Below are 143,219 nucleotides of genomic sequence, written 5' to 3'. Positions count from 1 at the left end.
ATGAGCACACTTGTAGTGCTTGTTTTGAGCAAAAGAACCAGGCGATTATCCGCAGATTTCTTTTTGTATTTCAAAAAACAAAAATGCCCTCAAACGTATCAAGCTGATCACAAAAATGATTTCCTGCGCACCAAAGGAAAAAACAAAGCAGTAATACGTGTCAGATGAATCTGTCTGTGCGAGGAGTATTTCAGAGCCGCTGTGTAGGTGTATTGTGTAGGTCGGCTGAGTGGGAGGAAAGGCAGGTGAATACATGGTGCCAAAGAAAATGCAGATCTCCCTATTTGTCTTTTTTGCCTCGCAGTACAGGTGAGATTTGAATATATTGGTCTGTGTGTTTAGCAGTTTGGTTGTGCATGTCTTGTGTGTTTGCTTGCTTCTCACGCATAAGTGTGTGTGTGTGTGTGTGTGTGTGTGTGTGTGTGTGTGTGTGTGTGTGTGTGTGTGTGTGTGTGTGTGTGTGTGTGTGTGTGTGTGTGTGTGTGTGTGTGTGTGTGTGTGTGTGTGTGTGTGTGTGTGCTGAATCTACTTTAAATCCACATCAAACAAAATGTCACTCCAAAGGGGAACTCAAGGAGCTTTGTGAGCATCCAAAGCAATTAAAGGAAGTGAAGAGGGGTTAAAGGAGTCCCGAAAGTTCTCAACGCAGCAACCACCACTACAGAGGCTGTAGTTAATGAGTCAATAGTGCATAACAGTGCGAGATGAGAAGCAGGCAGCTTGCATCTGCATTCAAATGGAGACTGAGCAGTAGATAAAAGCCTCACCTACTGAGCCAAGACTCTGCTCATCAGACTGTAGTGGGACGATACCGACACAAGCATCTTCACGCTTCCCGTTCTCAGGAGTCATGCTTTGCTCAACAGTCGCCGTGCAGCAGAGGAGGAAGAACCGTGGACAGCAGGATCCAGCAGGGGCAGGACAGCTTGCTACCAGAAAAAAGGGATAAAAAGAAAGCCCAGACACAACGGGAAATGCCAAAGCTGTGCTCAGCTGCTCCTCAGAATAGCAGGCAAGGACTTAAAGGGGAATGCAGGAGTGCTCTGATCACAGGGGGAAAGGGTTCATCTCAGATCTTGAATCACAATTGTCAGGTCCTGACAAGCCGCAGCAGCTTCCTTATCTTTAACGATGAATCTAAAGTAATATTTTAATTCTCTTGTTGGAAAAGGGCAGCATTCGTGTCTGTGTGCCAGCTGCTTGATGTTGAACCATCCAGCCAAAGTCCTGTAATTTTTAAGAGTTGAAGATGTAGTATACCAGATTGCATTTTGTTCCTGCTTTATGCTACTCAGACGCTTCTCGAGTCAGACAACATTTTTTATGAGGTTGTTTAATTTGGAGCATTCAGTCAGTCCTCCTAAAAGATGCAGGTGAAGCCCCATCAGCGCTGTGTGTCCTTGTGCATTGCATCTTTTTCCGTGTCCGTACGTCTCTCTGTGTATTTGTATCTGTGAGCGGACGAACTTGTACACGCTCTGCGTTAACTGCATATCTGTGCTCCTCACTCCTCAGCAGGCTGCCAAAGTTCATCTTTCAAACAGAGCTGGCTTTTCTTACCCGAGTGTTTCCCTGGGCGTTCAGGACAAAGAGCTGACACTCAGCAGCAAGCCTCCAGGCACCTCTGTGTGTGTGTGTGTGTGTGTGTGTGTGTGTGTGTGTGTGTGTGTGTGTGTGTGTGTGTGTGTGTGTGTGTGTGTGTGTGTGTGTGTGTGTGTGTGTGTGTGTGTGTGTGTGTGTGTGTGTGTGTGTGTGCGTGTGTGTTACAGTGTCTCAGACTGTGTGTCTTCGTGTCTGTATGCATCTGCCTTTCGCCATCAATGTTTGAGCGCACAGTGGAACAGAAGAGGAGGAAGCCAAGTTTTAAGCTTTTGACACGGAGCCAGGAGGAACGGTTTAAAATCTGGGCGTGCAGTTAAATAATAATTTACCATCTAAATTCTGCACTGCAGTAAATAGATTATGATATACAGACAGAAACCTTTGAGCCCAAAAAAACAGGCTAACATAGAGATCCATTTTACATTCTGTGTTTTTGGATTAGAGGAAGATCTGCACAGACCCTTTGATGCCTGTGTGTACCATAAGCTTCCATCTGTTTTTGTTAGGCGCCTCGAAATGTGTGGCACTATGCACTAGTTGAGGCTGAAGTGAGTAACGGGGGCAGTTACATAAACTAAGATGAAAGAGATGTGACGGGATCACTTCTGAAAAGGGAAAATCAATACCCTGATATTCTTTATTTCTCTCGCTTAATGTAGTCAGGATCAATAACGGCCTGAATTTCCTGAAAAACACGGAGAAGAGAGGAGCGGGAGAGTCATTGTTGGGTAACATTAACGCATTCGTAACAGTTGAAACCTCTCTCAAATCATATGCTTCCTCTGTAAACTCATAAAGGGAGAAGGAAAGGTTTACTCCACTGATATGAGGCATCCATTTCTGTACTTTATTCTCACAGCAATCCAATTTCAGTTCTTAATTGTGCTACATTTATTAGCCTTGCTGGTGGCTCTCAAAGGAGGCATTGTTGGTCGATCAGTTGATCACATTGATCCAGAGTTAAATATTTCAACACCTACCTGATGTTAGGTGGATGAATCTGCATGACTTTAGTGTTCCTATTTTTTGTGTAATTTGTTATTTTCTCATGAAATATCTTTGCATCTACTGGATTAGACTGGCACAAAATACTGTACTGACATTCATGGTTTCCAGATGATTTATCCTAATCACTGTTAAGATCTCATGACTTTTTCTCTTGAGCCAACACCTTTTGGTTGGACTGCAATGAAATGTGGTCCATCACTTTGATGATCTTGGGCCAGCATCAGGTCAAAGTTCATTCCTATCAGCCAGCTGTACTTTGGGTTTAATGTTTTGTTTTCTAAAAGAAATGCTTATAACACGCTAGATGGTAAACATGTCATTACACCTACTGAGCATCATACTGACTATTGTCACTACAAACTAATTACCCTGCTATTAGCATTTACCACTGTGTTTAAAGTGTAGACTGTATATAAAAATGAAAGTGCAATACCAGTGAGAGCCAATAGGGGCTGGCTAATATATCTGATATATATATGTCATTATGTCAGCTAATTTCACTCCTTCTGAGAATAATTCCATAATTATTGAGATATTAGGCCTCAAAGAGAGGTATGTTTGGGGGTGTGCCTGGTTTAATAGGCATGCCTGGGGTGCAGTCATAGACTGTATCTAAACGTGGACGTAGCTCCACCCCCCAGCTTCTCCAAATATAGTAATTTCTGGCTTCGAACTGCTCAGGACTAGCAAGACTGCGACGGTCAAAATCCAAACTCAAACCATTGGGTGACGTCACTGTTGGTTACCGCTTCGGTGCAGTCAGCTTTCCAGTATAAGTGGGCGGGGCATAGTGGCCTTGCGTTCTCTGTCCCATCAGCCCTTCACTCCTCCCCAGCTCGACCAAATAGGGCAACTTCTGATTCCAAAAAACCAAGATGGCGATGGGCAAAATGCCGAACTGTAGGCTTCAAAACAGCAGCTCACAAACCAGTGGGTGACATCACGATGGGTTGCTGCTTGGTTAAATTACACCCTCACAGTAGCAAACAGCTAGGATGGCTGTAGATTGGAAATGAATCAGAATTGCTCCTCATCTCACTCATCGTTTCCTGTGCTTATTAATTCAGATCTCATGAAGAGGTTATTCTGTTATTCTGCCACACAGTTTTGTAAATACAAGTTATCAGTGGTCGTGTCATGTATCTCTATCAATGTCAAAAGGCTTTTCTTCCCATATAATTTGCCTCTACAAAATAACCCAGCAACTCAGTAGGGACACAATAATGTGCATATTTTATCTGCCGTAGACATGAAAAGCACATTTCTTCACATTGCAGCCGCTTTGTGTTCATAGTCAGCTACACTGTAGCCTCTCCAGGGCCGGCAGAGATTCAGTATCTTGCTCAAGGACACTTCTGCAATGTAGATATTGTACCTGCGGACACAGCGGTTTGATTCAAGACTCTTTAACTGAATGCTGTTGTCTGGTTCAATCATGGGAATTTGACATACTGTCATACATTTCACTCGCTGTCCCTACTGGCTTCGTTTTCGTCAGGGTGTCTGGAGGGCTGGAGCCTTTGCCTGCATGCAGAGGGTAGAAATCAGAAATACTCTTACAGGGCGAACGCACAGCCATAAAAATCACTCGTAACTGCATGCAGTGTGGAGTTTCCAGCCTTCATGACTTATTGTATATGTCTCTGGATTGTGGGAGGAAACTGGAGCATCCTTAAAAAAAAAAAAAAAACTGAATGTGGAGGAGAGGGAAACTCCAAATAAAGATCCAGAGCTACTTCAGGAATGACAGCTGCATGGTTTTTCTTTCTGTAGGTGACGGTCTGAAGCACAAAGCCATACCGCCAGAGGGCCTGACTTTCTTTTTTTATCAGGTTAATCCAAGTTAATCCAGCTAATTAACGCAAAAAAGAAGCATACTCCTTATTTTTGTGTGCATTCAACAGACTTCTTAGAAAATGTGACACCCTTTCTACAGTCTTATTTGCACCAGATTGCAGTGTGTCCCACTCATGCAGAGGAGATTATTGTTGTTCCAAATGGAGCACAAATCAATCATCAGAGCAAAGACAATCTGATGTGTGTGACGGATACAATTGCAGGGTATGTAATACTATGGCTTCTCAGAAACTATCCGAGGAGCGGAGCAGGCGGGCGGAGATGGCTGGTACACAGTGAAATGTGATATGCGGTAAGTGAGGACTTGATAGAATCCAACTGGGCCTATAATAATAAGAGTTAGCATCGACCTGCAGAGATATAGGGACCATGAGGTAGAACTGGATGGTGCCTTTCATGGAACCGATTCTTACAGTGGCTATTTCTAACTAACACGCAGAGAAACTTTTAAAAGATTACCAATTTTGAAAAACAGCTTGACATTGTGGGACCAAATATGCTTATCTAGTGACTTAAATGTCGAGATCCATACCAACGTGTGGTTTTACAGGGAGTTCCTTGCTTCTTCTTAAAAGTACTGATCCAGCCAATAAATAGATGCAGGACGTAACTTCCACAACTAACATCTGAATTCACAAATAGATGTTTTTATATTCAAAGTGAAGGGAGGAATAGCATCTTAGTTAGTGAGCTTCAGGGCTGCTGAAAAGTTGATGTTTTTAGATTTGGACACAGCCAGGCCAATTGTTTCCCTTCACCTCCAGACCATCTGCTGAGGTAAACTAACATACTGCTAGTCCGAGCTTCATATTTTCTGTACAGCCATGAGATGGGTATCAAATTTCTACTTTAACTCCCAGCAAGAAAGCAAATATAGCAAATAATATGCTGAAACTGAGACATTTAAGTGCTGCTTAAACTTTTTTAAGACTTGTTGCTGACATCAAATTCAAAATAAAAATATTTTTCATAAAATAATAAAATTTCTCAGTTTCAACATTTGATATGTTGTCTTTACATGATATTGTAAATCATTGCATTCTGTTTTCATTTACATTTAACATAGCGTCCCAACTTTTTTGGAAACAGGGTTGTAGTTTGTTAGTCCATGAGCCTAGTTAGTTGGTTTCTGGTAATCTTGCTAAGGCAGATTTGAAACCGTTCCAAAGTAAGATAACACATGGAAGCATTTTTTTTTACAAACTGTAAACACACATTTTATCTTTAAACTGAACCGACAGTTAATGTAAGCACTTAAAATCACTGGGGTCACTTGGATAATTTAACAATGAGACTGGTAGTATGTTGATTTGTGTTATCCTGTGTAGCACTATGAGCATCACTGAGTTCTCCTGGATTTTGTTGTGAAGTCAGATTTCTGCCATATTCACAACTGATTATTAACTCTTCCAAAATCTGGACCGAATTATTTAATGGGTCAGCATTGCTCTCCTACTTTCACCCTACCGTTAGCTGAAGGTTGGAACTCACAGGACTCACAGCTGATTTGAGTATACTATTGACTATTTCATTGAACTGATTTTTTTTTTTTTTTTTTTTACATTTTTCATTGGAGATGTGCATTTTTTTTGTATTCAGGTGTTGTAAATACTTTAAAATTTAAAATGTAAACTATAAAACTTTTTTTTTTAAATGACTTATTTTACATGTATGACTAATTTATAAAACCTAATCTAATCCTTTTTTCAGTCTATTTTAAAACCTTGAGTCAGTTTTGATTTGTTCACCATTCACAATAACACCCACCCTTTTGTTGTTAGTGCAAATGAGCATTAGACTCTTGCAGCAGTTTAAATTGCTGGCTAATCAGAGGGATGCATTACATGATCCCACTTCCCTGCTGCTTTTTGACAGCCTTTAATCTCTGGTTTGTATTTTAGTGGGGAGTCGGCAAAATGTAAATGTTTGTCTGATCTTCTGCAGTTAGATTCTGCTCATCTCGGTACGCTGCAGCAAGACAAACAGAATCTGCTTGAAGTGTGATGTGATATCAAAATGGCTGCTGCGTGAGTAGCAACTGAGCCTTCACATTTTATTTTAAGGCATTGCCATGATGCTTCAAAGTAAACTTACCATGTACATAACCTCTTTGTTCCCATTGTGAGGACTCTAGGCTATACCGCGATTCACTTTGCTCCCACTGGCATGACTTTCCCTGACATTAGACAGCGAATGACGTCTCGTTGGTGTTTAAAATAAACTTCTCTTCGGCAAGCAAAAGTGCTTCCTGCGTGTTGTCAAATCCTGAGTGTATATGTGTAGACAGAAATAGACAGCCACCCACACATCATTAGGGAGATGGAGGGAGAGGGAGCGAGAGACTGATTGTAGGAGAATGAGGCAGGCTGAAGAAAACATGTTGGTCACAGTCTAACATCGAGGCCTCACGTATTTTTGTAGCTCTCAGATTTTAAGAGCACAAACTGTCTTAAGAGTTTGCTCTAACCTGCACGGATTCCTCGATAGGCCGTGTCTAATTTCCACAGAGAACAAGATAAAAATTAAATTTCCAGTGACTCGTAACTTGAAGTGTGTGGGAGAGGAGTGGGCTATTTCACTACTCTCGTGCTCTAATGAAATTAATGGTGGAGATGGAGTCCGCCCTCTTGTGGGAAAACATATATTTTATTCTCTAAATTTGTACATGATGTTCTGCAGTACAGTCTATCTGTTAATTTGTGGAAATCTTGAACTTGCATCATCTTATCTAACAGATCTGTTTTCATGATTCATCGTGTAGGCAGTCTACCTCTTGGCTGCACTGGTTTTATTCCAATGTCTACAAAAGCATTGGCTTCGCATTAGAAAGTTCTCTCATGGTTGCCTGTGTTTTATTTTGAGTCAGGTAACAAAGGCTTAACGTAGGTCACTCATATTGACGGCTTCTGTTATTTCCTTAATAAAGGTAATTCATAATTCATCCATCTCTCTTTGGTTCGATCCTCTACTTGTTCCCTCGACCCCATCTGCCTTTAGGAAACTGCTGAATGTTAAGGTCATCGATGATGAGGAGTACGAGAAGAACAAGACCTTCACCATTGTGCTGGAGGAGCCCATACTGCTGGATGTGGGGCAGAGACATGGTGAGTTGACGACACAGCTTCCTCATTATTTTATGGCTTGAAATAAACTAAGGCTTTGTATCTACTCTTTTTTATTTTTCTTGAAATTCTTGAGCAAGAGCAGCACTGACACATTTTTTTTAACTGTGTAGAGTCGCTTTGGTGTTTATCATGGCCAGGCTTTAAGTTGGAGGACTCAAGGTCTAATTGTTGCACTTTTAAATAGCTTTAGTGGAAGTAGGTCAGGGAGAGAAATAAAATACAAAGGATTCATTTATAATTTGTATACACATATATATTATTGAGGGCTGTAATTCAGAGTGTGGACTCCAGAGTTATTTGTAATCATGTTTTTATGATTGATTTCCTACCAAGTAGATAAAAACTGTGCCTCAACCTCATAGTAGCTAAACCCCCCCACTATTGCCACCACAACATCTCTAAATAATGAAGTCATAATTGTCACAGTGACCCACTGTTCAAACTGGCTCAGGTCATGTGGCACATACACAAAAAGCATGTTAAAAATGATCAAAAGTAAAGATGGTTTGACAGTATTTGAAACAGCTTAAATTAAATAGTTGGAAATGTGATTAATCAGCAAATGTTTAGGTGACCCATAATATACTTAATTCTCCTGTGAGCATTGTTATTGAAGAATATACTGTATCTATTGTAATAACATTTCACCGCAGATTTATTTAAAATAATAACACACAGGTGTTAAAATGTGTCAATAAATAGATATCAAATGATTAATCTCTTCCTAAATAGAATTAACAAATAGGAAAATAAATAAATAATTGAACAAGCAATGAAAAATATATCCAAATAAATCAGTATCCACTGATATAAATAAATGTCTGTGTACTATTTAAAACTCCAATACAACTTGTTTTTGTGGTTTTACTTAATTTAATTAACTCTGAGTACCTACTGTTTGACAATTTTTTTATTTATTTCAATAATGATGCCTGTCAATCAACGACTGTGGATGTGATTAATTATGATTGGCTGCTCCTTCACTCAGAAGAGATTCATGTAAAAACACTAACAGACGTTAGCACACAAGGAAGACTGAGTTTCCTTATCACTCGATTCTGTGTCCTATTAGGCAATCATTCTCTTCCTATAGCGCCATGCAGTAAATACTGAATGATGGTTCATACATCTGTTCCTTCGCTGCAGGAGACACCAACGACAACAAGACAGCAGTGGGACCAGAGGACACGTCAAAGATGGGCTGCCCCTGTCTCGGCGAGCACACCAAGCTGGAGGTGGTTATCGAGGAGTCCTATGAATTTAAGGTAACTCTAAATGAGCAGCTTTTTATTCTCACTATTTTGGGATCCCTCATAAAATTCTATATGCTGAAACGCACCATACCTGAATCCTTGAAGTGTTTTATAGACGCTGGGAGAACATAAACAACCCAAACAGCTCAGAAACTCTGGAGGATCATGACAAAGTCAAACAGTGATATTTGTTACTTCTGCAAGTTTCAGTTATGTCACAGTCTTCTGGGCTCGACTGCTGGGGATTAATATTTAATCTAACTATGGATGTGTGATGAATTATGAGTTTTGTTCATGTAACTAATGGTGCTGCCAGTTGAGTCATCCGCTCATCATTTCATCCGACTTGAATAGTCAAAAGTTGTGCAAATTGTATCATTTGATCGTAATGCACCCTGTAAAGCTGTACTCCATGCAATCTGTTCGATTATTTGATTAGACTCTCCCTGCCTGGAAAATGTTTAAACTTTATAACCCCGTTTCCTGTGTCGTCTCCATGCCCAATCTGAGATAACCCTGATTACATCAGTATGACATCATGATTGTTATGCTCCCATTGGAGCCACAAAACACATTTTCTGACAGTTTTCATAGGTTTGTGTTGCACTTTATCCTCACGACTTAACTGATCTTCGAGTGTAAAATGGGTGGTATGCCCCTTTAAGATAATTCAAGAACATTTAAGCAGTAACATGATATTGCACTGATACCTACAGCTCCAGTTTCATGGCTCTATTTTCTGCTCTGGTATAAATCAGCTTGATGCTGTTTCCTGAGGGATGTCGGGGTTTTGTGCTCCCTGCATCTGTTTGTGTGACTTGCTGTGCACCACAGCGGCAGGAGGCATGCTGTTAATTGTACCTTAATTCACCACATCCATGTCCCAACCGTCATATAGTGTTGAGATGATATACATACTGAATATGTCGTACCTGTAAATGCACCTCTCGTCTGCTTCCTTTGCCGTGGTCCAGAGCACAGTGGATAAGCTGATCAAGAAAACGAACCTGGCTCTGGTGGTGGGGAGCAGCAGCTGGAGAGAGCAGTTTGTTAGTGCTGTCACTGTCAGCGCAGGTGAGTCGAGGCGTCCTGAAATGTCTCATCTGTTCATCCCTCTGAGACCAGACCTGTGGAAGATTGAGCCTGCAGGCTGGATCTTGCCCACCAGCTGCCTGTGGGGAAGAGAGGTTTTTTTTTTTTTAGATCCTTTAAAATCCCAAATTATCCTGCTTGACATTGTCTTAATTCAAAAAGAAAAAACACATTTTAAGAGATAATGATTAAAAGAGCTCACAAAAACAAAGCCTGTTTTAATACATTTTTATGATTGTATGCTGCATTCAATTTATTGCCGATAGTTTATTAAAAATGCATGATTCACCACATCATAGGTTAGGTTAGGTTAGGTAGTTACTTTATTAACCTAACCTAACCTATGATGTGGTGAATTCCTCATGTGGCTCACCATAAAATCTAAACTGGCCGGCGCTGCCCGAGCAATTAATGGTTCTGAAGAATTTATGTAGAAGTATGTGCTATGAAGAACTCTTTTTAATTTGCCCGTTCAAAAACCATTCATTTGGCTTTTTAGAACATTTTAGATCTGCACTGGTGCACAACACAAGCAGACTTCGACGCCAGAGATGTGTCATTTTGTTTATGCGCTCTTTTCTCTCATTTGTTCTCTAATTTGCATGCAGTGTATGTATAAATAGAAAGTACGCTTCCTGCCTATATGTACGTGTATATCACTGAGTCATAGATATATACATACATATGCATATATATATTTACAGGTTTAATGTAATGATCTGAAAAGGTTGCAGCCCCAACACCTGCACCAGATGGCTCATAGATGGTGAAGGACGGTTTAATGTTGGCTGGATTTTGCAGTTAAAGATATTATAAAAGTTTGACTAAAATATAAAACTGGAGCTATTTACTGTTTCACCAACTCTATAATGGTTTACTAAGTGCACAGAGCTCTTGAAGGGATTGTTTGAAAATCGTTATTGTTCGCAATCAATTTCATGTTCTGTTTATGTTCAAGGCTGAGCAGTATTATAATATATATTATGATATTATTATATAACAGACTGCCCTCAGTTATGGCTGGTTGAAGTCAGTCTGTAAAAATGCTGTCAAGGCTGACTGAAACAGGGTGTTGCTGGGATTGTGGCTGTAGTCATGGCTGTGCTCTAGTTACATATTGCTTTTAAAGGGTGTGACACCAGCTACATGCAGGGGTTGTGTGTGTGCAGTGAAGTGACATATTTGTGATGGCTAAGTACTCCTGTGGTTGTATTGGTAACACATCTGTCATATTTGAACACAACTGGTTCAAATCCCGTTTGGCTTGATGATGTTTTCTAGGCTCATTTTAAGAGGGGCAGTAAAGAGTTGTCAAAGTGCAGCCACAAACCACAACTGGAGCCATAACCCAGGCAACAACCATGAACACAGCCACAGTTTCATCCACCGAAACCAGTGCAATAAATGTATTATGTAAACTGTCACATCATCTGTCCGTTCTGCAGAATCTAAAAAGCATTTCTCTAAGCTGGCAATGTGTTACAACCATAGACTGTATATAAAAGTGGACGTCTGAAAAATGAGGCTGAAGTGCCTTAAGCTGCAATACCACCAAGTGCCACTAGAGGTTGTCTCTAAAAGGCTTCCGGCTCCATAGACTCCCAATCAACAAGTATCATAAAATTCTCAGTCAATAAAATTTCTCCAAGAGGTATTTCGGTGTTGTTAGCTAAAGTAACTCCTTCTTATTTGTTTTTTGGCCGTCCATCTGGAAATAATCCTGTCATTAATTAGAAAATAAGCTTAAAAAAAACTTGTTTTGGGGGGTGGGTCTGTTGGATTGATGATGTGGGGCAGTCAGGTTACGGCTAAGGGTGGGCGGGACATAGTATTGCCGGGTTTCCAATCAGATCGAGTGAGGTCCACTGCAAACTGCTCGGGACTAGCAAGATGGTGCCGACCAATTTCCAAACTCGAGGCGTCATATCAGCCGTTCACAAACCAATGGGTGAAGTCCCTGCTGGTTGCCGCTCGGTTACAACTAACTTTTTATATGGATCAGGGGGAAATAAAAAGCTTATGACGTCATGCTCAACCAGGTCAGAAACAAAAAAATCTCATCAAGACCATTTGGGGTCTCTGTAAAGCCGTGATGTCACCAGCAGGTCAAATATATTTACAGTTTTACAATCTAATTCTTTCAAACAAAGTTTTCAAAGCGCTTTACCGAAAAAGCAGAAGCAGCACCTCAGGTAGGCCTTCATGCGTCTTCTTTCTGTCTTTGCCAGGTGACGATGACGAGGAGGAGAGCGGGGAGGAGCGCCTACCGTCCTGCTTTGATTACATTATGCACTTCCTGACAGTTTTCTGGAAAGTCCTTTTCGCTTTTGTCCCACCGACTGAGTACTGGAACGGCTGGGCCTGCTTCATTGTGTCTATTTCCCTCATTGGCGTTCTGACAGCTGTGACCGGGGACCTGGCCTCACATTTCGGCTGCACCGTTGGTCTCAAAGACTCGGTCACCGCTGTGGTGTTCGTGGCCCTCGGCACCTCTGTTCCAGGTGGGCTTCTGTGCTGTCAGTCAGCTCTAATAGCAGACTTGTCCTGCGTTTCTTCTGAGCTTTGCCCTTGCAGTCGAAGCAGCTGTTTGGGGGAAAGAAGGGTAACCTCTGCCTCCGCCTGTGCTGTCGGAGGAATTCTCTCCAGAGCTCTGGTCTTGGCCATTAACAAGCTGTAAACAAAGAAAAAAACACAGTTTAATTTGTTATTCTCTGCATAATTGTACTCCCATTTCACTATGTCCTAAACACTGGCACAAAGAGGCACAAATGAGAGTCTGAAATTGAGTCTTTGACAGCTTTTCACATCAAACATACTCTCCCTGAAGCTGGCAGCGAAATCATGCTGAAAATCACCCAAACAAATTAGAAGGCAATAATTACAGAGTTACAGGAACCACAGATTGTGGCAGTAATGGCCTGAGATACACTTGTTTTGGTGGACAGAGAGGTTCAGAGACGTTATCTTCTTTTGACATTTGTCGTAATTTACTTTTATTAAATAATGCATACCTGCAAATCTTAATTCTACAGATCAGTCAGAATTCCATTTGCTAGAACAACCCGGATTTTATTCTTAATACTTTGCATTTTTGATTTTAGGACTCTGAGAATGAAACCAAAATCCCCTAATCAGTAGTTAAACACCCCCTTACAGAAAATAACAAATGTGTTTCCCATGTTTACCACATGGAATACATGTGATCATATGTATGACATATGTTTACCACATGTTGGAACATATAATAACATGGGGAAAATATGTGTGAAAAGTCTTCACATGGGAATCTACCTGTAGCTTTTAGGCTAACAGACAGATAAACAAGTGTTCTATCAATGTAATCACCAGAAATGTTAAAAATATTCAACTATGTTGAACTTTTCTTTGATAGCATTTAAAAGTGAGACGCCCATCAATATTAGCTGATGATATAAAGAATGACTTTTCCAAAACTTGTCCATACCAATAGTATCAAACAAACCTAGAAAGTATCAGTAAATCCATGTATTCATGATTAAAAAGAATTAAATTACGACTTAACATTTATTTTATTTTCCTGTAGGCTCATGTCTTTAAATACCTTCAGGCTATGTTATAAACATAGACTGTATATAAAAGTGGATGTTGCTTCCAGGTCTGAAAAATGAGGCTAATGCTTGCGTGCCTTCAACTGCAGTACCACTGAGGACCGCTAGGGGATGGCTCCAAATAGGCTCTGACTCCATAGACCTCGATTCAACTTCTCTCATGAAATACAAAGTCAATAAAACATTTCCACAAGTAAATATGGTGTCGTTCGCTAAGGTCACTCCTTTCTATTAGTTTTCCGGCGGTCCATCTGAAAATAATCCCAGAATTAATTACATATCAGGCATTTTTGACATTTAAATTACAGGTCTGTAGTGCACTCAGGTTTCCTCTATCGGTGGGCGGGGCGCAGTGTCTTTGGGTTCCCAATCAGATCGAGCCAGATCCCCACTTGCTCGTCCAAATATGGTCCATTCTGGCTCCAAAATAGCAAGATGGCGATGGCCAAAATCTGAATTCGAGGCTTCATAACAGCAGTTCACAAACCAAGGGGTAACGTCACATTTGGCCGCCGCTTTTTGTAAAGTCTTTGGTAGTTGTGGGATTTAAGCAGATGATCCGAACAAAAATGTACCCCTGTCAGAGTCTGTGGAGACCACTGACCTCCATCAGTAGCTGAGTGTTACAAATTCACCTATTTTTGTTTTTTATAGACACATTTGCGAGTAAGGTGGCTGCCATCCAGGATCAATACGCTGACGCCTCTATCGGGAATGTGACTGGCAGCAACGCGGTGAACGTGTTCCTGGGCATCGGGGTGGCGTGGACCATCGCGTCTGTTTACTGGCAAACCAAAGGCAAGGTGTTCAAGGTGAACCCGGGCTCGCTGGCCTTCTCCGTCACCCTCTTCACCATTATGGCGCTGCTGTGCGTGTTGATGCTGCTCTATCGGCGACGTCCCAGCGTGTCGGGCGGAGAGCTCGGGGGCCCACGGACAGCCAAGCTCATCACCATGTTCCTGTTCCTCTCCCTCTGGTTCATCTACATCCTCTTGTCCTCCCTGGAGGCGTACTGCCACGTGCCTGGCTTCTGAGACAGAGGGAAACGCACAAACACGAGTCCTCTCCTGGTTTTAACAGTGTACTGAACGTGTTTTCTCTCTGTTTTTGTCTATTTTCACAAAAGTTTATAACTATTTGTATCATTAGTTATTATTGATACCACACAGTATCGGACTGACTTTGAATCTTTGGACTTTGGACCTTTGCTATCACCCACTATGCTGTGAGGGATAGCTTTAGCCTCTGAAATTGAGCCTCTCTCAACTTTTTTTGTCCTTTTTTTATATTATGTTACACAGGACATTTATCTAATAATTTACCTAATGATCAATCCTTCTGTCACTTGACACATACAGCACAGCTTCTTGCGTCATGTCCTCTCTCTGTGTGGACAGCTATTTGAGTTATCATTAGGGAAGTACAAGCGAGCATTCAAAAGATTCCTTGTATTTGGCGAGTGCTATAAAATGGAAAATTAAAGATGATGCATGGGACGACATTGGTACTTGACACTTATATAAAATGAAAGACTGAAGTGACCACTAAAACATATTTGTGTGATGATATTTATTACTCAATCTATACATTTATTATTCATTGTATTTCATGTAAAAGATGAACATTGTGCGTGGGAGTTTTGTGAAAGACTAGGTGTGTTTAATTTTGCACGTGATCAGATTAACAGTTTCTTGGTAAACTATTTTAAAGTACTGTATGTAATATTTTGACATGGCTGTTGACGTGTTGATGTGTTCCTGTACATGTGAATCACAGCTGTATCATATTCTTTTCACTGCCTGGTGCCCTCTCCAACAAACAGTATCATGTTGGACATAGCCATTTTTAGAGATCCTTTTTCTTTTTTACGACATGAATCAACCTGGAGCAGAATTGTTCAAATCCTCTGAGCACATTAATGATTTTTGCGTGTTTGTGTGTATGTGGTGAATGTGTGCTCCTCTGCTCTCCAGCACAATTTGGCTAAAGGCATGGCACTGTCTCCTCTCGGACTCCGCAAACGGTACAGGGTTGTTCATGGGAACAACAAAAAGAAAGTTGGAGTCTGAGTACGGATATGAACAGGACACAAGTTTTCTTATCTGTCATGCTGACACTGTGAACATTTTTCCGAGGATATCACTTTTAGAAAAAGCACAGCAGTGAGCAAAGGGACACTATTCCAATAAGAGTGAGAATGAGGTCCTTATCATAGCACAATCACCACAATATGTGCTAGAAAAGAAGACATGTACAGTATTTCCTGAGAATGTCTCCTTGTGTCGCACAGCAGTTGATAATGAAGTTTGTTTTTTATTTAATCTAGAATTGGTAGAGCCATATTTATTGTAACAGTATTACAGTAGAGGTATTTATATGATCAATTTTAGTTTTATTGATATGCACGTTTAATGTATAAAAAGTGGAAATAAATGTTGCTGATTTATGATGCCGCAAGATCCCTTGTCATCTTAATTTGACTTTTTATAAAGCTATTTTTTCAAGATTATGTCTGTAAAGACCCAAACACATGGTTAAAACATCACCAAAATTACCATAGCCATTAAATAACACATTAAACATGACATTCTGACAATATAAAACAATCCACTGTAAGAACTCAACAAACTGCAAGCTTATAACTACAGTCTAAGCAGCACTCTGACAGCAGAAGTATTCTGCACCTTTTTAGAGAAAGTGAATGCCAATAGATTGGCTGAGGAGTGCTGCTTTACAAATGTAAGTATCAAAAACAGGTGCAAGTTGAATTCAAGGACTTCTCATTGGAACCAAACAGAAAAAGAAACACGGGTTTGACTTGTACTTTGCTTCGTGATCAATAAGTCATTATCGTTGTCAGGCACACTGTTTTGCAAAGATTAAAAAGCCTTTAAGAAACTGGCTCACCGCCTACACACTTTAACTCTGCAGGGCACATACGAACAAGTGGCAGGCTGGTGTCAGCTGCCAGCCAATCAAAGAAGCGAGAGATAATTGTCACGTGCAGTTTAGAAAGTGAGTGTGAACATGCTCTGTCAAATTCTAAGAAGGCAAAAATATCTTTAAGGTAAATATATTTATCACATATAATCAACAGCAGCAGATATTCACCTGAAGTCATACTGAAAAATTTCCCTAGAAAAATAATGACATTAAAAAACAACCATATATATATATATAATATAATGGTACAATATAGATGATTCCTCAGTATAGGTTGCAATACATCACTGAAGTTGGTCTGCATTAAATAAAGGAATGACTAGGCACTGTAGGGGGATTTAAGGGGAAGAGGGACTCATCCCCTTACATATTTACAGATATTGAATATAGTCCATCTCTTCATTCAGACCTGGACTCATGATGGTCTTTGAACTTTAAGATCCAAAATGTTCCTCCCTGTTATTTCTATGATCTCTATGCCTACTGCCTTGAGTGAGTCCAGTTTATAATCCCATGCAGATACATCTTTATTGATGTGGACTTTACAAAAGCCTTTACATGAGCACCCTCTCACTACCTGAATAGATGCCCTTCAAGAAGTTAACCACATTCTGACTTCATATCAAAACTTACTGAATATGACCTTAAAAATAATGTTTCCCTATTCCGAGATTATCTATATCAACAATGGAAAGGCACAGCTATGGGAATTTGTCTAGTTAAAATATTCATGGGACTTTATATGTACAATATATGTATTCTCCCGACAACCAGTTAAAAGATAAGAACAAGTTTTATGGCCGTTACATAGATGACATTATATTCATTTTTCCGGCACTGAGTAAGAATTGTCATTCCATGAATATTTTAATATTACAAATAATAAATTGAGTTTACAGTATGAGCAGACTGAGTTTTTGGACCTTACCATAATGAAACACAACAATGGATGCTTCTGTTGTACTATTTTTCACAACCAAACTGACAGACACACATCGCTTCAGGCAGATAGTTTTCATCCCCACCACTTAAAAGTCTCATATAGACAACGAGGATTTGTGATAAAGAGCCTGACTTTGAAGCAAAGGCAAAAGAAATGCAAACACAGTTTCTACATAGAGGCTACAAACTCAATGCTATCGACAAGGCTTATACTAAAACTGCAACCGAGAAGACACAAACTCCTGCAGCAGAAACAACAGGAACCAGAACAACAACAAAAGCTGCAAAACAACACCAGAGGAAATAAAATAAAGCAACAGCAATTGGAAAATCACAGTGATCCACTTCTTAAAGATGTGTTTTGATCAAATATCATGGATGTAACCTGGATTCACTCTGAGCAGGAGGTACAGAGAGTCATGGAAAATACTGAGAGAGCAAGAGACTAACTAAAAGAAACTGTTACAAAAATCCGCCCACACTCCCTCATCATCGCCCTCTCAGTGCAGGTGACAATTGCCACAGAAAATCATTTAAAAGGGAGGAAAAATGGTTTGATGAAAGTAGTTTCATCACTTTCCCTGCTGTAGCTTACACTGTGTCTTAATAATTGTCTTTTTTTATTGCAGGCTTATAGATGTACTATAATTGCAAACACATAACCGGGAAATTAACTCCGCTGCGGCAAAAAAAAGAAAAGATTAAGTTGCAGGCGCACAGTCGCTTGACACATGAATTTTTAGACTGTGAGATTATCTCTTGCTGTGCTTGATTCCTTAAAAAAAGTGAGTTTTATTTCATGGATTCTTTGACATCTAAGAAAGGAGCTCCACACACTGTCGACTTTCTGGTGGGTTCTGTATTAAAGGACACGCTTTATGTATAAGAAGAAGGTCCGAGGACTGAACACTGTTTTGAACAGAGATGCCGGGAGCAGATGAAACATGCAGAACATCATCAGTCCTGAGAAACTACTTGAAGAATAACAGCAAGTCATAACAGAAATACTGCAGAACCATCCAGAACCAGATTATTTTAAATGTATAATTGTCTTTAAAAAAATTCACATTTCCATTGAAATAAGTTTGTCTAAATTATTGTGCCATATAAAAATACCTTCGTAAAACCATTCATTTCATCAAAGCTTTTTCATTTTACTGTACTGAGCAGGAAATGAGCCATGGTGTTAATAGGCAGACACATAATCAGGCGAGATGGGTTTCACACTTCCTGCCAAGAGCATGTTTGGTTGTTTCAGGGCCCAGAGAATTAATAAGCAGGTAACGAAAATGGCTCATTAAAAAAATTCTGTGATACTTTATTGATTCTAAGTCCCTCTCAAGGTTTTGTTTTGTAGGGTTAGCAAAATTTGACAAGTTTCTCATTTCCAACAACTGTGGTTAAAATTTGGTTAAAGTTGCACTGATGAATGTTTTGATATCAAGAATGGGTCAAATAACTTCATGCAAGGTGAAAGGTGCGGCACATTTTGATGACTATGAGGTGTCGTTTAGGCCCTCAAGAAAAGTTGCACATACACCATTTTATTTCTTGCACATTTCACTTGAGGTGGTGGGCCTCAAATTACTCATCCAGTAACATTGTTCCACTCGGTCTTCATTTGAACTTCAGCTCACACACACTACTTTGGTTGTTTTCCTCTTTACTGTATCGGTTTACTCTACTTTACCGTATTGGCTCATCAGCTTTTTTTTTTCTCTCCCAGCAATAAGCACTTGTTTTCAGTAAATATGCTCAGATTAAGTTACAGAGCTGTCCACCAAATGACAGACAAAGGTGGCAAATAGCTGGAGAACAAAAGCATTTAGCAGCTAAAGACATAGATATTTCTCTGGAGTGATAGTAGAGATTAAAAATAGAGCAATGTGACAACAGACGAGGCTCCAAATGAAGCTAAAGATGCGAATGTTTCTTAGAGTTCTCTGGATGTGTAAGTGTTGCTGTACTGCCCCAAAGTGGCCAAAAAGATCTGTTAACTTAACCTATTTGGTGAAAGGAATAGCGTTTATAAAGACACTTTTATATAAAAAAAAATAAAAAAAAATTGCAAAGAGTTTGATGAGACGCTCAGCACTACAGTAAATATAATCTGAGTATAGAGCTAGTAGACACTTAGTTTAGTTTAGCCCAGAGGCTAGAAACAGAGGGAACAACTAGCCTGGCTCTGCTCAACTATAACAAAATGTACCTATGTCAAAATATCACAAATAAGATTGTTATATTTTTGCTTATATCCTTTATTATTATTGCTGTTCAGGATAAACTGGGTATTGATGAATGGATCTTGTTGATTAGCGAGCAGGGGCATAGAAAACATCTCCATCGCCCCCTATTGGCTGGTTGCAGTACAGGTAATAAACCCCGCCTCCTTCATTTTAGCAGAAGAGACACAGCAGAAATGAGGAAATATCATCAAAAAAATCCAGAAAAAGTGCACCTTAAAACAATTTTTACCAAATCTGATCTATTTCATATCAAATATTTAAATGCTTATCACGTTTGTTCAAATGTAAATTTTTCTGATAAGTTTTGATTTTGATTAGTAGCTTTGATTAATCTACAAAATGGGGTGTGATGTCGTGATTGACAGCTCCTCCGTGAAGTAGTCGCAGAGGCACAGATGTATGGGGTGGACCTCGATAACGCAGCTTCCAAAAGATGTCGCCAGCACAATATGGTAGCACATGTACTTGGCTCGGGATACTTGGCTTCAGTTTGTACAGTGGGAGAAAGTGGAGACGTGCTGTACTGTATAGTCTATGAGACAGATAAAAGATGTTTCTAGTCTTAGTGTTAAGCTAACAAGCTGCTGGCTGTAGCTTATTGTGCCATTAATCTTCTCATCTGACTCTTAGCAAAAGAATAAACATATCCCCCAAAATGTCCAATGGCTTCTTTAAAGTCAGGAATTGAACAGCATGGTTTTTGAACATAATTTAGACCTTGAAACAGTTGTTTTAAGGTGTTGAACAAATGACCTGTGTGGCTGTTTTTCTGCTCAGCAGCACAAACTTCATATTTGTCGTTTCCTTTTTTCCCATGATCTGTTTTGCTACTTTAACAGGCTCACAGGAGGTGTAACTGAAACCTGCAGCAGTGTTTAATTATGCCACATAATGAGGTTTACAGGGGATTTCATTTGACACATTTAAAATATACATTCACATTACCTAAATCACAGTGCAGGTGCAAATGTGATAGCTCACGTTATCACGTTATAATACCACATGCAGCAGGTGCAAGCATATTATTTCCTAGTCCACTTGGATGTGAACTATTGTCTGGGCCAGGCTGTTAATTTGGGAGTCAGAAGGACTTTACACTTTACAACCGCAGCTGTGAATGGACCAGAACTCAGACTGCTGGGAGAAGTGATTCCCGTGTTGGCAGAGGCAGATCAAAGTCTCATTAAGAGGTTGTATTTGTAGCACTATATATAGCAAGTAGGACACTATGATGCTTCTCTGTGTAGAGGCTGAGACCTGTTTCAGGAGTTACAGTAGAAATGCAAGGCCTAAATACAGATACAGTAAGGTAGACAGAGTGGTGTTTTTTGCCTCAAGTGCTCAAGTAAAAATTATTCCAACCATGGGCCAGTTTGCTGGTGGTGATCAGAGGTGTTGGCGCAGAGTTTAGCTTGAGATGGACCAAGTATTAGGCTCGCTGCCAGGGCCTTTTTCTATGACTCTGAATGAGCACAGAAGATACAGTTTGTTCCAACAGCTGTTGATGTCAAACTTGAAATGCATCAAGAATCTTACAAGTAAATATTATCTGGCTATTGGCACAAAATACAGATTACGGGCTTCAAAGTTGAGGCTCAATAAGCAGCATGAAGGTGAGTAAAAAGAAGAGAAGCCAAATATGTACAAAAAACAACAACAACTGGGGGAAAGGAGACCAGCTGAAATGAGGAGCACATATGAAATTGAACTGTGCTCAGTTTATTGCATCGTATCAGAAAGTGTAACTCCTGGAACAGCTAAATGTCTCTACTTTCAGCCTTTCTCAGCAACCTTGACAGCTAAAACTGCTTTAACTGCTAAAATTAGTCTGGAACTGGTGGCTCCGTTCTGCTTCATGATTTCACACAATGAGAAGATCATTTCCTGGTCAGCGCCACGTCTGTCAATCATCTCTTGTGAGGAGAAAACTGTGGCTATTTTTTTTCTGTTCAAGCTAAGACAGCTTTGCCAAAAAAATATCGTAGTGACACAGCTAACAGTGTGAATGTGAGTCTGTGCATGTCTCAGAAGACTTTAGTTGGAAATCAAGTTTGCAGAGACAGATGGATGTGACATTATTTTTTTAAATTCATGACTTAACAAAAATGTTGTTCTACACATAACAGATCAAATGTATGATTTTTAAAAGCTACTTCAAGATGAAAAGCATTTATTGTATGTTTCCGCTGTGTGTTATATACAGTATATTATTGCTATTATAGTGATTAAGAGTGATGACGCTGGTCAAGACCAATAGCAATTCTGTAATATAAAAATAGGCCTTCTCATTTACAAGTTAAGTCCTGCATTGAAAATCTTTCCTAATAAGTAGGCTATCAGCCAGATATTATCACAAGTGCTCTCAACAAAATGGTTTATCTTTCCTTGGTTATTACTGCACGCCACAGTTGGTCTGCATACAGTGTAGCCCCCAGACTACTGTATCATGTGGACTGAGTTGCATTAAGGACTTACTTGCTTTTCTATATATATATATTTTTGTTTAGTCTGTGTTTGTTACTTGTTTGTTTTTGTTTTCTATTTTTTTTTTAAATTTATTTGGGGCCGTTGTGTTTTTTGGTTCAAACATCTTCCTCTTCCTCCTCCTCCTCCCCCAACCAGCCCGCACGTGCTGCATGCTCGCCCCTGAGCCCTTCCTCTCGTGCGTTTCGCCATTGGTCTGGAATGATGTCATCCACAGCGGAGACAATAGAGCCCACCTCCCCGTCAGTGTCTCCTCACACACGCACCGCAGCTCAGAGTGACACACGCTCAGACGTGATGCCAGCTGAGTTAGCCAAGCACTTTTGATGACATTTGTTTATTTATCTTCTGGTTTGGAGTCCGGAAGAGCTGTGCATCCTCTAGTCCAACCACGTCTTCTTATTTTTTTTATTTTTTTTTTTTTTTTGGGGGGGGTGGGGGTGGGGGGGGGGGCTGCCTGTACAAAAGGGAGCAGGCAGGGAAGGTGTTACACATCTGGATCATACCAACACGTCGGGTCGTGCTACTCGGGCCACTACAGACATGAGGAACTCTCACTCCGCTGCGCATTAATGATGAATACACTACGGGACTGCCACTGTAAGTAATGTAAGTGATGTTTCTTTTTAGTAACCTTACTCATCGTGGCGCTCGGTCCGGTCGGCCTGCAGCCTGTCATCGTCCCCCATCAGCAGCAGCCTGTGTTTAGTGCAGCGGCTTTCAAAGCACTCCGTGTGGGTCAGGTTTAGCTCACAGCACAGACAATTCTCCTCCTCAGTGTCTTAATTCTTCTCGTGTATTTCAGTTTGCAGCTAAATTGATGCAACATATACATAAAAAAAACAACAACAAAGCAATGCATCCTCGTGTTCACCGCTGCCCGAAGGATGCCAGCAATTATTAGTGTGCCATTATAAGTGGCGTCTATCATTGAGCTAAATATCTGCAGCCATGTGAGGGAGCCAAATGGAACATATGAACTCTGATTATACACACTTGATGAGAGGAAGCACAGGTACAGTCCTGCCGGCTCGGGCTCACGTCAGCTTTATTTCTCGTCACGGTAAAGGTTCAAACACTGCTATGATGCGATTAAAAATAAAGAGAAATTAGGCAGCGCGCCATCTAGCGACCATACAAACAGGAACTGACAGATTATTCCATCACTGGCCTGCAGAATAGCCGCGTAAACAACAATGCAGAGGAAGCATGTAAACATGTGTTGCCGGTTTATTTCTGCTGCTGGTGGTGCTGATGAGATGCAACAAAGAGTTGACGAAGGGCAGAACATGTGAGCATGTTATGCGTGATTCAAACAGCAGCAGCAGCCAGACAGAGATGATGAAGCAGCAGACGTACACATGCTGTATGTAACTGACTGATGAGAGCGACATGGAAATCACTGATACAGTGTTTTTATGATTGAAGCTTCCCTTCAGCAGCGTGACACACACAGAAGAATCCCTGCAGCGACGAGACCCAGCGGCACAGAGACGAGCCAATTTCAGAGGTTAACGTGCTCCACTATGGCTCTTTAATGTGGCAGGGTCACTTGTATTGATCACCCCACTGAGACTAATCATTCAACCCCGCTGCTCACAGTTTGAGGCTGCAGATTTCACAGACTGTAGTCTGACTGGGTGTTTTGATCAACCCGCCTATGTCAAACCACGGGCAGCCATTTCCGGTGACGGTGCAATGTTTGAGTCGAACAAAGCTGAAACTGACTTTGATGCTGTCAGATCAAATCCATTGCGTTAGGAGACCTTACATTTTATGTGATTATATGTTAACATTTAAAAAAAAAATTAAACGCATTAACTCAACAGGAAATGATTAACCCTGCAACTATTTATACAATATTGATTAAATATATTGTATTTATGAAATATATATATATATATATAAGCGTTACTTAAGGCGTTACCTTTTAAATTTGACCAAAATGTCTTTGTAGAGTGACAGCAGGGTGGTTCAGAGAACAGCACTGTCACCTCTCAGTAAGAAGGTTAAATCTCATCTGTGAGGAGTTTGAATAATCTCTTGAAGTTTCTGTTTAATCTCCTATTCTGAAGACATTCACATCAGGAAAAACAAAAGAATACAGTGACCTGCCCAGTCAACTTGCTCTTTTTCCAGTGCATGCTGGGATAGTTCCATGATACCGTGTTTTTTTGTCCAACATAACTCCCTGTTTATCTCATTTGTAGTGCACTATGCTGCAAATAGCCGCCAACACTTGATAAAACATGTGTTGCGGGTTTGCTGATTTTCTCTGTTTCATATTATTGCAAGTTGAATATCTTTGGGTTTTAATCTTTTGGGATATTATTTTGACATTTTAGAGGGCAAATCAAGATGAATTGGTCATGAAAAAAGTCATTTCAGCCCTCACCGTAGGGAGAGGTGAATGGGTTAGAGTGAATAGAAACATCTTAATATAACAAGCAGGTAGAGGGTGGATAAGTTACTTGTGGGCTGACTGAATGAGATTTGAAGTGCAGAAGCTGAAATTAAAATGATTCTTATAGCATCATTCAGGGGTCGAAAGCTATTATTTCCTTCTTAATTGAAATTTTCAATATGAGGTTAAAAAATGCAGCTTTCCTGGGATTCCATGTGTAAATTGTTGTGTCATCTGTATAGGTGAACAGAGGGCATCACTGCTATGTAAGTCTCAGTTTAAATGTAATTCCTACTAATATATATATATATAATATTATATGTGACATAATTCTTAATACTTTATTACGTCTCATGAATATGAAATGAAAACACTGAAGTAGCAACACAACTACGTGTTAAGAGGCAAACAGGCTTAAAACATACCGGTCAGGATTCTGTTTTAAGTGAGTAGTAATTCACAGGATTTCTAAAATAAAAGAAGCGGCTACTGACATGTTCTCCAATTAATATGAAATTACATATTCAAATGTAGGATTACAGTTTGGCTTTCTACGACTCGAGGCAAGACTGAACGCCCCAAACACGACCTTACAATCCCTCCTGCCATGCATAACGATAAAGTCATTAAGCCTCCCTTCTTGTAAATGTTGATGCTGCAGGCTCTGACTCTGAGGGAGACTCTGCAGCAGCCTCGGGGTAGTCCTGAGCTGTTGTTTTCATGCACACTCGTGCTTTCTTTGAGGTTTTCTTCGAGGATTTAACGACAGTCTGGCAAATATTCCGGAGGGGAAATAGAAACAGATTGTTTTTACCACACTGCACCTAACAGATGCTGTTGTTGACTTTTTTTTGTTCGAGTTGAGCGCCCTCCTGTCTAAAAGAATAGCCTCAGATACATTTTATTTTTCTTGAGGGGAAAGGTCAGCAGGAGACAAAATGGTTTGGGGGCTCACTGGGCTTGTATTACACACCAGGAGACCCTGACTCTGCGCTCGCTTTGTTTTTAAGGTTCCTGTGTATCCGAGGTCTTAAGCTGAATTTAAAGGGCACCCGCTAAAAAGTTACACATCCTTCTACGTTAGTTTAGATGAACATATTCTCTGTAAGAAATGATCAAACACTCAGAGGCTCTAGGGGTGTAAGATTACACCATGTTGGTTTAGTGCCTGCCTCCACCATTTAATCCACATGAGTGATAAGGCTTCTCCTCCTCACCCATCTGTCTTCCTTGACTGTTTCCAACACGTCAGAAAGTCACAGTTGGAGATAACACTTACACTTGGTACAGTTTCAGAGCAATCTTTACCAAGACGGTGTGTGCTTTTAAAAGAGATCATTCAAAATGTATTCAAAGCACATTACTGCTCCTCTTATCTTTGCCTGAAAGAGGGCTCAAATCCCAACCTCACACAAAACCTTTTCCCAAGCAGCTTTTGTCAGTTTCTATTCTTAGTGGTCTATTTTAGGAAAGTCTTCTTTTTTTTTTGGCTTCCTCATGAAACTGCAGAGGTTAAACTCCTGCATCATTATTTTAACATTACAGCAACATATTACATTGTTCTGGCTCTTTTTAAGATCATAAGCTCACATCAGAGGGATGAACGAGGTCTGCAGCCAAAGTGACAAAATTAAAATGTTCCTCATGTAAAACAAACTGAAAATAAGAATTGTGTTGGGATGATGATACCGTATCTCCTGTCAGGTCTTTGTCTCTGTGTTAAACCAGTGGGGTTGAGGGGAAAAGGAGTGGCTGAATCTTTCCCATCACGCTGCTCTGTGATTGGCCGGTCCGTGCTGTTGCTTCCATCACTTTCTGTCCGCTGACTGTGGACATTAGGTGATGTAATTATTTTGACTTCCCCTCACTCGCCTGTAGTGGTGTGAGCTCTGATGAGACAAATTGCAGTGAAACGTAAATTTAGCAAAAGGCCGACACACACTAACAGCAAATGTAAAAAAAAAAAAATACTTTTTTTTTTTTTCAATGTATCTGAATCAATTTAATCAAAAAATTATTACATGTAGCAAACAAAGTTAAGAAAGACGACTAATAATCCCTGTGTGTCATTATTGCACTATTATCATGCCACTGTTGTCAAAACACTCGTTTTGGCATGTGAGTCACAACAAAGTCATCACATACAACTGATTTGCCAGTCATTTCCTCCATCCCAAAGTAAATCTTACATCATTAGAAGTGTGACTTAAGCCGGATTAGAGTGTGAGTCATAATGACTTGTGCACACATTGTTGGGCCTTTCTCAGGCAATGCGTTCTCTTTTATAAAACACATGTACTGTATATTATTGTTATTAAGGTCATTTATTTCTTTGTTTCCTGTTGTCACGCTGCACTTTGTGGTCTAATTTAACTTTAATATCTCTTTATCTGTGGCTGACACTGTCTTCTAAATCTCCCAAATGTGTCCTGAGGTGTTACATCAAGTTATTATAGAAACACCCGACCTGTACCTGTAAAATACGTTCTTCAGATCTGAAGCATCATTTGTTATATTTTAAAGTATTTCAAGGTTTAAATTCTCCTCTAAAGCTTTATGACCAGATTCATTAATGTGCTGCAGTGTGCATACAACTGATTCATTATTTAATCCACATAAAGCTGCTAACTTGTTTAAAAAAAAACATTCACACAAATATACATTGACAGATTCATTACATCCTCACTGTTGGGAACCGAATGGCTCAAGTGAACAAAGTTTGGGGTTAAACGTCTCAGTTGAAGGTGATTTGAATCCACTTTGGCGAGCAGCTATTAGCACAGGGCTCTTTAGGAGTCATTATCATTCATATCATATCATGTGATGGGCAGGAGGAGCTCCACTCTCTGCTGCCTGAGCCCATCTCCAGCCCGCTCTGCTGCTGTTACAATTAACATTTCCACTTTGGGGGATGTTGAACGGGAGACTCTGAAAGCTGCTGTGACACCGGTGTCGTGGCACGCTACGCTGCGCTGCCGTGCTGAGTGTTTGTTTTTCTTACAAGTAGACTTTAACCAGATCTGTGTATTTGATACTTACTGTAGCTTCTGAACTGCAGCTCTGGTGGTCAGCCAAGTGTATTTTCAGTGTTTAGCCACACAACAGAGAGGTAGTTTTCTGCTGTGTGGCTCATTCAAGTTAAAGATTGTTGCCAAATCACGCTCGAGTGTTTAAATCCTGACAAGACTGATCATTTTCTGTCCCTCTGATGATTTTGTGGGTTAGCGCGTTCTCTGATATCAACATCTACGCAGGCCTACTGTCATTTTTTCATTCAGGAGGTCCACATTTTTTTTCAAGCTAAAGGCTCTTCTGTTACTCCCATCATTATGTGTGCAGTAATTGGTCTAGTTCTACTTTACTGTAGGTCTCAGCATCCTATCTGTAAGTCTAATGGTGGACTTTACAGTCCCTGCATACTCCCGCAAATCAAGAATATTACTTCTTTATGAAAATACAAAGGGAGCAACTTTGATTTATTGTCTTTTAAGTTCCTTGTTGTCAGTCAACGGGTCACTTTAGTCTGTTGAAAGGTGCCTCTACACAGCTCAAACAGGTTGTTTTTTATCTGGCCCGCAGGTTTGCTGGGAACTAATACCTGCACACAATGAGCAGAGACAGAGCAGAGCAGGAGCGGTTCCAGAATTACAATTTGCTACAGGATTGCTAAATTAGACTCGGGTCTGAATGTGAAATGAAGTAATCAGTAAGGCTGTGTGAGACGCTGACTCAATACCATCTTTGCTAAACGACCTGTTCACAGTTTAGGTGTGAAAGGAATAAATTTGATGTCATTCAGCTTGTTTTTTTAGCCAAATGTTAAAGCAGCAGTTTGACATTTAAAATTTTACATTCATGTTGGTCCATTAAATATGAAACTAAAGCTTAGTTTAGCATAAGTACTGGAAGCAGGTTGGAAGGACTATCGTGGTTCTGTCTGTAGGTTAAAAAAAAATCTGCCCATCAGCACCTTAAAAGCAAACTAATTAGCACGTCATATCTTATTTGTTTTATCTATGCAAAAACTGTAGGACATGTTTTTACAGGGTCTTACGAGGTAGGGCTATTTCTTGACCAGAAGCAGTGACCACAGGAATCTTGTCATAGTGACAAGACTCAAGCCAGAAATAGTTGTGCAACTAACTCCTCGTGATCTTTTTGGGTAACTCTCTGTGAGAAGCAAATTAGTACATTTCCCAAAATGTTGAACTACTCCCTTAATATCGTCCAGCAGCACTCGGTGGACTAGTGTCCTTTCCTTGTGTGCCTTCATGTTTTGAAATGAGGAGATATGCATTGTTATGGCATTGTAATCGCAGTATTTTCCAATATTTTCCTCCTTTTTTGACCGAGGTTATACATCAGTGTATTTTTCACGCCTTGGCGGGGCAAGGTACTCACACTGTGTCCTCTATTGGACAGATGGGTGCATTACAGGCTTTGATGTGATTCCTGGCTGAAATAACTGACGATTTTACATACATTTTATGTATTTTACTGGCACTGTATAGAAAAGTGAAATTCTGGGTCTGAAAAATTAGGAAGTGCCATAAAGTGCAGTACCACTGAGGGCTGCTAAGGGTTGACTCCAAAAATCCTCTGGCTCCATTTATTTCCATGAAATTTCTCTCATGAAATACTAAGTCAATACATTTTTACCACAAGTTAATATGGTATGATTCACTGAAGTCATTACATTACATTACATTTCATTTAGCTGACGCTTTTATCCAAAGCGACTTACAATAAGTGCATTTCAACCATGAGGGTACAAAACCCAGAACAACAGGAATCAAGAAAATACAATTTCTTCAAGAAAGCCAAACTGCAAAGTGCTATCAGTAAGTGCCATTTTAAGTGCTACTAAAGTTCTACTGTTCAAGGTAAAGTCACTCCTTGTTATTAGTTTTCTGGCACCCCCATCTGAAAATAATTAGATATTAGACCTCAAAACCACCTGTCTGTCTGATTGACAGGCCTGTGGTGCAGTCAGGTTTCCGCTATGGGTATTTCGCGGTGGGCGAGGCATATTTGTCCTCAGGTTTCCTATCAGATGGAGTCAGATTCACCACTCGCTCGCCACCCGCCAGCTCGTCCAAATATAGTTACTCCTGGCTCTAAACTGCTCCAAACTAGCAAGATGGCAATGCCTGAAAAGCCAAACTCGAGGCTTCATAGCAGAAATTTACAAACCTATGGGTGACATCACGGCTGGTTGCCTCTTGGTTATTGGTTTAATTAAGATTCCAGTAAAGCTCTACATGCTTTACTGCATAAGTAAGAGAGAGAGTCAATAGAGGCCAGCAGCACTGGCCCCAGACATGGGCAATGGTGTCCAATGTCTTTTACGTTCCTGTCTTAGTTGTGTCACAGCTGCGATCAGTAACTCGTGTCAGTTTGCTGATAGTTTAAAAAGCAGTCAACATGTGTTTTTTTTTACACCTGAAACTCGGTGACATCATAGTCTTCTCTGCAGTATCCTGCTCACTAATTTCCAGTCACATCAGCAGCTTCCCAGCAACCCTCAGCCAGCGTCTTGGCGTAGAAATCTTCTACAGAATCTGTGCCACCAACTGTTTGATCCCCAGTGCTGCTGTGTACTATTATGAACATCTTCCTGTCTATTTTCCTTTATGTTCAGCGTCCATGACTCTTTCTACCCATCTATCAGTTTGATTCTGTGTGAACAAGCATATTAAGAGAGAAGTAGAACGCCTTCTGTCATTTTGTGGCAACTCTGAGCTCTACACGAGCAAAAAAATGCGGAGATGTGGATTGTCCTCTGACAGAAGTGGCCAGCTCATCAGCCTCTGGAAACAAGTGACTCAGATGACTAATTTCCCTGCCATACACATGCTCGAGAACCCTTCACTAACTCTGATGAAAAAAAGAAAAGAAAAAAAAAAATTCATGCAGCAGAGGAAGCGATTTTCTAACTCAAACCATTTTACAAGCCGGGAAGGAGCATCCGCACATTATTTCCCGGGTTGTTGCTCCGGTGTGGTCCCCTCTGCTGCGTGGGTGTTTTGGCTGTCAGGTGCCTTATTGATGAAGTAGCTGCATAAAACCGGGGCGGGCATAGGGAGTGGAAAAAAACGCCATCAATCTTGCACAGCCCAGACAACCATCTGTTCCCAAAAACACCAGCTCCCCCTCAACAGCTTGTCCCCAAAAACGCTCTCTGTCCCGCCTCTGCAGCTGGAGATGGACGGTGCACTGCTGTGCCTGACACTGTCACAATAACTGAAGGATGTGCAGCGGTGGTCGCTCTACCATCGCACACTGCCTGCCTGTCATGTATGTGAGGCCCCATCATGTCATGCATGTCAGCGTGCGCTGCTCTTCTCTTTTCGAGACAAAATTTATGATTTTTTTTATCGCCTGGTTGGATTTTATTTTATGAAAGCAGGGGATATCTGTTTAGTACTTCACTCAAGCAGCTATGAATCATATTGCAGGTATTGCTAAGGTGTTTGCGAGAGTTAAATCATCTACAAAAAACCTCAGCATGTACACTGCTCTCCTCTCTCTGTGGCTCCTGCCTGCGACTATAAAGCTGTTATCTTTCCCCTGTTGGTGGGGCGCGAGCCGAGGGAGGGCGTCATGATCTCCCCCGTAGGCTCATGCAGCTCTCACTGACTGGAACTGAGTGGCACCCTTCTGTCATTTTTTTTGGTGATATTTCTTTTTATCTATGTGAGTTTGTATTTCATGTGCTCCAATTCGGAGGCAGCTAACGTGATTTCATAGCTAAGCGTTTTTAGCCTTTTTTCCCCTTAAATATTCATACCTGATCATGCGCATGCATTTGCATTTGCTTCCCACGCCTTGATCCATCCTCTGCAATGCTTGTTTATTCATCCTAACATAAGTAGCTCGCTGTCAAAGATTTCATATAGGAGCCTGAGCTGCTGAGTTCCTCTGAAAGGTGCTCATAACTTATTCACATGTCACTGTTAGCTTCATACAGTGTGTGTCATCAGATATGTCTAGCAGATATATTATGCAATCTCACATTCTGGTATTTGATATACTTCTTCTTAAAAAGGGATGATTTATGATTATAGATAGTCTGATGGCCCGGAGTCAGTACGACATCGATTTGGGTCATTAAATTGATGGAAGAGTTCCTTTTTTTAATGATCTCTTAGTCAGCAATAACCCAGTTCCTTTTGTGCTCTACCACAGTGCGACAAACAACACTCTGCTCTCTGTTGTGTGTGTTTGTGTATGTGTGTGTGGGTTTTGGCTGCCATCTCAGAGGTAATTTAGTATCTGACAATTTAATCTATTAACAAGGGGGCAACAATGCAAAACTGCAAAGAGCAAGTCCGTTTCTTTGATCATGCAACTGACAGTTTCCTCTTTCAACAAGCATCAAACAAGCTTTGTACTCTCTTGGCTGCAGCTTCTGAGTGAAAAAGACTGAAGAGGCTCATCTTTCAAGAGACAGTCACTGCAAACACACAGAACAGCAGCTGGCATGTATACAGTATGTTGGCAGAGCAGGTAGCTCACAGACTTTTATCAGACTCCACTAATGTGTTAGATAGACAGATTAATGAGGACCAACCAACTGGAGTGATTTCACACCAACACTGTTAATTAAACGCAATTTCGATTAACCTCTTAATCAACAGTTCTCATACCCTGGAACTATTTTACTTCCATAGCAGTCTGCCTTCAGGACAATAGAACAAATGCACATGAAGGACTGAATGTATAAATTCATAACAGCTTTTGCTTTCTTCTGTCATTTTCTGAAATTGTCTTGAACCCTGCTGACACAACCACCAGTGGAGAAAATACTCAAAGCTTTTACTCGTGTAAAAGTAAAAATGTACGAATAAAAAAAAGTACTCCAATGCAAGTTAAAGTCCTGCATCTGAGATCCTACTTAAGTACAAATACATAAGTAGTATTATTACAACAACATGTACTTAATGCATCAACGTAAAAGTACTTGTTCTACAGAAATAAAGGTTATAAATTAAAAGCTAAAGACGGTCTTGGTTAGTAGTTCTGACTATTTTAGTACAAAGTTCTGCTACATAAATCTGTATTTATTTTTTGAAATCATGTCATTATCTATGCTTTTATTGTGAAATATAGGATCATTTGACAGTTATTTAAGTAAGAACATCTAAGAAGTAACTTCTGAACAGACAGTCTCTTTTTGTAAAATCCAAAATAAAAGGTTATTTAATTTCTCCTAATATAATGTATTTTATGAACATGTCGTTTTTTTTAATGTAAAATCATAATATGAGGTGTAACTTGTATATGTGGCTACTAGCTGAATAGTTTGGTGTAAACAGAACAATATTACTGAATATAGTACAGTAGAGGTATAAAGTCGCGTAAACTAGAACTTACTTTTCTTCTTAATGTATGTTGATATTGCACTTTGATTTTTTTTTGCAGCAGCAGTCACAGCACAGGCAGACACCTGCACCACATGATTAATCATATAAGCCTGAGGAAAAGTTGATAACTTTATAAGCCTTGTATGTTACTGTTGAAGCAGCGTTACCAGTAGAGAGGAGATTAATTAAGAAGATTAGGCTGAATGTTTGACTGCAATTTCATCGAACTGTCCCAGATTAAATGACAAAGCAGATAATTGCAACCCTCACATGCTGTACTGTAATGAGCGGTGCTTCACTCTGGTCTGCAGTGCATTATATTTTATTCCAAATATGAAATAACATGTCAACATGCCCCAGCAACATCTTCACTGGTGCACTTTGCTGGAGTGTTTTCCGTATCTATCTGTGGTTTAAGCTTTGACTGTGAGTGAGTGAAAATGCCACTAGCCAGCCTGCCCTTTCCAGTGTGTGAGAGTAAAGTGATCACAGTGATAGTGACTTCCACCATGATAAAACTGGGTCAATGTAACCCCCACCCCCTCCACCACAGGCAAGGCTGAAAAAGGAAAAAAAAAAAGATGAGGATACCATCACCAGACTCTTTGCGTGGATATAAGCATGGGGACACTGGAGCGTGGTGTGCTCTCTCTATGGGTCGGTAACTGTGTTGTGTTGGGACTGAAGGCTTCCCTGGATTGTTTTGACGTGTTCCTTTCTCCCCCTGTAGTCTGTGGTTTACAGTGTCACCTCTCCCCCTCCTGCCCCCGCTCTTCCTCCTCCATGTATTTTATCTCTACCCACTTTTGTTTCTGTCAGCCAGTGTTGTCCTGAGTATCTCTTCCTTCAAGTACACATTTGAACTTGTTGGTCCCCCGCTCCCCGAGAGATTCTGCAGAAGTCCGGCTTCAAGGGCGTAAGCTTAGAAATAAAAATCCACCCTAATTAACACTGTTTAATTCAGCTGTATGTCATGTGCCCTCCTGTTGTTTGGTGGTGTTTTATTAAAATGAATAAATGTCAAAATTCTAAATTACATTTCTGCTTCTTAATGCAATGAAGGCGGATACAACAGAGAATATATAATGTTTCCACTGGAGCCATTTTCTTTGGTTCAAAGTAGTTCAAATAAAAAAGATTCACTGTGAGGTCAGTGAACATAATAGTTTAAAGTTAAACATTTAACTTAATGTGTGCCTTCTGGGCAAATAAAATGGAGAATGTCTGTTTGGCCTCATATCACTATAAGAACTTTTTTTTTTAATGTAAACTGTTTAATTAAACCTGAGAGATTACAGCCGTTCACAGCAGTGCTTCAAGCTAAATGCTAACAACAATTTTCACAATTACAATGCCAGTGCACTGATTTTATGCGAGTATGTTTATCATGTTCATGGTGATAAACTGATGGGCCTGACGAGAGTGTCAGTTTTGCAAATTTTTGGTCATAAATCTAAATATTGGATAAAAGTTTGAGTCGAATGAGTCAATAGATAAAAAGTTACAATTAACCCTTTTGGGTTTATTAAATTTTTTACAAAATGTCATGGCCATCTATTTATTTATTTATTGTTGGGATATTTCAGTCTGGACTAAGACGGTGGACTAATGGACTGACAGGTGACATATCTCATACACTCATATAGCCATGCAGCTCCAGAGGCAAAACTAAAGCACTTCATCAACCAAACAACTCGTGGGGGCACTGAACATCACAGGCTGTTTGTATTTAACAGTGTGTATCACACGGTGGATTTTCACCTTAAAACTAATAATATTTCATCTTAAGAGCAGCCCGATAATAATTGTACCGTGAGAATAGGAAAAATTTTAAGTCTAAAGTTCCGTAACTGTAGAAAAGTGTTATTACTAACATTAATCATAAAATCAATTTAATGACACAAAGTGTACTTTATTACAAAGTGCATATTTATAAGCTACACCCAGTTAATCTCTTTTTGCTGTGTCATGATGTGAAAGCTCTCTCTCTCCATCCGAGTCGTACTCTTGTGTATGTGGTGACCTTCTGTTTATACTGCGGCCTGGACGAATGCTTCTTTATAATTGTCCCAAAGGATGTGGTTAATTTAGTTTATATCCGAGGCAGGATGAACAGGCTAGATGGCCGTGAGCAGGAATTGTTTCATTTCAGATAATCACATAGCTCGCCAGCATTAAACAGTCTTCAAAGAGAAGAATCCCACTGACCCATTAGCCAACTGTGAGTCACTGTGTTGTCTTTCTGTGACAATGCAGTGCAAAGGCCGCGATGCCAAAAGATTTTTCAGCCTAGGTTTGACAAGTTAATGAAAAATAAGCTGACGTCATCACACAGGCGTTCATGTACATGTGAATGTAGTTCAGCATCTAAAATAAGAAATCGTGGCTTTGGCATTATTATTACACACTCCATCTATGTTTCGCAATTTATTTATCTATTTTCACTATCAGCCATAACTTGGCTCGGCTCATTATTTCACGCGAATGCGTTTTGTTACGAATGAGGACTCCTCAGAGGGATGAAGATTGTTGAGGCTCATTTGATGCAGCTTTTGTGACTGAGCTTTTAAGAAGCCTCACCGCCATCAGGATTAGCTGGGATTATTTGCGGCTAACAGCAAAGAGGTACACACTCGTACCTTCGAGTTCTGATTTCATGGTCTAATGGCACTGGTATTACTGGCAAATTCCTCTAAATACAGATGAGCATTGACTCTGTGTCCAGTGGCTGTGGTATAAACAGGCACAGACTGGGAGGGGCATGTTTCAATGGATTCAGCAAACGTAATCACGAGTGTGTTATCCATCCACATCAAACATGCACCTCAGTGGGTATTTTCTTTACAGAACTTCTCCTTCATTTGCAGCAAATGGGAAGGAGTCAAAGGTCAAAACTGAGATATAATATCATCAGTTGTTGGTTTTGTTTTTGATCTTGATATGTTTTGTTATGCAAAAGGAACCTTAGAGGTGACTTACAAAAATATGCAAAACATAAAACTCGATTGTTGTTGTGAACACGTGTTGTCCTTATTGAGGATATTGGAGTTTTACTTTACATTTCACAAAATATAGTAATTTCTTGAAATAAATTATGCCATATTGGAACACAATATCGAAAGAAAACAGCTGTTCTTGCGAGTATGCAAAACATTCTCTAAATATTTCATAGCTGCAAGGCAATGTTCATAATTTTCTATGAGCATGTTTGCATCAAAAGTGATGGAATGTAAAGTGCACCTCACATTTTCACTGTACATAAAGTCATGGTAATTTCCTGACTACTCTCTCTTTGTCTCTCTCCTTCTTCAATCGACAGCTTTGCATAAACCCAGATGCCTCCCCTCCCTCTTGACGAGCGCATAGTGGTCATTCAGCGCCCTAAAAACTTAGCCCTATGCGAGGCTTCCCCACAAACCATCCAGCAGCACTCCTCTCAAATAACAGCTTCCTCCAATGGACAAGTGGCCCACCCTCCTCATCTCCACCCGTCTCAGTGCCATTTCTATTCACCCTCCTGTAAATCTCTGACTCTGGAATGCAAGCGCAAGTCCTCCCGCCTGCACAAATTCAAGGGCGACCAGCCTGTCATCCCAGCGGGGGTCAGACACATCCCTAGCCACTGCCACAGCAATGGTACAGTAACTCTCGACCCACGGCTGCCCTCCCACACACATACTATTGATATCAGGGTGACAGTGGACAAAGGTGGACGGGGAGGAGGATTCAGCAACTCATTAGGGCGAAGCGGAAGTGGCAAAGGTGGCAGAGAGAAATGTGTCTCTTCACAGTTGGATCAAGGACAATGTGAGAGAAAAACTGGAGGTGCAGCGAGGCCAGGTGGAGCTGAACACAAGTCGCAACGAATTCGTCAGCTGTCATCATCCCCTGGAGGAGTCCTACAATTTGTCCCCGCTCAGGCGCAGCAGCATAAGTTCAGGGGTGAAAAGGAGAAGGAAAACACAAGTTTTCGTCACAGAAGCGACCAGGAATTTCCCTCTCTAGGTCCCAAGAACAATTCCAAACTGGGAACTGTCCATCAAAGCCATAACAGTCACAGTCTGCCCCACCACCACAACTCTGTCCCCGTGCCCCATGCTGCCATCCTAAACTCCAACTATCCCTCATCCCCTCCCCCCCAGCCCGCCCATGTCCCCATCTCATTTCAGCAGCTCAGCCAGCCTCACCCGCCTCGTCCCAGAGATCAACGCCCTCACATCCTTCATGGTCTACCCCTCTCCCCCTGCTCCTCCCACGCCGGAGGGTTCCCCAGCCCTGACCACACCTGCACCATCGACTGCACGCACCCGTTCAGCTGCGGCTGCTGGAGGTTGGTCAGATGCAGAGGGTGTAAGGGACACTCTGCAAACTTCCAAGGAGGCGGAGGAAGCTCTTCCGCCTCGTTTTCCTGTGGTCACAACGTCGGAGCAGTGAACAGAGGAGGTAGAGAAATGGGCCTGAGAAATCTGGGTGGGTGTCTCTCCACCGCCTCCACCTCCAACACTTCCTCCTCCAACAGCACGGCGTCGGACTGCCGAGCGAGCCTGTTCAAACCTCTCCGCTGCGCCTCCTGCTCTGGTGAGACCGGAAACTTTGAGAGTCCTGCTATCCTTCGCAAAAAACTGGTGGGAGGATGCTTGCCCTGCACCCCGCTGTCCTCTTCCGCCCCTCTGCGGGCCATACAGAGCTGCGTCACCGGCTGCAACCCCAAAGCCTCTCAGACCGGCAGTTCCACCTGCAGCTACTGCAGCAGCGACCCAATAGTGGTGACATTCAACCCTCGCCGAGGCAAACTCCCAGGTAGAGGCGTCGGAGCAGCTCATCCGATGGCCATGTTCCAGGGCGATGATGACGACTACAGCGTCCGTACTATCTGGCCTGAAGAACTCGCCAAGAAGATGACCCATTCTAAAGCCCAAAAGAATCACTGTGCCGGGATGGGAGTGGGAGTCGGGAAGACCTGTGCGAGCCAGGCCCAGAATGGCAGTAACGGAACAGGTCTTGTCCTCTTGGACTGTCAAAACCTCCAGGAATATGCGCAAACTCAGCTCACAGACCACGCTGGCCGACGGCAACTTCGACAGGGCAAGATGGCTGCCCTGGATTTTATGGGCCGCCGGTCGGGATGCGGGTATGACGACGGCCGCAGCTCGCTGAAGAGGCTCTTGAATAAAGCAGAAGATGGAGGAATGAGCGATGGTCCCGAGCAAGACGAAGATGCAGCATATCCCCGCTCCCCCTCTCCCCGCTCTGCGTCCCCGCCATCGCCCGTGTCCTTTTCCCCTCCACCGTCCGCGCCGAGCACACTCATCAAACCCAAACCCTGGCAGAGAGAAAGGGAGGGAGGACACTCCCTGCCGTCGGCTCAGTCACTTCACCTGGCCCTCAACTCCCTGAACAGAGAGCAAGACGAGGAGAACAGTAGAAGTAAGAATATCTTACAATTCCCCTGTTCACATGGTCAAATATACAAAACAGACACGTAGTGAGTGCAGCAGATTGAAGGACATTGTCCATGGAGAAAGAAAATATCAAAAGCAATGACTGACAAAAATCTGGGTCATATTGGTTTGAATAATATTTAGCATCATTTTTCAAACCCAATATAAACATCAGAAGTCCATCCTAAAATCCCTGTTGGTTAGTGTTCAACTCGTGACAGCTGTGGTGAGCGTACCTGTCTGTGTTTGGAATATGCTGTCAGGATTCAAATCACCCTCCATTTAATGTGTTAAATAATTTCACAGTGTTTTTGACAGCTGCGCACACATCATTTGGGAACGTCTAGCTTCTGGATCACACAAAGTTCTTTTGTTTGGGTTATAAAATAAGCAAAATGCTTGTTGCCTGTCCTCTTTTATAGCTTTCAGAAAAATATGACCCACTTTTGAATCAGTGATTTTATTGGCAATTTAGTTAGATCAATGTATCTTTTGTTTCCTGTCACCCTGCATTTGTTATCAAGTATTCTTCACACACAATGCAAACGTCTGTCCACACTCTCTCTCCGTCTCGTCTATTTCCAGTGCACCTCTCCCTGCCGCTCTCCTCCTCATTGCCTGCGTCTCTGTCCGATGAGTCTGTGATGACTCCCGACGCGGAGAACGCCGTGATCAGCCCGATCCTGCCCTTCCTGTTTCTGGGGAACGAGCGAGACGCCCAGGACCTGGACCTGCTGCTGCGCCTCAACATCGGCTACGTGGTCAACGTGACCACACACCTGCCCCTCTACCACGTCAACTCTGGGCTGCGCTACAAAAGGCTCCCGGCCACCGACAACAGCAAGCAAAACCTTCGACAGTACTTTGAGGAGGTTTTTGAGTTCATTGGTGAGAGTCCTACCACTGATACATCGGCGTGAAGCTGTGAGAGTTTATATAGTGAAAGCAAAATTGGGCAAAAACACACTATTCAGGATCAGTAATGTGGTGTTTTATTTATAATTATGGGTAATTGAAATTCGAATGCAGTAATTAAATTACAGTTACTAATCCCAATGACTGACATATTGAGGCTCGTTGGGTGTCCTTCCAGCAGTTTAATGGCGACTTACTATCAATGTTGTGCTTTCAGTAGAGAGTTTACCAGGACGTATTGGCTTAGCGTGGGGGCTGCAGGTGTGGGGAGGGAGGTTAGCCTTCACCTAATGAAGAAAAATGACTGGCTGAAAATGACTTAGCTGCTAGAAAGACATTTGCCTACATTAGGGTGGTAAAACTGATTTTAAGAACCAGCTGCTTTCAGGAATTTACAGTGTTAAAATACAGAATATATGACGTTCGGGTGGTGAGCTGCGTAACAAAAGTAATTTAACTCTCATCCTCACTTCCTTTATTGCTGTGGCCAGTATCAAGTTTGCTGTTAAGTACATAGAAATGTAATTTATTTTTCAAAGTAATATATAATGAGTTTGAAATTCCATTTTTAAAGTAACGTCCCATTTATAATAAATAAATGTAATTATGATCGCTGACAGGACAGGCATCTCCACATTGAAGTCAGGGCTTTGCGTTTACAGTTACCTGGTAACCTGATCTTTTTGTGTCATAATTTCTCCTAAAAAAAAAAAAAAAAAGAGAGAAAGAGAGAATTAGGGTGCAGTGACTTGCAATGTGTTCATCAGTTGCTTCGTTTCCTTTCAAATCCATGGCACTGACTATTGTGTTGGTGTCTCTGAAGTGAATTCCTGACCCTGTTCGTGCCGCCCACACTGTGATTCACTTCCAGACAAGTTTCTAATGTAGCTGTTGGAGCTGAAGCTGTTTTGTGTTTATCAGAAAGAAAAAGTGGCAAATGGAATGAATTTTTGAAAGAGACGATTGGAGAGAATCTGTTTATGGTTTAAAAGAAAGTCACTGATGAATGCAGATTGACATCCTACATTTTGGTTGTATAGAGGTTTAAGTCTGTAATAAAAATGTGTGAAATGTTTACAATATTTGTAGGTTTTAAGGAGAGCGTTAAGTCAGCTTTCTGTTTTGTTGTTCTCATCCACAGAGGAGGCATATCAGAGTGGACAGGGAGTGTTGGTACACTGCCAGGCGGGCGTGTCTCGTTCTGCAACCATTGTCATCGCCTACCTTATGAAGCACACCCTCATGACAATGACAGATGCCTACAAATACGTGCGGAGTCGTCGTCCCGTGGTGTCCCCGAATCTAAACTTCATGGGCCAGCTTTTGGAGTTCGAGAGGGACCTCAACTCTGGGGTGACTCCTCGCATCCTGATGCCTAAACTTAGCGGTGTGGAGACGCAGGTGTGAGGAAAGGTCAGAGGTCAGGGGTCAGGAGTGCGTAGAGGTACCGCAAGTGAAGAGGAGGGACACTAAAGAGATTAAAGTGGCATTAATGAGCATGAACGACAGAGCGCAGCACATTTTTAGACGAGAGACATGATGAGAAATATTACAAGTGGAAAATGTTGGTGTGTTTGGCAATTAATGCACTTTTAATACTGTGAAACATGAGACAAAAGACTGGGTGGTCCATTGGTTTAAGTAGTGACTCTTAGACAACTTGATCCTCATCCAGTATACTGTTTATAAAACAATGTGCCAATATTTTGTATAGATCTAACATCACTCAGATATCTCATCTCTTTTTGTATCTCTTTTTTTTTTCTGATGCCTCTTCCTTTTTGCTCCTGTTGTTTACATCGACAGCCACACAGAAACCGAGCGACTCTCGCCATGAATCACAAAAGCATTCAGAACGTGAACGCAAAAAACAGAGAGGTTCGCCGTTAATCCTTCTTCCACAAGGCCACGCTGATGTTTCCGCCACATGTAGCAACTCACAGGTCATTACAATGCACTTTACCTCCCATGCATTTGTTTCATTATCACCAACTGAACTGTCACAAGGACGAGAAGAATTTGTCACACAGACCGCAGTAACTGTTTCTGGTTAATGAGAACTTGTCTGTGTTGTTGTTTTTTCCTATTTTGAGAACTGTGCAATAGAGCAGCATGGACCTAGTGGAGACATTTATCACAAGAGGGACAAGCTTCTCATTAAAATGTGTTCGATTGTTTTTTTTATTTTAGTGGAGCAGCCTGTATATTAGCAAAAGAAAAGTGCAGGATTGTGTCCACAGGGTTGGAACAATATAACTGCACTTAGATACACAGGATAATACACTGAATAAGCTCATTATAAAAGCATTTACTACTCAGCTCAAATAACAAGTCAACATTTTTCTACACATCCTATGATTTCCAGTATATGATGGTGCATTCATGAGAAACTGGGAAGTGGGAAAGTTCCAACCTCTGAGTGTTAGCAAGTGGGAGGTTTATTAGAGCTCAGAGAAGCAAACCTCAGAAGAGGTTTGACGTCACTTGACATGAGAGCGTTTGTGGTGACAGGAAGAAATGTTCCTGAAATAGGGTCAGGTAGTCGGACTTGGTTAGCCGAGCCTCGCTAGTTTGCTATTAGTGTTAAATGTGACAAATAGCACATTAACAAGTAAATGTAGTGTACAAATAATATCAACTTCCTACGCTCTATTTTGTCCCTCTGTTGTCTTAAATTGATGATAACGAGGTTATTTGTTACTTATAGAGGAGATGTCCTGGGGCGGCCTTGTTGCTTGTTTGTGAACGCTCTGAACTCTGAAGAGGAACATTTTCAAATGAGAACTTTCCCAACTCCCAGCTGCCTGAATGCATGATTAGACCAGAGGTGTGAGTTGGCAGGTTTTGTCCTGCTGTTATAATGCGCTTTAAAGAACAGACCTTTCTTCAACTGTGCACTATTTGTTCTACGCTTAATCTTAATTCATAAGAGAGATGCATTATTTATATTCATTTATTTTATTGTGTAAAAAACCCTGGTTTGATGTGTAGCATGAAACAGTCGTGTCCTGGTGCATGGACTGACATTTCTTTCATTTTAAAGAGCACATGGTCGTTAGAGAGAGGCGACTTTTAACTTCCTGCTTAACACTGCTTTGGAACTTTGAGCAAAATTATTATTAATTAATTAGATTTTTCAAACTGTCAATTTCTAACCTCGACTGGCCTGTGTCAGTTTATAGGTGATATTTCTCAAATGGAATCACATTTCCAGAATGGGGCTAAATAGGGACATTTAATTTTTTTCACAACTTACACGACCTTTCCTAAGTAATGAATACGCTAAACTTTGAATTTAATTCTTTTCACAACTTTGTAAAGAGCTCAGATGAGTCAGAAACATCACTGTTTCTTCAGAGGTAGCTAACGTTGGTGTTGTTCCTCCCTAACTCTGTTCTTTTGCCTTATTGTCCACGCTGAGCTTCTGGACTATGTCCCTCATGACTATGCATTATCCTTATTATGAAGGCTTCGGTTTGATTAGCGAGGGCTACTTGATTCACTGTGAATTCTTCTCCTGCATTTTTGAGATTCAAGTCGTGTTTAGTAGATCTTAAATTACAGCCCCTGCACAGACAACCTGTACAATTGTTCCAAGTTAGAAAAACCTGGACAATATATGCAACTATTTCTAAAGATTTAAAAAGTAACCTAATACAACAAAAAAAAGTTGCTAAACTCCTTCCTCCACAAGTGGCTATTAAATCAAGTTCGTAGAAAGTCCAGGCAGATTGTCTTCATTGTTGTGCAGCATTCTCGTAAATTGGGGGCTTTAATTGATGTGTTACAAACGGCAGTGGATGCAGGATTTTCGAAGCATCACATCTTCCCGTTAAAACTCCTCCAGTTCTTTCACTTTCTGGGAAGAATCTGTGACCAGAGCTGCTGTTCATTTTAATATGCTAGCTAAGGATGAGAATTATTTTTGCACATTTTCGGAGCTGATGCCATACACATATTGTTAATGTACAGGCCTTCAGTAATGTTGCTAGCATCAGTGTCAAATTTAAAATACCTGCAAGTAAAGATTCAGTTCATTTAGGTGAGGGTGTAGGGAGCTGGGACTCGTGCGCATATTTATTTCTAGTCTTTAAAAATAGAGGAAATAGATTGACAGGTGAGTCCAGGGATTAGACACACTTCTCTTATTAATCATAAAATACATCACTTCACAGCACATCAGAATAAAAGGGGAAGGTGGTATGAGCTTTTTGTATCCATAAATACCCAAACAAATCAAATTTAGTGTGTATATAAGTGTTCCTGGGACTTTCTTTATTCCTTAATTTCCTGTAATACTTTAACTAAATTCTAGCTGCCCCTTTTCCACATTTCAACCCGTGATTAGCAAAAATGCCCTGCTACAATTTTCTAAAACCAAAATGCCTTGAGTTTAGCCTTGTGTAATTTGGTCCTCCGTTGCCCTCATTATAAATAAGACTTTGTAATATGAGCCTGACTTTTTGCATGTTGGATTTCTTTTCTGGCTAAGTGACTTTAATACAGGCTCTCTATTTTTCTACAGTCAAACCTCCTCATCATGTCGGTGTATCTGTGTATTTACAGTTTTTTACATGACTCTTTGTTTTCTATGAAAGGCCGTGTGGACAGAATGACATCTTCCAACTCTGCTGTGACAAAATGCTTTTGCGTTAAACTCTCACTGTTCTCTTTAAACAGGAGGGTCGACATACCGCATTCCTGGTTTTTGTTTTACCTCTCGCCTTTATTTCAGCTGGAGAAACTTCAACCAGACATGCTGTTCACTTCTCCTACTCTTTCCAGCTCCGCTCCGTCGGTGTAGTGTTAAAACTTTGAAGACGGCCTATTGCTATTGCAGTGTGATTTTTATACAGACTTTATATGCAAAGTGGCTGCCGAAGCAATTTCTTGAAGTCTGTAAGGACTTTGCTGTGCAGTCGAGTTATTGCTGACCTCAGACGTTTGTACACGAGAGACACATCGAAGGAAATCCGACGTTTTCTCTTTCATTCATATGAACTGAAGGGCCCGTGTCTCTGTGAGTGTCAAGTGTGTGTACAAATCTTCTGTTCGTTTTCTTGCACTTGAAAAGAGGAACGTTGTTTCTGTGTGTATGATAACTTTTTGGGGATTGTGTAAATCTGTGCATTACTTCTTTGTGGGGACTTTAAATTATTCCTGTTTGTATTTTATTGCAATTTTTTTTTTTAAGAAAAAAAAACATTGTTATTTCCTGTACCAAATATTGAATTCAAGGATTCATAGGGATGATGATGATGAAATAACTCACGTTAAAAGCAGACCACCTCCTTCCTTCCTAATGGGGGTAAGAACTCTTCAGGTACGACTATCATAGTAATGCTGTGCTGTTTCTCCTCCAGAGACCCAAACATTCATGTTACCTAACCTGTGATGCTCTTCTGTCGCCCCCTCCCTTTTCATAATGGATTGTTTCTCTGAAGCAAATGTACTATTTTAAACTTGTAATAACTGGTCCTTGTATTTAGACAACCTTTTTACCTTCATGTACCGACTATACTCTTCATAATTCTTTGAGGTGCACTGTGACAAAATACAATGCTGCTATATCACAAAGACTTTTACTCATTTAGCAGATGCCATATTGTGACTAACGCTAAAGGTGACGGATACGGACCGGGCTTGGACACAGAGGCCGCCCTGCTTTCGTTGTTGTTTTGAATTCAATCTAGGCTTCGTTGTGCTGCCTCGGCGCGGTGTATTAACCTCAGAGTGACTTTGTGCACAATCGTAGGATTTGTAGCTGTTCCCGTTGGTCTTCCTTTACAAGCATGACAGAAAAGGCGAGAGAGAGGGAAACGTAGCAGTACAGTGTTTCTTAAAGCCCAACTCATCGCTCACTGTGGTTTAATAAAACTGTGATGTTGCTGTTTTTCCTGCAACAAGTGTTCATTTTGACAGAACCAGTGTGTAGGTTCAGCGATAGGTTTAGTTTTGTTGGAAAAATGTCCAGACAGAAAACAAACAGAAATCCTGCAACTGAAATTTTGGCGCGATGCATTTTTGTATCACATGTTGCATAATGTAACAGGTTCAGGTGTATACAGTATGCTGTGGTGCTCACATATGCAGCATATTCATATTTATAAATGAATATGTTTTCACGGGTCCATAAAAAAGGACATAAACACAAGATGAAACACAGATGTGAAAATGATTTTAGCCATGCTGCTAACTTTACTCTGAGATGGAAATGTCGGTGTGTCGGTCCACCAATCAGTTCGGACTGAAATATCCCAACAGCTGTTTGATGACTCGCTAATAATTGTATTCAAACATTCTTGTATGCCAAAGGATGAATTTGGTGACCCTCTGACTTTTCATTTAGCCCCGCTGTAATATTAGCATTTGGGATTAGAGTCAAATATCTTGATAACTACTGAATGGATTACCGTTGAGATTCGTATTGACATTTATGGCCAGCAGAGGATGAATTCGAGCCCACTGACAGTCCTACGAGCCTCAGCTGTGCTGTGCGTAACAATAAAGTAAGATGATCACCAGCTGCTGAACATCAGAACGCTGGCAGAAGGCCGACTACTGTGAGCACGATAGCATAGTGACATGAAGCTCAGAGCACCACCATGTTTCTGCTGCCGGGAGGTCTGTGGACTCCAAGTCCTGGTTTAGACATACAAACATCTCAAAAATGTACAAAACCGGCATTGCAGAGATAAAATACTGTACGTCTCTGTCGGGGGGAACTGTACTGTGAATATTAACATTACAGTGTGCTACAAATCTGCATGTTTCAGTTGCAAGATTTCAGGCGATTTTAGCTCCAAGTAATAGAATTGCTTGCCATGGTTGCTTTATAACTTGTTTAGCAAGCAACAATAGGCCCGCAGTAGTTCTTCATTGTGAATGGCAAAAATATTCTAGTTGACCTCAATAGCAGCTGTGTATGACTTAAAAAAAAAAAAAAGTGAAAAGAAATGCCAATCTGAACTATTCAGAATCCAATGTGACGTCCTCAAATGTATCATGTAGTGTAACTAAAAGTCCAAAACTCAAAAGGTCAGTTCACTATTATATATGACAAAATTTAAGGAGGTTGAGGTTGAAAGTTTTGAAAGAGTTTTTGGCTTTTTTTGGTTGAAAAATGACTAAAATGATTAACTGGATATCAAGGTAGTTGCTGATTATTTTTCTGTCGATCAGAAAATCAATTCATGGACTTACTGTAAATGTAAATGTAGTTGATCTCATATTATGATGTGATGTCATGCACTTTTAAAATAGAATTGATTGACTAAATTAATAATGAATGACAATAATCATACAATGTCAGTAATACAGACATAGTTATAATCCCACACCTGTAGGCTAGAGAAAGATTCATTAGCTGCCTATGTTAATGTTTTCTTTCTTAGGTAATAAACTACTTTTGGACTCGGTTTCATTTACAACTAAATGTATTCGTAGCATACTTGTGCTTTAGGGCTTGTAAACTTTGAGAATCTTCAGTAAATCTCAGAAATAGTCCCCAAAAAATGCATCATTAAATCCTAGTGTAGCACAAACTAATATGCAAAAAGTCATTTGGGGTTATATTGAAATATTCTTCAGAGAATATGTAGCTAGAAAAGTCAGCCAGTGACAAAATCATCTCAAATAAACACAGGCCGTCAACGCATCCCGGACTTCTCAGACGAAGGAAGTTCAGACGTTTGGAAAGTAAGCGGTATAAAAGGTTTTGACAAAGCGGTGTGTGATCAGCGGCTGAGATGTGACTGTACTTTGTTAACATGACGTCAAACTCCCATCCAGGCAGAACAGTTGTGCAACACACAGTCACACTACAGCTGCAGAAAGAGGTTTGAAAATCGAGGATGTTTCATGGAAGTGCTCTGCAGACAGCAGCTGCTGACAAAGTCACTTCACACATGTACTTTCTCTTCGGTTTCTCACACGTCTGATTAGCAGCAGCTCGGAGTAAAGTGTTTCCTGTGTCGGTCACATGATCAAAGATTTCCCACCAAGTGATTTAATTGCAGTCTTGTCTCTTTTGTTGGTTGTAGCTGAATATGATAATGTTACCATAATAGCATCCTAAAGTGTGCGGTACAAAACCTGATGGCTGGATTGTGAAGTTGTTCACCATGTTGATTTCTAGTAAACACACCGGAACTGGCTCTTTTAATAAATAAATAAAAAAAAACTAATAATTTCTGGGAGTATGCTTGGTTTTAATTTGTTGTTCTGTTTTTGTCGTGAGCGCATTGAAAGCTCCAGTGAACTCAAACATGCAATGAAACCCTGCAGTGTGATAGGCTGACACGAGCACTGATCACTAACGCTCTCCGAAGGAAGTCAGTAGTGTGTGTTTGGAAAGTATTGAACAGTTAGCGTCGATACAAACGGCCAGATGCCACTGATGATTGGGATGATCACCCCACCCAGATCTGCTTTGCTCATAATTACATAAGGCCAGTTTGGGATTCACAGCTGTGTGATGGAGCAGCCAGGGGGCAGATCGATCGGAGAGAGAGGTTAAAACAAACTCAGCGTCTGCCTCTAATAACTATAAATAAAACCAATACTCTGCTGACTGGATTTAATATTCACTGTGTTTCAAAACAAAGCTTTCCTTTCGACATTACCATAGAAGCTCTAAGGATAGAAATGCTGTGAGATTCATCCCTCTGGTGCAGACTGAAATACAGTACTGTGCAACAGTTGAGGCCTTTTAGATGTTTAGATCAGAGATGCACAAATTCTCTCCCATGAAGGGCCAAAAATGAAACTAGACGTCAAAAAATAAATGTTTATGTCAGCTGAAATTACTTTTCATTTGAATGTAATATATTTAGCAGAAAATTAACATACTAAATCCAGAATAAAATTTCAGAATAATTAAACATTACTTTTTGATCTGCGTAATAGTACATTTATAATTTTGCAGAAATAATTGTTCAAAACAGTCATCTTGCCAACCTTTTCAAAATGTTCTCGTCAGTGTGTCACTACCTTGATCTCTCATCTTGACTGTCACAAAGTCAGTGTCATCAGACACACTAACAGCACATGAGCATCAGCAGGAGAGAGAACATTTTTGTAGCAGGCTAATGTAATTTAATGGGACTTAACAGCACTATGTTGTACATTGAAACTTCTGTTATATACTTTTTAGCTGCACAAAATGTCGGGTTTGTAGTCATTACAGTTAGGATTTTGCAGCACTTAAGAATAAGGAGAATAAACACGAACTTCTCAAATGCCGTGATGCCAAAACAAACAAGGTTCGGGTCAAACTTGGCTTACGGGCCCCAAATGGAGCTGCTCCGGCTGACATTGCTCTCTATCACGCAATTTATACAATTTATACTGAAATTAATTTTCCTCAGAGGATCAATCCTTAATGGATTTGAGTGAAATATCTCAACAAGTACTGGTGTGATAACGTTCATTCACTTCCCACCCCGGATGAATTGTAATAACTTTCTTTCTTTCACTCTTCATCTAGAAATATCTGGTCAAAACTGTGGTCATTCCAATACTACACTCCTAAAAGTCACATCGACAAGACCAAAACCTTGCTAAGAAATATTAACAAGCTAACACGCTAAACCAAGATGATGAAGATGGAATATATCACATGCTGAATATCTAAATGTTAGCATTGTCAGTGTGAGCATGTTCGCAACTGAATACAGTACAAATAATTTGAAACAAGTACAAGAAAGTAAAACAAATGCCACCTGACACTTTTATACATTTAAAGGATATTATCCGCCTTTACATTAATGCAAACTGCAGCCATTTAGTCCAAAACATATTAGTAAAACCACTGAGTGGAAACAGGTTGCAGGTTGTCACTTAATTAAGACTAATGGCACAGTTACAGATATATTAGTCAGTGCAGATGATACTGAACGTTTCCATGGTAATGCTCTGCTGGGACACGCCTGCATTTCAGCTGTTAGCACATCTACTGTCACCGTCAACAGAGTATAAGCTGCTCTGGAGTACATTGTTTATTCACTATGCTGTATTTATGAATAAGAAATTGCTAACTGCCATCATCAGCCTGCCAGACTTTAAAGTGCAGCACTCATCAACCATCAGAGCATGATTGCCTTGTGCATATAACTCAGCAGTTATTATAGAGGATGTTTTACTGGGGTTAAATGTTTAATTCTGGAGAATATTTAGATGCAGCAGCTCTTTTAAAGAGCCTCGGGTCATCAGACATTAATGCTCACATGAAGCTACAGCTGCAGCTGAACTTGAAACACATCCAGCGCTGCAGAGTCTGTCAGCCACCGAGTCCCATCATGGAATCAATGGCCCAAATGGCTTAAAATGAAAATCTTTTACAACATTGTTTCAATATTTATCGACATCAACCTCGAGGCAGAGAACTGCACTGCTCTACGTGCTGCATGGATTCAAATCAAACTGTCAACAATGCGTTGACCAGGTCGTGTAAGTTTATTTGAAAGTGCAGCGTGTTTGTTTGGCCTGAGTTACACTCCAAGATAACAAGACAGCTTTCAGGTCTCACGCTGATTCCCATTTACCTCCTTGTTACTACAATTTGTCAGCTTCCCCTGAAAGTGTGTTTGTGCCACAGGCTGAAATGGATTTTCTGAATCAAGTGCATGAAGAGAAACTGCAGTGAAGACATGAGAAAGCGTGTTTCTCAGCTTTGAAGTCTCCAGAGTTGAAGGTCCCGGTGAGCCGCAGCAGTAATTAGCTTCAGCTTAATTAGGCATCATTAATTAAGTAAAAAGAAATGTGAAGAGAGTTAATTCGTTGTGGCATTTTTATCATAATATATCAAACATAAACACAGCTAAAATTTTGTCAAACTAGATATAAGAAGCATTTTGCACCTTTTTTTAAAAAAAAAGGACATTTAAAGTTTCATCTACATAATAATTCTTATTACACTACTCTACTTTACCACTTAGACTTTAAACTGTGACATTATTACAGCATCAGATGATTAGGTGACTTATTTGCTGCATGGTTTGCACCCACACTAATTACAACAGAGAGGAACCTGCAGAGATGAAAGAGGAGCTCTCGTGGACCATCTGCTGAGCGTTTTAGACACGCGACTCGCAGTCATGTACCGGTTTGTACCTGCTGTCACTGTTTTTCAGAGTTTGTGCCAGGACAAAAAAATAAAAAAAAATAATTCATAGGCTTAAAACTGGTCTTCAAATTACAAGCAACGTTGCCGAGTCCCTGCTGAATTAAAATGTGGGTTCACACCTCAGATGTGTTGCCTGAAAGCAGTCAAGAATTTGCTGCAGCCCGCTCAGCGTAAAAATACGGGACAAGGAAAATGGCCTAAAAACAGTGAACTGATACAGAAAAGTGGCATCATTATCATTATTATTATTATTATTATTATTATTATTATTATTTTCCATGTGCTCTTGCCTCATTAAAAACTGAGAAATATGGGTCTATATTTTATATCATGCTAGTAAATAAGGCAGAAAAAGTGCTTTACTGCAAGTCATATCAATATAACAGCATAAACTGTTGATATATGGTTTATAACACATTATATTGTACTTATAAGTATAAATTAAGACATTTTAGTTGGTTATTATTGCATTTGTCAACCCTTGCAATGAATTATGAATCACAGAACTGATTTGTTTGACGTTATTCAGTTTTAAGTCGTTAAAATGCTCTAAAACATTTATCAATAATTTATAGTCATGTGCAAATCATTCATTGGTGGGTTTGAGGTCAAAGCTCATTCTTGACTCGATGTGTAAACAAACTCTTTCTAAGTATACGCACATGGAAAGACATGTCATTAAATATGATTACAGTAATGTTGTGCTGTATTATCATGTATTTATTAACTCCACTGGATTCTTCATGTGCAGCCATTAATAATAACAGTAATTACAGCAGTGCTGTATCACGCCTTAGTAGTGTGTATGTTGGGTTGCTAGGGGCACATAGAGGACACAACTAGAGCAGAGTCATCGTTGATGTTATTAGTTGTGCTTTTCCCTCTATGACATGAAAACAGGGCGAAAAAAGACCCATTAATGAAGAAGACCATTTACAGTGTGTGGTGCACATTTCCTAAATAGGACTTACATACTTTTAGGTGTCATTTAAAATTGTGTCACAATCAACTGTGCTATCTATATATGCACATTTATATATGCTCATAAATTGTCTCTTAAAGCTGAGATGCATTTAGAGCTCAATGCTTATGAGCTATGATACAAAAAATATTGTAGATGCATTTTATTAAAGCCTCAAAATCTGTGATTTTCTGCCTGCACCTGCTTTGCAAATAATTAATGTCCTCTATTTGTGACCTGGTAATTAGTCGATCTGCATCAAAACATCGCTGTTAGGATAAAAGCTGCAAAACTTTATTTGGCACTTGCTGATTTTCCCTGAAAAGCTTCGTGCTCGCTCCCCGCTGACATTTGACCTTATTTAAAATGGAGACATTTCATCTCTGACAATGTACTGCGATTTGCCCCAGAAAGAAGTTAAGGATCACTTGACTCACAATGGTTTTGTACTTGACTGCCTTGCTCTCTCTGCTCTGTTTCTGCTAATCAAGTTATTATTAGAATTTGAACGTTTACCTAACAGGAAGCTGAGGGCTCATGAAACTCCTGGTTCATCGTGAGCGAGGTTGATGGTGCTCGGCTTCACACACACAGCAGTGATCCAAACCTGCCAGCATCATCCAGCAGATGGAGTCCTTAAACTAAAGCCACAGTCTATCTGTCCAAATCCACTGCTGATATCTCTGCCTCCATAAAGTTAATCTGCAACAACATCAACACAAAAAAAACTGTTGTTTCTACACTGCCAACACTACACTCAGATCATATTAAAATATGCTCTACGTGCAGCTCTGGTCTTTACAGCACGCTACACACATTCATCATTATCATCTTTAGTCATTCATCACACCAGATTGAATAAAAAAGACAGACTTTTCATTTGCCCTTCTGACATGCATGATTTCTTTTTTTTATTATTATGATCTTTTAGTTTCAATACAACGTTATCCAACAATGGTTCTGGATAATGGTAACAACTGAGAACTGATCAGCTGTGGTGAGCTGTATCCAGCATTAGGCCTTACAGTATTGTACAACAGTCAAATATGAAGGAGGGAAAAAAAGACGATAGTTTACATTTGTGTCGTGGCCATGATCATTGTGGTGATTTTAGTAAACTCTCGTGAAATTATGTTAAATTTTACAGAAAAAAGACCAAGAAATGTAGCTTTGAGTATATAAAAACGCCCCAATTTATGACCTAACTTACCACCAAATACAATTTCGCAACAGTAGGCTATATTCAAACATTTCCTTATTATTTGTGGTAATTCGGTATTGAATATACTGTAGGGGTCTCCCGCTGCCACCAGTGAGCAGTTTACGGCAAGCACGACGGACAAAATAGAAGGAACGCGAAACTCTCCTCGCTACCGGAAGCAATAAAACAAGAAAGATATGTCACCGCCGAAGAAGAAAAGTCCGGATCAGCCGCGTGGCGCCATTAAAGCCTATGAAACACGAGCTTAGCAAAGATGGCGTCGGTCGGTCAATTTTCGAGACTTCAAATTGCGTGTTGTCGATTGCCGGGCTGTCTACTCGAGTTTTACTCAATTCACCGCGAGGCATTTCGTGTAACAAAACCTTCATTAGCAGCTGAATACGCACAATGTGTTGCTTTTCTCTTAAATAGCAGTTAGTCGGAACTCTTTCCTCCACAGGGTATTTGGTCTGATGACGTCATGAAAGCCTCGTCACCGATAAAAAAAAAAATAAATACGTCAATTCTACCATTTTATTTTTATTTATCATTCTAATATGCACAGAATCAGACATTATTTTTTTTTATCTGTAGCACAGACTTACTAAAATATCAGCCGAAATCTCCCAATTTCAAATGTGACGTAAACCATTAAACCAGACTGCAGCAGTCCCCATAGCAACAGAGGAGAGGGCGGGCATCAGAAGAGGCACAGAGACGCGTCATGATTCAGATGTATGGAGTTCACTTCCTGAGCTGTGAGAAACCTTTTCAGCACTGACAACCAAAACCACAAACACCATCCTGCTCCATGCCAGAGATGGAAAACTGAGAGATTCCAGTTGGCCCCAATTTCCTAACCACGGATATGGTACAATCCACCCACATAGGAAAACCTTCACCAGTGGTCTCCCCCTCCCTCCATCTGGCATGTACCACTCACTGCCGAGGGGAGGGGGGGATCCTACCCATCCACCACAAATCTAGTGCTCATTGTGGCAGAATTGCAGTGCACTGGACTGTACAGAGCAGGGTACCATCCGGGCTGTTGTCTGTGAGGGGTGGGGTCCGGCTACACTGACACCACCAAACAGAAGCTGACAGAGGGACACAAAGAGGCAGAAAACAGAGAGAGAGAAGAGGGGGGAAGATTGCACCTGAAGTGGAAGATAATACGGGTAAGGAGAAAAGGGGGTGGATGGAGGGAAAAGGAAAAAGACAATGGGGAAAGGTCCAGAATGGTTCAAACAGATTCGCTCCTTTTGCTGCTCTGCTCTGCTTTTTTTTTTTTTTTTTTTTTCCCTGTTGACAACCTATCTGACTTGATTCCTTTTTCACGTGACACATTTTATTTTCAGTTGTATACATATTTAGTCATCATTTCATAAATGTGTGAATGGCTGCAGTGGTTATTTGATATTTCTGTGGTTATTCTGGCTCCTAGCGGGAGAATCAGTGGGCCACGGTGAATAAATCTGACCGTTTGGCCCAGTTTGTGTGTTTCTTTGGCGTTAAAAAAAAATATACAGGCTTTTGTTCCCATGTAAAATGGCATGATGTAGCAGCTGTGCCGATTATATGACACAGTATGGACTGATATTTATACAGCATTACTGGAGACTGGCTGGCTTCATGCTTGCTTTCCAGCCGGAGCTTTCTTGGACTTATTAATATGCAATAAAATACTATCATTTTTCAGCATGGCCCTGATTATATGTAATATTCTCAACACTTGTATGTCATTTGATCAGCCACCAAGAGCGGGGTATTAAAAAGCTAATTTTGCTATCAGTAAGTGCGTAAATGAAAATAAACATGACAATTGTAACTTATTGCAACCGGTCAACAATATTTATACATTTTCATGTTTGTAGAAAATGATCAAGTCAAAGTGAAGGATTTCATTTTCGATCTATTTTAATGTAATGAGGAAAAAAAGAAAGTAAAAATGTACTGAACGTGTTTTTATCCAATTCAAGTCAGTAAATGTTGCTGTGTTTGTGGGTAGAATGAAAGGAGACACCCCAGTGAATAGCACCATGAGCGTCGGACAAGCAAGGAAGCTGGTGGAACAACTGAAGATCGAGGCTAGTTTCTGCAGGATAAAGGTAAGACAATCTGGACGTCTCAGACGCAGGCATGAAGCATGACAGTGCAATAAACTCATATGACACAAAGGGGACCAAATACAGCATAATATACCATTTTTTTAAGCTGACTATCTGCTAAGAAAATCTTAAATGTTGTTAAGTCAAGTACACGTTCATGTAACGTTGCACAAATTAAACTTCAGTTTAAAAAAAAAAAAAACATTTTATTTTCCGGTTGTTCCTCTTGTATACACACAGTCAAAAGTCATCATTCATTTCGGTTTACTGAAGTTAAAAAAAAGACACCGGTGACCTTCTCAAATAGACTGGAAGTCAGTGCTTCCCATTGGACAGTTTCCAAACAGTATCGTCTCCTATGATGATCTCAACAGCATCAAACACACAGAGGCACTATCAGTGTAAAAAATAATGGCGGTTACATTAAGTTACAAAGAGTAATATCATGTTTAATAGAAAACTGTCAGCGGTTGTCACTTCTGTTTGGTTTTTTTTGGAGGTTCAGCAGAGAAAAAGAGGCTGTGATTGTCATACAAGACTTTCAAACTCACTGCCCATCAGTCAAATCAAAACATGCAGCACTTACTGCATTTCGTTGGTTATGACAGGTTATAAAGATTTGTATTATTTTTAAAGGGAAATCTGAAGCAAATTTTTAGGTATTCAAGAATTAATAAGGATTTAATTTAGATACGTGTATTCTTATATATTTACACATTTCATTCATAAATTTGCATTTAGTTCACCAAAATGTTGTATTCATTATGTATTGATTCCCATAATTTAGACTACTTCTGATTCTGAATTGTTTACTGTCTATTTTCGTGTTCACTGCTGTGTTGTGACATCTGTAACTGTAGACATCTGGTTTTGTCTTCAAACTGATCAATAAGTTTCATCCTGTTTGTGTTATTTATAGACGTATGTCCATCCAGACACTCTTAAAAATCTACTTTTTTCCAGATTTGGGAAAGTAAATTTGGATACAGTTGGATTTCAGGTTGTGACTGATGTGTGTCATTTAGTTTGAATTTTGATTGAATCTTCATGCAGCAAATTGGAGCAGAGTGAGAAAAAAATGTCCGGATTATCACTCAAAAGTGTGTGTGAGGGATCTTACATGGAGCGTTTCATTAGTATGAAATATTATCACTATGCACTTGTGTGTACAATGACATGGATGGACCTCAGAAGGGGGGAGGGGGTGAAGGAAAAGAAATGTCTTAAACCATTTAAAAAAACAAGAAAAGAGCTCAAAAGAAAACTGAGGGAATAAAGAAGGAAGTAACAGCCATCATTACTGCAGCTTTTAAGACCATACACTCTTTCTAGTGTAGTTCACCTCTATGACCCTGACAGGCAGTCTGTATCGTGCGCTTATATTAACCTACAGTACATCCCTCACCTCAACATCCAACATGTATGGATCGGAAGAAAAAAAAAAGTGTCTAAAACAATAGGCCAAGATAAAAATGTACGTCCATACTGTATTTAAAAATGATGTTGAGCTCCTCGATACGCTTCCCAGCAACCACAATGAGGGTTTCCAAGACGCAAACCCGTCTTCAAATGCAGTGAGAGACTGATCACTTTATTTGTGGAATAGTGTAAACCTGAGTCGATGACGTGCCCTGACTCAGATCTTCTCCACCTCCAGGTATCAAAGGCAGCCGCCGACCTGATGGCGTACTGCGACGCACACGCCTGCGACGACCCCCTGATCACCCCCGTGCCCACCTCAGAGAACCCCTTCAGGGAGAAGAAGTTCTTCTGCGCTCTGCTTTGAGACACATCAGGGACTGTCGAGACTACATGTACGACCGTACGGTGTGCGCACGTATGTACAAGCGTGCACACGTACTTCCAACCGAGATAAGACATTAAATGTACGATAGTAACCTTTGCGTAAAAGCTGCCGATGTACAGTACGTAAATCGACTCACAAAATGTCTCGAACTAAATTCTTTATAACTGCGAACATCTGTCTCGATGTCAGAGGGGAAGGACGAGAACAATTTGTGACAAAATTTTTTGAACATTTCATCGATTAAAAATAGTCTGAAAAATCACAAATTTCAAAATAAGACTGAAAATCTTGAGGAAAAAAAAGTTATCATTTGATTTGAAGACATACATCTCATGCTCTAATCTACTACAGGTAACTGCCAAACGGGACACACTGATCATCTTCTGTCTGAATGAGGTCCGCCAGCATTTCAAACTTTAAACTGGGATGTTTAAACACACACAAATGATCCGTACATTTGAGGTCCGGCTAAGCGGACGTTAGGTACTCATTTCCCCGACACCGTTTCCATTTGGTGACGACTTGAAGAGGGAGATAATAACACACCTCTTCCATCAGAACAGCAGCGCTCCACTTTCGCGTAGAGGTCGTCTCACTAAATGCTTTTTTTTTCTTCCCTGTGTTAACATTAAGGTTGTCCTTCAGAGCTGCATCTCATCTATTGTGGCTATATTTGTTTTTTACACTCAGCGGTGGTCTCTTCTGTTTTGGCAGTCACGTGTATCTACCGAGGGAAACAGCCGTTCATGAGCGGATCATGAACGCCGAAGCAATTTCTTTCAAGCTTTTAACAGGATTTTAGCATTTTTGCTCATTTCTATACTGTTGCTGTAGTGTGGATGTGGAAGTGTGTGTGTGTGTGTGTGTGTGTGTGTGTGTGTGTGTGTGTGTGTGTGTGTGTGTGTGTGTGTGTGCATAGGTGCTACTGTGAAACTTAAGCAACAACTCTTGAGCATCTGATCACTGTCAAATCCAGATTTTATAGTTCAATAGCACACAGACCCTACTTTAAAAAAAAGAAAGAAAGAAAGAAAACACATTCCAGGGGTTATGGATATATGATCTAAACCATCGAGGCAAAATCAGCTAATTGGTTACTATGAGTCTGTCACATGAACAATTTTCTATTTCTTTAAGGCAAAAAAAAACAAAAAAACATAAATACAGAAGTTCTAATGTACTTTTATGGACAGGCGTGCATCATCTTCATCAGATCTGAGAGGTTCTCCAGAGCAGAGGGGTCCTTCAATGGTTCCACCTAAATTTCCATCTTTAATAAGGTTTCACTTTCTCTGTGGTGTCTATATCTACAGTACAGGCAATTATTTAGTTCTTTTAAACATCACATCTAAAGAAAAAGGAAACTGCTTCTTCTTCTGGCATCTTTAGCAGAATGAACAGTATGGGAACCTCTGCTCTGAACCATTAATATGTCTTGCAAATATGAAATCTGGAGCCTCGGTGGGAGAAAAGTGACCATGGAACATAAAGCATTGAAATAAAAACCTCCCGTCATCAAAGGTTCTCCGTCTCCCGTGTTTTTATTGGACAAAAAAAATGTGATACAAAAAGTCCAAAGTTGATACTTCCCCTTTATTGTTTTATAATAAAAAGCAATATAAAAGCTGAAAAGTTTTCACAGTCAAACACATCAGCCAGTGTTTTAACAAGTAGCTGCTACACAACCGTTGTATCTTCATACAACTGGTGACTGGTGGGCGTAAGCGTCGATCAATATGAACGGAAGATAAGGTGATACGGCCTGGACGTGCACGATGGGAGGATTTTTCAGCTCGTTAGACTGAATTAAATGTTTTAAGTAGCATGCATTAAGGCATCTGATGTTCAGAAGTACAGTCAAAAATAATGTGAAGCTCGGATATAAAGATCTGACATAAAACTAGGCTTGTTGCCGTCACAAGACACCAACAGTTAAACTACTGGAACCAAGAAAAGAGGTTTTATTTTGAAGCGAGATCACAGATTGGAAGGTTTCGTCTCGCTCTTGATTTGCAGAAGAAACAATACGTCCTCCAGCTTATATATTTATATCTCAACTCCCAGCGGCTCAGGCACACCCACACTGTATTGTTTAGTGCTGGCAAAGTTAGCTGTAAACCTCAAGCTAATCTAGTAACCCTCAAGCTAATCTAGTAAACACACATGTTAAGTCCCCTTATCAGCAATAGAGTGACACGTTTGTCAAAAGCATTTGGGTTTGTTGCATTTGCATCTTTATTTATATACATTACTCATGTTCAGGTCAAAACAAGCTTGGAGCAGACCAGATGTGGACTTTCAAAAGTTAAAACCAGCAGTTTTTATATATTTATTTTTTTTAAAAGAATCTGTGTCTCTCTGAAGAGTCAGATCCGTTTAGGAGGTTAGTGTTGATGTTAATCAGCCACATCGTCCGCAAGACACTTCGAAACGGACAATCCGCCTCTTTAAGAGATCATCCTAACGTTGTTGTTAGACTTCCAGCGCATGACGGTCAACTGTGAAATGATGTGCCATTTGAAAATAATAGAGCTGACACATCGAAACCTCCTAATAGCATGTAAAAACAGGCAAATGGGGCGAGCAGCCCGCCAGTTTAAGGTGAGTAGTCTGGACTGTTCTGATAAATCATCACTTCACACAGAAAGAAACGTGCGCTGAACTAATCAAAACATTCAAAACAAAAGTATTGTATTGTTGAGCTTAAAGACGGTCAATTCTCAGTACATTACCAACAATGGATGAACCATAAATTCAACCTTGAACACAACAGCATTATAATGATCTTGGGCAACATGAATATTATGAATCTGAGCAGTTTTCTCCCCAAAATGGGAAACTAGATGGTTTCAGCCCGACAGGTGGACTTATTACACACACAGGTGTAATAACATTAATATGGTGCATTACATTTAGGTGCGAGTGTGCATGATGGTGACATGACTACCTGCTAACCTAAATAGAAAGGTGTCCTCATTAATGTTACTAGCTGAACCTGTGCTATCACTACGGTGTTTGTGTAAAAAGCATTGAAAGCACTGCATTGATTATTATCACATCTTTAAACCTCACTAGTTATATTCATGAAATCAGAGACTATTAGTATATTACCAATGAGTAAGTAATATACTAATAGTTTACACCATGGAGCGGGGCACGAGTCAATAAACCTTGTTAATGTGTACGGTGTCGGTTCATACATTTGTTGGAGCCGATTTGAATTGAGATTGCTGAAGAGGTAATGTCGACTTTGAACTTCAGAAGTAGAAAACAATGGCTGAGTGTTTATAGGAAGGCGTCACACCATTCCCTAAGACAGCCATAGCAGTCACCTTGTTGTTTGACATTTGCCCCACAAGTGTCCTTCAGCCAGTCGCGGAAAAGCTCCTCGTCTTTCTTCAGCACCAGAAACTGCCCGAGGACAACGTATGCCTGCGGAGGTGGAGAGGAACACAATTAAACGTCTATTCAAGACTGACATACAACTATTATAGGATTTCACACATCGCTGGCCCGGTTGTCAAGCAGCTGAAGTTGTAAGAAGAACTTGAAAAACTGCACAGATGAGTATTTCGTTACAGCTCTACTGTGATTATCGCATGAACAGATCTGGGATGGTATGTTGAGCAAGTTGAGCAAGTTGAGCAAGGTGACACTTAACACACACACACACATCAAAAAACAGAAACTGCTTATTTATTATTTATTTCCAGCTTTATTTTCCATAACTTTACACTGTTCTTCACTGATAAAAATCATTTTTCGAAGTCATTGGAAAGAACGAACAATAACCTGTGAACCGAGTGCTGCTTATTTTGATTTCACCCCTGGTGAAACTATCATAACCTGGTTACGGTGTTAACACAAAACTCGTACGTTTATCACGCTCACAAAAAATGTATCAAACTACAGACTTTTCTAGACCACTGTAGTAGACGCTGATCAAATCTACACTGCAGAGAGGATACTCGATGTTGCATTAAAACAAATCTAAAACCCTCACCCTGTCAAAACCCTTTTCCTCAAGTCTTCTGCCGAGGACATCTCCAATGCCCGCGAGAGTCATCACAGTCTTCTCACCCATGGGCTCGGCCACGAAATCCTTATGTTTCTGGGATGTTGAAGACATGGCGGCTGTGTGGATCGTCGCAGATCACCGAGTACTGAGCTGCAACACAAAGACCACAAATGGGAATTAATAAGCAGTCAAGTTCATAGAAACCGACAAAGCCGTTAAAACTCGGCTTTCAGTTAGTTCTACGTGTTTTCATCCACATCAGATGAACAGTAAATCTGCTGCCACTTCACAGACAGTAATTTGACATGATCATTATTCGCAGGCAGTTAATGACCCGAGTTTAAAATACAAAGATTTCAGCACACAAGTTTTCTTCCATTGTAATTGTTTCTTCAGGACAAAGTCCACTTTTATCACGTTAAACTATTGATCATCCTGTTCCGATACCTGGTGGAGCCATCACGTGCAAAACTGTGTAAAACCATGTAAAACCGTGTAAAACCATGTAAAACCGTGTAAAACCTAAAACCATGTAAAACCATGCAAAACCTAAAACCATGTAAAACCGTGTAAAACCATGTAAAACCGTGTAAAACCTAAAACCATGTAAAACCGTGTAAAACCGTGTAAAACCTAAAACCATGTAAAACCGTGTAAAACCGTGTAAAACCATGTAAAACCTAAAACCATGTAAAACCGTGTAAAACCTAAAACCATGTAAAACCATGCAAAACCTAAAACCATGTAAAACCATGTAAAACCATGTAAAACCATGTAAAACCGTGTAAAACCTAAAACCATGTAAAACCATGCAAAACCTAAAACCATGTAAAACCATGTAAAACCATGTAAAACCATGCAAGACCTAAAACCATGCAAAACCTAAAACCATGTAAAACCATGCAAAACCTAAAACCATGTAAAACCATGCAAAACCTAAAACCATGTAAAACCATGCAAAACCTAAAACCATGTAAAACCATGTAAAACCATGCAAAACCTAAAACCATGTAAAACCATGTAAAACCATGCAAAACCTAAAACCATGTAAAACCATGTAAAACCATGCAAAACCTAAAACCATGTAAAACCATGTAAAACCATGCAAAACCTAAAACCATGTAAAACCATGCAAAACCTAAAACCATGTAAAACCATGTAAAACCATGCAAAACCTAAAACCATGTAAAACCATGCAAAACCTAAAACCATGTAAAACCATGTAAAACCATGCAAAACCTAAAACCATGTAAAACCTCAAACCATGTAAAACCTAAAACCATGTAAAACCATGCAAAACCATGTAAAACCATGTAAAACCATGCAAAACCTAAAACCATGTAAAACCATGTAAAACCTAAAACCATGTAAAACCTCAAACCATGTAAAACCTAAAACCATGTAAAACCATGTAAAACCATGTAAAACCATGTAAAACCTAAAACCATGTAAAACCTCAAACCATGTAAAACCATGTAAAACCTAAAACCATGTAAAACCTCAAACCATGTAAAACCATGTAAAACCATGCAAAACCTCAAACCATGTAAAACCATGTAAAACCATGTAAAACCATGTAAAACCTAAAACCATGTAAAACCTAAAACCATGTAAAACCATGTAAAACCATGTAAAACCTAAAACCATGTAAAACCATGTAAAACCTAAAACCATGTAAAACCATGTAAAACCATGTAAAACCATGTAAAACCATGTAAAACCATGTAAAACCTAAAACCATGTAAAACCAGGTAAAACCTAAAACCATGTAAAACCATGTAAAACCATGCAAAACCTCAAACCATGTAAAACCATGTAAAACCATGTAAAACCTAAAACCATGTAAAACCTCAAACCATGTAAAACCATGTAAAACCTAAAACCATGTAAAACCTCAAACCATGTAAAACCATGTAAAACCATGCAAAACCTCAAACCATGTAAAACCATGTAAAACCATGTAAAACCATGTAAAACCTAAAACCATGTAAAACCTAAAACCATGTAAAACCATGTAAAACCATGTAAAACCTAAAACCATGTAAAACCATGTAAAACCTAAAACCATGTAAAACCATGTAAAACCATGTAAAACCATGTAAAACCATGTAAAACCATGTAAAACCTAAAACCATGTAAAACCAGGTAAAAACATGTAAAACCATGTAAAACCATGTAAAACCATGTAAAACCATGTAAAACCAGGTAAAACCATGTAAAACCATGTAAAACCATGTAAAACCATGTAAAACCATGTAAAAACATGTAAAACCATGTAAAACCATGTAAAACCGTGCATGCTGAAAACAACATGTCAAAGTGAGCACCAAAAACAATAAAAAAATGCTGGACTTACTGTTTCTTACGTTGTATAAATAGTTTGAGCAGTGTCCCGCCGAGACACACGGGACTGGACAAACCGCGTCTCCTCAATGAAACACTGCTCGGCTAACGGCTAGCAGCTAGCACCGTACGCTTCCGGTGTCGAATTGCGCGCGCAACAACGCTGAGCGCTAACAGCGTTAGCAACGGGAGCTAACGGAGACCAGACTGCATTAGTCCCGATTTAGAGTCGGCGCGGCTTGTTAGCAGGAGGGGGTGCTTTGCTATTTTTAAAACATTGCGTGCTCCGTAAATAATCCCCGTGGCAGTGCAGTCTATAAAGTCTATAAAGTCTGTAAAGTCTGTAAAGTCTGTAAAGTTAACGCTGTGAAGACACAGACAGCCGCGGCTCCGTTTAGGCGCCTTCAACTCAACGCTGATGGAGCATCAATATGTCTTCAATTTACGGCTCCTCGTCATCTACCGCTTCGTCCTGCCTTCGGTATCTTTTGGCCCGTGCCCTGCCTCCTTATTAACTCACCTTTTAACGTCCCGTCCGGGCAGAATAACACCGTAGAGAGCTGGAGAGCTGGTGTGGTTTCTGTTTCTAGTCGAGCACCGGCGACCACAATGCAGCGCGCCTGTCTCTTGCGTCGAGACGTAACGTGGTGACGTAGTACGCAGATTTACCGGACTCGCAGGATAAACGGGCAGCTTCTTGAACAAACAGGACACCGTAGATTCACAACTTCTCAACATGACAGTGACTTCTGATTTCCTCTGATAATACAAGTAGACTGAGAGTGATGCAGCTGTTTGCTCTGAGTTTGTTACCTAAAATACAATAACTACATAGGTTATATCTAGTTTTATATGTTATGGCTAGATACATATATATGGTTATATGAGAGTTTTACCAGCTTCCGGCTCACATTGTCCATTGTAAGAGGCCCTGAATCCATATGATGGTCTAATAACACTCCCCAAATTGGAATGGATAGGTAAAAATTAGCATCATTAACACTTTTAAAGCACATACTTTTCATATGCATTCAGATAAATACACTCATCTAGATTAGGTTAATAAAAAAAAAGCAAACATACAAGCCACTAAAGCCTGCATACTTGAGTCAAAATGTACCGTCTGTAAAGTAAATCATAACATCAACAACAATACATCAGGCATTTGTCTTCTTTTTTTTTTAAATATATAACTACTGCTGTGGGATATTTAATTAATGCATAATAATAAATAAACAGGAAAACAGTGATTATTGCTTTCAGGGTGACTTTTATTTACTATATATGTAACAGAATACACAGATTGATGCACTGTCCTTAGGGTTGTTATACTGGTCATAGTTGTGCGCATTAATTACCCTCCAGCTTCTGACACCAGCATCCACATGACATTTGCATCCATCTTTGGGAGGAGGAGAAACCTTGAACGGGTTAATATCGGGTTTTGTTAATGTAACGTTAACAGGAACTCAGGGAGGGCAGTCGGGTTTACCAAGCTCTGAATAAATCTACAGGTCGGACAGAACGTTGGGAGCCAGGCTGCAGGTCAGCCCAGTGCCGTCAGGCTCCACGTTGATCTTCTTCACAACACCATTTTCCACCAACATTGAATATCTGAAACAAGATGAAGCACACGCTCAATTCTGAATCAAGTTTAGATAAAAAAAAATAAAAGACAATCTGAATAAAGAAAACACAATGACACACAACAAATCGGTGTCTTTAAATCAATTAAAGAGACAAAGAAAATAATGTGGAAAACAATTTAAATAATCAGTAGAAACCTCAGTGAAATCAGGTCTGGTTTATTCTACAACTACCGACGTCATCATTGACCTTTTGTTATGGTTTGGATCTTTCGGTCCTTTCTGTCCTGTTTGACTCCCTCCACCCACTGAGGTCCTCAGTTTCTGGGTGTTGTTCATGCTGGACATTGCTCCTGGTTTTGTTTATTGTACTTCAGTTTAGTAGGTAAAGGTTGTTTCTGTTCTACCCCTTTTGTCTCTTCTCACACATTTGGGTCCTTTTTCTTTTGAACTCTTAACATCACAGAGAGTCCAGTGGTAGAGAAGCAAAAACAGTTTAATGTCATAAATCACTCCTTTGTTCATTCACAGTTTCTCCACATGATAATGACATAGTTTACTCTGTAGTTAGTAATAAACTACCTTTGGATTATCATTTTGCATCATCACTGACAGGTGTAGACCTGCACTCCTGTATTTTTCCTCATGATGTAGTGAGACTGTTAGCAGAAAATAGTGTACATGTCATGGAGAGTACCTCCAATGTTCCACTGCAGGAATCAGGACTGTGAATATTGTGAGCTATTATAATGAATCAGGAGCGATTTCAGATACAGTTCAAACCGGATTCAGTTAATAAAAAGGTTCAAAACAAAACATGTTATTAATCTACTAATGTAAAACTGAAACGGGTAAAACAATAGTTACCTCTTGGATCGCTTGTTCCCGAGTACCGCCACAATCTGATCGCTGTCAAGTAAAAGGTCGACAGCCTAACAAGCAGAGACAAAGACGAATGAGCGCACAATCACAAAGACTGAACAAGAACTGCATGTACTACATATTTATTTGTACCTTGGTAAAAGCTCCAGTGGGATCAGCCAGCATTCGAACCTGCAGCGGAAAGAAGTAGTGAGCGCAACGGTAGTAGTGATATCGTGGTGCATGTCACATGTTGATGCACGTCCGAAGCGTCCTCAGGCTCTCGATTCTTAAGTAAGGCAACTGTAGTGAAAGTTGTGAAGATGGAGTCCGTACCTTGCCATCCGCTCCATGCTCCTTCCCCCACGCAGCCATGACAAATGCGTCGTTGACAGAAACGCATGCGATCTCCTGTATACCTTTGCTCTTCAAGTCCTCAGCCTGCTGCACGAAACCTGGGAGGTGAGTCTGAAAAAAAACAACAACAACAACAAGAGATACATAAGATCACCTGATACGAAGATCATTGGGCGTGAGACACGGCATGCGGAGTTAGCAGCGTGGACTCGACCTTGGAACAGCCAGGAGTGAAAGCTCCAGGTACGGCAAAGAGGACTCCCTTCTTCCCCTTAAAGAGCTGATCCATCGCCACCTTATTTCCCGGCTCCCCCTCCTGGACCTCCACCGAGGGAAGACTTTCTCCAACCTTAAGTGACAACAAAGAACAAAGACCACTTTTTCACTATTTTTTTTTTTTTTTTTTTTAAACTTACCACAGTGAATGATACCAATAATCAATTGGTATTTATAATAATAATACCTGCAGGACACTGAACGCATTGTGGTTATTGTCAAGAAGAATGTGTTTGAGTCAAACAGTTAGTTTACTTACACTAACAAAGTATCTACAGCGTGTGCAGCACCGGCAGCTTCGTACAAAGCGTCTGTTTGGCTGATACGCTTTGTAAAATGAACAACAATGATATTAATGTATACTTTACTCATAGATGTGAATGCATGCAAAATGCTTGGATATGTACTATTAAACCTGCAAATACTTCGTACTTAATTTGTGGGAAGAAGAATGTATGTCTGTGAATTATCTGTCTAACTATCTTTATTCTTTGTGCACAGCTCCCTCTTGAAGACTACTTAAAAAATAAAATAAAATAAAAAAAAAGGATCAAATTAATTATGAACCATTTAAATGCCACTTTTTTGTAAAACAAACCTGTCTCCGCACACCGGCTGGTGGCCGCTGGAGGGCGGTAAACCCCCCGCAGACAGACCTGGTTAAAATGGCCGAATTGCTCAATTTAAAACGGATTGAATGACAATGGCACACTTTTCCACAACGAGTGCTTACAAGCGGTTTCAGAAAGTGTCGATAAATAAACATTGCGCTTTAACAATGTTAACAATGATAAAACTTTCATATCACGGTCAGGTAGCGGCTGACATGGCGGCGGGGCAGCAGCTAGCACAGTGAGCTCGACACGAAGGATGTCTCTTTAATTCGCAGTGAAATGTCCCCCGGAGTCTCTGCGTACAGGACACGGAGGACACACAAGGACGACCGATGTCAAGACGAAACGCGGGAGAGTCGTCGTCTTACCTGAATGGGCATTTTGGCGATGACGGAAATGTGCAGCGGCCTGACGCACTGGACCACACGGCTGCTTCTCAGGACGGCGGCTGCGACGGAGAGCATGATGCGGCTCCGCTGGTCGGCTGTCGGGGCGGTGTTGGGCGGCGTTAGGCGGCGTTAGGAGCAGAGCCGTACGGCGGGTCTGCGGGACGCGGCGCTGCGCAGCGGAGTTAGCGCGCAGACACGCCTCGGACCGACACCCGGCACTGCGACTTAACTACCGCACGGTGTCCCACGTCCGGTCTGGCTGCCGGGACTTTATCTGCCGGGACATTCAGGCCCGCTAAATCTTTTGTTGACTGCGCCATCTGCCACGGAGAAGACGTGTGTTGACGTGAAAGCGCGGACAGAAGCTGAACCTTCGTTTGAAAGTAGCAGGCGGGACATTTGGCACGGGTGCTTATGTGCGCGTTAAACGTAAAGCAAGGGGAAGCCTAAAAGAGGAAGGAAAGGAAATATGGAAATATATTCAAATCATCACGGTGACGGTCCTTCTCCGCAGGAGACATTTTGCCCCGACACGGGTGGGATTAATGGAGGGTCAGCTGGTTAGTGCCAGTAAGCCCCGACAGGGAACCAGCAGGACCTCCTCTTAGTGGGATGCAGCCACCTGACAAAGGTTGACTCCAAACCCATGCTGCTCTATCTGAGCCTGTTGCTGAAGGCCGAAGCTTCAACTGCCGCAGAAACGGACACCTGCAGCCACAGCTGATGGGCAACAACAACAACAACAAAAAAACCCAGCGAGGCAAACTATATAATCCATCCATGGATGGTTTTATTCTAAAGTACCGAGTTCACATGCGCAGTAACTGCAGGTGAAGTGTGTCCAGATGTGACGTGTGCACTGTCGAAAATATTGAGATTGAAAGTTTCCGGCCTTCTTCACAGCATCTAAAACAAAACATACACGTAAACAACATCCACAGGGAGAGATGACACCAATGATGTGTGGTGGTGGTGGTGTGTCCATTTATTACACAACACAAAGCACCTACAATAATCCACTCCCTGTTGCGTCAGACAGTGGACGATCTCACGTTTTTTTTTTGTTTTTTTTTTCACAGTGATTTTTATGTGGACATGTTTTAGACAAGGACATCAAACCGTTTCATCTAAATGGGAAAGAAAGAAAGAAAAAAAAAAAAAACTACACAGAAATTCACAGCCAATATCACACACAAAAATAAAGCAGTGTCAACAAACAACAGTAAATTGAGTAAAAAATAGAATTTAATCATTTAAATAGTCTTTCAAAATACAAACATTGATTTGAACTTCTAAATAATATAACGTTTAGTAGCTATTCTTCATTTTAACTGGCAATGTTAAATGTACACTGTGGCTATACAAGGAAATGTGTGAGGTTTGGTAATTTATTGTATTGCTCATTTATATTAATGCGCACATATGTAATAGAACCTACAAATGACTGTATAATTTGAAACTGACACTGCGAATGACCCTCACGCCACGCTGACCCACCATCTCCAAAACATATACGGATGCTCATGAAAAATCTACCTTTGCATATATTATGTCCAAGTTTATAGTAAGAAACTAACGCCTCTATTTTGACCCTGGCATCTATATTTATGTTTTCTTCAGACAATTTGAGAAATTTGGTTAGAAAACAAATCGAAGAAATACTTTTTTTTTTTTTTTTTTTTTTTTTAGATGACAGACACATGTAAGCTGTAACTTATGAAAACAAGACCAGACGGCTGAATCAGTGTCACGCTTTGCCGACCAGTCCCGGCTCCACAGTGCTAGCTGCTGCTAATACGGAGTGGGACTGTTTTCAGGTTGAACACACCAACTGCATGAGGCGCTTTGTACCGTGAGGCCTGGTTAATGAGCCATATCCACTTTAAAAGTTGTGAAAACAAACACGTATGTACTCCGGCGCGAGACATTCAGTGTACCAAATATCCAGGTTTAAGTTGACCAATCAAAAGACCGTGAGTTTCATTTGTCGTCTGGCTCTCTGCCTCCTGAGGTAGCCTCCTGTAGCCTCACCAGGCCACCGGATCTAGAGAGCCGTGGAAATTGATCCCTAAAATCAGCCTCAGAAAACACAACTTTTTACATAATAAAAAAAACAAAAAAACAATTAGAAGTCATTAGATCCTGAATGGAAAGCTTCATTTCGATACCAAACCCACAACAATGTGTCACAATGTAAATAAAATACCCTTAAATCCTAGAAAGGAAGCTGTATGAAAAAGCAAGTTTCAAGTCTTTACAAATTCTGTTCACTGTAAGCTGCACAAACATTGTAATGGGGAAATTTATATCACATTTGCTGGCTTTATTATCGTTCACTATAAATTGCATGTTTGTGTTTGTTTAAATGGAACTGTACATGGCTGAAAGATTAATGGCCCTTTAGCCACTAAATATGATTTTTAGGGATCCGACTTTCCCGTCAGATTACGTAGTTCTGCGTCGCAGGTGAAGCTTACTATGATGATCACTTATACCGTAAGGACACAAACCTTCTGAACAATGAACGAGACTTTCAGGGTGTTTTCTGACAAGGTCTCAACGTCCAAAAGGAACGCGTTGCATATGTCGCTTTTCTCGTTGCCCTGAGCCCACTAAGGGCGCTTACGAGTGAAAGTTCGACAGACGTGCGTCCACGAAGGGAAAGACCGCGCACAGGAACATTTCACATCTTTTATGCAACACTCTTCCCCACTGCAGAAAAAAAAGGAGCAAAAATCTCATCGTACACATATCAATCATATAGGTTAGTGTTACACGTTATAGCCCACAAATGACAGGACAGATGAACACGCAGCTGCTGGAGTCAGAGTCTGTGGTTCTAGTAGAGGAGGGTAACATCCAAAAAAAAAAAAAAAAAAAGAATAACAAAAAAAAAGCAGATGAGGCATTTCTCTTCTAATCACCGTTCTTCCCTGATCTCAGCGCAGCTCATTGGTTTGACCTGCACACAAGCAAACACACATTTTTGCTTGTATGGAAGCCAGGTTATTTTTTTTGTGTGCCAAAAAGGGTTTTCAGACAACAATTTAGGGCATTTTATGAGTGCATAATCTTAAAATGCACCTCTCCTTGGACTACAAATCAATTGCACAACCTTTTATAAAGAAGCCTGCACTTACATCAGTGGCTCCCAACTCCACTGTTTAACCCCCAAACTGCTTAGGAGGGTTTTTTTTGTGTTTTTTTATCTACTCATCTGGCAAACCAGTTTCTACTTGAAGCTAGATTTTTTTTTTTTTTTTTTTTTTTTAAATCAGCCCCCGGGCCCCGGGGAGTGGAGAGCTGCTGATATACACACAAATAGATGTCTTACCGTTTTAATCCCCATTTTGAATGTGACAGACAATATTCGAGTCATTATATTGCTTTTAACATATTGCAAGTAATTCCTATGATTTGCCTACAACGGCACACTAAACTATAGTAAATACAAGCACTTCATGTGCATTTCAATCTGCCTCCATACTGGACCCTCAAGCTGTTCGTCAAATGTGTTGTTATGGCTTTCATGAGCAGACGTAGCATTATTTTAAAAGTTCACAAAGCCACATGACTGCAGTCTGTACTCCAGTACCTAAATGTTGTTCTTCAGTGGTGAAGGAACTGCACGTCGATGCTGCGATGAAACGTGCCAGGAAACAGTTCAAACTGTTACGTATTCTTGCGTTCACGTTAAAAGTTTTCACTCGTGGATCTTGGAGCTTTGTACTGAAGTTTGGCAGTTACATCTTACTATAAAAAGCCACTTCCCACTTGGAAACATGAAGACATGAGGTTTTTCTTTTCTCATATTATTTTCCTTTCTTCATGTAACCTGGAGGGGAAAAGAATCATTTCCTCGTTATTAATTCTCTGATAAAAACGTTCCTTTTTCATAAACCGTGAAGACTAGATCTCTGTTGGGTCTTTCTCTGCGTCCTCGTTACTTCTGCCGCTTTCCGCTCTAGGGAGAATCCATCATGGCTTCCAGCATCTCCAGGAATAGTTTGTGCATGGGTACACCACCACGGGTCTTGATGCTGTAGAAGGTGGTAAGAGCACGACCGGCAGTCTGTCGGAGGAGCGGCAATGTTAAAAGGAGACGTCCTGCCCGCTGGGGGTCGTCGGGGCGCCGCTGACACTCCAGCTCCAGCAGGGCCTGGTGGAGGAGATCCCGCAGCTTCTGCACCGCCTCCATGTCCTCGATGTAAACAGAGTCTGGCAGAACAGCAGGGAGCACATGGTAAGGCAGAGCTTCAATGTTCTCAGCTTTTGCCATAGAAAGAGAGTTAGCCAGTAATTTACCACAAACACACACTAATGGCAGCTTTTATTTACAAAACAAACAGTGGCTCTGTGGTGCAAGCGGGACAGACTAGTTGATCTGCTGTTGTCGGCCATCTTCAGTGGATCTCTAAAGGGATGTCTGCGTAAAGGTTGTGAGTGGGGTAAACTTGCCACAACCACTTACGTCACATCTACCCCACAACAGACAGCATGTTTACGCTACGGTAGTTCTGCCTGCCGGAGACAGGAAGGCTCTTAGAAAGAGTATCTGCACGTAACACTGGCAGGACATGATCCACCTCCTGTGGTCAGAGGCTGCTGTCAGCTCACATATTATCGGACATTGTCTGCACTCCTCACAGCTACTCTTCTGTTTTTGTTGCTATCAACGCCTCTCCGCAGTGAGATAAAGTCTGAAGACGTTGATTACCAGCTGCTAACACACAGCATTGCATGAAATCACCAAAGCAATGCAGGAAATTCCTCGCAAGTATTTGTGTTACACTTCGTTTCGACAGTTGATTTTGGTACATGTAGCTAAAACTGATGTGATCTGACACCACATGTCTGCATACGTCCTGTAAAGATGTTGAAGAGGTGCCGATTCTACTTTTTGTTGACTGGTTTGTGGTGCCGATGAGTTCCAGAGAGCTGCAGTGAAGTGATATTCATGAGTGGACTATTACACACACACCGTAACACAATGCAGGTCGACAGCTCTACAAACTGCAGCCTCCAAAATGATCATCGAGTTAAATCAACACCTCAAACTGACAATTATACCATGAATGAAGGAAGGACTTCATTGTAACCTTGTTCTATTACACGGCCTGCCTAAGAATGCATAATAATAAACTGAGTGTAGCTTTGTTACACAGCATGAGTGTTATATTTGGTCCAAATAATGGAGTAGTGGAGGTTATGAACACAATCAGTTCAATGAATAAATACACCTAAAGTCAGAAAAAATGTATTTCCTTTGATGTCAGTAAAACAACTACAGCACTTAGAAGCAGTTTGTTTTCTATACCGTAGTATAATATATATTTCTTTACTATTAGCCACAAGTTAATGGTTATAAAATACAAAAGTCAAATTGATGTGTCTTCTTAACCGCTACAGTAGAAGTATAAATACCTGAGTTAGTGAGTGCGATGGCTTTTAGCATAACGAACTCCTCCCGGTCCACGTTTAGTGAACGGAAACGCCGAGCAAGTTGACTAATTGCTGCGTTAAGCTCCGTCAGTCCAGCAACGCGTGACATCTCCTCGTCGAGGACAAAATCCTCTGCGAACACCACCTCGTCCTCGCAGCCGAGCGAGCGGTACGCTACGCCCAGAACGAGCACCTCCAGCCACACTGACTGCAGCACGGACATCTGGTCCGCTAGAGACAGGGACAAGAAGCCTGCGGGAGAAGAGACATATTCAAATGAAGAGGACACAGTGGGGACACTATTTTGGGAGGGTCCACTGACACAGGAAGCACTCTGGTTCCATGTCACAAATAATTGACACATACTACGTGCAGCCGGTGAGTCAATTGTAGATAGAAATGCAGTTAAAATACAGTTAAGCGCTGCACCAGTTCAGCTGAACCATCAGTAGCAGTTCAGCATCTCCTCTCCGAACAGACCACGCACACCAGCAACAACATTTCATTTGTTTTGACTCCATATAAGTTAGACTGTTCAGCCTTCAGAATCAGGTTCACACGGGCCATTGGTGTTGGTCATACTGATCAATATTCTGGCCAAAGCCTGAGTGAAATATGACATGGCATGTTTGTTCCTATTGAGCGAGACTGGATCACTAAATCACTGCCTCTCCTCCCCTCCAGTTTATTCTCCCTGCATCTCTTACCAGGAATGTGTTTGGCCCAGCCAATGATCACAACCAGCTCACGGTCAGCAAGGTCACAGAGGGTGGTGAGCGTGCGCTGGGCTGTGTCAGGCTGCAGAGGGTCGGGCATGGCAAATAACTTCTCCGGCTCTGCTACTAGAAGGTGGGACACGATGATGTTGGAGGATCCTTTGGAACAAAACAGACACAGAACAATGGGTTCATTGCAGTATTTAACTCACCGACACATTGATACCTAAAACTCTGTTATGATTTGAACAAATACATTAAAATGTGCTTGTAAACTGTACTACATGCAGCCCTCTATTCATGCTGCAAATGTCCATATTCCTTTTTCTAATACAAGCTTGAGACCTGCCATCTGACTGTTTATCAACAGAGAAATATAAATATTTCTTTGAGAACACCACAGCCATATTTTTGTAACTCAAGAGCTTTAATCTAGGTCAAATTTAATCTTAAGGATATTAGCACAGTCACGGTATTTGTTGAACTCCTGATTAAAAAAGTAACAAACACACTGAACCACTTTATGCAGTAGGGGGCGCTGTTTCATAATCAATTGCAATTGATTGGAAGCGTTTTGTTGGTTGCTTGTATGTTCCCGGAAACTTGTGATTCGACCCCCCCCCAGCACATCTTGCATTTTTAGAGAAACACTCAGAGCACCTCAAGTTTAAAAGAAGAAAAAGGTCCATCTGTGACCCGATGGATTCTCTGTCTTTACCTCCGAATCAGAACAGGAGACCTCTTAAATGAACTGTTGCTGAACTTCGGAGCAGCGATCTGTTTTTAATCACCCGAGTGTGGTTGCTGTTGGTGATTGCCACAAATTCATCAACGAGAACTGAAAGTCATGTACAGTGAATGCATGAAGAGGTTGCACAGTAACATCTGTCACCTGTAGTCTTTACGCTTTGGCTGATGGTTGTCATTGTATAGATTTTTTTTTTTTTTTTTTTTTTTTTTTTAAAGCATGCTATGTCACTGAACCAGCTCTTATCAATGTTGCCTGTTGAAGAACAAAGAAAGCAAAAGACAAGACAAGCGTAGAAGTCGCACCTTTTTCACTCTCCTTCGTCAGCGGTAGAGGGGCACTCTGGTACGTCGCATTCTCCACTTCTGGGCGTCTTTTGTACTTCTGCCTTCCTCCTCTGACCCTGTCAAGACGAACTCCTACATCATGAAAGATGAGGTAATCATGATTAATGCCGGTGAACAACAAATAAACATGTGTTTAAAATATCAGAACAATGACCCTAAAGAGGGAATATCAAAGACTGGCTGCACAGCGTCTGAAACAACACAAACACTCACCCTCTTTCAGCATGCCTACTTTGAGGCACTTGGTAAAGCGGCATGCCTGGCAGGCCTTCCTGCGCCTTTTGGTGATCTCACACTCATTCGATGCCGGACAACTATATTCAATGTTACCTTCATGGATAAAAAGAAATGAGTCACTTCACAGTAAAAGAGATGATTAAGTAACATAAATATGAACAAGCATTTGGTAGGATGGAAAACAACCACATTGAACTCCAAAAAAAAAATAGTCTCTGATCTTTTAAGCACGCAATCCAAAGCAGAAATTATTATGCACCAAGTTTCACCACATAAAACTGTGTTTGTGGTTTGATAGACCAGTATGAACCAGCTGGGGTGGTTTTAGACTGTAGACTGTGCTGAAGCATTACAAACTATAACACCATCAGGATGTAATGTGGGTCTTTCGTCACTCCTGCTGTCCTCAGACTTTTTCACCAGGATATCAAACCTGATCATTTTACCTTTCCTTATATATCTCCACACCCTAAACTCCCACTCTATCTTACACCGGTGTAATGAACAACCTCTGAAAATACGTTGCATGTGTGTATAGAAGTCGCAGAAACATTTCACAATAAAAGAAGCTTCCTATTAACTATGACAAATTAAAAAAGCATTTAACATCTGTAACTCTCTACTCACTATATTTTCACTGATGTAACCAGTTTAAGTGAGTGTGCTCTCACTTTTGAAAAGTAAACAAAAGTGTTAGTGGTGTACCAGAATACAGACACGTTTCATTCGTTGTGTTTTAGATAATAAGGTGTTACACAGAAGGATGACGTCAGTACGAGACGGCCCGAGTCCTGCAGGAGGCTTCACGTGCAACATTATGTGGAAGTACTCAAAAGTAAAACTTCTCAGATTACAGAAATGATCAAGTAAAACAACCAACTATCCTCCGCTTGTTGTACAATGCAAACACTTTAACTTGATTACGACACACACCTTGGATGGTTCTCTTGAAGAATGCTTTGCAGGCCTCGCATGACGCGACGCCGTAATGGTAACCTGAAGCCACATCCCCACACACCAGACACAGCCTCTTGGGCAGCGTGCTCAGGGCGTACTTGCATCGCCCTGCTCCGTTTCCAGCGGGGCCCTCCTCGGCTCCGTCAACACCCTCGTCTTTGAAGTGACAACGCAGGGCTGGTGTGTAGAGTGGCGGGGAGTAACGTTTAGCGCCGTCCCCTCTGGTTCCTCCACCTCCACTTTGAGAAGAGTCCGAAGAGGCCCCGCCCGGGCTGGTCCGACCTCCCCCGCCTCCCTCTGGACTGCTCGGTTCTGCCTTTATGTAGACATCTGACCGACGCTCCCGGGAAGACATGATGTCTGGAGGGCAAAATAAATACAACAACAAAGAAAGGTCAAAGAAAATATGATGGTGTAGAACATTTTCCTTCACATCCTTATTTTTTTCTCCACAGCACATGTTGAAGAAAAACCAAAACGTACTTGAACATTTTCAGATTGTTTCTGGGTCTTTTATAAGTTATTCCTTCTCCAAGTTAATTTAAAGAAATTCACTTGTCTTCATTTTTATTTCTGTGTGGCATCTTTCAACTAAAGAAATAGAGTGTAGAAGTGCCAGTAATGCCCCATGATGGGCTGCAGGACCCCACAGTCCCCCAGTCCCCCAGTCCCCATCTTCAAGGCTGTATATCAGACATTACTGTTTGTACTGATGCAGGGAACGTGAGATGAGTATAAATGCTGCCTCAATTCAGTAGAAAACAAAAGGGAGCTTGAGGTTACTTCGCATTAAATAAAAATCATGGTCACTTTTCTTTGCTGGAGTGATGGATTGTGAAAAGCAGCTGGACTTTGGCTTATCAGCTCACTAACATCACTAAAGACCTGCTTGTTCTCGTCCTTGTTCCTCAACTAAGTCTCTGTTGTTTGTGCTATTTCTTCCTCAGTTATGCTTTTTAAGGCGTAAAAAACCCCACCTCAAATTCCCCAAAACAGAACCTTTCATGCCTTAAATGTAACTATACAGTCCTTGGTTCCTCCCCACCGTGTGAAGTCTTTGTCTGTCTCATCTCTATTCATTAAAACAGCCAAGGTGACTGGAGGAAGGTCACTACGCTCATAAACGGTGGTCACTCTTCCTTATCCAGACATATAACTTATGTTCATGGGACGCAGTAAGAGTACTGCAGTAACCTACAAAAGGCTGTCTACAGCACTCACTTTAATAAGGAACAATCAGGGTAAATATTTCATGCTTGTGTGAAAATTAAATATATGTTTATGAATCCAAATACGAGCACATATAAAAGGTCATGAGCCAACAGAGATTGTAGTCGACATACAGCACTAGCACTGTTCATTGTACCCTGAACAAAGGAGAAAGAAAAAAAACATCTGACATGATTTCAGCACCGCAGGGGACAGAAGAAGTTTGCAAGAACTTTCCTTTCACTGATGTAAAACCATTAAATAGCCTCAGTAAGAATGATGATAATATACTGTACAACACACAGCTATTATATAATATAAAGATATTTACACACAGATGCTATGATGGCAAACACGTTGTCCATTTCAGCTGATTATCTACAGTCAAGACGTGAAAAAAAATGAACTGCAGCATCACGAAACAATAAACAAAGGCTTTGCGATTAAATTCATTACAAAATGTTGCCCAAAGAAGAGAAATAAAACAGTTTCCAACAAAACATCTAAAGAGGCGATTTGGTTCCCTTTGTGAGCATCTTTCATCAACACACGCAAACACTTACTGAACGGTTAAATCACCATGAGTGATTTTGTTTCATGCTTTAAAGCGGTGAGTCAACGACCAATAACTTGGTTCTAATGCCTAATGTCAGGGCTCTTAATGTCAATCCTACGGTACATCCATTACAAATAACACGGATAGCCTAAAAACAAGCCTGATCTCTTTGGCACATAATGCAGTAATATCTCCGTCTCTGAGCAAACAGGTGGCCGGGTGAATATTTGTGTGAGCAAAGTGACCAGCACTCTCTGTTGTGGCCAAATTAGGGTAATTATTCAGGACACAGCTGCACCACTCCTGCACTTACACACCTATGAAGACAGATAGTCACTCGTTTATACAGTCGAACAAAAAAAGTTCAAGTTGTATCATTCTGTCTGAAACGGACTTTGTTCTTGGGCGATACAAATGACATTTTCATTGCTGTAAATTAGATTTTATCAGCAGCACTTGAAGGATCAATAAAATGGGTGACAACAAGGTAAATGGTGCTTGTGCATGAACTGCAATCTGTGCAATCAGGTCTGTCACTGGGCTTCAACCTCATCAGTGGGAACATTAATGCAGAGCCTCACTTCAATGATAACTTAATAGATAACTGCGTAAGGACGATGAGATGGGATCTCTGCAGCCGAAATAGCCGAAATCCAGTTAAGGCCTGAGAGTGACTCGTGAGTTTGTCATGCATACATACATACATACATACATACATACATACATACATACTGACCACACACTGTAATTATCAACCATTTTTTTCTTCTCGTTCATCAGCTGGCCTGATAATCCGGTTGCTGCCTCTAAAAATACAAAGTGTTGCATTAATTTAAATGCACTGCTCACGGTCATTTCAATGCTCCGATCCATCACCCTGCTGCCGGACAACAACCTATGCTTGACATGTTATACACAGAGATAATATTAAATCACAATATTGTCAGGGAGTAATAGAACAATGCGGCCAGGTAATAATTTTCAGTTTTGTCTACACTTGCACAGCACAGCGGTCTCAGCGTTTACCAGGGCTAAAAGGAGGTAAACACAGAGATATAGTCTCCAGATGCATCAACTTATCTGACAACAAAAATATCAGTCTGTGATTTTATGGGTTAAAATCAATAACAGCTCAGTCCTGACGCATGGTGTGTGCTGTTTATCTGCATCGGGCTGCAGGATTATTAATATATGTAATATTTGACACATCTGCTGACAAGAAATGTCTATAATGAACGAGTCTCTACTTGCAACGTTGAATCCACAGCACGTTGTACATTTATAGCACGCTACCTTTAGAAAAACAGTTTTCTGCGTTTCTTTCCCTCAAACATACTGATGATGATCCACTGTCTCAACTAATCTGTTAAATACACCTTTTCTTCAGTCCATATATGAAAATGTGTTTTGAAGGAGAGCAAAGCTGCTGCATCATCAAGACCCACTTAGAAAGAAGAACAACATGCAAACAAAATCCAACTCGGTGTATGTATGTGCTTCATACAGCATATATTGTGTAATACAGGGAAGCATGGCTGGAGACGATTGAAGACCAGACAGGAACTTAACCATTGCTCCATATTCACTTATTTCACAGCAATCTTTTATCATATGTATTGCTACAGCAGATAATCCAATCCTATAGTTGCTGGCGTACACTTGGTTTGGAGTTTGCCCTCGCTGGATCAGAGCAGTGTTTGGCAAGCAATCAGGAAGTCACAGTAAACCGAGCCTGTTTAAACTTTAGCTTACTTGGACCGAGTTTATAAGATCAGTGAACAGCTCAGCGAATAACAGCAGAACGAGTACACGAACCCAAAGACACCGATGTGGTTGAGCTGTGCTCCGGCTTTGAGCAGAACACCACGCCGTCCTCTCCCCATGTGCACCGCTGGCCAGACATCTGTTTAAGTAAATTGAACAGCGGGTTCAATAAAGAAAATGTTTACAAAAAAAAAAAAGAAAGAAAGAAAAAAAAAAAGGCGACCAATAAGAGCTGTGTTTACTCTCTGGCTTGATTAAAACATGTCCAACAGTGCGTAAAGCCAGATGAGGTTGTATAAATTGCTGCTATCCACTCAGTTTACCACAGAAACGTGTTGCGTGTCCTGTAAACTAAAGTCAACATGTTTGAAGCAGCGTTAGCATTAGCTCGTAGCGAGCACATTACAAACCAGAGGTTAGCCACCCGCAGCTAACCGAGCTAGCTCGCCGGCCAGCGTTAATCCTGACTGACTCGGCCCGAGGTTTATTTCCGTCACTCTAACCCGGACTAGGCTGCATTTTACCTGACGAGCGGTGTCTGCTAACGGCACCTTAATGTTAAGTCTCCCCGCGGCGCGGCAGCATGGCGCAGGCTGGACGGAGAGTCGGTTCGCAGCCTGCCGGCTCCGGCTCGCTTCGCGCCGGTCTGTGATAGGCCGAGAGCTCCGGTCGGCTCGAACAGCTGGTGGGTCGTAAAGGACGAGCTGGACACGCCGGGCAGCTTCACTTCCTCATCTCGTTAAAGGGCTGCTTAATCATTACCTTTTAGGGCCAAATTAAGAATTGTAATTATTTGTTTTAATGTGTGTTTAAATGTTATATCCTGTCTATGTTATTTGATTGGAGAATTTATAGTTAGAAGAAACACACATGCTCACTGGTGAAGAAAGAAACATCACAAAAGGTTTCTGAAGAGGTGACATTGGAAACCTGATGTAGGCCTGTAATAAAGATGATTGGTGTTGTAAGAATTAACTGATTATCAGCGTGTTAGTCATGAATCCGGTGTCTCGGCTTTTTTTTTTATTTTTTTTTTTATTGGACATAATACCAACCTTAAAAAGAGTTCAGAGCTTTGACTCACATTTTACTGACAAGTAGTGATCATTTAATGTTTTTGTTTTTTTTTTTGCACTACAAATTAGAAAATTCCTGGCACCTGTCTTTACATTGTGTTAGGCTCAATGTTGTATTGCTGCACGAAGCTTCCCCCCCCCCCCAGGCTGCATACAGTATGCCCAAAACAAAGGACTTCAAGGTAATGGTGTCATCAGGTCGCTCAGTCTGATACCTTAATTGCTCCTTTGTCCTTACACAGAGCGTTGGACATTCTCACATTGATTTATACTATTCAGGCAGAGAGAAATCCTCCCACTCCTCTTTCCGCGACTCCCCACTCAATTTAGCCATTTTTATGCCTCCTTGACAGCAACAGTGGAGGCCGGCGGCATTATGTTTTAAGGTTGTCCGTCTGTCCCGTTCCTGCGAGAGAGATATCTCAGAAACGCCTTAAAGGAATTTCTTCAAATTTGGAACAAACGATCAGTTGGATTCAAGAATGAACTGATTCGATTTTGGTGGTCAAAGGGCAAGATTATTGTGACCTCTCCTCCGTCCCATTTTAGTGAACAGAATATATCCAGAACGCCTGGAGGGGATTTAACCGCATCTGGTACAAACATCCACTTAAACTCAACGATGAACCGATTCAAATTTTGGAGGGGAAAGGCCAAAGGTGAAGGTTATTGTGACCTCACAAAGCACATTTGTGGGGGCTCCTGCTCCTCTGCTAGTCCACCACCAGCTCACTGGATTGGCTGATAGTAATCTTCAGGTGTCGTTGCAACGTGTGACAAAGCTCTTTATCACTGCTCTGTACTCCTCTGTGTGAAGGCAGCATGTTTCCCACTGGACATTATTCACTGGAGTCGTACGTGTAAGTATTAAATGAATCTGGACCAACATGGAAGTAAACTGCTGACTGGTCAGCGGCAGCACACAAACACAAGGTAGTAATCCTCGTTCGGTTTGCAGGGTCTGAACATTACATTTTGTGTCCCTGTGCAATGATTGCAGACAACAGGTTTGGTTGTCTATTGGCAAGAATCTGGTCACATGATATGTATCATGATATCACAGTTACAATTCAATATATCGCAATATATTGTGATACTTTAAGCAAGGAGATATATCGCAGCTTTATAAATCCAGTTTTAAGAAATTGGATTGTTAAATCCAGTTCTCGCATCATTATTCTGTGTATGAAGAACACACCACCATCCATGTGCATAAAATCAGAGTTCAACAAAAGTTTACATTTTGTATGCAATCGGGACAATGGGGTCTGCATTTGCATTTATCAAAGTCACCGTAACATCCAACAGCATAGCAGAACTTCATGTGCGACCTGAGCAGAAGAATAGATATGAATCTCTTCATGTAATTGATTCATTTAAAATTATACTAAAGTATCAAGAATTTCTTACAGCCTTACAACAGACTAAAAAAACATGTGTGTGTTGCAGCAAATGATCCTGCTTTTCTCTAACAGGAGCATTTGAAGTGTTTTACAGCAGCAGAATCATGAGCATTATATTCTATGACTTGCCTTTTTTTTTTTTTTTTTTTTTTTAAAGTGAAATGAAATCCTTCCCTGTTGTTTTGCTGCATTTCTTCTCCTCCAGCTCTCTAGTACTCCTTCAAGAAGATACCAACACTGGAAGCTAAATGTCCACGACAACCTTGCAGGAATGAACCGCAAGGCGGAGGAGCCACCTGGACGTACACAACCGTAGTTGAAGAAGTAGCATGATGGTGTAGTATTTCATCAGCATAAAAAGGTTATGTGAGAACAGCTTACCTATTTGGTGACGTAGAGTTTGAAGCCTAATTATCCGTCAGCCTGGATGGCAGCTCACTGAAGTGCTGTTGCTGTGGGTTGAAGTCTGCAGTTATCAGGACACCTGAAAAGTAAGCAAAGGCTTTTGAGTGTCGTCACAGAAATTACAGTCAAACCAAAGCGATCGGTTTCCAAGGTAATCTTACACTTGTGATATCAGGGGTCAAACCCCCACAAGTACAGTGTGTCCAGCCTCGTATGATGTGCGAGAACTAGTTGTACATATTAAATGATTGACAATAATGCCAGTGCTAATCCTCACATGTGCCAGAGGGAACGTGCAGCATTGCCCACAGCTTTGCTTCCTGCGTAATATGGCGTGCATATACTGACTTTTCCTTCCAAAAATACACAAAGCGGTGTATCTATCCAGATTTCTGCACGCTGCTGGAGTACCCTCCCCCTTATGCTGCGTGACACGCTCCAAAGGTCACAGTCACAGGAATGCTTGAAGGACAGACAGAGTAAAGCCAACACCTTCTCTCGCACTCATACGAAGTCGTAAGCTGAAGTTTGGTCGTAACTCTGTAAATTATTCAAGATAGTTTCAGTTTTAATGAGAAAAACAATACGCGAAATATCATTTCAGTTTGTTGGTTTTAGTCTAAATATGACCGATTTGCACCTTTTAAAAAGTAGACATTAGATGCCAATTGGAGCAAAGGGGGACTTTCATATTTCTTGAGCAACTTTAACCTTGAGCAAAAACACTGTAATATGTGGCAATAAACTCGGATGCGTTGCTCATAGTGTTTAGAAGTTATCTTTACAAGTGACATGTCAAAAAAAGGCAATGAGTTTAAATTCAAGATTCAGATTTTTATCATAATAAGATGTTAAACAAAGTAGTGATTGGCATAAACTCGTGTAATGGTTGTCATAAATGTATCTCTGAATGCACTTTATATCCTTTAAATGAAAAGTCAAATATCATCGCTCACAATCATCTCTTCTTGTGTCTTAAATGGTTTAAAGCTTTCTCGTCATGGTGTTTTTTTTTTTTAAAAGGGGGCACCAGCGGTGTCTGTCACTGACAACGCATCACACAGACTGTACGTTAAACTCAGTTTGAGGCTTTTAAATGCGGCGCACTGTGGAGACGGTGAGAACAGCACCCAGGGGTGACCTTGCCTGCTGATCTCGGACCGGTGAAAGGTTAATTGCCAAAGTAGATTACGCCTTAAAATCAGAGATCTCAATCCCGGTCCAGCAGGCTCAGTGATTTACATAGTTCAGTGTGTTAAAGCGGAGAGAGAGAGAGAGAGAGAGAGAGAGAGAGAGAGAACTAACTGGGGAGATTCAAATGCATGTAAGTGAAGCTCAAGTGGGTACAGTTGAAGAAGTGCCCATGCAAGACAATTATCCGCCGCATCTGATTCAGACATGGCCCTGCAATCTTACATTTCCTCTGTGTGACCGTGCATCCAATTGATCAGGACATGTGCGGTGGTGTTGGTTGGAGCATTAAGATTTACATGGAGTGGCACAAGCATTCATTTCGGTGCGATTTAGTCCGGATTGTAAACTACGAGTGGGCTGTCAGCTGTACAGTAAAGCGTGCACATCCGTGGACAAGACGACGCAGACTCCCAACTCCGGAGCGGCTCGTGCCCCCTACCCCCAATAACGTGGCCAGGCGAACTTCCAGCTCCGCCGGGTTCGTGCGTGCACATCAGGCTGCCGTGGACAGCTGACATGTCCGGGAAAAGATTAAGATTACCAGCCTAAACCCACTATGTGCTCAAACCCCTGCAGCGGAAGGTGAGGCGAGGATACTTACTGAGAAATGTAAAGACATCGCAGGGTTGGTTGGGTTTTTTTTTTTTTTTTTTTTTTTTGTGAGGAGGAGGAGGAGGAGGGGGGTTTCTTCTTCTTCTTCTTCTTCTTCTTCTTCTTCTTCTTCTTCTTTTTTTTAAAATCTGAAGTCAGTCAAGTCTTTGCTGCTGGCAAATCCACCCTCGGTTGAATTGGTTCAATGGCGCCGTCAGAGCCTCGCAGGGTTTCTCACATCGCATCACGACGTTACCGAGTAATGAGGCGATAACAACAAACCGGCGACACCCGGCTGTTCGGTTCCGTTCACTGGTGTTACAAATACCCGTCTTCGGCTTCCACAACCGAGGTTGTAGTTGAATATCAGCGTCAAGTCTCCGGGAAGAAAACAAAGAGTTTCCTGTTCGAGAAATTCAAAATAAAGCTTCCTCGAAACGGTAAACGTTTGATGTTTTCTGACCCCCGGACGACGTCTAAAACTGAAACCGGGTCTTTTAACGAAAGAGTCACCTTCACCTGTGTGAATATACCCAATACTCACCTGAGATATATCGATTCTTCGCTCCCAAAAATGACCATAAATAACTGTTTTATTTCAATAAGCGCAATAACTTCCGGTTCCCGCCTCGCTGCGTCCCGCGGGCTTGACGCGGCCCGGTGACGTAGCTCGATCCCGTGCCTTTTCTCCTCCCTCTTGCCTCAATTTGCGTCCGCTGTCTCCGTTACGTCGGCACGCACCTTCCACCGGCGTCATCAACATTGTAATGAAGGCCTGCGACTCGTGAAAAAAAACATGACCCAGTCTTCGTTAATCCGAATCGAGTCCAGGTATATTCATGTCGATCCGGAAGAGGGCTGAATTCAGATCAGCTGTGATCAAACCTGCCGGGTCGTGACCGTAAAGTCGTGATTAAATCTGGAAACGTTCTTGGTGCAGCGAACCCTCCCCCAATAAAAAGGAATAATGAAGTTCCCATATCATTATATATATATATATATATATATATATATGTTTAAATGCACACTTTTATTGGATTTGTCCTACATGCTGTCCACTTATAGAAGTTTTGCTGTTATTTTTCGAACTTAAAGCACCGTTCAATTCAATATGATGATATCTCTTATAAAGATAGCTATGTTTTATTTTTATTTTTATTTATATTGAGATGGTTTGGGGGACTGCTGCAGAGAGAATAGGCTGCATGTGTCTTGCATCGCACCTCTATGGAAAATGTAGTCATGCTGTCGGTCTTGTGACACTCACTCCACCACTACACTATTTGGACAGGCGCCAAAACAGAGGCTATCAGGAGATCACTGCAATGGGATGAGAAAGGGAAATAATCAAGGGACAGTAAAAGGATACCGTTTTCCAGGCGACAGTTTTGCACGAGCAGGCTGGATCTTTTGCGTATGCTCTTTATTTTTGAATACAGCCTGACGCAACAATCAAATGATTTTTCTGTGTAACTTTTGCAGCCTCCCGCTTCTCGAAATAGTCTGCCCCTGCGTACTCTAAACATGCCTGGTAACAGCTGGCACTGAGAGGAGCTGTCACAGAAGAGTTTCGTCCCCTGCTTTACAAAAATGGAATAATAAAAAAAAAACAAATCAGGGAGAGAAACAGAAAACGATTTGGATCAGCTTCCCCCAGACACCCCGGCATTATCTGGCTCTAATTATAGACCAACAAACGTTAAGTCTAGTCTGAACCAAAACGCACTGTGGTCCCGCTTGCTTTCCCCCCTCGCCGTGTCAGCGTTGCAGGACAACGGTCTCGATGCGGTCACATGTGTGCGGCGGGCTCGGGGATCGGGACAGGACCGCCGCGGTGCGCGCATGAGAGGAAAAACTGACGGCAGTGTCACTGCGACCTTGAAGCAAGGTCATTGAGTCTCTGCTGCAGACACTGCAATTCTGCGGGGCTGCATCACACTGGTGCAGAGTCTGCATTATCCGTTTATAGAGGCGAAACCGCTCATGCTATAGACATTACATCCACACGCACACACACAACACACACACACACACACACAAATGAATTTGTTTTAAGCAGTTTCTGTGTTTGTGATTTACCGCATTAAAGGCTAATATTAAACAGGCATCTGTCGGACACGTGACGATGCGTGATCACTGAGAACATATGTTGAACGTGTGAAGACTGGAAACGTAAAAACGCACTGTGAATGCCAGCTGAGGTCCCTGGGGTGCTCCTTACAGCAGGTCGTGACCTCAGACAGGTGTCAGCTGATAGTCAACATAAATACCAAGAAGCCAGCATGTAGTATACAAAAAGCACACTGCATCGGTGAGTCACAGATAACACACGTGATAGAAAGCAGTGTCTACCCATACTGTAAACATCTTCATCGGTATATAGTCTTTATTAATAGGCTGCAGCAGAATCAAACATAAATAAAGGCGGCACCAAAGGAAAAGTATCTTTAACAAAATCTTAATGTTGTCCTTTCAAAATAAAACAGGATGTATATGATGCTATGTTATTGTAAGTCGCTTTGGATAAAAGCGTCAGCTAAATGAAATGTAATGTAATGTTTCAAGGATTTAGGTCAATGTCTACAAATGTGGACATTTGCTTCCATCTTGGATTTAATGATGTCTTCAGGTCAATGCTGCTAAGTCAGTAAAAATCACGAACTTCATTGCATTTTGTTTAAAATGTGCAACTGAGTGTATAATCCTTGGTAAATAATAATAATAATAATAAAAAATCCTCACTATGGAGCAGCTGCAGGATTTGTGTCTTGATGACATGAAGACTGCCGACAGTTTCGCCAACGTTATGCTAAAAAAAAAACAACAACAACAACTTAGTGTCATATTATAAAAAATAAGACATTTAGATTGTATTTCAGGGTGGATTTTCCCTTTAAATTCAGGTCAGGAGTGTACCTCAGAGCTGCCAACACTGCCCACCACTCGCCATCTGGTGGCAGCCCGGAGTAACTGCAGTAGCGGTGGTGATGACGTTATAGCAGCTGAGCGTGTGTCCTCCAGTAAAAGGTCACCCACTGCCATTGCACATCATCACCGTCTCCCGACTTCCTGATTGCGATGCCAGAACGCTGCTTTTTTTTTTTTCTTTCCTTTTTACATATCCTGCAGGGAAGTGTCGGATTTCCAAAAGGCCAGATGAACCCGCACCGTGTTTCTGCTGCCTTTAAAACGTTTTTACTTACTCACCATACTGACATGAAGACAGGGGGATAAAAGGCAGACTGCAAAATTCACAAATACACAAACAGAAGTGGACTGAATTTTATAGTCAGAAACCCGAGATAAATCGAAATACTGTAGTGTATAATGTACAGTTTAATCTCGGACACTGAATGTGTCTGCCATCTGCTGGTTGTGGTCGAAGGGGGAAAAAAAGTCAGGATTCATTTACTAGGAAGAGGAGGAGATGATTATAGCCTAAACGAGTAGCAACATCAGATTTTGCACATCAGATATTTTGTGAGACATTTTGTGACTATAGAAGGAAAAAACAATAGAAAATAGAGACAACAATTGCAGCCACACTCTGCTGCTGCACCGTCTTTGTCCTTGGTGCCATTTCCAGATAGAAACAAGCTTGGGTTTCCTGCAGAGTATCGCTTACATGGATCAACGAGGAGCTACAGCACACACTGAAGAGGCCGTATTGGCGACTTGAAGGGCGTTTATGGGTGTGCTGTTCAAATTGTGTCTACATTCAGGCCCCCTGACCTGCAGGAGTTTTATTAAAGGTGGAAGAATTATTCAGGTCCTCAACTCAAGTAAAAGTACTAATAGGACTACACCACTGTGAGAATACTTCATTACAAGTCCTGCGATTAAAACCAAGTAATATGTCAGCATAATAAGCCCTTTTGAAAGTGAAAGTACACACCGTGCAGTAAATTTTGTCTGTCAGTGTTTTACTATTGGATTAAAATTACTGCTGCATTCATGTGCATTTAAATACTGTAGTTAAGATTGTGCTTATTTTAAGTACTTTATGTAATGTTTGTTAGTTTAATTTACAATAATGCATCATATTTCAGAAGATTTCCACATGTTTGCATCATTTCATTTGAGTAAGAATATCATATCTCTGAAAAGTAAAGAAGTTTAGAAAAACAGAATAACAAAATAAGTCGAATTTTCTCTCTTTTTAGTTTATCAGAAAGATTTTAATTCAAAATCATCCAAATTTGGAGATACATGGTTTCCACTGGAGAAAAAGGGGTTTGGAAAAACTGTATTATTGACAGTAGACTAACTTGAGTTGTCAGACAAATGTAGTAGAGTAAATAAAATATTTGCCTGTGAGATTTAGTGGTGCAGAAGTATAAGGATGTTTGAAATGGAAATGCTCAAAGACAAATACCTGAAATTTGTACTAAAGTAAATGTTTTACGTTGTATGCCACTAGAGGTTTTCACCCTCTGAATCTGAACATTCAGTCCTCAGATGCCCCTCAGAGCTGACCCAGTTTGTTTGGCTTAACGTTGTTTCAGCGCTGCAAACAGGCTGCCGTTTCCTTTTGGGCCAATCGTGCCTTTTCACTCGAGTTGTTGAGAGTAGAAACATGACAGGAAAGGAGGAAGTGGGACAGACAAAAGATGGGGAATGACGCAAGTTCGTTTTAATGCCAGATCCTGTTTTCAAGTGGATGGAGAAAAAAAAAAAAAAAAAAAAAATCACAAATCTCGATGTTATTAAGCTTCAACCACTTTTCATGGAAATGTTCAACAGTTTTTCAGAACACTACTGCGACATGTGATGACATCAAACTGCTATTGTATGATCTTTATAAATCAAATCATTTCAATTCAATTCAACTTTATTTATATAGCGCCAAATCACAACAGAGGTTATTTCATGGCACTTAACACATTAAAGTCCTTACAGCTGAACTTTACAACATTATACAGAGAAACCCAACATTAAAATGACGCAGTGCTGGTGTCATTTTAAAAACTCTTTATTACATATATGCAGTACAGTAGGATTAATTCATTTGGCCATCAAAATGCAAGTATTATGGTTGTATAGAGGATATTAAAAAAATGTTTTGTCGCATACCAAAAATGTTTAGTACCCGTTTAATTGTTGGCAGGATTCAAGAGTAACTGTCTCGGACCAAAGCAACCTCTCTGCAGCTGTGTTTCTGACCACGTGGATTTTTTTGGTTGCACTGTTTGGATTAGTAAAAAGCAAGAGTTCTCATTTGGACAGAGTGGTAGTGCAATTCAGTGTCGGCCCAGTAGAGAGCAGTGAATCCCCATACAGTCACGGGAACATAGGCCTAAAAACAAATAATCACTTCATCATCTTTGATTGAGGCAGACACACTCACATGCAAAGAGCGATTAAATGCAGACAACTGGCTTCAGCATCATCTTAAGTGTCTGGAAGTGAGCATAAACAGAGAAACTGCAACACAGAGGACCCCTCTGTCAATGATACTCAATGCTCCTCTCAGGTTGTCCCAGCCCAGCAGGAGTTTCTGTAATCATTTTCCATCTTGAGGCTTCAGTGGCAGATCTGGAACTGTTTTGGGGTTTCCATTGGGCTCCTTCTTGATGGCCTTTGAGCCGTTTGCTTTGGGGCTGCGCTGAGGAACGGGCCTCCTGTGGCGTCTCCTCTTTGGCTGACGAGAGTTGGGCTGCGTCAGGTCCAGCAGGGGATCCAGGTGTAGTTTGCCGCTCTGTGCGTCTGAAGACTCGTCGATAAAGGCAAGGTTCTCCCCAAAGTAGTCCAGAGGCTGGGACAGGTGGGGGTCCGGAGGAGCCTCCTCCTTTACAGGCTCTGCAGTTTTTTCTTCAGGCACTTGCTCCGACTGAGTGACCTGAGAGTCTGTTTCTGATTCTGATCCAGATCCTGATTCGTTGGAGGAGGAAGATGAGGAAGATCCAGATTCTGTTTGACTCTCATGCTGCTCATCTTTACCCTCAGGGGCCCCGTTAGCTGAGGTGCTGTGGCCATGACTACGAGGGCCGTGGCGACGCTTTCTCCGACGCCGTTTGAATGGGTCGTCGATTTTCCCTGGAATGCGAAAGTCCACCGACATATTCTGGATGTTCTGGGTCCAGTCGGTGGCGTGGGCTCGCAGTTCCTCCATCTGAAAGAAAAAGAGGGTGAAAGTAGAGGCGATAGAGAGGAAATGGTGGAGACAGAATGATGCAACAGACATGAGAGGACAGAGACGCACCTCAGCTCTGGTCTTCTTAGACAGAACCCGCAGCCAGTTACCGATCATTGACAGGATGGATGCAAAGTACGCCAATCCCAGCAGGATCCAGAACCACACCAGGGGCTTGTACCAGTGGTCGCTGCCTGCTATCCCAGAATCCCCTTTGGCACAAACACACAGTGTACAGAAGCATTGAATAAACACAACACATCCATGAATCCATTCTTTACTATGGAGTAAATAAACAGTCGAGACAGAAGATGCTTCACGGCAGATCAGATCATCAATAAATAATCTCTCACTAGAAAATCCACATGAATACTTTATGACATTGTCTGTGCAAAGTGAACTTAATGCATTACAATTGACAGTTCTAACTATGGATGACTAATTAAGTCAGACCAGCTACTCATCTACGGATCAATACAATCAACGAAAAAGCATAAATATGCAAAAGGAAGTGTTATGAACAAAAATGACACTGTAACGGACACTGTTGTTACAGTTCAGCTGTGTTGCACGAACAGAAATTGATTAAATATTGATTAATTAGCATTAAAGCATATCCATTGATGATAATGATGCACAGGGTCCTGTGAGTGTTGACATGCCCTCTTCTTTAAAAAAAACAAAACTGTAGGTGATGTTCAGTAGGTGTGCCCCCTGGTCTGAAAAGGTGTCTCTCTGCTAACCTTTTCATTAAGTTCACCTCTGATGTGACTTCAGGGCACAAATAAATTCCTACTCTCATGTCTGTATACAAAACATCAGAGGTCAGATTTAGGCATTTGGGGCCCTGCAGTCTTTGTTTTTCTTCTAGTATTTCTATTTGCTGCTTCTGCTCATCTCCACTCATACATCCTGAGGGAAATACTGTGCGGTGTATTCTATTGTTTTACATATTATTGCACAACACATGATCTGTTTACATGATGCAAAATTCTCTAGCAATCAGCAAGAGCAAGTAAGCTTCACCCCTAAACCAGCTGCAACAAGTGTCACTTACATGTCACTTTATGATAATAATCATTCATAATCAGCCTGTATCACTGCTTTACATCATTAAAAGTGTGATGTAGTTATATTATTTTTATTGAAAAACAGGATCTGACTATTTCTAGACATTTGGCAGCACCTTTTTCTCTGTCTCTGTTCTCATATACAGTTGCTAGAATTATTATCATTATGTTTGTGGGGGTTTTTACGTGTTAAAAGAGGGTGATGAGTAAATTGCAGGGAAACTATCTTAGTGTGTTGCTCTTTAGAGTTGCGCAATTAATACTTCACTTTTCCCAGTGTGTGTTTTTTTTTTTAAAAAAAAGCCCTTTGTGATGACTCTGCGTTTGATGCTGTATTGAAAACCGCACAGCAACACGCCATCAGCAACAAGCATGTTCAGATGCTCCCTTGGTTGCCACTTACAGTCAGTGATAAAAGAAGGGCTTTAAAGGTATTTTTAAGTTGAGAGTATGTAAATATACGATATGTTTTATTATATTAATTAAGATTTATATCTAAACATCATTCATAATATAGCCATTAGGACCCATCTTATTTTTATAACCCGGCATTGCCTATTATGTCATTGCCAGTTTTTATATACATTTTAAACAGCGTCCCAATTTTTGGGGAAAAATTCTAATTGTATTTTTTAGAAATTTTACAGGTCCATCAATGCAATAAATCAGTGTCAGTGAAATTGATAACATGAAAAAATAAATAAATAATAAATAAAAGGTCATCTTTTATCAGTTCCCCTCTTTCCTCTCGCAGCCTGTGCACACCCCTGAAAGCTCTGTTCAAGAACACATACTTGTTGGTGAATTAGCTGTTGTATACCTGCAACATAGTCGCCAAACCCCACCGTGGTCAAGGTGATAACCACAAAGTAGGCCGACTCCAGGAGGGTCCACTGTTCCACCTTTTGAAACACCAGTATAGGCACCGCAACGAAGAGCAGGCAGCCCAGCAGGATGGACAGTACGGCCGAGATCACACGCACAATGGTGGGACTGACACGCCATTTCTGTCAGGAGGGTGAAACAACCCATGAGGAGACATACATAAAGGGAAGTGCTTGAACTTCAAGAAGAGATTTAAATCTCTGTTTAAGGTTCGGACCAGGAAGAGAGTCTCTATTTTGGCCACGGTTTTCCTCAGCCCGGTTCCCAGATGGTCTCCGACGCCAGCCAGCAGAATACCAAACATTGGGATTCCCACCAAGGCGTAGAAAATGCAGAACAGCTGCCCTCCTTCTGTCTTGGGGGAGATGTTTCCAAAACCTGGACATGCGGGGTCAGAGGTGGAAGAGCAGTTGACTTGAAGACACAGAAATGTGACCAGATTCCCGTCACAAATATGAAATAAGAATTACTTTTAATGGTTGTGAATGTTCTGTCGGACACCCACCGATGGTTGTGATGATGGTCCCTGAGAAAAAAAAGGCACTGGCCAGATCCCATTTGCTGACAAAGGTGGTGTTTCCTTGGGGATCCGCACCCCCACCGATGGCCTCCACCACCTCCTGTGGAGGGAGGGTGGAGAAGAGTTTACTGGTTAGTGTATGAAACACTTCAGTGATTGATATTTAAAAGGACAATAAAAAGAGGGATTATCAATCAATAAATTAACTCATCAGTGATTTCAAACTGTTTCCATGATTTATATCTGATGTGGTGTAGAAAAGACATCGTCATGCTCATAAACAGGCAGTCAGTGACTCAGAAGTTAATGGTGATGTGCAGTTGTGGCGGCTCCGGTCTGTCCCGAGTATATCGAACCGCTGCCTGCACAGAGAATCTAATGCCATGATCTTATTTGTTTTGTCCAGTGGTACTCAAAAACATTTGTTACCTCTGAATTTAAAGCTGAGTGTGATGAAGTTATGAATTAACGCGAACATCTATTATGTCTGATAAATCAGAAGTTGGTGATTTTGCAAATAAATTTGTGTCTATTTGATCTTGTCTGTTGGACTGATGCCATCAAGTGTAAAGTCTGCCTGCAACACCTTTGAGATTGAACTGATAATGATTACTAATTCTATTTTTAAGCATTAATTGGAATTACTGAAGTTCCTAATTAGTGTAACTATGGCCAATGGTTTGTCAAGGTTCTATTGTCCATGCTGGGCAGCCACAGACACTGTAGTACTACAGATTTTGCATACTTACCTGCATTTTAGTGGATACAGAAAAACACTGCAGTGAGGTTTTGTGATGGGTTTCAATATGGTAATGAAAACTATATTTACTCCTCCACTGGCTCAAGTGAAATGACAACAATTCACGGTCAAAGGGTAGATTATGAGGTTAGTCATGTGCACCTCAGTGTCAGCCTCTGTTCACCACAGCAGCGAACGATTAACAGCCAGAAAATAATCCTTTCTGTGATCTGTGATCTTTCTGGGAACACAAACTGTACGAGAGCTTTGGGTGGACATACCTGACTGTGCAGCCACAGGTATAACAAATACAGTAAAAAAAAAAAAAAAATAAATTATTATTTATTTATTTTTTTTAAATGCATGCAAATGACAAGTGTTCACCCTGACCGCCTTCATTTATCACCCCTCCAAATAAAAAGTAGAATCAGGAGTTCAACTTGCTTTGCTGTCTCCTGGACTGGGCAGCTTTCAGTCACTGATTCAACTATGAGTTCCGCATTATATCACATCAGTGATTGAACAGAATGTGATGCCATCTGTCTGAAAGCTAAAGTTGAACCAGCGTTGGGCCTTTCAACAGTATACAAGCACACTACACTACAAATCCATCACAGAGTGGCTGAAAAAGAAGAAATGGAAGATTATGGAACGGCCTATTCAAAACCCAGATTTTAATCCGATTGAAACTGGCCATACATGCAAGAAAACCTTCAAAGATCTTGCAACTGGGGGAATTTTGCAAAGAAGATTGGTCAAAACTTTCAGCAGGTCGATGTCAGAGACTAGTGGATAATTATGCAAAGTGCCTGAAAGAAGTTATTTCTTTTAAAGGTGGTAATATGAATATCTGACGCCAGGGCCGTAGCGGCTTCTTCCACAGAAGAATGTCAGATCGACTGATGTTTTTGTTGATTAAATTATTGAAAAAGTTAATTTTCCACGTCGGTGTGTTCCTGGTTGACGTACTTATTTTTTCACATGACTGCAGTCACACCTGCTGGAGTCGCCTCAGAAACAGCTGCGTCACACATCAACATGCACACAATCAAACACGTTATAAGCCACTGCGTCTCCCATTAATCTGAGAGCAGAATGCAGAAGGTAGAAACTTTGAATCTACTGAAGACCTGTTGAAACCTATGACATTGAAACTTGACCCACCGTGCCGACAACATCTGATGAATGACTTTAGAACAGCTGTCCGGCTCATTCATTTCTGCCACGGCTGCAGGTGTTACGTAAGGTGTCATTAAGCGCAGCGTGTTCTGTTGTACTTGTTTGTGTTTTTATAAGTGTGCTAAAGTGCAAGCTCATCTAAACTTTCCAGATCAGTTCTACATTTAAACTTTAACTATCATCAAATCTTTGACTTCTTATTATAAGGTGGGTTTTTTTTTTCTTTTAAAATATTGTAATAATGTTACAATATTGTAATATTCTTCAAAATGTCAGACTTTATTTCCTGATGTCACTTTTTATGACAGTGGCTTTATCAGCACCCTCTCATCTTTCAGACAATCACGTCTCCTGCCTCTTAAACAAGCTCAACAGCTGCGACCAGATTTAGCCGCTCCTGTTAGCTAAAGCAACAACAAAAGCAACAAATACAGGTGAGACAGTCAGTATGCATGAAGCTGTGTGTCCTATCGGCAACAAGAGAGGTTTTGCAAATGCAGGTAACAAATCAAACAAGTTCGGGTGGCCCAAAAATACCTGTGCATGAGTGTTTTAAGTGCAGAGTCTGAATTATTATTTAGAACAGCAAGGACCACAATCACCACATATGAACTCAGACCAAAGCGAGATAGATAAGTTGGTCTTCTAGGTCAACAAAACTTAGACGTTTCAGTCATGTGGTACTTTTCTTTATTACTTTTTTTTGTTGTATACAGCAAATGTTGTAAATGAATCATTCATTTTTTTTAAAAGCCTATTTTTTTTTATCTAGTTCAGCAAAAACTCACACTATTGACTTTATTGGCTTTAGCCTAAATTGTTTCTGTTCGATTTGCTGCTTGCACTTTTAAATCAGGAGGGTTGCATTGGGCTAAACAAGGAGCCAAAGGGCCATCTTCTCGGATTAATGTCAGTGAGCGTGATGCACTCTTTCCCATAGGAGTGAGTTTATTCCTATTTTTGTTTGATCCATTCAGCATTGAATATTTGCGATTAATGTGTCAAGTATTCCTTTTTAAAGGCAAAATGGAAAAACTGAAAATAAAATGAAATTATTACGAGCGGAAAGAACTATTTGGAGAGTTAAAATGATTGGTCATCGGTGATTTTGTTCCGTTAACTGCATCTAATGTCGGCCAAAAGCATTTGACTTGTCCAATAACTGGTATTAGAGGGCGCTACTACAATAAAAGAAATGTGTGACAGACACACATGGGGGTATAAGACTGACTGAAATGGATAAAAAACATTGCAAAATAAAATGTCTATTATGAGAAAAGACATTAATAAATAAAGGCAAACTTTGAAATTACATGTATAATAATGTTTATAATAAAAGAGACCTATTTAACTATTGAAATTAACATTGAAAAAAACAGTTCAGTTTCTTCAGTTATTTTACTTATTGCTTTATTTCTGTTTTAAAGCAATTATTCATATGATTATTTAATTATGTCTTCTTTATTTATTTAAAATTAATCATCCGAGCACTGCTGATATTAAGAAACATAATACATATGTCTCCATTTAATCATTAATGAATGCATTCAAGTAATCCCACTAATCATTTAAAGGTGGATCTTTAACGAAAAAAGTAAAATATGGCTTCCCAGATTGAAGGAACTTCTATCATGTCCTTCAGTTGCTTTAACCGTTTTGCAAATGTCAGCCACTGCATCTATAGATCACTTTGTAAGCTACAACAGTAATTTACAATATTCATTCTGGAGCGAGGACAGGCATCTCAGGACCACAACACAGTTGCCTCGTAACACTCAACGTATGCACGGATCATCTTTCACACACCTGTCATCTCATCCACGCTGCAGGGCTCCACGGTGTCACCAAGCAAGCTGCACTAAATCCAAGGGGTCATCTGAGGACCCACGAAACATATTCGAAGTGCGGTGAGTTATATTGTCAGAGTCAACAGAGTTCAGTGGGAATATAAATATGAAACTGAGCCAGGTATCTCGAAGACACATGGCCAAAATATGTATTTTTAGCCATGAGAGGTGGTCAGTCTCTGGGATCCAGCTCCTGTTTGGAGTTTGTTTATGTATAAATAACAACAAGCTGTGACTGGACATTGGTAGAGTGACTTTAGCATGCGTGTGTAGATTTATTAAGTGAAAGGCTGCTGTTCCTGTTTCTGTTTGGTCAGAAGCAAAACAAAAAAAACAAAAATCACTTCAGTATAATACTAAAGAAAAACAGGTTCCTTTTGTGGCATTTCAGGTTAACTGAGCATATAAAAGTAACTAAAAATGTTTTTTTTACCCTGCAAAATCAGCTAATTAATATTAACATAATGTAACATTACTATTGTACTGTATGTTGTTAATACAATAGCTGAAATTTGTATGACAGTGAAAGGATGGAAGGAATACTTTTTTGTTATTCCCAAACAGGGGAGCCAACCAACCACCCAAGAGCCTCCAAACATTTGACAATTTGAGTAAGAAAACTGTTTAGTGTAACTGCTCATGTTACCCATGTAAAGGCTAAAACATGTGATGAGACATAACAAACAGATATGACTTTATTTGAAAGGGTCAGGGTCACAGAAAGGCTGTGAGCAACCGCCTTAAATAACCCAAAACTGACAGAAAAATGGTCATAGTGTGTCACTCAAATGTTCCAGCTCATTAACTGTATATACTGAGAATATAAACTCATTGATGAGTTTATATTCTCAGTATATACAGTTAAAAACCCATCCATTTTTTAAAAGAGGAAGAAGAAACACTAAAATGTTCCAAATAAAAGTCACATGATGAGCGGCTCCTGTTTACCTCTATCAGGGCCTGCAGGTTGTCTGAGCCCACACAGGAGAAGTTCAGCAGGAAGTCCCGGCGCGTGTCCAGCAGCTGCATGTGCTTGCCTTCCTCCCGCGGAGCCTCCAGGGCGCGAAACACCACAGCTCCCAGCACCAAGTAGAGGAGCACCCCCGTGCAGATGCCGAGCAAGGTGGAGCAGCGCATGGCTGCACCTCCGCTCAGTCCCAACGCAGACTCCTGCTTCTTTCTGCCAGCCTCAGCGCTGGTGTGTCCCCGATCCCAGCTGCTGCAGCTGAAACATCAACAACCACGCAAGCAAACAGGTTTTACAATGACCACAGCGCCTGAAAGCAGCCGGCCTATTAGCTGCACTACCAGCCCTTAAATGGACTCTGGCCTCACCACACTGCAAACACACAGTAAATGCAGCATCCAGGATAAAAAGCCTGTCGTCTGACCAGATAAACAGATCCGATGTGTGTCTATAAAACACAGTGATCCATGTCATGGATACGCAGACAGATGCAACCACAACAGTTGAGCTCACCTGTCAATCCGCCTCAGTTGCCCACGCCTTTGTCTTTTCCAGTCCCTCTTTGCACCAGATCTGAGGATGGAGTCCCTGGATCCGTAACCACTGGGGAGCCCGTCCCCCTCACACTCAGAAGGAGGGGACACTGGACAGTACCACAGATATTGATTTACATTTTCAACCCAGCGGTACGAGCATTGATGTCAATAATTTAAAAGGAGCGAAGAACAAAAAAAGAAGACAAAAAATTATGAGGATAATCTCTGAGGCGTGGCAGTGCTGCCATCATGCACCTATTTTGTAAAAATATGCACCATCGAATCCTTTTGTTAGTGAGGACCCAAACTTTGGATGAAAAAAAGTCTCCAGCTCTGGATGAAAACGATGCCGTGCTGTAGATAATGTTTGGCGCGATCGTGTCGGCCTTTGTCGGCTCAAACCGAGAAGGCTTTTTACAAAAGATGAAACTGGAGCCTATAGGATCTGCACTGATGCACTTTTACCTTGTTAAAGAAATGGACTTGAGAAACTGATAGATGAGTCAGACGCTCTCTTTGTCCAGGAAATTCTGAAATGATTTAAAAGGGGGAGGATTTTATCATTTGGACCAACAGGCCTGCCACTTGCAATTCATTTTCTATCACTTGACTGCAAGCCAGGAGAAAAATAAAAAGCAGGCTCCCATTTTCTAAAGTTTGGTGACTGCAGTTCTTTAGTCAGCAGGTTGGTCTTCATCCAAAATTACAGCAATAAACTGTCAAACAGTGACAGGAAAATATACACTGGCACTCCAAACAGTTTTACAGTTGCTGGGAATAAACAAAGAGACTGTCCACTTACTGAATGGAACGCATGCAAGCATAAGTTAGCAGCACATGTAAAGTTCATAGTTATAGTAGCATAAGATTACTTTAAATTCCTGGTTCCTATGTACATCTCATGCATTTGTAAAACAGTAGAAAAACAGAACAACACCTGATTTTCAATGGAAATTCATCAATGAACACGCTGATCTTCTGTTTTCTTAAATAAATACATTATTGCAGCATGTTTTGATCCATCTACACCCAGAAAAAAATTAATCTGAACATCTATCAACCGGAACTATAAGATGAATCACACCAAAGCATCCAGATAATGTGCACTTCATATTGTATACACACCGCAGACTGTAAAACAGAATGCACAGACTGGTTCTGCACCACTTGACAAAAGGAAATAGTAACACGCCGTGCTTTAAGTGCCAACGTTGCTGCTGCAGCAGCCGAACCCTAGCCATCCATTGTGATCCCCTTTTTATTACCACTTAAAGTCCCTCTGGGTCCATAAGATTCATGGCATTAACCGATGCACCAGACAGTCCAGCCCCGTGTGTGCTTACCTCAAAATGAAGGATCATAAGAATCCAGAGTAGCAGCCGCCTCATGCAGAGTGTTTGATGAGTTCAGGCAGCCGCATACAGGGAGCGTGTGTGTGAGCATGAGTGTGTGCGAGGAGGGAGGCTGGTGCTGAACGCACAGGAGAGGAAAAGATACTCAATCAAAGTGACTTTATATAGAGAGTGAATTAAAGAGAGAGAGAGCAGCAGCAGCACAGATGAAGGTGGAGACGCTGATGAAGGTTTTGGATTTGTTTGGTTTCTCAAGTTTGTATTTTTATACAGCAGTGAGAGATTTCAGACATTCTGCAGCTCGCTGTCATTTACCTCCATCTGTAATGTTTTATTTATGTTTTCTGCTGTGAATTAACGTTACACTTTACATGCAAAGAACAGCAGCAGTGGCCGGAGTTGGCTATCTGCGTCACTATCAATGCATCTGTGCGGGATCAATTTTTGAGATTCATTGAGGTCTGATTGGTTTTAATCTGCCGACTCTGCATGAAGCCTGCTCAGCCAGCCAGCCCTCGATAGCCCAACTTCATCACAAGCAAGAGCTGCTGCTACTCCATCTCTGTGTGTGTGTGTGTGTGTGTGTGTGTGTGTGTGTGTGTGTGTGTGTGTGTGTGTGTGTGTGTGTGTGTGTGTGTGTGTGTGTGTGTGTGTGCGTGCGTGCGTGTGTGTGTGTGCAGGGGCGGGTATAAGGTTTCTAAGGCTGGGGCCTGAAGTGAACCCTCACATGTCACACGTTATAGTCAGAGTGTAAGATTTATTACATTAATTACATCACACCAGATCAGTAAGTTGATTGGTGCATTTCTAGAGGTAATAGTTCGCCTGATTTTACAGTCATGTAGTTTGATCAACTGGAGGGATTATTGTTCCTGTTTACACTTTTGGAGTCAAAAGTCTGGACATACGTACCCATTCAAGCTTTTTTCTTCTTTTTTTTTTTTTTACTATTTTCTACATAGTATAACAATATTCAAAAAATTAAAACTCAATAACACATACAAATTATGTTGTAAACTAAATAGATATATTTTGCATTCCTCAAAGCAGCCACTGTTTGTCTTGATGACATTTGACTTTGCACGCTATTTGTAAAATCTTAATCTTGAAAATCGGAAGACCAAACAGGGACGAGTCGGGGAGGCCAAGTGTGATGACATTGAAGGCGAGTATTTGTTTTAAATGTGATTCCAATAATTGCAGCTGCGGTAGACCTAACGAAGGAATCGCTGTTAGTTACTTGTAGTTGTAGCAATGCTGGTTGAAGCCGGATCAGTGCTCCTAGTCTTGTATCCTTTACTTTACTTTACAACGTCTGCAGTGGTCATTTACTGGTATTGCACTCTGCTCATATGGGTTTGGGTTAGTGATGTACTCACTGCCACTTGATTAGGTCCACCTGTTCAACTGCTTGTTAAAGCAAATATCTAATCAGCCAATCACGTGGCAGAAACTCCTTGCACTTTGGCATGAAGACATGAGGATCTACTGAAGTCTAACCCAAGCAAACGGGGAAGAAAAGTCATTTGGGGGGCTGTGATTGGGGTGTGACTGTAGACAGGCTGGTTTCAAAACCTGCTTCAGGGATTGTCACAGAAAACCATCTCAAAGGGTCACAGAGAGACGTCCGAAAAAGAAAAACATCCAGTGAGGAGCGGGTCTTTCTGGAGGAAAATATCTTTGTTGGCAGACATCAGAGAAGAATGAGCAGACTGGTTTGAGTTGATAGAAAGGCGACAGTATCCACAGTAGCGGTGTGGGAGATGTTTTCTTGGCACATTTTGGACCCCTTAGCACGATGGTACCAACTAAGCATCATTTAAACAACAGCCTGCCTGAGTACTGTTGCTGATGCTAATTGCTAATGGCTACTTGCAGTAGGATACCACACAATGTCACAGAGCTGATATCACCTCTGACTGGTTCCTTGAACATGGTGAGTTTACGATAGGCCAACTCAAATGGTCTCAACACAGTAAAGAGAGCACCTTCAGGGTTGAACAGGAGATTGACATCAATGGCGGCGCTGCCCATAAATCTGCTGCAACTGCACAATGTTATCATGTAAATAATGATCAAAATGTTTGAGGGATGTTTCCAGCAGTGTTCAATCTATAGCACAAAGAATTACAAATTCAATTCAACTTTATTTATATAGCGCCAAATCACGACAGGTTATTTCACGGCACTTAACACATTAAAGTCCTTACAGCAAGACGTTACAATATTATACAGAGAAACCCAACAATTCAACAATTCCCACATAAGTTATTTGGGAGAAAAAAAACCCTCCTCTTTAAGGGAGAAAAACTCCCTCTTAACAGGAAGAAACCTCCGACAGAACCAGGCTCAGAGGTGGGCGGAGCCATCTGCCTCGACCGGTTGGGGTGAGAGGAGAGCAGAGAGAGAAAAGGACAGCATAGAGATAGAAGAGAAGAACTGTTGGTGGAGACGACAAGCGCAGGACAGAGACATGCAGCTCCATGAACAGTTCTGGTCCAACCCGGTACAAGCAAAGTGTACCAAATAAAGTGTCCGGTGTACAATTTCTGCATAAAAGTTCCGGTATAGATTCAAATAGTCTTCAGCTTAATGTGGAAAAACCCGCTAGAATGACAAAGCTAACGTGTTAATGAGAAGCGGGTTTAACGCGTCTTTTCACCATCGCGCTTTGGTGTCTTAGCATGCTAATATCAGCACCTCGGCTACATGACAAAATCTTTTTTGAGGGCACAGTTTAGAAGATCAGTCAGATATCATTCATAATCCCACACATCTCCATTCATTAAAGTTCACTGCAGCCAGGGGGAGGAAAACAAGTTGCCATCAGTCACAGATTGAGGGACCGCCTTGTTGCTTATTATATAACAGGTTATTTAATCCTCTCATAGTGACCTTGTAGTTTCACATCCACCTCCCATTCCCAGTCCAAGTTCCTCTCTAAATACCGACTCAGTGCCGCCGGCTCAGCCTGATATATTGCCCTGGCACACGTTGACATTTCCACCCTGGAAGCCCTGCTGGTATCTGCTGAAGAACCGCGCAGCCACGACTCAAAGTAGCTCAACACAAATGCACTTTTTAACTCCGACAGAAAAGGACGTCTGAATGAGCTCGGTGCAGTTTGTTCGTACGTCTTCCACCCCGCAAAGTGCGAGGTGGTGTTTGTGGTAGAAGTCATGACAGGTGGTGGCTGAAGAGCAGATTGTTAGGATGGAGAAGACTGAGCGATCCCATTAACTCGCTGCTGCGGTGGCCGACGGGGAGGATGTGCGCTATTCTGCTGTGTCGCGACCTCAGAGGCCACTTCGCTACGGGGAAGTGTTCCTTCAGACTGACGAGCACGGCCGAAATCACACTTCGTCACACCGCGTCATCCCTTTTTGAAGTCATGACATCAAAGTGGGTTTTCTTTTATATTACGGTGTTATTAGGTTGTGCTTTATTACTAAAAAAAAAACTAAAAACTAAAGAGAGAGGAAAGGTATTGGAAGAAATATCCGAATATCACCTGTGTGTTGCCGAGCTCGGCCTGCCGGCCAATGGAAACGCGGGTCAAACTGGCCAAACACAAATGTTTGCAGTGTCGTCATATTTTTTGCAGGAAAATGTGAGCTTATGTTAAATGTGCTCTTGATACGACACTGATGATACCGCTTTCTCCGTATATGAATTAAGATGAAGTGATTTGATTGGCTGTACGGAACCAAATTCGTCTTTTACACATAACAAACAGTATTTTGACAAACGATTGCAAAAATCTAAGAAGCACCGTCATGAAACCAGAGGGTATGAAATATAAACTTCTCTCTTTTGTGATCAAGGTTTTTTTCAGAGGAGCAGGCAGACTATATACTGTATAATTAAACGCTATTGAAAGCCAGTTGTTAATGGAGCTTCTTATAGTTGTGGTTCTCATGCACAATTAAGCGACTGAATTCAACCAGCAGTGACGTCATCCATTAGTTTGTGAACGGCCATAATGAAGACTCGAGTTCGGATATTGGCCGGCGCCATCTTGCTAGTTCGGAGCAGTTTAGAGCCGTCAGTGACCATTTTCGGGACGAGCTGGGAGGAGCGAGCGATGGATCTAAATCAACCTGATTGGAAAACTGAAATAGCTTTTGAAAAAATTGTATTGACTTCAGATTTTCGGAGATTAGATGAATGGGAGTCTGTGGAGGCTTTTTGGTGCCAACCTCTAGTGACACTCGGTGGTACTGCAGCTTAAATCACTGCAGCATCTGCGTCATTTTTCAGACCCCGAACCTACTTCCACTTTTACATACAGTCACTGCATTATCCCAATATTTCCCAAGGAGCTGATGTTAAAAATAACCTCAGCACTAAAATATTTTTCACATACACTGCACATTACTCTTTAAAATGAACAAATTTGAGACTCAAAGATACGTTGGCAACATTTTAAACATTTACAGAAAAGGTATTGCATTTGTTCACGTGTATTTGACAAGTAACGATGAAGGTAAATGGTCTGCACTTATTAGCACTGTATCACCTCAGCAGCCTCAAAGGGCTTTACACCGTTTCGCATTCACACTCTGTAGAAAGGTACATGTACACGTTAGTGCCCACTGATGTGTTCTTCACGAGCTTCCCGAGGTATTCAATGTTAGGTGTAACAAACAGATTAATTCTGATCTCTACATGCTGTATCATGAACTGAACACTGAGCAGTACATTAAGGTAGTTGGACTGAGTATTACATGACAAGCAGATGAAGGCATGTAGATCAGAGCGTTGTAGCAATACCTCAGACAAGCACAAACGAGCATTTGTAAAACGAGATGAGCTTTGCACGTATTTCTCCATCGTTTCCCGCAAATACCTCGCAGTCCACCCGCACTGGCTGAGCAGCAGAATCTGATTTATGTTATGCACTCACCAAATAAACTGTTAAATACATTTAGCTCCTTCAATTCAATCTGTGAGAGAGCAGCTGTCTCGCAAAAACTGAACACAGTCCAACTGCAGTGAAACAGGTGTCTGATCACTCTGGCTGCATAAATCATGACTCGGTGCGGTATGAGGAAGTTTTACAGAAAAGGAGAGAATAGTTGATTATCTATTGTGAGGACAAATAAGTGCAGTGTTCAGTGTTGAAGATCTATGGAGTACACAGGGGGGAATGTGTTGGCACTTTTTGCATTGCTCCCACAAAATGTTCCTGCTGCATAAGTTTAGTCAGGAAAGCTTTGAAACACCCCAAAGTACAAACATTACTCCATAGTTTCTATTTAAAGGTCATGTTGGAATAAAAAAAAAAAAATAAAAATGGATGACATTAAACTCTACAATACCTCTAAATATAATAACTCTATATTCAGAGAAAGATTTCTTTTAAGCTTGCACCTTTTAAACGTGGCATCTGCATTTCTAATCATAAAATAAAATCAGGCTTCATAATCGTGTCACACAAACACTTAGTAATGCAGAGACGTTAGAGAACGTAGACATCCTTACTTCTGGTTGATTGACGGTTACAGTCCCGAGTGTCCTCTTAATTACATGTGAGATTTCCTAAGCAATATGGAGATAAATGAATTAAGGTCCATCCAGTGGAAGTAGTAGATCTCATCAAGGGGCGAACATCTGTGAGGAGTCCACACTGGAACTAAACGCTCAAATTGATTGACCCGATGATAAATGTGCTCACAATTACAAGTAAAGGGAGGTGGTGGTAAATAAAAGAGGGGGTGGGGGGGCAGCCAGAAACGTGAGGAGGGGGGAGGGGTGGATACGCCGCTATTATGAGCACTTATTTTTCAATTAGGCCTTCTTGCATCTACTGTAAGCTCACTTTGGGCCGTTTTTGATGATGCAGGGACTTCGCGGACTGGAAATTGACTGGTTAGCAAACGTCTGCAGCTTTGGTCTTTTAAGGGAAGATGCACTTTCAGTGTGGAGTCAGAGAACAAGCATCAGAAACAGCACACAGAAAATTTGAATTAAATTCGTTAAAGTATTTTTATTTACTTAATTCAAAATAGTGTTCAGATATACTTTTTTGTCTTTTCAAATTGTTGAAAGTTATGGTGACGTTGTTCTGTTGCAAATTCTTAATCTAAAAGCACATAAATCAAATGGCGTTTAGGGTTAATGTTCGAAAGACACAGTGGTGCAGTTTGAACAAACTTTTCCACGACTTAATACAACGCTCAACAGAACAATAAGATGCTCATAACATGACTTAAAAAAAGGCTAAAACTCAAGATAAGTTTAGATTTAGTTGTGTAAATTTTTCAAAGAAAATTGATCTAAACAGCTTGAAAGACTCATATTCTGGTATATTCTCAACTTTTGTTACATTTTCTTGATTTCTTCTTAAGGTGTAACACAAATCTAAAAATGTGTTTTAAAGTGTGGCTTCACTTTTATAATCTAGCAGACTAAACCAGTCTCGTGATTATGAATGTGGATTTGGTCTCGTGGTCTAGATGTGAAAAAAAAAGGTGTGCAGTTTCACAAATAGGCCAGCGTTTTACATTACAAGTTTACCTAAAATTTCAGCAATTCCAATTTAATGCCGTATTCATTGGGACATACCACTTTGTCATAAAAAACGGGCCTTGAACTTGGACTCTTCTGGCCAAATCCATCGCGATCCGCAGAGCGACGTTTGAAATAAAAGAAAAAACATTGCAATTTGGAACGAGTGCGACACTTAAATCACACTTCTTATTGCCGATTCTTCTTCTTCTTCTTCCTTTTACTAACTGCAACCGGTCGGCGCCACCAACTCTCTCAGTGGCTCAGTCGGAGTGACGCATCTTCTGCTGCGCATTGTAGGTCAGAACAGCCAGAGAAGCGTGCTGGTCTGCACACGGCAAAATACAACCGGATGTAGTAGGACATCCTGGCATTTTGGCGTACTACATTTAACATACTATGTACTGGCACATATTAAATCTGTTTTTGGCTTACGAGACAATATGGCAGTATGGATGAAGGAACACGTAGCTGGTGTTTGGTTTGTGTCTTCTGGGCTACAACATGGTGCAGTCTGTGGAGGAAGACTCAATATCTTGTTTCAGGTGACTATGCTCTAACAGAAACACAACTATATATCTTGTATTTCATTGCTACCAATTGATCCTCCTAAATCCAACATACTGAGATTATTAATGCAGAGTTCAAAGCTAACTCAGGAATCGTCCTTTTCTCAAGAGTGTGGACACGTTCAGGCTGTCTGGCATCTCTCCAAGTCTCCTATTAGTTCTGGTACACATCCAACAATTTATTAATAACTTATTCGACCTTCACTATATTATTGTTAAGTATACAGACTGTAGTGACATGATGTTATTTCTCATCCCATCTGTACTCAACATCAACCGGAGCGGAGGTCAGATCCGGGCGGCTGAAACCACCTGTGTGGGTGTTCGGGGCCTTTAACGCATTAGAAAGACTGAAGATCTGGGAAGCACTAGCACACGGTTACACCTCCAATCGATTGGCCAAGGAATCCACTTTACACTGTAATCCAATTCCTCCAGGTCCCGAGAAGCTTTTAAACGGCGAGAGGAAGTCAACATAACTGAGGAGGGCGCAAAGGAGGAAAGGTTGAGAGAAAAATGTGACAGGCTGGCTGAGAGGAGTGTGGAGGTGCAGGAGAGAAGAGCTACTCTCTTCACTGTGACGTCGGTGAAGAAATACTGTGTAATTACTAAATTAATATGCTAAAGCTACCAGAAGCATTAAAGACTCGCAGAATGTCTCCCAGGTTGTTTTTTTTAAAATCTTACATTAAAAGAACAAATTGCACTCTCAAAAATAGGTTTCACACCTACTGGATAAAAATGACAAACTAAAACCACTACATTTTATGGTTTCCTTTTATTGATAATAGTAAAGAGTACGAGTCTTTTACATTATTGGCATGATGTGTGAACTGAACCACCCAGTGACCCCCACCCCCTCCCCAGTGACCCACCCAGTCCGACTGTTAAACCTTCTGCTTATTGCGGTTACCGTGACGAGGTTCGTGACGCCAGTTGCTGAGCTGCCCAACAGTCATATGTCGTCGGTTACCCACCATTAGGCTCATTCAGCTCCTGGCAACCGTATATTCAGGAGAGATGTGTGACGATAACCACATTTTCAAACATTGAAACCGGGTGCGCCTGAAACACTGAGATGTTCTCTGTACATCACTGCTCACCGTTTTCTTTACATTTACTCATAATTATCAAGTCTGTGGAGGTTAACTATTTTTTCCAGTTCAAGTTGCTTAGTGCTCATTCATCCTTCAAGCACCATACTCATTTCAACACTCATCATGAAGATTTTTTTTTTTTTTTTTTTTTACAAATGTAACTGAGATGCATTAATGTTTTCAAAGTGGTTTAAAAATCATTCAATAGAAAAGTTCACGACCGTCAACGGCTTCCAATCGTTTCTCAATGCTGTTACGAAGCCTGAAAATAATCTGTTTTAATGTGATTTCTTTGTAACACGGAGGCTTCTCCATCTGTTCATCAGTTGCTTTTCAATCCACGTAAAAAAATAACTGCGTGGTGAACAGATGTCAATTCATGTCAATGGTAGTTTCAAATGCTAAAAAATAAACTGTGCTTTACTTTGGAATGGATTGAAGACTGATCGAGCCCTTTGCACCGGGCTGTAAAAATTAACACCCTAATAAATATAGAAAAGAACATGTGGAATGCTTAAATTATGTTTGCCAGCAATTATTGTAGATGTGATGCACAAGCAGCAGCTCAAGGTCTCATAGGTGGCCTTGCTGGTGATGCGTTTCCTTTAGGACAGAGTTTGTGTGTTAAACTCGTCTGTTATTCTATGAAAACCTGAATCATCCGAGTTTTCGTTGAGGACTGCAGAAGTGGAAACTGCAGAGGGATCAAAACAGTTTGATCATGTTCTCTCTGGATTTGCCGACTCCCACCCACTTCACTGAAAAAGGAGAGAGAGGAAAAAAACAAAGGGAAAATGTGAGTGGCGGGTTTGGCAAAGCGAAGAACGGTTTTGGCTGCAGTTTCTCCGTTAATGTAAAGTGTCTCTTTACAAACCTGGCACTTGCAGGAATTTCTGAATGTAGTGAATGTAATCTTGTGCCTCTGACGGCAGCTCGTCGAAGCTCCGGGCTGCCTCAGTGCTGCAGCACCAGCCGGGCAGGGTCTTATAGTCCACCGACACCCGCGTCAAAACGTCCAAGTTTGCTGCAACAGAAGAGATTTATAAGAATGAAATGTTTTTGGTTTGATTTACAGATTCATCGGAGGGCTGTGCACAAAACAACAAGCTGGACACCTTCCTTTTACTGGTATCTACAGTCCCAGTGTGCAGGAATGATACATTTATTATTTGATTTGCTGCGAAGAGTATCTCCCGCTGCCGAAAAGCTGCAGCGCAAGCAAAACACACTCAAACAAATCTGAATCGGGGGGACGGACAGCGCATTGACCAGAAAAATTAACGAAGGAAAAATCTGCGTGAACATGCTGCAATGTCATTTAGAGCGGAGAAGAAAGAGGAGTTGGTTTATCACCCTCTGGTTCAGAAGCTTAACAATTTAATTTGCTTCATTCGTCACTGCAAACAGAGATAAAGGAGATAAATGCACCTTCAACGGTGCTGCAACATACATTTAGAAAAGCCCAAGATGTTGCGTTTCATGATTGGAAAAGGCTGAGTCATGTAAAAAAAAAAAAAATAAAAAAAAAAAAAAGACCCCATGGAGCATTAAAGCCGTGTTCATTGACATGTGAGCAGTTTCTATACACTAATTATGTGTATGACATTAAGACTGGATGGACGGAGAGAGAGTCTTCACTTTGCACAACAAACTGTAGTCAGCTAGTGTGGAAAGAAAATGAATCAACAACAATCTGATTAAATCGTCTCAAATGCGTGAAGATTTGCTGCTTTTATATCTGTACTTTATACTGTTTTATATCACTGGAAAGAAATTAAATATCTTTGGGTTTGGGGCTGTACACAAAAAACAGTATATTAAAATGTTGATACGCTGAGTTTTAGGAATTTATGGAGTCCTTTTTTTTATTCTCCATTTTCAGCTGTTACAATCAATTAACTGAGAAAAAAAAGATGACAGTGACTGAATGATAATAATCAGTAGCTGCAGCCTTTCAGTCATCAAACTCTTCCTCTGTGTTTCATTTAAGGCAACGAAAACACTTAATCTGAAGTCATTCAAATGTCTTGTTATTTTTCACTGTTGAATTCGTACTAATTTTCTGTTTTAGTGGGAGGAACCTACCTGGGAAACTTGGCAAAGATTGTCCGTCAACCTCATAGGCCACGCCCACTTTAATCTCAGGCAGTGTGTCCAAAATGTCGAGCTTGGTCAGGGCAATTCTGCAAAACACAGCAACTCTGTTCAGCTGCCATGACAATACACTGAGTGTGATGAAGCTTACGACTGGAGCACGAGCAGGTGAGGGAAATATTCTGAGAGGGTTTGATGGTTCCTTACGCAGAGAAGCCATTGACCATGTGAGCGTATCTGACCAAAATCAGATCCAGCCAACCGCAACGCCTCTTTCTGCCTGTTGTCACGCCGAACTCCCTCCCTCTGGACTGTAACAGCTCCCCGGTCTCCTGTAAAACGATCAATAAATGCATTATTTCAGCTGAAGACAAAGAGCAGCTGGTTTCGAAAACAGAATTATACAAAGGAAAAACATATTTAATTAAATCTAATGGTAATCGTGCCGATTCTGCCTGTTTGGAAACCATCATTTATGTAGAAAGCGTCAGCTGAGCGCTGAGGCTCTTTTCCAGTTTTCACCCTGCGTCACTCACATCCGGGAGGTTCCCACGGCAACCACACTGCCGCGCTGCTCCTGTTAAAGTGCACATCCCCACAAAGGGTTTTGCCAGCAACCTGAGAGACGTGAACTGACTTTCATCTGGCCACAAGTCCGCATCTATAATGTCAAGGCTGCAGCTGACCACACAACCTGAACCAGCGATGATGCCACTGCAGGCAGGAGGACAGCGAGAGACAAGAGGAACCAGTAGGGAGGTTCATCTCAGAGCAAACTGCTTTACTGCGTGAGATGCTACTTAAAAGACAGTTCGTTGCTCTTAAGATCTTTGAATAGTAATGAGAAGTGCTTTTAAATAGCCGCTGCTGCGCACCAGTGTGAAGAATCTGATCCTCAACAATCGGCAGCTCTTCAGCTCGTCTACATTAACAGGATCTTTGTCGTGAACACGTTTAAAATACCGACTTGGTACAAATGAGTGTCTTTACTCACGTTGTTCTGCTCCGTTGGGAAAGCACCGACGCCCACGCGAGTAGTGTACGCTTTGACGACACCGTACACGTGGCCGACGTGAGACGGAGGCACGCCGAGGCCGGTGCACACGCCTCCCACGGTGCAGTTAGAGGACGTGACGAAAGGATACGTCCCTGAGAGGAGAAACAGCTGTTAAGTCTGAGGAGGAAACGACATCCACCCATCTACCTAACCAAATGAACAAAGCCGTTGTTGCTCACCAAAGTCAATATCCAGGAGAGCAGCGTTGGCTCCCTCCACCAGGATTTTCTTACTGGGTCCAGTCAGAGCTTTGTGCATGAAGTACACACCGTCAGTCACCAGAGGGCGCAGTTTCTCAGCGTAGAGCTGAAAACAGTCACAAGAATAAATTCACTGACAGAAATATGGTACTGTTGGTGGAAAAGATGAGCACTGTTGAACAACAAATAACACATTAACAATCACCCATCGTATTAAGTAAATTATTTCCCATCACTTCAAAGTTGTCAGCGATTTCTTTTTTTTGTATTATTTGGTCTTAAAAGCTGCATTAAAGTGATTGAATTTCCTGAGATTAATCCAGAGTATAAATCTTTATTACATCAGAGATTTGGAAGTGGAAGCAGGAAAAGCAAACAGCTGCAGTCAAATTTACAGCAGCACTTCAGTCTGAACATCAAGTGACAGAAACATTTATATCCTGTTATGTCTGACCCCAATTTAATAAGATGGTATTAGATCCTTATATAAGTTTGGACTCCGTCTACAACAGTTTTCATTATGAGAGATGATTCCTGTTCATTGTTCAGCCTCCATTTTACACAAAGTCTCATGTAATTCAGCATCTTATCAGTTTGCAGCAGTCTACAAATCATCTGAACAGACCGTTTATTTCTTAAACTAAATACAATGAAAACATGATTCATATTACAACAGAGTGAACTGTGATATATTGTGTGCACTTTGATGATGTGTAACTTGAAATATATATTCAGCCTCTTTCACTGAAACATCTGTCAACAGAATAAACCTTCAAAATAAGACAAAATCCAAACCTCTCCTATCCAACAGAAATAAAACATTTCTATTATATATCATATTGTTGAGCATTAAAACCAATCAGCTATTAGATCAGGGGAGAGCCAAGAGTTTTCCCATCATGCCCCGAGGCAGCGCAGTGAGCATCAGGTTGGACAGAGATGTAACCAGCGCGCATCATGCAGTGATCAGCTGCGATTGACATCTAACGAACTCATTATCTGCTGCGAGACCCTGAAACTGGCCGACTGTCACAATATCGACACCAAACAACGGAGTCAAATGATAGAGAGAAACGTCTCCACGAGGAGAGCAGTCCTCACCTTCAGCTGCTCCAGTTCGCCGTCGATGTCGACGTAGAGTTTGGGATACATGGTCCGGAAATGTTCCACCAACATCCGAAACCTGCAAAACCCGACGGAGGACAGAGGTGAGCGGTTTGTTCGTTTGTGTTCATGCAGGTTCATGTTTAGCCCTTGTGAATACACGAATACACGAATACACTGCACTTCACAACGTGATACACAGGACAGACTTTAACGAGTAGATAACACGTTGATGAAAGCAGGGTGCCAGCAGGTTTTTATTTTTATTTTAGAAAGCAAGATGTCGCCACCTGCTGGCAGGAGAACATACACACTTAGTGATTGAATGTGTTACAACTCTTCAAAATAAATCTGCTCGTTGTGATTGATTTGAGAAAATAGCTTTGTTAAAATTGGATTTAAATGCTCTTAAAATGAATTCATAAACTCAAACTAGTATTCTGAGTATTTGTCGCATGTATTGAGGGGAAACAGCTGCAGTTTCTGTTCAAGTTTGGCAAAAAAAAAAAAAAAGAAAAAAAAAAAGAGCAGATTTAGACATTAAACAGTGCAACGATTCACCATCCAATCATTGTGACATTCACAATCCCTTCAAGGTGTTCAAATGTTGGACTGAGGTTCACAGCAGCAGTCCATGAGAGGTCATATTTTGAGTCACTGATGATGGTCAAAACACATAACATGAAGAAAATAAAAACATCCTTACTTGTCCTCGAACACTTTGAAATCTGAGACGAGGTCACAGACTCGCAGACCGTTTCGAGCGGCTTTGGACGAGTAGGCCGGACCGATACCTTTCTTCGTGGTTCCCAGGCTGAAGCACAAGTAACAACACAACGTTGGTAACCGGCGCAAAACGACCACAAGAAAGTATTCCACAGCTTGAGAACCGTCACAGTGCACTTCATGATGAGAGTAGACTTACTTTTTCCCTTCTTTTTGCTGCTGCCGCTGCTCCTCCTGGATGCAATCAACCGCTTGATGGAAGTCGAACACTGGAGGTGAAAGCAGGTCGTCAATAAGAGGACATGTTTTTATTCAAAAACTCTTTGAGGAGAAAACATTTTACTCACCAATGTGGGCACGGTCGGAAATTTTTAATCTGTCCTCCCATCCTTGTAACCCTGCATGTAATACAATAACCCACACGTTACAACATTGTCACCATAGCGACCATCTATTGTGTCTCCCTGTTCATGTTATGTTATTGATGCACATTTCAGAAACCTTTTTGGACCTTTGAATTAAACGAATATATCATTTAAACACATGTGTCTGGTCTGACACTTTACCATTGCCTTTAAGCAGGTTCTTTTTGGCCTCGTCAAACAGACCCGGCAGGTGTATCACGACTCCGTTTCCTGTAGCGAGAGAAGAAATTTAACAATCCTCGTAAGAAATCCCCTCTTGCGTCATACAAAATGTTCAGTAAACTTCTTGTTAACGTTTTCCCAAAGCTTTTATCCATAAAACACCTCTGCGTTTACGCTTTCCTCATTTCATGTTTTTACAGTTCTAAAATTAAACAGCTATCAAAAGGGCACGGGAGATAAACAAGACGCAAATAGAAACCTCAGAATCAGAGGAATGTAAAAATTAGATATTTTGGCACAAATACAGTAAATTATTTGCATTTATTCTGTTCTTTGCTGTTCCTATTGGGGTTTATTAGGCACACCGCACTAAATCTAAGGCGACATCCACGATCGATCGATCGATCGTCAGTGATCCAGGAGATGGTGGACGTGTCCACCCCCACCACCCGCAGCTTCTCACTCAGTAGCAGTGGTTGGATGGTGTTGAATGCACTGGAGAAATCAAAGAAAGTGATTCTCACAGAGTCACCGGTTCCATCCAGGTGAGACTGAGCTCGTTGCAGCAGGTAGATGATGGCGTCGTCCACTCCCACACGAGGCTGGTACGCAAATTGCAGAGGGTCCAGAGAAGATTTCACCAGCGGCCTGAGGTGGGCCAAGACCAGCCTCTCCAGCACCTTCATCACATGAGATATGAGGGCAACCGGTCGGTAGTCGTTGAGGCCAGATGGAGTCGTCTTCTTGGGGACAGGAACCAGACAGGACGTCTTCCACAGCACCGGGACCTCCTCCTGCTTCAGGCTCAGGTTGAAGAGGTGTTGTAGGACCTCAGCCAGCTGGACGGCGCAGGTCTTCAGGACCACGGGGCTGATGCCGTCAGGTCCCGCAGCCTTGCGCTGGTGGAGTCTCTCCAGCTGTCTCCTAACCTGGCCAGTTGTCACAGAGAGGGGTGTGTGTGGGTGGGGTGTGGGGGGGGGGGTCATGGTGTCTATGGAGGAAGAGCCCTTTGGAGTTGAGGGCTCTGTGTCCATGCAGCTCACCAGGGGGAACTGGGGGGGCAGCAGAGGTGTGGGTGTGGAGGAGACAGATGAGGGTGGTGAACTAAACCTGTTGAAGAAACAGTTTAGTTCATTTGACCTCTCCAGGTTCCCCCTGGTTGTTCCTCTCTATGTTCCCCCTGGTTGTCTCTCTCTCCAGGTTCCCCCTGGTTGTCTCTCTCTCTCCCTTTGAACCCAGGAATCTCCTTCATACCGGTCCACACCTCCCTCAGGTTGTTCTGCTGGAGTTTGGCCTCCAGCTTCCTCCTGTAGGAGTCCTTGCACTCCCTCATCTTCTCCTTCAGGTGGCGCTGCACTCCATGTGGTGCGCTGCATGTGGTCAGTCAAACAGGATTTAATGTATTCTGTGATACAGTCTGTCATGCATGTCCGTGGTCCCAAACAGCACATCCCAGTCCTGGACCCAAAGCAGTCCTGCAGGGCTTTAGCCTCCTGTGTCCACCTCCTCACAGTCCTGGTGGACACAGGCTGCCTCTGCACCAGGGGGACATACCTGGGAGTCAGCAGGACCAGGTTGTGGTCTGATCTACTGGTGGGGGGGAGGAAGGGCAGTAGCACTGTCTGCATCCATGGCATTAGCATACAGTAAGTCCAGAGTTGTATTGTTCCTTGTGGGGCAGTTAACATACTGGTGCAAAGTTGGCAGTATTTTATCCAGACTGGTTAAAGTCTCCAGTAACTGCCAAAAATGCACCGGGATGCTGAGTCTGTAGTTTAGCCACCGTGGAGTGGATGGTGTCCACTGCTGCCTCTACGTCAGCTGATGGAGGAATGTAAACAGCGATAACGATGGCGGACGAGAACTCCCTCGGTAAATAATAAGGGCGCATCACCACGGCTAGCAGTTCAACATCCGGGCTACAGAAACGTTCCTTCACACACACGTGGTCGGGATTGCACCACCTCTCGTTCACATAGACCTCAAATCCCTCCACCTTTCTTCTTGCCGCTCCGCACAACGAAACACATTTTCCTTTAAAAACACGTAACTTTTGGTACATTTATGTGGAGCGTTCAAACTCTGCACGGGGCGCCGATGGTGGTCTGTATTTGGTGACCGATCCCACTCAGTACCCTCGTTGTCTTCCCCTCACTCTTAACACCCCTCGTGCCTAATCCCAACCAACACCGCTAGTCACAGAATCGGATTAAATTCGGCGTGTCGCCGGTTTTAGTTGGCGTCTTTCCCGCTGTACATGGGTGGTCATGTGAAATGCATTTTCAGACTTATTAGTATGACTTGGGATTAGTTTTGAATTTAGGCTTGTGCTGATTTTTTTTTTTTTTAAAGACTGCATTAGTGTGGCCGACAGAGAAGCCATTGTTCAGGCTGTAGTTTGTGGTGATGCTGTACCGACTGGCAGGTTGTTTCTATCACTTAGTCTGAACTAGTCACTAAAAGAACTCAGTTTCAACGTGATATCGAAGCACTAATAAGGCCGGTTCAGATGTTTTCACACACATAACGGTCGTATACTGCCGTCTTATGGTTTTAGCGGGACCTCCGATCATCAAAACGTTCAACATAAAACACGAGGATGTCGTCTCGTACCGATGAAGGAGACGGCCTTCTTGTTGAGCACCCCGCTGGGCAGCAGGTGGAAGTGGTACTCCACCGAGTCCACCACCACCGTGTGACCCGCATTGTTGCCTCCCTGCAAAAGAGGACAGAAACGGGTCACTGGAAAGCAGACAGAAGAGACAGCAGAGAGACAACAGAAAGACAACAGAGAGACAGCAGAGAGACAGAGAGACAGCAGAGAGACGAACACCGTGTTGTTTGTATAATTATGAGCACAGGGCGAAGTCATTCAGCAGTTTTTGCGGTAACTCCTGTTTCCGGTTCACAACGAAATAGATCAATAAACCACGTTTTTAGTAAAACGTGGTTTATTGACCGGCGCGGACAGCTGGTATCGACGGGGCGGTCCGTGACGTCACACTCTCTGCGCGTCGCGGGCCATTTGCTGCATTCAAGTCACACTTTGCTGCCGCGGCAGAAGATAAATACGAGAAACAGATGACCTCGGTAAGCGTTACTTTACGCACGTCCACATCCGGGAGGTCGGACAAGGTTGTTGACGTTGTTACGTCGGTCGTGAATATTTAACGGCGGCGGCGCGTCAACGACTTTAAACCGACTCTTCCTGCTGCAAACGTTTGCAAAGCGACGACATTGAGCACCGTTTGAACGTGAAGTGTGACGTGAACACGACGGTGTAGCTCCGTACCTGGCACCTGCAGACGATATCCGCATCCATAGCGAGCAGGTCCACAACTTTCCCTTTCCCCTCGTCGCCCCACTGCGCTCCGAGCACGACGGTCACTTTGTTCCGAGGCTCCTTCTGGGTCCGGAGCGAGGTGTCCTGCGCGTCGCTGTCCCGGGGCCGCTTCACGACCGGCTCCCCGTTCAGGGACGCGGTCTCTCGTACGTTAGCCACGCTGCTATCGGATGCCATGCTGCTGCCCTGCTTCTCCAAACCAGGATGTCGTTTTACCGCGTTCTCTGCTGTACAGGAAGTGCTCGTCCGCCGCTGCGCCGCCCCACCGCTAGATGGCAGTGTTTTCTGTTACGTCTTCAGTTCTCCTGGACATCAATACATCTATTGTGGAACCGTAATAACTTATATTAATATTATAATATGAATACACTGTTCGGGTCGATTAACTGATACGTAAATGTTGCATTAAACTCTTTTTCCGGAAGGATAATCAAGTAAAAGACCAAAGCGGTGCACGGTTCACAAAGAGTACATAAATATAAAGATAAAATCACCACTTCCGGCTTCGTTTTCACTACGACTACGCAGCGCGTTTTATTTTGAGACAGGGAAAAGCCCAAATTATGTTCTTAGCGACGTTCCTGGGTTTATTTATTTACATTTTCTGTTGAAAATGGACATGAAATGTAAACCCACATTTGGGGTTTAAAAAAAATAAATTCGGATAGAAATGTTTGTCTGCTGGTATTGGGGGAAACAGATGCTTTGATTAATTAAATTATTAATTAATTAAATGATTAATCAATCAATTTGAACTATTTTAATCAAACAGCATATTATCTAAGGTTGTTCACTGACCAAAATAGGCTGATAATAGATGAGTATATGGGAGGCTAATTTATATTAATACAGTGGGTACGGAAAGTATTCAGACTCCTTTAAATTTTTCACTCTTTGTTTCATTGCAGCCATTTTCTAAAATCAAAAAAGTTCATTTTATTTCTCATTAATGTACACTCAGCACCCCATCTTGACAGAAAAAAACAGAAATTTAGAAATTTGTGCAAATTTATTAAAAAAGAAAAACTGAAATATCACATGGTCACAAGTATTCAGAACCTTTGCTGTGACACTCATATTTAACTCACATGCTGTCCATTTCTTCTGATCCTCCTTGAGATGGTTCTACTCCTTCATTGGAGTCCAGCTGTGTTTAATTAAACTGATTGGACTTGATTAGGAAAGGCACACACCTGTCTATATAAGACCTTACAGCTCACAGTGCATGTCAGAGCAAATGAGAATCATGAGGTCGAAGGAACTGTCCAAGGAGCTCAGAGACAGAATTGTGGCAAGGCACAGATCTGGCCAAGGTTACAAAATAATTTCTGCAGCACTCAAGGTTCCTAAGAGCACAGTGGCCTCCATAATCCTTAAATGGAAGAAGTTTGGGACGACCAGAACTCTTCCTAGACCTGGCCGTCCAGCCAAACTGAGCAATCGTGGGAGAAGAGCCTTGGTGAGAGAGGTAAAGAAGAACCCAAAGATCACTGTGGCTGAGCTCCAGAGATGCAGTAGGGAGATGGGAGAAAGTTCCACAAAGTCAACTATCACTGCAGCCCTCCACCAGTCGGGGCTTTATGGCAGAGTGGCCCGACAGAAGCCTCTCCTCAGTGCAAGACATATGAAAGCCCGCATAGAGTTTGCCAAAAAACACATGAAGGACTCCCAGACTATGATAAATAAGATTCTCTGGTCTGATGAGACCAAGATTGAACTTTTTGGCGTTAATTCTAAGCGGTATGTGTGGAGAAAACCAGGCACTGGTCATCACCTGCCCAATACAATCCCAACAGTGAAACATGGTGGTGGCAGCATCATCATGCTATGGGGGTGTTTTTCAGCTGCAGGGACAGGACGACTGGTTGCAATTGAAGGAAAGATGAATGTGGCCAAGTACAGAGATATCCTGGAAGAAAACCTCTTCCAGAGTGCTCTGGACCTCAGACTGGGCCGAAGGTTCACCTTCCAACAAGACAATGACCCTAAGCACACAGCTAAAATAACAAAGGAGTGGCTTCGGAACAACTCTGTGACCATTCTTGACTGGCCCAGCCAGAGCCCTGACCTAAACCCAATTGAGCATCTCTGGAGAGACCTGAAAATGGCTGTCCACCAACGTTCACCATCCAACCTGACGGAACTGGAGAGGATCTGCAAGGAAGAATGGCAGAGGATCCCCAAATCCAGGTGTGAAAAGCTTGTTGCATCATTCCCAAGAAGACTCATGGCTGTACGAGCTCAAAAGGGTGCTTCTACTCAATACTGAGCAAAGGGTCTGAATACTTATGACCATGTGATATTTCAGTTTTTCTTTTTTAATAAATTTGCACAAATTTCTAAATTTCTGTTTTTTTCTGTCAAGATGGGGTGCTGAGTGTACATTAATGAGAAATAAAATGAACTTTTTTGATTTTAGCAAATGGCTGCAATGAAACAAAGAGTGAAAAATTTAAAGGGGTCTGAATACTTTCCGTACCCACTGTATGTTGTGCACAATTCTACATGACAGCTCAAATACCCTCAGTCAGGTGGTGATAAAACAGTTATTTCACTCTGACCTTGCTGACCTTGTGCACTTAAAGTTTCAGATCTGTTCCCTTTCTGTCGATCATCAACACAACATCTGTGCTTCGAGGAGTACTTGTTAATTGCTAGGTGGCAGCAGAGGCAGCGTTTTCATCATATGTGTATGAAATGCCGTAATTCAAGGTCCCTCTGACTGGAGTATTTCACTTTAAATATGCATTAAATCAAAACACAGAAAAGTAAACCAGCATAGTGTGCGCCCGTGGCGTCCAGCACACGTTTCTGGTTTATTTTCTGGACTCATCTGTTTCGTCCCAGAAAAGGTTTCTGAAACCACGCAGCATGGTGGCAATAAATTCTGTTTATTTATTTATTTTTTGTTAATATTACTTTGTAGTTCAACGAGTAAGTAAACTTGGTGGGTAATTGGAATTTTGTAAGTTACATGACATGTGGTTTGTGCACATGGGACTGTGTGGAATCATGCACTCATTCCACATCTGCTCTTGCTCTGTGTATCTTTTGTGAATGGGTCGGATCTCCCACACAAAGTGTCCTCTTCACTCGCAGCAGCTTGTTGAGTTCCTCGTCATTGAGGACTGCCAGTTGCGGGATGATCCTGGTCCTCTTATTGTAAGTAAGAAGCAGTTGACCCAGCATCTTACTGGAGCTCCAGCACTGACACACCCACATAGTTACTTTTCCTTATCAGCATGTGAACACAGCCGATGGATGACTGAAGCAGGTCTTGGCCTTTTCCCTGGCTTTGTCCCCTTTCAGTGTCCAGACATTTTTTTATTGTTAATTTCTTTCTTACTAGAAGTAGAAATAAAGTTGGTTACATATACTTGTATATAACCCCAGATTGTCTGAGTAAAGGTGTAGCTACAGTGGCTCCGAGACCTGTCGATATTAGGTTTATCCCCTCGATCATGTGCAGTCATGAGGCAGAATTTAATGCACCAGAATCCTGTAATTACCATCTGTGGCCACAGAGGCCGCTGCTACCACTGCTCAGAACATGTTACATATTGGTGCTTTAAAACACTTTCCTGACACAGTGGGGAGGGTTGAATTAATCTCAATACATATTTTATATGCTTTGATTAGAGTAACAGAATAACTGCACCTCCACGTTGTATCATCGGAGGCACCCGACCAATATTAATAACTTATTCTGCTGTTGGAGAGATTCAAGCAGAATGAACTAGCCAATGACAATGAATAATATGTTGTTTATTATTAATCCTCAGTGACATTTAACAGACCGATGAACATGTGGCATCTTCAAAATGGTGAATTATTAATAGAAGAGTGAATGCAGAAGTGAAGTAATGGCCGTTATGAGTCAACATAGTTTAATGATGACTTTGTAAACACTAGATTTGTTTGCAGTCTGAATCTTCACGCATTATGAAAACATTAATAAACTCTGTCAACTTTAATGTGTAAAATAATAACAAATCAGTTCTACTTTACTTTTAAAAATGTATGATTGTATTAAAATGAGTGTAATCATAGTGAGTGTGAATGTGTCTCCATGAGATTAGGATAACAGTTTCATGTCTACTTCCTCTTCCCAGTTTCATTTATAGTCACTGAGAACATTTCAGATTCAGTATAACATGACGTATACACATTTGTTCTGAGGAAACTTCATCTGCTATTCCTTAAATGATCCTATAATCATTTGCATGTCTGTCATTGTTTTTGTTTATCTGCTTTCAAAGTAAAGTCTTTATTAATTATTCCCCAATCCCTTTGAGGCATATTTGTGATTTTAGGTTGTAAAAATAAACATGTGTTAATTGACTTGACTTTCTCTCACATATAGAGCAAATGACAGACTGACATTCAGGTTTTATTCAATGTAAAAGATACTTCAGAAACCACAAAAAAGTCACAGTCGATTGATGAATGCAGTCGCTCGGATCTGAACACGTTCAGAGGGACAAACGCAGCAGTGGCCTACAGAACTGACAGGCAGATGTTACAGATCACTGGCTGTCAATTCATAGGTCATCACCTCGTGCCCCATCACTCTTCAGCTAGATCAACATAAAAACATCCACCCACTGTCACAGCGAGCTCCTTGTGATCTGTCGGCAAGACATCCAGTAAAACAGGTCAAAAATAATAATAATAATAATAATAATAATGAACAGAAAACCAAATCTGATGAGTGCAGGCTTCATGTTGTGTTTGGTGGGTCTCTGCAGGTAACAGCACCTCCACTGGAATACGGAGCAACTTCCACATGGAGTTGCTGTTACATCCAGCAAGCACCAGAAATCTCATCAACTTCTCTGAGTGCAGTATCAGATGAACAAACCTTTGATCGGATCCAGTTTCCTCGAAGGCTGTTTGGTACCGCTGACGATGAGATGAGAGAGAGACAGAGAAAGAGAAGAAAAAGCAGCAGAAGAAAAGCACAGAGATCAACTCTGGATTTGGACTTGGAGGCAGCAGCTTTAAGGAGAGGAGTCTCCTCTTGTAGGTGACTTTGACCCGACAACTTCCTCCTCCCAGTTTTTACAGCCTCAGGTAAACGGCATCATTGCTCGCTCTCCTCCAACAGCACGGCCAAAGGGCCAAGGCCTGTAGAGATAACACCGATTTTATGGCAGCTGTCAACACGAGGGCGCCTTTCAATAGAAGAGTTTATGGGTGTGTCTGACCTGTGTACCTGCAGGCTCTGCATTTCCTGCTTGCAGACATTTATCCTCATAATTACTAAAAGACTGTCTTCCTACTTGATCAGTTTAATGAATTTATTTGTAAGTCTGTATGGTTTTTCATTCTGTCTTGTTTAACTTGCAGGGTAACATCTCTGTACCCGTACTTTGCCTTGCAGTAAAAAAAAAAAAAAAAAAAAAAGAACAGCATTTAAATGAAAAGCAGCTCTTTATGGCTGTCTATGCTTGTACTTGATTGGTTTTTACTGTGTTCAGTCAGAATGCAGCTATTGATTTTAGCCAGAAACATGAGCATGAATTTGAAAATTAAACCTATGTTAAAGGGAAAATCACCCAAAAATACCTGATCAAAGATTTGAACATAAATATATAGAGATTTAGGTATAATATTAAAGAATGACAGATGAGTTGAAATGAAATTGAGTTTTTCTTGAATAAGTCATACTCACCTTTCAGCATGGCCTGGTGGATTTCACAGGCGAGGCCAAAGGTTTGAAGAGCAGCAGGACGTCGTGACACAGGCAGCAGCAGAGAGGAAACACAGCATTAGAGCCGCAGAGAGGACCAGGACCGGTTAGGACACAGACACGGGTACAGGTACTGACAGAGAAAGGCGTCTCAAAGAGCTCTCTTTTTTTGCATGCAAATGGCAGCAATGACAGCGAAGATATGGCAGCGAGGCAGAGCAGCCAGTTTAAGAGATCAGGAGTTGGTGGGAGGTTAATTATTACACTCGTGGTCAATATTTAACAGGCCCGCCGCCCTGCCCTCAGTCCAACATCCTGATTCCACACCGACTGACCGGAGGGTAGGGCCAGCGTCAAGCACATCTCTTTTGTCCTCCTGCACAGAATATGTATTCAACACCTCACATGACCCCACCGAGAGACAAAAACACATTAAACCCTCAGTGAAATGTGTTTTTTCTGAGTTTGAAAAACTTGAGTGTGATTGATCAGGTTGCGTTTCATGAGACTTTATATCAGAGTTTCATCATGGAAAAGATCCTCCACCACAGAGGACGGCATTTATTCAAAGATACTTTGCTTTTTGTGTTTTAGTAGCAGGATGGCAGGATGAAGTCTGCTGCATTCATCTCTCTCATATATAAATATACAATTAGTGGGTGAAGCAACAGCACAGCAGTCACAGAGCGAGATTGAACGGCAGCAGCACAGTAAACGTCTGAATGAATGGTGTGTCCCAGATTGGTGGAGAGCACTAAGATACATACAAATTATTAATACATGTGATAAATAATAACTATAGTATAAGTACACTGTAGGAAAAACACACATAGGTGTTAAATGAATCTGAATGATACCAGTTTCAAAGGTCTTCACCTTGAAGGCGACAGTAAAAAACAGCACATGTGACACAAACCACAGGGACTATATACTGGCATAAAATCATATATTTTGTTCTGGCTTAAAGGACCTTCCGTCATAGATTTTATCACATGGACTGTGCATGTCTGCATTTGACTCTACCTGATTATTAAATCAAGATTTTTCCTGACTAGTGAAAAAGTTTTGTGCTATTTACAGCCCCATAAATCAGCATACAAGGCTGTTGCGCCACTGTTTTTCAGCACAAACTCCTTTAACATATTAAAAATTTTTATTGAAAATATAGCTGTTTTTCTTCTGAGTAATGTCCTTTTACAGCTCCTTCATTCATCCACCTCACCTATCTTATCTCACAAGTTCAAGGGGATTAGTACACCTCAGTGCAGAGTCCACCGTCTTCAAGAGAGGGAATATGTAGCCAGCATTAATCTCCCACACAGATAACGTCGTCATAATCATTGTAGCTGCAATTTAGATCAGATAATGACATCTTTTTGCTGAAACATAAAAATTATGATGTGCACAAGGTCACATGCAGCCCTCATATCGTGGCTGTAGGTTAATCTGGACGCACGATGAGCTCATTCCAGAAATGATTGACTATCGGGGCTGTTGATGTTCTTTAAATTGTTCCATTTTCTGAATTCAAATTACAAATTTATGTTGAAACCAATTTGTTGCTTCACTCTGCTGCTTTGATTTAATTTCCCCTCAGGTTATTATGTATTTCAATCTGGACAACTTTCCAATTTAAGCCCCTATAAAACTTTATAGATTACTTACTTTACTTACATTTTTCTCATAGTTTTGTTGTGCAAAACTCAACAGAGACACTGAAGTCAAGAAAAAAAGGCAATAATGTTTGAGTTTTTAAAGATACGTCTTTTTTTCAGACATGTGACAAGACATGCTACCTTCAACCTTCAAGCACATTTCCACACATCCATGTCTTGGATATCTGATGTCTCTCATGATGAACAACATTTTTGATGGCTGTTGTGATTTTTTTTAACCTTAAGTTAATCCACCCATAGCTTCTAAATATTTGCATGTTCATACATATTTAATGTTCAATGATCAGGTAGTTGGATTTAATATCAGTAAGCTGCAGTATAACAGCATGGAGAATTGTCTTTAAAGACCCTGAAAACACATTTCCTCAATCATCCTCTTACTTTGAGAACTGGCATTCTTTATGAACAAAATATTTTCAGACAGATTTTGAAGAGTTTTGCTCATTTCATTCGAGAGATTTCGAGAGTTTATCTGTCTCTGTCTGTGCTCTTCCTGCTCGTTTGAAGTGGGAGGAGCTAAGATGGAAAAGGGTGATGTCACTTACTTCTGCACACCAATCAGGATCCAGCTACATTTAAATCAAATCTGATGACAGATTGTTGGTTGTTTGGTCATATCTGATGAAGCCGTGCCCACACAATCCTGATGAAGTAGATTAGTGTTGAACTGGCATCACCCGCCAACCAAAGTCCAACCAATCATGACTCATTCCAAGCAAAAGGTTTAAATATTTATATGAGAATATATGGGAGTGCACCTGTTTCTTTATGAGAACGTAGCCTGTGACAATACACATTTGTTTCATCTATATTTTCATTGTATTCTTTGTTTTCTTACTGTGCAAAACTTTCTCAAAGTGTTCTTCTGGTTAACATTCCTTGGAGCATCCTATTTTTAAGAACATTTTGAACTAATTATGCTCAGTCACGGTAATAAAATCAGCCATAAAGAGGTAGGAACATGTCCCCGGTGTTGATGACACCTATAGTTAAACTAGCCAGCCACTATAGAAAACAAATAGTTTGTCTTTAACTTTTAAAAATGTATCTACCTGTCTCTTTACCTAATAAAATCCTTACAACCGAACCTGACACCGTCATAAAGGAACCCAACAATACAACACTTCCGACGTGAGTGACAGCTCGGAGGTAAAAACTCCCCTTTAATAAGAAGAAAAACCTCTCATGTCTTTCAACACAAACATCAACACCAACACAACAATTTACATGGTATGACACCAATGATTTATCAAATATTCTTAACTATCTAACAGATTTGAATTTGCCCTTTGCTGCATCTGTGTTCAGTGCACAGCACATTCTCAGGCACATTTAATAAACCAACAACAAACATTTGCATTACTTCCTGCTAATAACCAGCGCTGCATATTTGCACAATTTAAAATGTACATGGTAACAAAGACCCTCAAGCGCCCGTGATTCTAGTCAGCTGTCACGGTCATTGAAGACACCATAAATGTAATCTTTATGATTTTTTTTTTCTGTCATAATATAATCTGCTATACTTGGCTTTTGCCGTTATCTTAATATTTTCAGATTTCTGTACATATAAATATTCCAAAGCAAATGTTAACACTCCCCCTCTGCCCAATATTCAAACCATTTTCTCCTTCATGCTAATATAACTTCAGTTGAATGAAATTTCTGTCTCAAAAATGGGATCGTTTGCAACAGTCTCGGAGATCATCAAATTAATTTATGTACTGGAACATTATTTAAATTAAAATCTTAGAACACATTACCCCTCCTTACATGCAAATGAGAATCTGTGGTGCTCAAGCTTTCATCTCTTTCAGTTTCAGCTTTGATTTCTGCAGCCTGATGCACAAAAAAGCAATCAGAGAATATTGAAGAATATGAGTCTTGATGAGGCGTTTGGGTTCTCGGGTGAAGAAAGTGAGATTTGACACACTTCAACTGGAGAGGATAGTGTTAGAGATCATCTGCAAGCTCCTTTCCAGCAGCTTTTGTCACTGAGAGGTAACACCGATTTACATCAAGCTTTACAATAAAGGAGGTTGTCTTAGATTAGGCGCCCTCTACTGGTGGCCAACGTGCATTACAGAAACAATAAAAGGCCTCTGACTGGTGAAAGTCTTCATATTAAATACAAACACTGAATCTAAAGAATATATCTGTGTAATATTATGGACTATGGGCAGAAATATGTCTCACTAGAAACTAAATTTAAATCATATATATATGAATTTGAACTCAACCTGAATGAGTACATTAAAAAAAGGTTTTTAACGACACATATTTCTGCCCGTATGTTCTTTCTACTTTGATACGTAATCCATTTTACACCCCTAAATCACGTGTCCTCTGTACATCATGAAGGATGCTGCTACTCTCTTCACGTCTCAAAATATCTCTACAGTCCTGATCAAACCCTTCGTCTCCTCCACTCTGCTGTCTGAATGCAGGATTTTCATCAAATGCAGGCGACCTCTCATTTCCTTTTTATCCTTCTGTCAGAAATCAGATGCTGTTATCCAGACAAAATGAATATTTTCTGTATTCATGGAGGGAGCCTTCATAACCTGTTTCTCTAAGGCCTGATGAATTCTCTCTGCTTTTAAACTCAGTGTGCCTGTTTTACTCTTCGGTCTCATCCTCAATCTGTGGATTTGTTCTTGTCTCTTAAATCTGTAATTTATATTCTTCTGCCTCCACCCACCTTCCTGGTCAAATGTGGTTTTTTGCTCGAGCCTGAATGCTTTTTGTCCAAAAAAGAAATCATTAAACAGACTTTCCAGTCAAACAATACTGCTTTGTCTTGAAGTCTGTGCGGACTGAGGAAGCAGCAAAACAAATGTGGGCAGAGCAACTTCCTTTGCTGATCAGGCCAAAAATGTTTGGGGAGAAGAACTGGCAGCGATTTGGAAATGCCACCAGGTGGAGAGCGTTTGTTCCAAATGAGGACACATGCTGGGTAATGAGAAATGTGAAAAACACCATGTCAGGCCTTTAATTGTTGAATTGTCGGCATTCATCAGAAACAGCCCCCTGCAGGTACATTATGATCCACTTGTGCAATGAGGCGGTAAAATCATTAAGTGCCACTCTGAGTGCTTCAGAGAAAACTTGTTGACCAATAATTGCATTCAGTTTTCGATGGAGGACGCTGGAGCTTTAATGTTTGAGCTTATACAAACATAAGGCAGCTGCTGCCAGCCTCCAGCAGTGGACTCATGTGGAGCTTATTTACAATGGACACCTTCACCGCCTGCAGAAGACATCATATCGGTGTCTTTATAGCAGCTGCTTCTCTCACACCAAGAGATTCAGCCTCCTTACTGGATGATATACAGTATGTTGTGCTGGGACTTTATGATAAGTTCAGCACTACGATGCAGAAGAATCTGGAGCCGATGGTTCTCTGGACCAATCCTGTGTCACACTAACATCTGTAATACCCCCATCAGTCCACTAGAGGACGCCGTGTCAGTCTCACCTTTTGCTTCACCTTGGCGTGAAAAGTGCGATGCCATAAGGTGTGGCACAAAAAGCCACGTGATTAGGACACGTGGTGCTCCTGGAGCGCTTTGGAAAGAAGCTCCGCAAAGTGAAGTAATCAAATGTTCACTGTTCTCTTCATCTGGTTAAAATTCATTCACATTTCGGAAGTGTTTGAAAATCCAATAACCCCTAAAGTGTATGTCAAGAGCCAATAAAAACCAATGGCATAGAAAGCTTTGTCATATTGACATTTAAGCTGTACTGATTGATTAATGACTTCAACATGAAGCCTCGTTTTGATCCGCTACCGTTTTCCCTGTTAAAGTTACTGCATTATATGTTAGTATAAATGCGACACTTCCTGTATCTGTTTCAAATTTTAAAAAAAAGCCCTGTTTCAGTGGACAGGAAGCCTTCATTTCCTAACAAGGGCTTTATTGTGAAACATTTGTCGGTACTAATCCAGAATAACCCTTTAAGATGTCATGGTTATACCAGAGATCTCAGGGCAGCAACATGATACTGACTCCTGCACATCTCAGCAGCAGAACTCTTTAAGCAGAGTTGGACCATACTGCCGGAGAAGACTTTGTCTCCGTCACCTCCAACCAGTAATTCTCCTTCGACCCCTCTAATCAAAAAAGACGTTTGTGTGCCGATCTGATTTTCACCATTCTGACTAAAGTCTTGAGACTGTTGTGGTCAAAATAACATTTTATTCATCTGATTCCCCCAAAAAATGTGAAGTATTTATAAAGTGCTGATTTTTGGAGTATCAAGCAGTTCTCGTCTTGGACTTGAGATTCTGCCTGAAAGAAATTTAAAGCAGAAAGACTGAAGCAGTGAAGGTTCAGCCTTTGGATGACCCATAAAAACACGAAACCTCTTCAAGTATGTGGCAGGAAGACGAGATGCAGAGCAAGGTCTAAATGAAAGCACATTATTGACATCAATACCCGCTGGACGGATGTGTAGACTCCTCAATGGACAGGAGAAAAAAAAAAAGAGAGAAATAGAGAAAAGAAATTTTCAATGAAAACAGAATTAAAAAAAGAAACTATGTGACTTTGCTATTTTTCTGAATGGCTTCTACTTTTCCTGCTGGAAGAATTTGATTCAGAAGAAATGTGTTAACTTGTAATATTTTCAGAAATAGTAATGCGTGCTTATTAAAAACACAAATGTACATTAGCAAAAGATTAATACAGCTTTTATATTTAAGGTTTACTTTTTAATTCACTATTTCCACTACATATTAACTTCCTGCAAGAAACAGCGATCAAAGAGAATCAGAAGAAAAATAAGCAGACAGACTGAAATAAATTACTTTTACCTTCAAATTTTGAAGCTAAGATTTACAAAAAAGAAAAAAAAAAACCAATCTGATGTTCTTTAAAAATCAAGATTTGACTCTAATACTTTATTCAGCTCTGATACTAAAAGCACAGTGAAAAAGCTAAAGGTTGCTCCCTCAACATGTTATGAGCACGTGTGACAACTGATTGAACATGTTAGTAAATCTAGTCTTATTATTTGTGGAATATCATGACACATTAAAACGTCTGTGGAGGCTTCGGGATCATCTCATTGTAAAATTTCACTGAACGATTTTTGAACGTTTTAAAATCCACAGCTACTTTCAAGTTACAGTACACGACCGTTGAGTCACATATAAAAAGAGACGGACAGAACACTGACACATATCGACACGCGACGGACGAAGCCGCCCAACGCTTTGCCCGATTAGGACTCCTCTCTGACCGGAGTGCAGCCGGAGAAAAAACTGTTCTGAAAACTGGTCAGGATTCGTTTCTTCCTCTTGAGGAAGCTGACCGTTGTTCTGTCCTCATCATCGTCGCCGTCGCTCTCCTCTTCCTCCTCTTCCAAGATGGGCTCCCTGAACAAATTCAGCTCGGCGGTGGGGTGTCCCATGTCTCCGATTTCTTTTAGCACCTAGATGGTTACAAGCGAATAACAGTATTGTCATCTCTGGATTACATCCTTTAAAATGTTACATGTCACGCAAAATACGGCATGAAAAACTACATTTACGCAGTTTTTACGATCACCGTCAGCCGCTTGTTAGAAATGTAGATTTGTAGTGTTTTTCTTAAAGAACAGGAGCAATAAAGTACCGAGTCATGTCCTCTATGTATTCCAGTCTTCTCTTGTGCTGCTCAGTCCTATCAAGGAGCCAGCTTACCTTCTTAGTGGGCGTGCAGGACGGCGGCTTGAAGAAGGTGATGTTGTCGGGGCTGGCGGTCGCGGCTTCCTGAAGAGACACGGAGACTCGAGGTGCGTTTTCTGCGTGACTCGCATCCTGAAACGAGAACGATGTTTGTTGTTCCGTGTTTTCATGAAAGGAATTCAAGTGTTTAACAAAGCACATCAAAATGTTCCTGTCAGTGAGAATCTGACTGGACAGAAACATGTCTGAGGGACATATTTGGTGGTTTTAGGATCCTCCCTCAAGAAAATCAGTTATTTTTAAATTAAAATTATGCAACTTTGCATTATTTTTGACCATTATTATTATTATTATTATTTCTACCATATCTGTGTCGAGCAGGGGAAGATAATTAATAAAAACTCAAAAAGCTTGAGGTCAAAACTTGCTACAGAAAACCACATGGGAACAACTACAACCATTAAATATGAGAAATGAACTTAAATCAGTATCGATGCCCTCAATAAAGATTTTACAGTATTTCAGCCTGAGTGCTGCATCTTAACCTCATAATGGTCAAGAAAAACCCGCCACGAATCCACATTACATGATGTCATTACATCTTACTGGTTGGGGTATTAAATGTGGTAATGTGCTTGTTTATCAAAAGGAACATTTGATTGTGATGAGCTCACGCTGCATGAGGTCATTAGTATCTTAACATTTCAAGTTCAGTGGAGCGCTCCAAACACAAACCCAGACAATCCCACTGATGAAAAGTCTGGTTTATAAACACAGAGAAGTGATATGGAAATTTTGTTTGCATGAAATGGTAATTAATTTAGATTTTCCAATTAAATACTTTCAAAATATCCCCTCTCAAAAAGCTAAGAAACACTGGCGTGAGAAAGAGTGTTAAATGTGTCCACATCAACGAGCCATTTTCATGTGTTCCAGTCGGCGGGAGATCTCTGATGATCAGCTGTTTACGACGAAAGGTTTCTTTTTCTGACACGACATACCAACAAGTTGTTGTTAACTGACCTCAGCAGGCTCCTCTCTGTCCATGTTTCGACACTTCTCGTGATCACACTGGCAGTTCTCTCCGCATGTCGTCTTTCCTTTGCGGCACCGGCACTGCCTGTTGCTGCAGCGTCCTTTACACGCACACTACAGAAAGACAAACGGCTTCGCATCATAAGGAACCAAACTCTCATTTACAGCTCAGCACCTTTGGAGATACATGGAACCAGCTGAGATTTAGTTTGACACTATTTTCTAGTGCATTTTCTGAACAATGTGACATTTTTAGTGAAATGAGATCTGAGCGTCTTTATCTATCAGCAGGCTGATTAAATATCCTGGATCTGATTCTTTCTCCCTCTTTGAGATCTGTCTGAGATCCCCGAGGACCGTCAGGGTCTGCACACAAATGATCAGACTGAAATTGACCCAGATCTTCATCCCAGTCTTACCCCGGTTGTTTTGGGTTTCTTTGAGTTTCTGCGTCCCTTCTCGGGTTTCTCGGGTCGCCACTCGTCGCCTTCCTCCTCGTCCTCATCCTCACTGGGTGACATCAGCTCCTCCATGCTGATGGTCATGTTCAGCGGAACTTTAGCTGTGGTGAAGCGCTTCGATTTCGGCTTTTGATCAAACAAAACGCAAGAAAGGGACAATGAACAAAATCAGACTTTAAAAAAAACAAAACAACAACACTGCAACTCTGACATTAAAAACGGAAGCAAACTTACTTTTGGAGGAACATACTCAAATGAGTCTTCTGGGCTCTTTTCCTGCTTAATGGTCGGCAGAAGGAGTTTCCTCCCACTCGGCCGGTGGAGCAGTGAGAATTTCTAAAGAAGGAAATAGCCGACATGTTTGGGTTTGGGCCAATCACAACGCTTCAGTAAAGAGAAACGCAGCACTTTATTTAAAACGTTACTTTAAACTGCGCTCATCATCAGATGCGTGCTATTCATCATAGTGGTCAACTTAACAGTCAAAGACAATAAAAGCAGATGGAAAACCATCTTCACAGTTACCTGTCTGTACTGATCATTCTGCTCCACCAGTTTCTGGTTCTGCTCACTCAGTTCTCTGAGCTTTTCAAGCTCTTCCTCCTGTAACGATGTCACAAACACATTTCGGAGTGATTTCTCCCAAAAAAAAAGTGGACTCGCAGGTTGATCAACATCAAACTCACAGCTCTGAAACCAGAGAAGACAAACCTGAACTTTGAGGCGCTGGAGAAGCTCCTTCTCCTTTGAACTCTCCTCATCTTCCTGCTGCGTTTCATTTGACCCTCCACATATGGGTTTGTTCTGCAGCTGGTTAAGGAGGTAAAAGACCTGCAGAAAGAATAGAAAACAAAGGTAAATATAGGGAACAATACTGATTACACTATATATATATATATATATATAGTATACAGGTGTAGCACCTTCTCTTGATGCCTCTGCTCGAGCTCCACCAGCTGCTCTTGGTGCTCCATGTCCATGGTTGACATCACGGTCCTCTCGTCAGCCAGCATCTTCCTATAATCCTGTGCAGTTCCTCTCTCCTGTTTCATTTCACTCTCCAGCTTGGCGCCGGCTGTTTTAGCAGACAACAGCTAGAGAAAGAGAATATTTGATTGGTTTTTGACGGGTATTGAAAATGCAAACAAACGCTACCAAACATCGTAACCTCAATCAGTTCATGGTAGACATGGATTGTATAATAGCGTACGAGTATCTGCTCACCTCAGACATCAGGACCCGGATGGCACACTTGGCATCGACTATGCTCGTGATGCCGTCTATGCGTTGTTTCAAACGTCCCTCGCCGTCTGCGACCAGAAGCTTCTGCTGGAGGTCAGCTATCTGGGCATTCCTGTAAAGATACAAATCTCTCTGCAGGTCTTCAAACTTTTACAATGCGGCAAAAAGGTACAAAACAAGCTCAGACCTTTCTGTAGTACTTATTTTTGTCAAATAAAGAAGTCTCTAAGTACACTGTTAAGTGTCTCTAGTCGGTAGTGACACATCTGGCAGAGCAGATGTTAAAGTCTTTAAATGAAACTAACTTTTGCTGAATAGAATAGCTTAAATGAGGCGGAACAATAGCACAGGCAAAACAAAGTCATAAAGTCAGTTAACCCTTTCGACAACCTTTAGCCATCACACACTCTTCATTACAAACTGTCACTTGGAAAGAGACGGAAAGGAAATCCCACCTTCAGGTCGATACGAGTACAATTAATGACGCTCAAATACAAAAATACAAAGCTGGTTTGTTTGACTGACCTGAGGCCCATTTCCGTCTCCAGGTTCTCCACCTGTTTGGTCAGAGGTGTCTCCAGCGCTCCCTGGGTCTCCAGCTCAGAGATGATCAGCGTCCGGCGCTAAATGAAGCGAGGGATTTAACACGTTTAATCTGCTCGTGCAGCGGATGTCTCACGTTTTGTGCATCTCCTCATGAGTGTGTGTGCTTTGCAGCGCAGCTTTCTCGGCTCACCCTGATTTTGGCACGAGGTCTCTCTCCAGCTTCTATCTGCTGTTTGAGGTGGTTGATCTCCTGGGCCAAGGCCTTCCTGTCCTCCAGCAGATCATTGAGGTGGCGCCGTGCCTCCTCTGTGCTCACCAGCACCTCCACTTCGTTGAGAAGCCACGTCTGATGACAGAAACGCAAGATTACAACGGCCAACTAAACTATAATGACTTTGCCAGCGGTCATGTTCTGAAAGTGTTAATTGTCTGAAAAACACTCTCGAGCTGGATAAAAGAGATGAAATACGAGCCACTGTAACGACCGAGAAGCCCTGGAAGCAGGTTTTACTACCTTGACTCTTGTAGCAGCTCCCTCGATGCCTTTGTTCTGGGAATCTTTACGCTTCTCTGCCACCTCGCTTCTCTTCTGCAGGGCGTCTTTCAGCCTCCTGTTTGCAGCCGCAGCCTGTAGCAAAGAAAAACAGACACGTCTATCCTGTTAAAAGACACCCTGGTAGGTTTCATGAATGTTCTAAGAAAAAATTAAAAAAATTAAAATAAAAAAAAACACACCACAACAATAATACCACCTCACCTCTTCAGTTTTACGACGTAGGACGTTGGCCTGTTTCTGGAAGTCTCTCTCCAGTTTAAGCAGCTCATACTGGCGTTTACGATCCTATAAAACAGGAAAAATAAAGTGCGGCCTTCAAGAAGCAGCCGTGTGTGACTGGTTCGATCCCTGCAGTGTCTCAAGAACTTTATAATCTCCACTTACCTTCTCCTTCAGCTGCAGCACCTCCCTGTCCTTCTTGTTCTTCCACTGTCTGAATTTCTCGGAGTCATCTCTCATCTGCCTCATCAGCTGCGTACGCTGGTTCTTCATAGCCTATCAGAACACAGTGTTACTTGGATATGCCGTCTGTGGCTTCCACATATGGTGTTAAATATTAGTAATGCGGCATTGATTTCCGAGTTGTGATGTTCTGTTACAATAATAATAATGTTCTGTCTAATTACCCCATGACGTACAGCTCATGAGATGGCATAGCACAAAATCCATTTTTCATATTGTAAAAAAAACAATACTACATAATTAATGCCCGTGTCACTATTCAAGAAGCTCAAAATTGGGAAAAGAAATCCTTACTTGTATCTCCTGCATGAGCTTGCTAACTTTCTGTACAGATGACTCTTTGAGTTTCAGCAGTTTGGACTGCTCCAGAAGCTTCTTCTTCATGTCTACCAGCTGACCCTCGAGCTCCTGCAGCCTCTTCCTCCGCTGCTCGCTGAGCCTAGACGAACGGCCGATGATCACGTGTAAATATTTCACATATCTTGGTATGAATTACCGCAAGCACAACCAAACCGCAGCCAAAAAAAAAAGAGAAAAGTGTTCATACTTAGCAAAGTTGGAGTCTTTTTTTGCCGACTGAAGCGCCAAAACGAGTTCCTCTTTCTCCTTCTGCAGTGAATCCACTGACGACTGCAGGCTATGAAAATTTTTCTGGAGGACAACATGTCAAGATTAAAATCAGTCTATTGTTTCACGGCGTTAAGAAAATATGGCTAACAATTCTTGCCATTACACAAAGAGTCCAGTGGGTGGTACAGCTTCACAAATAATACATGATTTTAGAAGTAATAAGAGATTTCCCAAGTAACGATACAAAGTTTCATGACTATAATAATTTGGTGTCACTCATTTAATACAAAGTTTCCTCAAGTTCTTCTAATAGCTGGAATATAATTGACTTCAAAGTGTTTGTGTGGGTCAAAGAGACAAAGTCCTGTCACCTGGTGCTCCGACTGCATCGGCTCCAGCTGGCTGTCATTCTGACACATTTTCCGCACAAACGCTTCCTTCAAACTCAAAACTTTGTTGAGCTCGATCAGTTCCTTGGAGAGCTGGGCTTGCCGCAGTGCATGATGGGTTGTGAACACCTCCGGGGAGTCCTTTGGTGCATTGACGTCCTGTTAGACAAGTGTTAAAGGTGGGACACATCATTTACATTTGGTTTGGAAACAAACTACGAGACGAAGAGAGAAAAATACTCAATTGCCTCGTCAAATTCAAAAAAAGCTCTACAAAGTGTGCCTGTTCATTAAGAGAGCAAACACGACAACGCACCGATGAAGACTCATCTGCCGAGTTCTTGCTGCCGTTCCCAGACAGGTCAGGTGCATCCTCTCCTGCAGCCATGGCATCAATGGAGGCGGCGATGCCTGCGCTCTCATCCTTAGAAAGCAAACAAACAGGAAACCGTGAAATTCAATGTTTTTAACAGTCGGATTAACGGCGTTGAATTTGAGCAGTCGCAATGTAAGCTGATAAAATATTTTCAGCAAATTGCATTTGGTGTCACAGTTGGATAATCTATTTTATATTTTTAATTCAGGCCATTTTGCCTATAGAAAGTCAAATATAATATCCAAATCAAAATTCATCATTTTACATCCTGCTTTCCTTCTGTTGGATTACAGTGGAAGCCGACTCGTGTACCTTGAGCTCCAAGATGATTTCTTGCAGGTTCTTCATCACCTCCACGTTCTCCTTCATCTTCTGGTCCTCCAGCGTCTCCAACACTGTCTCAAGATCAACTGTACATCTGAAAAAAAGAAATGGAATTATTGCTTTGCAGTTGTACATCAAGTTGCAATTTACATCAATATCTGTCAATAGCAGATGTAATGAAGATTTTGAAGGAATCCTTATACGTGTTCACATGCTCGGTCAATAACGCTGATTGACAGCAGACAGTGATTCAAATATGGATGTTGCTGCCAAGAATCGTAGATGGTTCACACATTTTCAACCCAACAGCACACAGGATCTTTACAAGTGTCACCAATTCACTTTCTGACCAAAAGGGAAATGTCTCCTTCTGTTCTGGACAGATAAATGTTTAGAGAAAATGATGACGTCAGCGTTTTCTTATTAGACAAAACTTAGTGCATGAATTTTGGAGTTGCAAATGTAGGTCACAGCGACCTTTGACCCCCATATTCAAATCAGTTCATCCTTGAGACCAAGTGGACGTTTGTGGCCAGTTTGAGTAAATTCCTTCAAAGTGTTCTTGAGGTATCTCCCAAAAACATAATGCGTACTATGGCTGCGGCTTTCTCTGGTGCGCAGGAACAAAACAAAAACAAACAAAGCGTGTGACTCAAAACATGAATTGTGGTCAGGTTCAACAAGAAACCGCTGAAATCCTGAACAAAACTGACTGAAGCCATTGAAAAGTGAACACAACCTTTAACTGAAATAGCGAACGGGCGTTTTCAGAATCCCCCTGAAGCTTCGTGAGACCCGTCGTAAAGCTTCACTTACGCTGCATGGTGCTGCAGTTGTTCCAGTTTGCTTTGTAGTTTCTCATTTGCTTGTTCTGTCTATAAAACAAAAGCAAACACAGCGTGATTAACATGATGGATGACAGTGTAACAGAACAGATACATTAAAACAAAACAAATCTTTTTTTTAAAATTATTATTATTATTTTTTAACATTAATATCAATTGTTTTGTGTTTTTCCAACTCGCGCACAAAAGAGCTGATTTTCCCCGGCATAGCTAGTTAGTTTTCCAATCAGCTTTCGTCAGTGACTTTGCAGAGCGGTTGAGTAAAGGCTGCTTCGGTCCGGCTCACCATAATGATCTTCTCGAACATGAAGGCCGTCTGTCCAGCTGCTTCACTCAGCTCTCTGCTCAGCTTATTGTTCTCGTCCTGCAGAGCGCGGTTCCTTTCCAGCAGCTTAGTCACATTGTCCGCTGACTCTGGCCTGTAACCAGGAGACCGAGGGACCGTTACGGCCTTTTGTAATGGGAAACATTTACCCTGGTTTACTCTGAAATGTCATGTCTTACCCAGAGAGGACCGGAGCTACTCCTCCACGTGCATGAAGCAGCATCACCTGCAGCTCTTGAACCTATACAAGTGTATAAATCAAAACAGTTGGACCATGTACGACACTTTAGACGGAGGGAAATATATTTGATAAATTGTAATCAGATCTCTCGCCAAAATGGGTGTAACACAAAAAGGAAATCCAACTAAATGAGTAACTGAACTGCAAACCTGCAGCACAACACCAACAGTGGCAGTTTAAGATCTGAGAATAAAGCCATATTATTGCACCTGTTGCTTCAGACGTTTCGTTTCGGCAACTCTGGGATCAACATTCACAATAGGTTTGTTTTTAATCTTGCGAGCTCTGTCAGCGTATCGCAGAGTGTTGATGGTTTCCTCCATGTTGGAGTCGGCAGGGCTGGTGCAAGCAATCATCAAAGTGTGGCTATTGCCTCCCAAAGAATCTGAGGACAGACACACAAAACACAACAACAAAGGTACAATTATTCTGCAGTCATTTACTCTGCTGCAACGCTACTGCTTTGAAGAATAGGAAGCGGTAATGCTGCTTTTAAAAACTAAAAACTAAGGCTACACACGAACAATATACAACCAACAGTGAACAATGTGATCCATGCAGTATCAAAATGTTTCCACGATGTAATAAAAGAACAGAAGTTTTCCATTTGATTTTAGTCTGACGGTCTTGAAAGAGAGAATGGTACGTAAGACTGACCTCATGGCCCCGAAGTAACTTGAACATCTAAATCAAAGCTTACCTTGTAGCAGGCGGGTGAGCTTTGAGTCTCTATAAGGGACAAAGGTGTTTTTCTTGCTTTCATCCCCCAAAGCACTGATCACATTACCCAAAGACAAAAGGCCGCGATTGATGCTGATGCCTGCAGATAAAAATGAACAGCATCACAATAAAAGTGCTGTTATCAAAGAGGCAATTTCCGTATTAAGAAACAGAGTATACACAACGTAGATACCAGCACTTGTAATCACACATGTAGAATCACACATTAACGGCTAACATTGACTGTGGAAACCGCAGGAAAAACTGATTTTGGTTACCTTCCTTCAAACGATCTCCTTCCGCTTTGGTTTTCTTTTGTCTCTCTGAACCCGCCAGATCGACAAGGTGCAGCTTTGAAACAACCGAGTCCACTCTGCAACAGAAGATTGCACAAATAAATAACTTGCCAGCGGGACTTTTTGTTGCTTTAACACTAATGTGGACCAGCAGATACACAGCAGCCCAATTTCAGGAGCAATATCATATGGTATCATTACAGAAGCAGCATTTCCATTTCATTCTCATGATCTAATATTACCCTGGACAGATGAGAAACTGCTTCTTTTTCTGCACTATTTAGTACTTATTCCATCAGTTTGCAGTTTCTCAGAAAACCTCCAACATCTCCTCTGGGCAAGCGCTGAGCATGAGGACAAACAACTTATTGTAAACAGGTTCAGGAAATTCAAATGTGATAATATAACAACATCCCAAGGCAAAAACGGTTTCCACAGCATGAAGTTATAATGTTTAAAACAAGACAGCAGCCAACACCCTGAACAGGTACACACACACACACACACACACACACACACACACACACACACACACACACACACACACACACACACACACACACACACACACACACACACACACACACACACACACATATACACCCACACACGATGATGCAATGTTTTTTTTTTTTACAATCATCGTATAGGCAGCAGTCAACATGTATTCCATCCATGTGCAGGTCATTGAGTGTCACACATTTGTTATAACGGAGATAACCAGCAAACTAACTTGTCTTTCCCTCTGCGCTGCTCCAGTGTGATGGTGAAGATAGCATGGGACCGTGAAGAAGCAGCGTTCATCGCTGTGGAGCCAACAGTGCGAGCGGAGTTTCCGAGCTCCAGACATCCAACCATCTCAGTGGCCGACGACACCCGCCTCTCAGTTAACCCGACAATCTGGAAAGAAGTGATATTTTCAATAAAAACACAAGCAGACACCAAGTTAGAGAATTAGACATGGATGTAGTTTATTGAGCTTTGTTCGTCTATTTGAAATAAACCTCATTGTGGGTTTTCACTCTTAACGTGTCAGTCACTCACCTTTATACCATCTTTAGGGTCCTCCCGGATGCTGATAGACGGTTTATCTTTAGATGAACACAGCAAGTCCAGTATATCTTCATTATAGATCTACAATCAAGACAAAAAACATTAACTCACTTAATTTCAAGGGGCTATTGTTGCCATGAAATGACAATTGCTAAATGTCAGGGACCAAAATTAATTTCTCTATTATATACCAAAATAAGTTATTTACAGTGTAAACAACATATGTTCACCAACCTCTAGGTAGGATACTGACAGACAGAAATCACAGTCAGAGCTCTTCTCCCTTTCCTCAAAAATCCTCCTGATAACTCGGGGAATAACTCCGACTGACGGGTCATCCTCTTGAGCTGATGTGTACGTTCCTCCCATGGAGAAGGTCTTTCCTGAGCCCGTCTGTCCGTATGCAAGAACTGTAGCATGGTAGCCTACCAAAACAAAACAACATTTTTAGCAGTGGTGCAAAAATGGTTCAGAAGGAAAATAAAAATTAACATCATAGCTAAATCAATTATGTTTTATTGATGTATTGTAGGGTAATTCTTCTTTTTGTTGCAGTTAATGATTTAGTCCCTACTGAAGCAGCTTATGTTGCCGATCTTACACAGTCACCTCCCAGAAAGGGAGTAAAACCAGAAAGACATTACAATGAATAATCAGGCGAAAAGATAAAGCTACCTTTGAAGAGCCCACGCAGTAAGGGGGACACGCACGTATTGAAGACTTCTTCTTGTTCAGCAGTGGCATCAAATACATAATCATAAGTGAATGCCTTCTCTGTGCCAACAATCACCTAAGAACAAACAACAAAAGTACATTATTTAAAAAAAAAAAAATACCGAGCAGTTTAAGTGCATAATGAAAAACACATTATATCCAATTTGACGTAATTCCCATTTGTACAAGACAGGACTCTGAACCATAAATGATTGTTGAGCACAGACCTGCTGCTCCCCAGGCACAAAAGTGAGACAGCACTGACATCCCTCGTTGATTTCTTTTTGTACCAACGGACGACAACGCAGGGCAACCCGCACTGGGATCACCTTCACATCCTCATTTGTCATGATGCAAAATTCCAGTGAAAAACTGTAAATAAAAGAAGAGTTTAACATATACAGGCAGTAGGAGGCCATTGATGGTGTGATATTACATATTTAGAATAGACAGAAGGAGTCATTACAGTCGTTTTCAATTAAAGGCATGATGACTACAACTAAACAGTGTGGACAGTGAACACAATGCCATTCGGTCCAGCGGTGATTCCCATTATTGTTCTTTACCGCAGATTAAATAATGAAACATATTATGAACTGCATTAACGGTGGAAGATAATTTAGAAATATCAAACGCAAATTTAGTTAATAAGAATGTTAAACAATGACATGGATGAATTGAATAATACTGAATTTCGAGAGCTTAGTTCTCCTGTGATCGAAAGCTTGAGCATAATGTACATTAGTCTGACCGATGTGCATCAACTGAACATCAATAAAGTGTCGCACCAAAAGACAAAAAAAAAAGAAGAAGAATGTAAAACAGACACAGTCTCTTGTGTTTGTAAAATAAAACTGGAGCTTTAAATACTTCATCCATTGAAGGGACGCCTGGATTAAAACACTAAACTGGAAGATCTGGTCTGAAACGAGCCTCAACGTGGAGGACCACTAGTGTCTCTACACTGTCTTCACATTAAACAACGTCAGACTGTTGGTTTTATTTATACTTTGTTGTCTGTCACTGAACAGTTGTTGAGGTGTTACAGCAGGAAGATCTTTTTCGTGGTGAGTCAGTTTGTCTTCATGTCCAACCAGGTGTTGTCACAGTGTCCAAAGACGGACTCCCTCAGAGCAGCTCCGTGGTTTGTCTCGAGGTGACATCAGTCCACTTTCCGTTCAGACCGAGCTGTGTAATAAAACGCCATCGCCATGGTGGATATTTATTATTTTACACCGGATTATCCGTTTAATCTTAACGTCCTCTACTACGTGTCTCCCGGGATACAGAAAGCGGCTGGTTATACCTTCATTTCAGCAAAGACGGACTACAAAACAAGTCGCCATCTTTAGGGTTTAGAAGTGTCTTTTTTTTGTTTTGTTTTGTTTGTTTTTTAATGTGATCAACGTTACCTTTCCTCGTTTCCTCCAGTGCCAACGTTCAAATATCACGAAACGGCATATAGCGGCTCTGGTTGGTAGTCGACAGCACTAACATCGGACGCACTGAATTAAACGTCTGCCTTCGACTATAACTGGTGACTCCGGCCACCTTCAGTCCCCTCGTCCCTCGGTGGTGTGGTGGAGCTCAGATGTTGTGACTGCCCGCCACTTTCAAACACTCGGCTCCGCCTCCTCTTTCTTCTTCTACTCCGAGTTTAATGGCAGATTAAACGCAAGACGGGCAGCGCTACTGACCTCTACAGGAGAAAAGGAAAAACACAATATTGGTCGAATACCATTTTTTTTTTTTTTCCCCCCTGTTAATGAATTTAACACAATCCTGGATGTATCTGAAGGATTCTTCAGTAAAATTCATTAAAGCTTTAAGGCTCAAAAACTCTTTGGGGGGTTTTTCAGTTTCAAAAACACCAAAATTACAAAACAACCAAACCAATTGTGTGAGGTAGAGTGAAGAGAGCACGAGAGCCCAGGCAACAACATGTGACTCAGTAACTGTGTACCAGACCTACAAAGATTTTTTTTTTTTTTTTTTTTTTTTTACAAAATAAAGGAGGAAGATTGAGCAAAAGGGAAGCTGAGTGGGTGACATGACATCCCTCTTGATGAGTTGAGTTTTCAGCCCACAATGGAAAATGGAGAGTGACTCTTCTGTTCTGGCTCAAAGAGAAAGGTCATTACACTGGGAGCCAGAGGGGAAAACAGCTGAGTCCAGATAAAGTGATGACAGAGTTTCTGCGGGGAAGAGAGAGCTATAGCGGCAGATGTCAGACCATGGACATGTGCTGCATTTGTGTGCTTCTAATAATCAGTATTAACATTTCCATTAATTGCTAAATTTTCCACAATTATGCAAAATTACCCTCCTGCAGTCAAATTCTGTTTCTACCAATGCATCAAAAGGATTTATTGAAGGTACAGGACAAATGAGCACACATACTGTTGTAATTGGGCCCTATGCAATACATGACCTTTAGCAACGTTGTTTACCCCGGGTACTGCAATTACACTGATAGAGCTTATCCTCTCTAACCAACTCAGATGTCTGGTGCAGCCTCCACCCGTCCTATGGCAGATACTGTTGACCCAGCATATAACCAATGAAGTCACGTTTTTACTGTGGGATTTGGCTGTAGGTATGACCTAAATCACGTTAACCATGGTAACAATCCTACCGATTCTTTGTCATCCACGAATTAGCAGCTTGAAACGTGTAACACTGACACTGAAAAGAAAAATAAAGAATGGAAAGACAATAATGTATAGATAGAGAGACTGGTGATTGTTTTGATATCTTGAAGGAGATCTAATTGAGATGTAAACATAAATTCATTAATATTGATCAAACTCCTGCTTATGTACGTAGAGCTGAAGCTTTACTGAACTTCCTGTTTATTTGAATCATTGTCAGTATCATCATGATGGCTGACTCTGTCTTCAGTCAGCTGTTGTCTCCGAAGCCAGCGAGTCCCGCCGCTGTGGGAAATTTCCACCACAAGGCCCAATAACAAACATGCCAGATTGTCCCTGCTCCCAATAATAGAATAGACAGAGACTGATTGGAACAAACCAGTCTAATTCTCTCCATCCACTACATGATTATTACAGATGTCAGGTTTTGGTTTTGGTTTTTTTCAAATGGAAAATTACAATACCAGTAATAAATGCTCTCAGCTCACTTAAAGTCATCTTGACCTTGACAACAGTGCACACACTTATACCGTAGCTGGAAGAGGAGGAAATCCAGCCTGCTTCCCCCTTTTCCTGTTGTAGCTTCAAAAGATAATCTGGATGTGGTGAATTGCATTGCGGTGACATCACTCATGCCTAAAAATCCAATGGCTGCACGAATGGGATTTTGGAGAGAATACACTGCGCTCAGCTGCACTAAGCCATGTGGCCAAACCAGATGCATGCTCCACTAAGCTGAATGTGCTATATAGGAGTTTGCTGTTAACTGTGGTAGATTCAACATACGATCAATAATAGATTATGTTTCTAAGTCGAATGAAATGCAAGCCTCTGTTTGTTATACAATCAATAACATGAATATTTTATAAAAACTACTTCAGTCTACCAAAACATCATTTTGCCAGTGACGTAATGTGCGCAAGGTGCACAGATGAGGACGGCCATGACCACAGTGTAGGTGCATTTACATGAACATTGTAGGCAGTAAAATGGGAGAAAATGCTGTGCGATGATTTCTCAAGCGTTTTACTTTCATTTGCTTAGAAATCTTATGATGATCGCTTGTCTCATCAACAATACAAAAGCTATGAAAAAGCAAAATACATCAGCCAATTCATTGCCATATCAGTAAGAGTGACACATTTCCTGGTTAATTTCCACACGCAAAAAAAAAGACAGAAAACAAGTCATTCATGAATAAAAATGGTGGATTAAGAGGACACTGTCGGCACAAAGGACTCTGTTACCAGGCAAATGCTCAGTCACCAGAGCCAACAATAATTAGTGGTACATTTGAAAACAG

At 41.2% G+C, this 143,219-nt stretch overlaps 8 protein-coding genes across 15 annotated transcripts in view; 2 read left to right on the top strand and 6 right to left on the bottom strand.

Annotated features, from left to right (window-relative positions):
- The window catches only part of slc8a4a (solute carrier family 8 member 4a), a 22,357-nt gene extending 6,376 nt beyond the window's left edge, over positions 1-15,981 (top strand). For all 4 annotated transcript variants that reach the window (XM_069700619.1, XM_069700617.1, XM_069700616.1 and 1 more), the window contains exons 5-9: positions 7,465-7,571; positions 8,739-8,857; positions 9,820-9,919; positions 12,166-12,438; positions 14,179-15,981. In XM_069700619.1, coding sequence (XP_069556720.1) covers positions 7,465-7,571; positions 8,739-8,857; positions 9,820-9,919; positions 12,166-12,438; positions 14,179-14,558 — 979 coding nt within the window. In that variant the 3' untranslated portion in view covers positions 14,559-15,981. The remainder of the gene's footprint in view (positions 1-7,464; positions 7,572-8,738; positions 8,858-9,819; positions 9,920-12,165; positions 12,439-14,178) is intronic.
- Positions 15,982-36,228: 20,247 nt separating this feature from the next.
- On the top strand, positions 36,229-57,991 carry LOC138622032 (uncharacterized). The gene is made up of 5 exons (XM_069700469.1): positions 36,229-38,336; positions 38,936-39,238; positions 40,407-40,668; positions 54,561-54,660; positions 56,318-57,991. Exons 1-5 carry the CDS (start codon positions 36,245-36,247, stop codon positions 56,444-56,446), a joined length of 2,886 nt encoding a protein of 961 aa, XP_069556570.1. The 5' UTR covers positions 36,229-36,244; the 3' UTR covers positions 56,447-57,991.
- Positions 57,992-58,678: 687 nt separating this feature from the next.
- Positions 58,679-63,448, bottom strand: banf1 (barrier to autointegration nuclear assembly factor 1). Of its 2 annotated transcripts, none has more exons than XM_069700614.1 (3): positions 63,349-63,448; positions 60,471-60,635; positions 58,679-59,899 (listed from the first exon to the last, which is right to left on the bottom strand). In XM_069700614.1, the coding sequence occupies exons 2-3, from the start codon at positions 60,594-60,596 to the stop codon at positions 59,753-59,755; spliced, it is 273 nt and encodes a 90-aa protein (XP_069556715.1). In that variant the 5' UTR covers positions 60,597-60,635; positions 63,349-63,448; the 3' UTR covers positions 58,679-59,752. The 2 variants fall into 2 exon arrangements, with proteins under 2 accessions (XP_069556715.1, XP_069556716.1); XM_069700615.1 differs by lacking the exon at positions 63,349-63,448 and adding an exon at positions 62,842-62,938.
- A 630-nt stretch (positions 63,449-64,078) lies between these two features.
- Positions 64,079-67,129, bottom strand: prdx5 (peroxiredoxin 5). Its single transcript, XM_069700613.1, has 6 exons — positions 66,891-67,129; positions 65,847-65,981; positions 65,612-65,743; positions 65,429-65,467; positions 65,282-65,346; positions 64,079-64,442 (listed from the first exon to the last, which is right to left on the bottom strand). The coding sequence occupies exons 1-6, from the start codon at positions 66,984-66,986 to the stop codon at positions 64,337-64,339; spliced, it is 573 nt and encodes a 190-aa protein (XP_069556714.1). The 5' UTR covers positions 66,987-67,129; the 3' UTR covers positions 64,079-64,336.
- Positions 67,130-68,138: 1,009 nt separating this feature from the next.
- esrra (estrogen-related receptor alpha) lies at positions 68,139-83,915 on the bottom strand. 2 transcript variants are annotated; one of them, XM_069700611.1, is made up of 8 exons: positions 83,567-83,915; positions 81,748-81,850; positions 75,335-75,718; positions 74,378-74,494; positions 74,123-74,236; positions 73,061-73,228; positions 72,336-72,605; positions 68,139-71,129 (listed from the first exon to the last, which is right to left on the bottom strand). In XM_069700611.1, the coding sequence occupies exons 3-8, from the start codon at positions 75,711-75,713 to the stop codon at positions 70,876-70,878; spliced, it is 1,302 nt and encodes a 433-aa protein (XP_069556712.1). In that variant the 5' UTR covers positions 75,714-75,718; positions 81,748-81,850; positions 83,567-83,915; the 3' UTR covers positions 68,139-70,875. The 2 variants fall into 2 exon arrangements, with proteins under 2 accessions (XP_069556712.1, XP_069556713.1); XM_069700612.1 differs by lacking the exons at positions 81,748-81,850; positions 83,567-83,915 and adding an exon at positions 79,412-79,626.
- Positions 83,916-88,167: 4,252 nt separating this feature from the next.
- On the bottom strand, positions 88,168-98,792 carry LOC138622097 (potassium channel subfamily K member 4). Of its 3 annotated transcripts, none has more exons than XM_069700608.1 (8): positions 98,776-98,792; positions 97,410-97,539; positions 96,878-97,154; positions 92,150-92,264; positions 91,862-92,022; positions 91,580-91,766; positions 89,759-89,901; positions 88,168-89,668 (listed from the first exon to the last, which is right to left on the bottom strand). In XM_069700608.1, the coding sequence occupies exons 3-8, from the start codon at positions 97,064-97,066 to the stop codon at positions 89,060-89,062; spliced, it is 1,404 nt and encodes a 467-aa protein (XP_069556709.1). In that variant the 5' UTR covers positions 97,067-97,154; positions 97,410-97,539; positions 98,776-98,792; the 3' UTR covers positions 88,168-89,059. The 3 variants fall into 3 exon arrangements, with proteins under 3 accessions (XP_069556709.1, XP_069556711.1, XP_069556708.1); XM_069700610.1 differs by lacking the exon at positions 98,776-98,792 and adding an exon at positions 97,898-97,954; XM_069700607.1 differs by lacking the exon at positions 98,776-98,792 and having other exon boundaries at positions 97,410-97,542.
- Positions 98,793-106,518: 7,726 nt separating this feature from the next.
- On the bottom strand, positions 106,519-116,293 carry adssl (adenylosuccinate synthase, like). The gene is made up of 13 exons (XM_069700606.1): positions 116,021-116,293; positions 115,342-115,444; positions 112,708-112,776; positions 112,489-112,539; positions 112,341-112,410; positions 112,122-112,229; positions 111,413-111,494; positions 110,291-110,417; positions 110,049-110,203; positions 109,262-109,386; positions 109,046-109,143; positions 107,835-107,984; positions 106,519-107,718 (listed from the first exon to the last, which is right to left on the bottom strand). Exons 1-13 carry the CDS (start codon positions 116,246-116,248, stop codon positions 107,666-107,668), a joined length of 1,419 nt encoding a protein of 472 aa, XP_069556707.1. The 5' UTR covers positions 116,249-116,293; the 3' UTR covers positions 106,519-107,665.
- Positions 116,294-128,155: 11,862 nt separating this feature from the next.
- Positions 128,156-140,856, bottom strand: kif4 (kinesin family member 4). The gene is made up of 31 exons (XM_069700464.1): positions 140,678-140,856; positions 139,493-139,637; positions 139,227-139,341; positions 138,786-138,976; positions 138,543-138,632; positions 138,232-138,398; positions 137,481-137,575; positions 137,183-137,302; positions 136,692-136,867; positions 136,421-136,482; positions 136,203-136,335; positions 135,888-135,946; positions 135,060-135,165; positions 134,688-134,795; positions 134,354-134,530; positions 133,960-134,063; positions 133,707-133,851; positions 133,335-133,445; positions 133,152-133,235; positions 132,909-133,022; positions 132,585-132,740; positions 132,374-132,471; positions 131,831-131,960; positions 131,530-131,700; positions 131,318-131,437; positions 131,132-131,209; positions 130,841-130,942; positions 130,565-130,732; positions 130,134-130,259; positions 129,126-129,242; positions 128,156-128,875 (listed from the first exon to the last, which is right to left on the bottom strand). Exons 2-31 carry the CDS (start codon positions 139,613-139,615, stop codon positions 128,666-128,668), a joined length of 3,756 nt encoding a protein of 1,251 aa, XP_069556565.1. The 5' UTR covers positions 139,616-139,637; positions 140,678-140,856; the 3' UTR covers positions 128,156-128,665.
- Between the last annotated feature and the right edge of the window lie 2,363 nt (positions 140,857-143,219).

The sequence above is a fragment of the Brachyistius frenatus genome, unplaced genomic scaffold, assembly GCF_029030835.1.
Source record: "Brachyistius frenatus isolate BFR_SWC_R1_liver_20210118 unplaced genomic scaffold, ASM2903083v1 Contig_34, whole genome shotgun sequence".
NCBI lineage: Eukaryota > Metazoa > Chordata > Actinopteri > Embiotocidae > Brachyistius > Brachyistius frenatus.
Note: the sequence above shows the minus strand (reverse complement) of the source record. Positions and strands in the feature narration are given on the sequence as shown.

Coding starts and splice junctions, on each gene's coding strand:
- LOC138622032 (XM_069700469.1), top strand. CDS start 36,245: ATGCCTCCCCTCCCTCTTGACGAGCGCATAGTGGTCATTCAGCGCCCT. Junction 39,239..40,406: donor GGAGGTTTTTGAGTTCATTG/GTGAGAGTCCTA, acceptor TCTCATCCACAG/AGGAGGCATATCAGAGTGGA. Junction 40,669..54,560: donor AGCGGTGTGGAGACGCAGGT/GTGAGGAAAGGT, acceptor GTTTGTGGGTAG/AATGAAAGGAGACACCCCAG.
- banf1 (XM_069700614.1), bottom strand. CDS start 60,596: ATGTCTTCAACATCCCAGAAACATAAGGATTTCGTGGCCGAGCCCATG. Junction 59,900..60,470: donor AGGAAAAGGGTTTTGACAGG/GTGAGGGTTTTA, acceptor CCACCTCCGCAG/GCATACGTTGTCCTCGGGCA.
- prdx5 (XM_069700613.1), bottom strand. CDS start 66,986: ATGCTCTCCGTCGCAGCCGCCGTCCTGAGAAGCAGCCGTGTGGTCCAG. Junction 65,982..66,890: donor TCGCCAAAATGCCCATTCAG/GTAAGACGACGA, acceptor TTGTCACTTAAG/GTTGGAGAAAGTCTTCCCTC. Junction 65,347..65,428: donor CCACTGGAGCTTTTACCAAG/GTACAAATAAAT, acceptor TCTGCTTGTTAG/GCTGTCGACCTTTTACTTGA.
- esrra (XM_069700611.1), bottom strand. CDS start 75,713: ATGTCTTCCCGGGAGCGTCGGTCAGATGTCTACATAAAGGCAGAACCG. Junction 73,229..74,122: donor GACGAAGGAGAGTGAAAAAG/GTGCGACTTCTA, acceptor TTTGTTCCAAAG/GATCCTCCAACATCATCGTG. Junction 71,130..72,335: donor CATCGCACTCACTAACTCAG/GTATTTATACTT, acceptor CTGTTCTGCCAG/ACTCTGTTTACATCGAGGAC.
- LOC138622097 (XM_069700608.1), bottom strand. CDS start 97,066: ATGCGCTGCTCCACCTTGCTCGGCATCTGCACGGGGGTGCTCCTCTAC. Junction 92,265..96,877: donor ACCTGCAGGCCCTGATAGAG/GTAAACAGGAGC, acceptor CTCCCTCCACAG/GAGGTGGTGGAGGCCATCGG. Junction 89,669..89,758: donor CTAAGAAGACCAGAGCTGAG/GTGCGTCTCTGT, acceptor TTTTTCTTTCAG/ATGGAGGAACTGCGAGCCCA.
- adssl (XM_069700606.1), bottom strand. CDS start 116,248: ATGGCATCCGATAGCAGCGTGGCTAACGTACGAGAGACCGCGTCCCTG. Junction 112,230..112,340: donor CAGCAAAAAGAAGGGAAAAA/GTAAGTCTACTC, acceptor CTTGTGCTTCAG/CCTGGGAACCACGAAGAAAG. Junction 110,204..110,290: donor TCTCCTGGATATTGACTTTG/GTGAGCAACAAC, acceptor TTCTCCTCTCAG/GGACGTATCCTTTCGTCACG.
- kif4 (XM_069700464.1), bottom strand. CDS start 139,615: ATGACAAATGAGGATGTGAAGGTGATCCCAGTGCGGGTTGCCCTGCGT. Junction 135,166..135,887: donor CAACTGCAGCACCATGCAGC/GTAAGTGAAGCT, acceptor TCTTTTTTTCAG/ATGTACAGTTGATCTTGAGA. Junction 133,236..133,334: donor TGCTGCAGCTGAAGGAGAAG/GTAAGTGGAGAT, acceptor CCTGTTTTATAG/GATCGTAAACGCCAGTATGA.